The sequence below is a fragment of the Rosa rugosa genome, chromosome 3 (assembly GCF_958449725.1).
Source record: "Rosa rugosa chromosome 3, drRosRugo1.1, whole genome shotgun sequence".
NCBI classification, from domain to species: Eukaryota; Viridiplantae; Streptophyta; class Magnoliopsida; order Rosales; family Rosaceae; genus Rosa; species Rosa rugosa.
In genome coordinates this window covers 53,783,647-53,914,006 of record NC_084822.1, presented here as the reverse complement: position 1 = coordinate 53,914,006, position 130,360 = coordinate 53,783,647, and the positions used below count along the sequence as shown (strand labels likewise).

The 130,360-nt window shown below is 39.1% G+C and overlaps 19 protein-coding genes, 1 long non-coding RNA gene and 2 pseudogenes across 29 annotated transcripts in view; 9 read left to right on the top strand and 13 right to left on the bottom strand.

Moving 5' to 3' along the window:
- Positions 1-3,176, top strand: part of LOC133739008 (histidine kinase 5) — a 5,432-nt gene extending 2,256 nt beyond the window's left edge. The window contains exons 5-12 of the mRNA XM_062166717.1: positions 1-269; positions 383-513; positions 619-668; positions 896-1,245; positions 1,331-1,434; positions 1,527-2,339; positions 2,424-2,603; positions 2,706-3,176. The exon at positions 1-269 is cut by the window's left edge and continues 32 nt beyond it. Of these exons, the coding sequence (XP_062022701.1) occupies positions 1-269; positions 383-513; positions 619-668; positions 896-1,245; positions 1,331-1,434; positions 1,527-2,339; positions 2,424-2,603; positions 2,706-2,843 (2,035 nt within the window). The 3' untranslated portion in view covers positions 2,844-3,176. The remainder of the gene's footprint in view (positions 270-382; positions 514-618; positions 669-895; positions 1,246-1,330; positions 1,435-1,526; positions 2,340-2,423; positions 2,604-2,705) is intronic.
- Positions 3,177-8,689: 5,513 nt separating this feature from the next.
- LOC133738823 (uncharacterized) lies at positions 8,690-11,717 on the bottom strand. 5 transcript variants are annotated; one of them, XR_009860275.1, is made up of 10 exons: positions 11,573-11,717; positions 11,324-11,466; positions 10,942-11,208; positions 10,749-10,817; positions 10,442-10,500; positions 10,229-10,336; positions 9,795-10,067; positions 9,613-9,685; positions 9,377-9,497; positions 8,690-8,927 (listed from the first exon to the last, which is right to left on the bottom strand). It is a non-coding gene; the product is annotated as an uncharacterized LOC133738823 (long non-coding RNA). The 5 variants fall into 5 exon arrangements; XR_009860276.1 differs by having other exon boundaries at positions 11,577-11,677; XR_009860274.1 differs by lacking the exon at positions 11,573-11,717 and having other exon boundaries at positions 11,324-11,548.
- Positions 11,718-12,207: 490 nt separating this feature from the next.
- Positions 12,208-13,209, bottom strand: LOC133738820 (glutamate receptor 2.7-like). The gene is made up of 2 exons (XM_062166476.1): positions 13,075-13,209; positions 12,208-12,914 (listed from the first exon to the last, which is right to left on the bottom strand). Exons 1-2 carry the CDS (start codon positions 13,114-13,116, stop codon positions 12,342-12,344), a joined length of 615 nt encoding a protein of 204 aa, XP_062022460.1. The 5' UTR covers positions 13,117-13,209; the 3' UTR covers positions 12,208-12,341.
- A 224-nt stretch (positions 13,210-13,433) lies between these two features.
- Positions 13,434-16,394, bottom strand: LOC133738819 (glutamate receptor 2.2-like). The gene is made up of 4 exons (XM_062166475.1): positions 15,872-16,394; positions 14,408-15,735; positions 13,980-14,295; positions 13,434-13,850 (listed from the first exon to the last, which is right to left on the bottom strand). Exons 1-4 carry the CDS (start codon positions 16,158-16,160, stop codon positions 13,444-13,446), a joined length of 2,340 nt encoding a protein of 779 aa, XP_062022459.1. The 5' UTR covers positions 16,161-16,394; the 3' UTR covers positions 13,434-13,443.
- A 311-nt stretch (positions 16,395-16,705) lies between these two features.
- Positions 16,706-27,596, bottom strand: LOC133738822 (glutamate receptor 2.8-like; annotated as a pseudogene).
- Positions 27,597-36,462: 8,866 nt separating this feature from the next.
- LOC133741265 (glutamate receptor 2.8-like) lies at positions 36,463-41,115 on the bottom strand. Its single transcript, XM_062169197.1, has 5 exons — positions 40,676-41,115; positions 38,249-39,606; positions 37,846-38,158; positions 37,261-37,667; positions 36,463-37,150 (listed from the first exon to the last, which is right to left on the bottom strand). Exons 1-5 carry the CDS (start codon positions 40,950-40,952, stop codon positions 36,626-36,628), a joined length of 2,880 nt encoding a protein of 959 aa, XP_062025181.1. The 5' UTR covers positions 40,953-41,115; the 3' UTR covers positions 36,463-36,625.
- Positions 41,116-43,431: 2,316 nt separating this feature from the next.
- Positions 43,432-45,810, top strand: LOC133738805 (pheophytinase, chloroplastic). 2 transcript variants are annotated; one of them, XM_062166455.1, is made up of 6 exons: positions 43,432-43,970; positions 44,334-44,445; positions 44,597-44,690; positions 44,803-44,980; positions 45,061-45,130; positions 45,330-45,810. In XM_062166455.1, the coding sequence occupies exons 1-6, from the start codon at positions 43,486-43,488 to the stop codon at positions 45,651-45,653; spliced, it is 1,263 nt and encodes a 420-aa protein (XP_062022439.1). In that variant the 5' UTR covers positions 43,432-43,485; the 3' UTR covers positions 45,654-45,810. The 2 variants fall into 2 exon arrangements, with proteins under 2 accessions (XP_062022439.1, XP_062022441.1); XM_062166457.1 differs by having other exon boundaries at positions 43,830-43,970; positions 44,402-44,445.
- A 10,439-nt stretch (positions 45,811-56,249) lies between these two features.
- On the top strand, positions 56,250-57,831 carry LOC133741527 (fasciclin-like arabinogalactan protein 21; annotated as a pseudogene).
- Positions 57,832-63,075: 5,244 nt separating this feature from the next.
- LOC133741100 (uncharacterized) lies at positions 63,076-66,942 on the top strand. 3 transcript variants are annotated; one of them, XM_062169037.1, is made up of 10 exons: positions 63,076-63,253; positions 63,756-63,865; positions 64,044-64,185; positions 64,381-64,458; positions 64,709-65,078; positions 65,243-65,355; positions 65,565-65,729; positions 65,840-65,979; positions 66,453-66,545; positions 66,634-66,942. In XM_062169037.1, exons 2-10 carry the CDS (start codon positions 63,780-63,782, stop codon positions 66,791-66,793), a joined length of 1,347 nt encoding a protein of 448 aa, XP_062025021.1. In that variant the 5' UTR covers positions 63,076-63,253; positions 63,756-63,779; the 3' UTR covers positions 66,794-66,942. The 3 variants fall into 3 exon arrangements, with proteins under 3 accessions (XP_062025021.1, XP_062025023.1, XP_062025024.1); XM_062169039.1 differs by having other exon boundaries at positions 63,239-63,257; XM_062169040.1 differs by lacking the exons at positions 63,076-63,253; positions 64,044-64,185 and having other exon boundaries at positions 63,276-63,865.
- Positions 66,943-67,815: 873 nt separating this feature from the next.
- Positions 67,816-68,850, bottom strand: LOC133737946 (pentatricopeptide repeat-containing protein At1g31790). Its single transcript, XM_062165406.1, has one exon. It carries the CDS (start codon positions 68,848-68,850, stop codon positions 67,816-67,818), a length of 1,035 nt encoding a protein of 344 aa, XP_062021390.1.
- A 760-nt stretch (positions 68,851-69,610) lies between these two features.
- Positions 69,611-73,580, bottom strand: LOC133741102 (mitochondrial pyruvate carrier 4-like). The gene is made up of 7 exons (XM_062169042.1): positions 72,664-73,580; positions 72,417-72,570; positions 72,030-72,202; positions 71,179-71,277; positions 70,941-70,993; positions 70,085-70,158; positions 69,611-69,911 (listed from the first exon to the last, which is right to left on the bottom strand). Exons 3-7 carry the CDS (start codon positions 72,082-72,084, stop codon positions 69,866-69,868), a joined length of 327 nt encoding a protein of 108 aa, XP_062025026.1. The 5' UTR covers positions 72,085-72,202; positions 72,417-72,570; positions 72,664-73,580; the 3' UTR covers positions 69,611-69,865.
- A 143-nt stretch (positions 73,581-73,723) lies between these two features.
- LOC133741101 (mitochondrial pyruvate carrier 4) lies at positions 73,724-76,354 on the bottom strand. Its single transcript, XM_062169041.1, has 5 exons — positions 76,198-76,354; positions 75,341-75,439; positions 75,104-75,156; positions 74,232-74,305; positions 73,724-74,040 (listed from the first exon to the last, which is right to left on the bottom strand). The coding sequence occupies exons 1-5, from the start codon at positions 76,250-76,252 to the stop codon at positions 73,995-73,997; spliced, it is 327 nt and encodes a 108-aa protein (XP_062025025.1). The 5' UTR covers positions 76,253-76,354; the 3' UTR covers positions 73,724-73,994.
- A 190-nt stretch (positions 76,355-76,544) lies between these two features.
- Positions 76,545-80,655, bottom strand: LOC133741099 (protein root UVB sensitive 1, chloroplastic). The gene is made up of 7 exons (XM_062169036.1): positions 79,887-80,655; positions 79,514-79,789; positions 79,237-79,293; positions 78,957-79,155; positions 78,410-78,525; positions 77,699-77,875; positions 76,545-77,462 (listed from the first exon to the last, which is right to left on the bottom strand). The coding sequence occupies exons 1-7, from the start codon at positions 80,598-80,600 to the stop codon at positions 77,178-77,180; spliced, it is 1,824 nt and encodes a 607-aa protein (XP_062025020.1). The 5' UTR covers positions 80,601-80,655; the 3' UTR covers positions 76,545-77,177.
- A 997-nt stretch (positions 80,656-81,652) lies between these two features.
- Positions 81,653-86,059, bottom strand: LOC133741098 (probable apyrase 7). 2 transcript variants are annotated; one of them, XM_062169035.1, is made up of 3 exons: positions 83,543-86,059; positions 82,703-83,037; positions 81,653-82,075 (listed from the first exon to the last, which is right to left on the bottom strand). In XM_062169035.1, exons 1-2 carry the CDS (start codon positions 85,518-85,520, stop codon positions 82,727-82,729), a joined length of 2,289 nt encoding a protein of 762 aa, XP_062025019.1. In that variant the 5' UTR covers positions 85,521-86,059; the 3' UTR covers positions 81,653-82,075; positions 82,703-82,726. The 2 variants fall into 2 exon arrangements, with proteins under 2 accessions (XP_062025019.1, XP_062025018.1); XM_062169034.1 differs by having other exon boundaries at positions 81,653-82,087; positions 83,543-86,058.
- Positions 86,060-86,771: 712 nt separating this feature from the next.
- On the bottom strand, positions 86,772-87,177 carry LOC133741347 (protein DELETION OF SUV3 SUPPRESSOR 1(I)-like). Its single transcript, XM_062169271.1, has one exon. It carries the CDS (start codon positions 87,105-87,107, stop codon positions 86,880-86,882), a length of 228 nt encoding a protein of 75 aa, XP_062025255.1. The 5' UTR covers positions 87,108-87,177; the 3' UTR covers positions 86,772-86,879.
- A 625-nt stretch (positions 87,178-87,802) lies between these two features.
- Positions 87,803-89,584, top strand: LOC133737945 (uncharacterized). The gene is made up of 4 exons (XM_062165405.1): positions 87,803-87,871; positions 88,747-88,954; positions 89,096-89,210; positions 89,364-89,584. The coding sequence occupies exons 1-4, from the start codon at positions 87,803-87,805 to the stop codon at positions 89,401-89,403; spliced, it is 432 nt and encodes a 143-aa protein (XP_062021389.1). The 3' UTR covers positions 89,404-89,584.
- Positions 89,585-91,289: 1,705 nt separating this feature from the next.
- Positions 91,290-95,617, top strand: LOC133739404 (conserved oligomeric Golgi complex subunit 6). The gene is made up of 9 exons (XM_062167185.1): positions 91,290-91,809; positions 91,903-92,010; positions 92,113-92,180; positions 92,308-92,431; positions 92,504-92,650; positions 92,738-92,998; positions 93,102-93,377; positions 93,871-94,014; positions 94,610-95,617. Exons 1-9 carry the CDS (start codon positions 91,393-91,395, stop codon positions 95,117-95,119), a joined length of 2,055 nt encoding a protein of 684 aa, XP_062023169.1. The 5' UTR covers positions 91,290-91,392; the 3' UTR covers positions 95,120-95,617.
- A 325-nt stretch (positions 95,618-95,942) lies between these two features.
- On the top strand, positions 95,943-101,012 carry LOC133738317 (WAT1-related protein At4g19185). The gene is made up of 7 exons (XM_062165833.1): positions 95,943-96,320; positions 96,789-96,851; positions 96,972-97,088; positions 97,188-97,473; positions 99,274-99,429; positions 100,254-100,405; positions 100,653-101,012. The coding sequence occupies exons 1-7, from the start codon at positions 96,097-96,099 to the stop codon at positions 100,843-100,845; spliced, it is 1,191 nt and encodes a 396-aa protein (XP_062021817.1). The 5' UTR covers positions 95,943-96,096; the 3' UTR covers positions 100,846-101,012.
- Positions 101,013-105,679: 4,667 nt separating this feature from the next.
- On the top strand, positions 105,680-108,892 carry LOC133738867 (ABC transporter G family member 14). 2 transcript variants are annotated; one of them, XM_062166538.1, is made up of 4 exons: positions 105,680-106,142; positions 106,335-107,142; positions 107,448-107,666; positions 107,754-108,892. In XM_062166538.1, exons 1-4 carry the CDS (start codon positions 106,005-106,007, stop codon positions 108,590-108,592), a joined length of 2,004 nt encoding a protein of 667 aa, XP_062022522.1. In that variant the 5' UTR covers positions 105,680-106,004; the 3' UTR covers positions 108,593-108,892. The 2 variants fall into 2 exon arrangements, with proteins under 2 accessions (XP_062022522.1, XP_062022523.1); XM_062166539.1 differs by having other exon boundaries at positions 105,683-106,142; positions 107,469-107,666.
- Positions 108,893-113,302: 4,410 nt separating this feature from the next.
- On the top strand, positions 113,303-114,791 carry LOC133740967 (small nuclear ribonucleoprotein SmD3b). The gene is made up of 5 exons (XM_062168905.1): positions 113,303-113,525; positions 113,872-113,924; positions 114,037-114,103; positions 114,196-114,252; positions 114,498-114,791. Exons 1-5 carry the CDS (start codon positions 113,367-113,369, stop codon positions 114,555-114,557), a joined length of 396 nt encoding a protein of 131 aa, XP_062024889.1. The 5' UTR covers positions 113,303-113,366; the 3' UTR covers positions 114,558-114,791.
- A 451-nt stretch (positions 114,792-115,242) lies between these two features.
- On the bottom strand, positions 115,243-120,889 carry LOC133740966 (BTB/POZ domain-containing protein At2g30600). The gene is made up of 13 exons (XM_062168904.1): positions 120,752-120,889; positions 119,553-120,378; positions 118,984-119,313; positions 118,593-118,823; positions 118,072-118,233; positions 117,452-117,664; positions 117,287-117,334; positions 117,131-117,189; positions 116,399-116,531; positions 116,221-116,295; positions 116,066-116,146; positions 115,708-115,776; positions 115,243-115,585 (listed from the first exon to the last, which is right to left on the bottom strand). Exons 2-13 carry the CDS (start codon positions 120,321-120,323, stop codon positions 115,367-115,369), a joined length of 2,391 nt encoding a protein of 796 aa, XP_062024888.1. The 5' UTR covers positions 120,324-120,378; positions 120,752-120,889; the 3' UTR covers positions 115,243-115,366.
- A 4,569-nt stretch (positions 120,890-125,458) lies between these two features.
- On the bottom strand, positions 125,459-127,926 carry LOC133737944 (protein FAR1-RELATED SEQUENCE 5-like). The gene is made up of 2 exons (XM_062165403.1): positions 127,380-127,926; positions 125,459-125,805 (listed from the first exon to the last, which is right to left on the bottom strand). Exons 1-2 carry the CDS (start codon positions 127,924-127,926, stop codon positions 125,459-125,461), a joined length of 894 nt encoding a protein of 297 aa, XP_062021387.1.
- Between the last annotated feature and the right edge of the window lie 2,434 nt (positions 127,927-130,360).

The window sequence follows — 130,360 nt, the reverse complement described above, 5'->3', positions numbered from 1 at the left end:
TGAGGAAATAGCCGTCCAAAAGGCCAAGGAAACAGAGCTGAACAAGACAATTCACATAACGGAGGAGACAATGAGAGCAAAACAGATGCTGGCAACAATGTCTCATGAGATAAGGTCTCCTCTTTCTGGAGTTGTCAGCATGGCTGAGATTCTTACCACCACGAAACTTGACCGCGAGCAACGCCAGCTGTTGGAAGTCATGTTATCTTCAGGAGATTTGGTCCTCCAACTGATAAATGACATCCTTGACCTTTCCAAGGTTGAGTCAGGTATGAATTCTTTCTCTTCATACAGTACTTGTTGAAACTACTCTGTAGTCCATATGAGTGTGGTTTTATTGTGGTTGAGTATTTAGCTGATATTACTTCTTTTCTTGGTTTAGGAGTAATGAAGTTGGAGGCTACAAAGTTCCGGCCAAGACAGGTAGTTAGACATGTACTACAGACTGCGGCAGCATCATTGCAGAAAATTTTGACCTTGGAAGGACATGTTATGGAGAATGTTCCTGTGGAGGTGAGGATTTAGACAACATTTCTGCATATAGATGGCAACAATTAATAGTCTAGCATCTATACTACTTCTATATGAAATTTTATCATTACTATGTTCCAATTTCAGATCATTGGAGATGTTTTAAGGATTCGTCAAATTCTAACAAACTTGATCAGGTATACATTTCTTAGGATTCATTTTGTAGTGAAGGATTCCATAGATGATATAGCTTATTTTATGCATTGCATCAGGATTTCCATATGTACTGTAAATTTATAACCCCATAAGTCCATAACCCCTACTAATGAGAAAATTCAAGATACTGCACAAGTACGGGACATATGTAACATGTAAATCCAGAGAGAATTTGGCCAAAATTTCTAATAGATTGAACATTTTGCAGTAATGCAATCAAGTTTACTCATGAAGGGAAAGTCGGGATAAAACTTTACATGGTAGCGGATCCAACTTCTGGAGATGATGAAAGATGTCTGCAGATGTCGAATGCAGTTCAATCAACGGTTTCAGTGAATGGATTGAATGAAGAGAAATCAGCATCACAAAATTGCTGCAATGGAGAAGGTATTCGTCACAAAGAACCTTACCAAAATGGTTCTCTTCACGATGAACCTAGCACACCGGTTAAGAGTGAAGCCTCAATGAATGGAGATAAAGAGGAGGAACCCCATTCATCTGAAACAACAACAGTGTGGTTACGCTGCGATGTATATGACACAGGAATTGGAATACCAGGTAAACACTAAGTTTCACCAACTTTAGTTTGATGGTCCTATCTTTGAATGTTACTCATTATAATCTTTTGATTCTCATCTATCAGAAAATGCTTTACCGACCCTTTTTAAAAGATACATGCAAGTGAGTGCTGATCATGCTCGAAAATATGGCGGGACAGGATTAGGACTAGCAATATGCAAACAATTGGTAAACACTTATTTCAACAATTTACAACATTTTCACACACAATGCAACCAGTAATGTTATGGAAGTTAACAGTTTAAATGTGTTTGGTGTAGGTTGAACTAATGGGGGGCCAACTCACTGTGTCTAGCCGAGAACATTGTGGCTCCACATTCACATTTGTGTTACCTTACAAGGTTTCAACATCGTCGGAACATTCTGATGATCCTGATGAGCTCAGGGATATCGCTGAATATGACGATGCTGTAACTGATGATGAAGTAGCTGAAAGCTATTTCCAGTTCCAACCACGCACTTTAGGTTCTCTGTTCTCTTCTAATGGCACCGGCAGGACGCAAAAACTGTTACCACATAAACTCAATGGATTATCACAACATGCATACTCGTTTCCATATAATAACATCAGACCAGAGGAGATTACTTCAGTTGAAAATTGCTGTTCTGCAGTCGATGATGTTGCTGAGACATTATCTGAACCAGAGAGTTCAGTAAGTCACATGCCGAATTCCAATGGCGAAACTCCAAATTCCAATGGCGAAACTCCAGCATGTAGGGACAGAAAGGGTCAAGAGGACTCAAACAGTCAATCCCAAAATTCTTCAACAGATTCAAATCATCATGCAGAGGCAAGCAGAGAAAATGGTGTAGCAGCAAAGACAAGAGAACCCCAAGGAACGTGTAATAGACAGGAGAAATCAGATGCAGATTCAGAGTGTAGCTCTGGCAACAGTCCAAAAATACCAAAATCAACATCGAATCCTAAGATTCTTCTTGTTGAAGATAACAAGATCAATATTATGGTGGCACAGTCAATGATGAAGCAGTTAGGCCAAAGCTTAGAGGTTGTAAATGACGGAGCTGAAGCTGTGCGTGCGGTTCAACGCTGTAGTTACGATCTGATTCTGATGGTATACAATTTCTGCATAATTTGTAGGTTTCTTCAAACACAAGAATCCTAGTCTTGGTATTCATGGTTGTTCCGAATTTTGCAGGATGTTCATATGCCAGTTATGGATGGCCTACAAGCTACACGAATAATACGTTCTTTCGAAGAAACTGGCAACTGGGAAGCTGCTAAGAAAGCTGGAATTGAGCAATCTGCGCCTTCTTCAAATACACTACAAAACGGCCACGGACATACGCCTTGTAGAAAGCGAATCCCAATCATTGCGGTGAGTATTTACGATCTTAATTGTGACACTGTTAAACTATCAACCCGATTCTTGTTTTTAATGTGGTAGAATTTGCTAAAGAATTGTTCGGTTTGGTTGCAGATGACAGCAAATGCATTTGCAGAGAGCGCAGAAGAGTGTTTTGCCAATGGTATGGACTCGTTTGTGCCGAAACCTGTAACGCGCCAAAAATTGAAAGAGCGGCTTGAACAATATCTACCCGATTGCAACCTAGTGTAAATTTTCATGGTTTTCTGTACAAAAACGACAGCGTGCTAGGAAAGTTTTGTAATCCATGTATCATATTCTTCTCAAACATTAGCTTCTGCTTATAAATTGTACATACAGATGCAAATCTTTTTTGCCTATATAGTAGATTACATGAAGCTAAAACCCGTCCAGACTAACAAGAATTACTGAGTTCTACCGAATGATATTTACTCCAACATAAATCGTCAAAATTCAAAAGTAAATAGCGGATTAACAAACTCTTCCATATCAAATAGCCAAACGCAGTACAACAAGTCTAAACGGAGTCGTATTGATTGATTGGTTATGTTACGATCCCCGGGATCGTAGCCATGGTATGCCATAGTAGTGAAATGAAGCAAAGAGAAATTCTAGAGAAAACTAAGAAAATAGAAATGCAGATTTTCATTCATCCTTCTCACCAAGATTACAGATGGATATATAGCAGTAGCAAAACACGTGTTGCACTGCGAGATGACCTAACATATTCTTGAAACGGTGCGCAGCACCCTATCGACAAAACGAAATCACTTAACTAATTAAAACGGTGCGTATCCATTCTCCTACTGCCCGACTCCTATCTTAACCAAAAAAAAAAAAAAAAACGGTGCGTATCCATTCTAACAACTCAAACCTGGAAACTAATACTTGGATTCATAACAATCCATCCCCGTTAGCAAAACTTGACCTCAAGTTTCAAATATGGAGACATTACAAGCACAACCACAATAGTTCTATACCAAGCAGTAAGCACAAAGAGGAGATAAGTCTTCAACGCTGCATTACTGTATATGAGAAGTACCATTTTGGGAAATTGGAACTCAAAAAAACACTTGCAAGCTAGCTTATCCACAAAATTGATCATCAATACCTGTTCATTCAGAATAACAAGTTGGTCAATAGCAGCAGGTCTGCACACATCACCACCAGCAATGCAGAGAGAGTCATCCTTTAGCTTTGATGTCCAGATAACGTCAATGCACTTTGATTCACCATCAACAATAGTTAATAAGCAGACAACACAAATCAACCCAGCAACAATAATGTTCAACATGCCAACACTAGTTACTTCAATGCTACCAGGCGCAGCAAAACCAAAACCCCCAAGAACATCAATTGATAAGATGTGAGGTTTATCATCTGAACATGGATTAGAAGTGCACCAGCCAAAAGGCTGATGACCACTAGAATCATGAACACCAATAATCCTCAATGTTTTTCTACTGCCAACATGGTACACTCGTGGTTGTGGACGTTCAAATGAGATCTTGGGCTCTAGTAACTTGAATAACCACAGAAGAAAAGAACCATCAGACAATTTTTCCAAGTTAGACTTACAAACTTGCAGTTCTGCCAAAATGACTTTCTTCAGAATTATCCGCAGGTAACTGAATCGTTGGACCATTTTATTATTGCAGTGATGAAGGGTAAGCAATGCGAGCGACCTTCTACTGATTCTCTTTGTACCTTGGCAAATGGATCTTTCATCATGAGCAGGGAGCCAATGATCCCCAATTATATCATGGAAATTCACAAAGGATACAATATCAACGGATTGCTCATTTAAAACTTGTAGACCATTTGAGTAAAGATGGTCGACCAAATGATTAAGGACTATATATATCCCAAAAGCTCTAGCTAAGAAGATTGTCCATTCCCTTGTATAACTCAGTAGCTTCATTTAAATGCAATTGAATAATTGCACTTGAAATAATAGCCTTTGATATCTTCTGGATCAATATGATACTCATGTTGCAGACTTATAAATGCTTTTCCCACACAAACATAAGGCAAATACAACTGAAGAAAACTCTGATAATTTTGTGTCATACCCGACTTCTGCATTATATAAAGATCATCCAAGGTAGACTTAGTAACACTCAAACACTTCTCAAGCATCTGCTTATGATCAGTAATATGTAGACCACTTGAGATTAACCTAACAGAAATTGCAGCAGACCATTTGTGTTGCTCAGGTTGGAAATATGCCCATGTATAAGTGGTTTCCAGTAAAATCACCTTTGTCTGCAAACGTAACAGTGTTGTAGGAAGCCAAATCCAAAATTTGGCTATCTCTTGCTTTGTCAAGTAATGTCGAGGAAACTCCACTGTTTGAGGTGGCAAACACATCCCTACGAGTTGCATATGCAATAACAACACAAAAGCAACATATAAAATTGCCACATGGCAATTGGCATCCTGTGCATCTTTCTTGTATTTCAAAGTCATCAACTTAGTGGCAAGGATAACACTGTCAAAGACAGCCGAGGTAACTCCAAATATCATAGCTAGCAATAGATTAAAGATATACTTCAAAGGAAACCATCCTGTCACCCGTGTCAAGGATGGTGAGTTAACTTGGGAAGTACAGTACTCTTTGCAAAATCTCTCTCATGTTCATGAATCAACAACAACCGATCTTGAAAAATTATGTGCACAACTGAATGAATATCACTAGCAGACATTAAAATAATTGGAGCAGAAGAGTACCTCAAAGAATGTTTTCCCGCTGGAAGCAATAGATATTGCAATAGCCAATATAATTTGAACTTCTCCAAAATATATTCGTGCATAAGTTCATAAGAGTCCTTCACAAAAATGAACTCCATACCATACTCTTCTTCCCGTGATTTAAAGACATGAAGGAGGACGATCCATTCTTCATCGAATTGTATCCAGTACACGCTATTTCCAAGGAATAATCCTTTAGCCATATCAATGCCAACGTAGTACCCCATTTTGGCCTTGTCCCAGCGGGAAAACATTCTTTGAGGTACTCTTCTGCTCCAATTATTTTAATGTCTGCTAGTGATATTCATTCAGTTGTGCACATAATTTTTTTTTCTTTTCTTTTCATTTTTTTTTTTCAGTTCTCTTTTATGTACCAAATGTGAAGAGCATTTCAAATCCTTGCATTTTGTTTGGCCCAATTCATATTTTGACCAACAGGCAACATGACCATATCATATTTCAAATGTCCCAAACTGATGTGAAAGAACACCTTAAGATAAGCTCTTGGGGCACCCTTCCTTATCAGAGATTTTCACAGTAGTAATGTTTAACTCATGACATACTAACTTTACTTCAACTGGAGACAGAATGGACTTGTGTTATGTAATTGCATCTTCTATGAACGAGCAAAATGAGTGCATACTTTTCTTTTTCCCCTATCACCCACCAATCACAAACATTGCAGAAATGACACAGCTAGACCTGCGGGCATCCACTCCTAATCAAACCAACTGAGTTCCTAGGCATTTAACAGTAAAATTGAGCAACAAGCTTCAATCTTGTGCATATTGATAGGTTCCAATATCTGCAGAATCCAAATCCCAATCCACAACCACCATATACACTCATTTACTTCGCTAAAACGAGCATATTTCATCATTCCCAGATATTATCCAATGTTAAACATGGACAATTCAAAACACATTGCACAGTTTGGTATGGAAGAAGAATAAATCTATATAGAAAATTTTCTAGCTGAGCTAAATAGTGCCCAATATCATTCTAGTTAAAGTGTAGTTTGATTAAAAAGTCAAGTGCTTGATTAACAACACCAACTCTAGAACATCAAATTCAACTAGAAAGAAACCAAATATATAAATTGAAGAGGAAAGAAATTCTGAAGCTAAACACATTATTATTAACTATCATATGAACACGAAACCAAACAACAAAATAGAATGAAGGCTCACCAGATCAAAAACGAATAGAGAATTTGTAATTATACAAAGATAAGAAATTACCTTTAGTAGAGAATAGAGAAAGGTTGAGGTTAGTACGAGGTCAGTTCGTCGTTTGAAGTTTTTTCATCTTCACAATGAGAGAGAGAAAAAAAAACACCGTCAAAATCTCACCTTTGGAGAGTGGATTTCTGATAGGGTTTGGTATTTATACCTAGCATCCTAGAATCCTACAGAATCAAGCATCTAACAAAATCCTTGAAAATCATTGGACTTTTGAATACCACAAGATTTTAAAGGACTTTCAAAAATCTGGATTGAATACCATAGGATTTTAAAGGAGTTTTTAAAATCTTAATTGAATACCACAAGATTTTAAAAGACTTTTCAAATACATGCAAAACAATCCAATAGACTCCTAATTGAATACACCCCCCTTACTATATTTGAAGGCGTGACAGTTGGAGTCTTTTCCACTGAAAATTTTGAACAATGCCCGGATCTTTGTCCATGTAGAGGATCTTGAATCAGGTGGTTGCATGAAGACGTGCATGAATCAGTTTGGACATTTCGTCCAAATTGAGGGTCAAAATCTAAAAAATGGGTCCTCATGTCGATGCTAAGTCAGCATGTGACATTACAAATTGAGGTATTTTTGAGATTTGGACGAGAGTGATGTAATTTGAAAGAGCATGGATAATCATGATTAAAAAAAAATATCAAGGACCAAAATTGATGTTTGCCTCAAAGTTGAAGGGGGCAAGTTGAATTTAGTCCTTTAATAAAATTGTTTGATTGAAATTCAAATTGCCAAGAGCTAAAATAGAAGCCGGTAATTAGCATATAATCTAGTTAGTTGTATAATTTTCTTAAAAAAATGTTGGCATACGTCTCAAGTTTGACTTTATTGTCTTTCATTAATATGAAATGAAAAAAACAAAAAAAAATAGAGGAACACAAAAAAAATAAAAGCGAGATTAAGAGAACCTGCAGCAGCTGCACCAACAGCATTTTGTCTGCAGTCCTTGATATGCTCAAGACCAGCCTAGTTTTGTAGTGAGCATGAGAAGCATAAGGGTCTGAGAGGCCCATTTTTATGCAACTCAACCATACCTTCTCAGTAACTGATTGATTAAGGTTATCAAGAATAACTCCCACATTCACTGGACTGTGAAAATAAAAGAAGGAAGAAAAACAGAGAAAAAACAAGCTTGAGGTTGGAAAGGCTCATTTTGAACATATTTGCTAGTCTTTCGAAAGCCGCTGCTTATCTTATCATGTTTTCAGTTCACGTTCTCCAAATCCAAACTCTACCGCTGGCATGGAATATTTGGACACAGAGAGAACAAACACTAACTGTAAATAACAAACATTTATTTATTCTCAAATAGGTAACGAATTAACGATACTAGTTGCTCTGACTAGTTTCCATAAATTACTTAGAAGTATTACTACACTCTTACTTAGAGAAAGAGATAGATTTGGCGTAGATTGTTTGTCCCAAGTAACCTAATGTCCAATCTGGTCCGGACTTCCCTGGAAATTGAGTCCGCTCAAGAGTGTAATCATAAGTTACTCAATTCAACATTGAAATAACCCATGATTATTGGTTTCTTGTTGCCAAAAGCAGTACAACGTTGGAAGCATACTTATCTTAATTTGTTGTAGCAATTACTTCTCCTGAACCTTGGGGGTTACGTTGAGCAAGAACCTAACTAGGCCGCCCTTGTAATTAATTTGTATAATTAAGAACCCAAGAGGCTAATGATCAAGTTTATCTGCTAGTATTTTATTTTTCCCGGGTACTCTTCAGGGAACACTACTAGAAATCTGGCTATAGGACACCATCCAGTATTGGTGTGAGTTGGCTACAATTGACACCCTTCATCACATTAGCCACTATGCAGCCACCCTTATTGTGTCAGTCCCCTTTGCTCCAGTTTCTAATGTGACATAGAGCACCAATTGCCTAATGGTGCCATCATCACCTATAACTCTTGTCAGCTGTCAAATCAAATTTGGCACCCTTCTTACCGTGGCAAAACTAGATTTTTTATTTAATTAAAAAAATATTAATGCCAAATTTGGCACTATTCTTCATCCACCTACATGCCATGTGGCATTACAATTAATAGAAAGCAGCTGGAATAACCAATAGTAATATTATGAACAAACTAAATGATTTCAACATCCATACATTCATTGCAAAACTGGTTTACATAGTCAGAGTGCCAATTTCATTGTTACAGAATATAACTTGCAGTTGCAGACATCAATAGAGTTCTATAGGAAAGGGAAAAAGAGAGGGAAAAAAAAATTGATTTTATGTAGCAACCTTTGCACAATTGCTGCATAACACAACACATGCAGTTCTGATTTCCAATATCTGCCAAAAAAACAAAAGGTACAATTAATACATAGGCCATCTCCACCATGTGTACTCAGCAGTTTTAAATATGAAGTTACTAACAGTGTTGACATCACAACAATTTGCTAACAAACCAAAAATACAATATCCATTACTCCATCTAAACCCACAACTCATTCTACATAGAAGAAAAACTGCATCACCCAAACATAATGATTGATTATAATAGTTACGATACATACATATAGATCAATTCCAATCCCTTTCCAATACAAAAACTAGAAATATCAGAATCTCGATGCTTTTCATTTGGCAATGCAATCTGATATGATTAAATACAGTAAATCATAACATGATCTTTTTTAACTTCACATTCATATATATTGTGATTTCTAACCCATATGATAAAAGTGAAAAGCAAAAGAAAATATGTTACTTCAAAAATATAAGAGAATAAAGTTAACTACCTGCATTTACAGACATGGTGGCGACAACCCATATATCTACATATACATTAGTACGTTATCGCATCACCCCTGCACATGGCTTAACATAACACTGCTTCATGGTTGCTGCTGTGATTTCCACCTGACAAGTAAAAATATGTACACAATATAAGCATGATAAAAGTATACTGGTCAATTCTCCTAGTTTAGCTATCATTAACCAACCTACAAAATGAGTCTATGGTCAGTGAAGTTACCACACTGGTTTGCAGGCCTAAGGTAACTCATTACACCATCTAAGTCTGCAACTCACTCTACATGTAAGCAAACCTACAAAAGCAAAACTCAACAATAAGTAAAGTTCAATGCTCAGATAGTAGATCAAAAGTAGCACCCTAAAACTTTATTTCACTAAGTGAATTAACAAGTCAAAACCCACCATTTTTGGATGTGAATTTTCTGCGTTAAGTGTTGACATACTTCCTACCATCATCGTCCTTGGTGAGGTTAAATAACTTGTGGATCTTGGAAGCCCTCTTTGGACCTCTCACTGTTGGCTTTTCAACATCAGTCAGTCCAGGAAGGTCATTGTCACCTTTCTTAACAATGACGAAGTTCAACACAAAAAGGTCTGGACTAACAATTCATCCATGAACAGACTTCCTTCTTCGCTCACTATACCTCCTTCCATGTCCTTGGAAGCATGAGGCTCCTAAAATAATATGCACAAATCAGTGGCAAAATCAAACAATGTTCAAGAAAAATCAAAGCAGTTAGTACTAAAACAGAAAACCAACATCCTAAAATCAATTGCCTTTTTTTTTCTCTCTCTCTCCCTCCCTCCCCCACAAAAACTTTTGGATTGTAACATACCCCCGTGGAGCAAAAGGCGAACACACCCTGGGGTTAACACTCCTTGCTTCAAAGGAAACAATTTCTTGTCACAGCCTCCCATAATTTTGAACACATAACTCCTGAGTCCTGTTAAAAATTAACGAGAAAGACAAAAGAGTGCATTAATGTAAAGTGACTGCAACTAAAATTCTGGCAAACGTAAAGAACCTTAAGAATTGTCAGAAATCATACCTCGCAATCTGTGCATCACCATTGACTTCTTGACTGATCTCTTGTCCCAGAATGCTCGGCTGCAGGTTAAATTATTTATGAAGGGATTAGTTCCATTGATTTCATCAACGAACAGGAAGTAAAACAGTGTTAGTCTTTCTTAGAGGAGGAAAAGAAATGTTAAGCAAAAAATCTCCAATCAAATTGGCGATCAGTTCCAAACACAAATGTTCACCGTGGTAATAAAGAGGATAAATTACGAAGGAAGAATTAACATCAACCAATAGAAAACTTAACGAGAACTTGAGAAGCATTGCTAGAAAAATACCTTATCTACTATAAATAAATCTTGATCTAATTTCCCAACAATGAAGCCAACATTGAATTGTCCGATCACCTAAGAGTTAGGAAACAACTGGAGGTCAAGTACAATCTAACATAATCATAAAGCCAATTCATACACAGTAAGTTTAGGAGGCAATGGATAGAGTTTAGGATATTTTGGAAACAAAGAACATTACATAAATACTGTTATCAAGAAACTGAAGGTAGTGCACAAAAATCAGCTAATGCAAGCAACAATCTTCATTCTACCAAAATCTTCCTTTCTGAGAAGTCTTTCCAACTCCGTGGCAGCTGCAGCTAAGGCCCTTGCTTTCCGCTCCTCATGTTCTGCACCTCTAAAGGAATCCATTAAAGGTTAGGTTTGGAGTTTGAGGAGTATAATAGACCGTAGCCTCCGAAGCGTAATGGTTTGTAGGCATGGAAAGCAAATCATCCTAAACAGGCTATGGCAGATGCAGAGAGAAGAAAGATACATAAAAACCAATTAATGCTAGTTGAAAGCCCCTCAAAAAATTAAAGAAGAAAACTTGCAACAAATCTTATTAAGCACATATATACCTGATCGGAAAAGGGTGTGAAGAAAGCGGAGGGGAGATGGATTAGGGTTTGAAGATGAAACATGCCGCACAATGAGTGAAGAAATGGACCAAAACCGGAAGATCTACGAGCACCAAATTGGAAAAGAACCAATATCGAACCATCTACAAACCAATTAAGCACGGATCGTTGAAAACAATGGCAGATCTACACGAGAGAGAGAGAGAGAGAGAGAGAGAGATCTATATGAAAATGAAAACAAAAGCATACCTACTTTCCCTTTTGCTCGATATATTGAAAGTCTCCAATCACACCGTTATTTGGGTTGTGAACTACTCAACTAGTGACGAGGCCCAATTCTATATTAGTATAAATTTAGGGAGCACCGTTGTTCAGTGAATGCGTCGTGAAGACTCACCAATCCAAGGCAACGGTGCCACACTAACTGAGAATGGAGACCAAAGTTAAATAGTGGCCCAGATCGGTGCTCTATGGCCCAAATTCTAGTAGTGGAAGGTTCCTTGTCAGAATTAGGTGCGGTATAACACTTTCCAAATCGATTTGTTGAACTGGGCTCAAGCGTTTGTGCATGTGTTAATTAATTGACTCTAATTTTGCTCCCACACTAACTTTTCTTTTTTTGGCTTTAATTTGTTGTAATATTTAATAACTTACTATATATTAGATTACATATTCAAGAGTAGGTCTTAGTCAAGACATATATAGGTATATGACATTTGCTTAATTAATACAAGTGATCTAGCTAGAGAACTGCAATTTTTTTTTTTTCAATCAAAAGAGGAAGATTTGAAGTTGATACATCTATGAACATTTTGGTGAAGAGAAATGTTAAAAAAAAAAAAATCAAGAGAAATGCTTTTTCATTTTTGTGGTGTAGGAATCATCATCCCCTACTGATAATGTTATGCACTGAATTAAAGAAAAGTGAAATAAATGAAAGGTTCGTGCATGACAATAATTTAGAACTGTCTATTTAATTATTTGATGATATATAATATTATTGAGCTGAATTTGTATATTAATGAGCTGTTTCAGCTGGAGTAATTGAATGCATTTCTTGAACTGCAGCAGCAGACTCAGTAGATGTAGTAGCTATTTCTGGAGATGCTCGATCAGTTGAGGGTGCTCGTTGCTCTTCAGAATCAGAAGAAAACACAGAATTCGTATTTGTTTGGTTCCAATTCTGGCCGAGTTCTGGACTTTCTGTGCCATTGAGGTTTGTAGAGGCTGTAAGTACTACATCCGCTCTCTGGTTGCTTCTAGAAGGGTCTATTTCATAAAACTTTCCCAACATGGCCCCAATCCTTCTAAGCGTAGAGGTTTCAGAATTCCAAACGTCCCTATACTTGTAACTGAACCGAACTAAATATAGGATGAGAGCCACTCCTGAAGCCACCCAAGTAATGAAAAATAGGACCCGAAAGTTTTTAAAATCAAGTCTATTGCTAGAAAATTTTGGGTTACTAAAGTCTTGACAATTGCTGTCTTTCTTGAACCATTTGTTTTCGATATTCATTATCTTCTCTCCTCCGGTGACATTTAGGACTGCCTGGGAAACATCGGGTAGAAGAGGAGAGCGTTTTGGAAATACCTGCAAGGTCACCTAAAAAAATCAATATATTATTGTATTTAATGGACCATATATTACAACAGAAATCCATCACTCGTGCCCCTATATTGCACTAAGAAGACGACCATACACAAAACACACGCACACACATAACAAGGGAGATAGAGGTGAGAGATCTTACAAAGCCATGACCACCTAATTTAGTTCCTTGGATGCTTCGCATCGAATGGCGCAATTGCTTGTATCGTATTTCTCAAATGAACTTCCGCTCATCACACATTTTTCGAGAAGGTAATCAAGTTGCGGATGCATTAGCGAATTTTGGTACAGCTTCTACAAGCTTGTTTTGGTGGGACTCTGCTCCACCCTTTATACTTGCACATTGTAACAGAGACCAATTAGGTCTTCCGAACTTTCGTTTTCGTTAGTGTCATGTACGCTTTCCTTTTATCTGGGAGGTTTTGGCTTTGGTCCCCCTCCTTTGTATTTTGGTTTTCCTTCTCTTAATTTAAGTGGATAGGTAGGATCCTTCCTCACCTATCCAAGCCTTTTAAAAAAAAAAAAAAAAAAAAAATATGGGGCCAATCATACTATATTTGTTGCAGTATCTTGCAAGGAAAAGCTTCATGTAGGGAGTTTCATCAACAAAAGCAGCAATGCCACTGTTTGCACTCCCTTTCGAAAGAGCTTCATCAATTGCTTCCATAGTTCCCAAAGCCATAAGCTTGGAATCTTCAAAACCTACTTGCTTCAACATCTCGTAAGTATAAGCAGTTGGTATGTAGCCGATGTTTTCCCCCTTCCTCAATAGATCCTTGATATTGGTAACAGTTGGCTCGAGTATTTCGACCGTATATATAGAGGTTAGACTTGCTTGGTAATTAATTGTCAGTACTAGCACAACAAATACCCATATTATCATAACAAATCTAGCCAAGTTGGTATCCACTCTCTCTCCTGTATAGTTCACAAGAAAATTTGTTATTGATGAATTACTTATATATATTTATGATACTAAAAAAGTTAATATATATATATGGGAAAATCGTTTTAACTTGATTTTAGAGTGAGGTCATGAAAAATTACGTTGAGCAAAAACCATGGTTGAGAAGGAGAACCATATAACATTGCCAACTTCTTGTTGTGCGGTAGTGCCTTGAAAATCTTCATTAGTTCGATGCTGAACGACCCAAACCACAAAACCTACTAACAACAAGGAAATAAGAGTTGCAAGCCAAAGGTCCCATTGCCATGGCTTGAAGAAAGCCCATGCACTTCTTTTGTTTGTGTCTATGACGGGCACAACCATTACTACACCGGCTTCTGCATATGGCATCGTAAAGTCCACATACAGAGACCTGTTTGCTCGAATTGTTGTATCTCCGACTACAGCATCAAAATTCTGTTAAATCATAAAGTATGTAGTTGAGTGACGTTTTTATATATAGTTGTCAAGGAATAGGTAAGCAATATGACGATGAGTTATTGTATGCATCTAAAGATAGAAAATTTACCCCAAGATAGACTTGATAGCACAAGTCATTGTAAGTGCCAGCTTTGGTGCCATCAGGCTTTGCAAAGGGAATGAACTCATAAGGAAGAGCATATGGTAACATGTCAACTACGGCCTTAAATACATCGATACTGAATCCGGTAACATCCGTTGTGTTGGTGGTTGGATCTATTGTTACCTTAACAAGCTCAGTAAACCCATCCCTAACAGGAACTCCTATTCTCAACTTCTTCCCCTTTGTTGGGATCTCCCACCCTTTGGGAACAGAGAGAGACTCTCCTGGCCATATAACCGGTCCAAGATGGCATGTGGAATTTGTGGAACTCATTTTGCTTACAAGTCCATGCAGTGGTGTCCAAAATCCAATTGTTCTCGCTCCACGGCCGTTGACATTAATTATCCGAAAATTGGATGATTGAAGTTGCCCATCAATGAGCATGAAATCTCCAGCAATGCCTGGGAATCTAGTAGTCGATAGGGCTTGGCAAAGTTTTGGACCATATGGAGAGATGGGAAAACTTTCAAGAATATCTGTGGACTTGTTGGAGGCATTTGGCTTTTGGAAACCAAAACTACTTGTAGTCCCAATCACTTGTTCAATTGCCATTGCTATGGCAAAAGTAGCATCATAAGCCCAAAATCCGAAAACATCCAATTCAGCACCAACGATGTGTGGATAGTCTTTTTGGAACTGCCTTTTCCACCGGAGATTGAATTCTTCCAGCTCTCTTGTTTTCTGGACATAAGTTTGCAGACCTATAACTCCATTCATGGAATGGATGACTGAAGAATTCATTGAAGTTAAACGATTAGTAATCCCATTAGTGGTTAACCAAACATAGCCTTCAACCATCATTCCAATCTCTTCTGCCTTGGCAAATAGCTTAGAGCATAGATTGGTTGTCATATGGACAATGAAGACTCTAGTTTGCATGGTCATCAACTTGTAAAGCTCGTTTGCAATTTGATCATCGGCTGCAGAGGGGGAAATGACACTCCTGTAGGAGACACCAATACCCACTTCTTGTAAGGCATCGGTTAAAAATGGTATGATTGCCTCCCCATACGAAGTGTCTATGTATATGAGCACAACTAGTCTCCACCCAAAGTTTTTGATAACCGCACTTATAGCTTTCACTTGAGATGTGTCATTCTGTGCAAATTGGAAAAAGTAGGAGCTCCGGAGCGAAGTAAGAGAAGGACTTGTTGCAGAAAATGATATGATGGGCACATGAGTTTGGTCTCCGAGATTAATGACAAAGCTTGTCTCCATCGATGTCACTGGCCCGATGATGGCTGGTACTTCATGATTCTTTATCAGATCTAGTGCTGTTAGTGTGTCAATCAAAAACAAAAGATCATTACACTAAAAAAAACAGAGAGGCTATTTTACATATTCGGAAGTTAGAACATAAAGCAAAGTTTAGGAAATCAGCAATTAGTTATGGTAGGTGTTGGAAGAGACCTGAGGCAGCTGCAGCGACAACATTCTTCTTCGAGTCCCTAGTGTTCAAGACCAGCCAAGTTTTGTAGTGAGGATGATAAAAATAGAAGTCTGACAGGGCCATTTTGATGCAGCTCAACCAAATCTTGCCCCTCACTGAGTTAAGGTCATCAAGAACAACCCCCATGTCAACTGGGATCCTTGTTTCGTTTTGTGGAATGGCTAAGGAAATCCATGAAGAAAGAAACAAGACAAAGATAGAGGTAAGAGCAAGTTTATTAAGGTTGGAAGAGTACATTTTGTTTATCATGTTTGAATCTTCTGAATCTCTATGTTTGATCTGATCGTGTTCCTTTCAGGTATCCTAATAAACCTACTTATATGCTGCGTCAGAATATTTTGAATAGGGAAAGAACAAACACTAGCTACTTATTCTATATGTTGATGATTATTGAAAAAGCTATAAAGAAATTCTTCAAGGAAATTTCAATCCCAGTTCTATCAGTATTTTAGATGTTGCAAAAGAGAAACTTTGTCATGTTGTCTTAATTTTTTTACTTGGCCGGCAACTACGGAATGAAAGGAACAAAGATTGACACAAGCATTTCCAGGAATTTTACAGTTCATAAATACCAAAGTCTACATCCAAACCTAGGAATATTCTTCCTTCTAATGGAAGAAAAAGAGATTAATATTACGGAGACACTGTCAATGATCCAATTTGTGCCTAAACAAATAAATAACTAGGACTGTCATCATTTGTTTAGGATTACATTAACCTTTACCTAATACATCAATCACTCCATCTCCATCACACATCACAATCAATATGCTCTGTTGAAGGTGATTTCTGCTGACTGGGAGGGATGTTTGGAGGAATGAAAGCGGGTGAGAAAGTCTGGGAAATTTTGTCCATAAATTTTCAGGATACGGGTCAAAACATGAATATTCCTTCTCAGATGAATTATGGGGCTTCAATCAATTAGTTAAGAAATACTTACAGAACAAGGTGAAGCCAAACAAAAAATATGTGCCTGAAGGTCTTGTCAAAAACTACAAGAATTGCATATTAGTGGGTCTGATCTTGTTATGCGACCTTTCTTCTGTCTGCATACATAATTAATGACGTAATTTATGTATGTGACACTGATCAATTGTATTCTTGAGCTGTGTTAGAAGTAGTTCTCTGCATTTTTTGAACTGTGATCACAACCTCAGTAGGTGAAGGAAGTAGTTGATCACAACAATTGAGCTTGTTTGTTGCTCGATCTCCAATAAACAAAGAGTTTATTTGATCAGTGTGATCCGAATTGTGGTGGACTAAAGTTCCTGGGAAGTTGTTTGGCGAGTCCATAACTGCATCTCTTTGTCGATTACTCCTTTTGAAAGTGTGAGAGTCGAGGTCTTTTTCATTGAAAATTTTGAACAGAGCTCGGATCTTTCTCCATATTGAGGGTTCTGAATCAGCTGGTTGCACTAACACGAACCTATGCCTATAAATGAAGGAAGCTACAAATATAACCATAGTGTTGTAGGAGAATAGAATTGTTTATTGAAGGTGGCATTTTGCCTTGTGGGGTCCGATCCCACACTTCCGTTATCTCTTTTCTCTGTAGGGATAGAACAAGCCCATATCAATCGTACCTCTCAAATATCGAAAGATTGTCTTTATACCAATCTAAATGGTGTTGCGTTGGCACGGGGCTATATCTAGCCAACAAGTTCATAACAATTGAGGTGTCCGGTCTTGTATTGTGCTAAGCACAATAATGCGCCTATTGTACATAAGTAAGCACTTCTGTTATTAACACGTCTTCGTCATCATCCCTGGGACGAAACGGATCCCTTTTAGGGCCAAGACTACGGACGACCATGGGAGTGCATCTTTGACTTTATCAAAATACCTATTGACACGGTATACAAGTTCTGAATCTAGACAAAACCGTGTTCTCCCAAGGTCCTTCCTCTCAAACTTGGATTTCAGGTGTTCAGCGGTTTCCCTTAACTCTCAAGGGTTCCAATTATGTTTATCAACATAAACCGCGACAATTGCAAATCCGGAACTTGTCATGGAAACGCGTGGGCATAGTTCATCATATCCCTTCCCAATCAAGTAGTCACTTTAGTGAGCATTTCAACCTCGTTGCAAATGCGCTCCGTGGTCTAAAGCCACTTGACTTGGGTAAATGAAGTCCACAAGAACCTTCATTATATTCCGTATCTAGATCCTCATAAAGATACGTAGTGACCACATTTGTAAGCTGCATGTTCAGTTATTTGGAAGCTACCAAACTGACAAGGTAGTGGAGTGCAATGACATCCATTACGAGAGAATATGTCTTCTCGTAGTCGATTCCAGGGCGTTGTGAGAAACCTTGCGCCATAAGGTGAGATTGCCATCTCTTTTCCTCATCACGCTATCTAACGAAGACCTGTTAATGTCAATAGGTTTGATATTAGGAGGTGTTGGCATCTCAGGCCCGAAATCCTTCCTCTTCGTTAGTGAATCCAATTCAACCTGGATCGCATCTTTCCATTTAGGCCAAGTTTCTCTACGTTGGCATTCTTCAACGGAGTAAGGTTCAATGTCATTGGTCTCAATAATTCCACGTCCTCGATCATGTACACTAGTGTAGTTCGTAGAGATCTCTATATTATCAGGAATTGGTTCTAACATTGAGGCGTCCCCCAATGATGTCTCTTGGACATAACCACAATCCAAAATATTCTCATGAGACGGATTTTGAGTATCAATGATCAATGGATCAAGTTGTGCCAAACTCGCTCTCTTCTTAGGGCGAGAATCCATCGAACCTATGGGTCTCCTACGCTCTCTAGCGGAACCCATGGCCTATGACGCCATTATGCCACCTTGTGGCGTCACCATACCACCATCCATGGTGGTGGTGCCGTACCCATCTTCTCTGGGTGACACCATGTCCTCTTATGGGGACATCAATCCTTGCAGGCATGTTTGCAGCAGGTATATGTGATCTCGTCACTTTTAGGGGATCAAGATGAGACATAGTGGGGACAGACCACGACAATTCCTGTCTTTCCTGTTGAACATTGACGTTCTAATCTCCCCCTAACGACGGGAAGACTGTCTCATCAAAGTGACAATTCGCAAATCCAGCGAAATAGAGATCGCCTGTCAAGGGTTCTACGTAGCGGACTTATATATATATGCATTCGTTGCAATGACTCATGTTGATGCGCTGTGGCGGCGCAATTGGCACATGAACCGCACACTCAAATATGCATAAATACGAGATATTAGACTTGAACCCAGTCACTAGCTGTAACGCAAATAAAAGTTGAGTGGCTGCTATGAGTCGTAGACGAATTAGCATAGCTGCATGCGATATTGCATAACCCAAGCGGAAATATTGGTGCGCATTACCAATGTCCGGGCTACCATCGTAGTCGTTTAATGGTGGCTTTTCCGCGAGACCAATTGGGTGTGTACATGGGAATATGATACTTGATATCAATATCCAATGATATGCAATAGTCATCGAAAATTGTCGATGTAAACTCTCTAGCATTATCAAGTCAAATTGACTGAATGAGATGATCTGGGTAGTGAGCCCGTAGCCATATGTTATGTGCTAGGAGTGCAGTATAAGCAGCATTACGAGTGGATAATGGCACAACACGTGACCAGCGTGTTTGCGTATCAACCAACACCATAAAACATCTATATGGTCCGCAAGTTGGTTGATCAAATCCATAGAATTCCCTTAGATTCTTTGTGAGAATGGAATTATTTCCTCAATCTCCTTTGCATAGGATGGTCTCAATCCTAAATAACAGGCTTTACAGAACGAAACATGGGCTTTATAATCAACCAATAAAGGTTTTGGTGAAGCCATAGTGTCACAATAGACTTGAGAAGTAGATAGAGGAGTTTATGGCGTCAATGCCATGTATTTGCCGCAGGGGGTGGGCGGCACTGGCCATGTATGGCCTATCTTTGCACAATCATGGCGCTATGAGGCGCATGTGCAGCTCCTCGAACCAATTCTTGGTTCTTACTTTTCTTCGTTCTGAAAATGGATGTTCGTGTAAAGTCTTTAATACACGGATCATCATGTCAAAGCCTATATGTGTCAAAATCCCATAAGTCGTCTCTCATGACATAGATGGATTCAATAACTCAAATAGTGGTTGCATACAACCCACTAGAGCGACACATAAGTTTCTCTAATACTCGTTTATGTCCGTAGTCATTAGAGGTGATGCAAAGGAACTCTGTCCATTCTCATAATGTGTTTCCACATGAAAATCATTGGCTCTTATATAATAAAGTTCGAATTAAGGTATGTCCAAGACATTAAGTAAAAGAATTGACACTTTATTAATAGCCAATGATTACATCAAAGTTTCCAAAGTCTAATCCAAAATAAAATCAAAGTAAGACACATTGTAGTCACTCTATCCGTTTGGTAACTCCAATCAAATATGACCAGGAAAGTAGAGAGAGATGTTGGTGGAGCGAGGCTCTCTTAAGTACCAAGAATCTCAATGACTTTCCTAGACATCACATTTTATTGGGTCTGCCACATAAGAAAGAGTTAATACAATTGTCATTTATTGACTAAGGCAAATTGCCATTACAAAAGTTCTTGGAAAAATAAAAAGGACTAATCTAATCAAAGTCTGTTGCATCCATGTGCACTTCATCTTCAGCTTTGAAGTCCTCTATGGTGAGATTGACATCTCCACCATCTTCTTCTTCTTCTGCAAGGTACACTTCTTGCTCTCTCATGTCTCTATATGCCCTGTAGCTTACAGCTAGTTCCTCACTTGCCTTGCATTGCTTGAACCAATGCTCAATTGATCCACATCGATGACACTCATCATTGCGGTTGCCTCCCTTTAATTGAGGTGCACGTTGTGCACGTTGCGGGCGTTCCCTAGGAGGGTTGGTGCCACCACCACGACCCATTGAGCCATCATTACGACTAGGGATACCACGACCCCCTCTCCCACGTGTGGCATTACCACCACGTGTATCCGCACCAAACTTGCGGTTTCCTTCCTGGTTAGGGCGGTTATATGGGCCCATACGTCCCTCTTGTCCCCCATTCTTAGGGTACCGCTCCTTGCGCCCTCCTTTGGGTTCATTATAATTTGCCTCATGAACGCTCTTAGTTCAAATGGGCCTTGAATTATAATTCCTCACGAGTATGTTATCATGTTTCTCAGCTACAGATATAATATTGATAAGCTGATGAAACCTCGTGATCTGTCCAGCATTGACTTCAGTACGGTATTGCTTTGATACCATAATGGCTGAAACGGGGAAGGTGGAGAGAGTCTTCTCAATTAGCTCTTGCTCTGTGACAGGTTGCCCACAAAATCTCAACATGGATTGTAAGCGAAGAGCCTCTGAATTATATTCAGCAACAGACTTGAAGTCAGCAAAGCGCAGATTGTTCCATTGAACCTTCAAGTCAGGGAGGAGGGAATCTTGGACATTGCCAAAACGCTCTTCTAGCGCTACCCATAGCTCTCTTGCATCCTTGATCGACATATACTCCAATCTGAGTGCTTTGTCCATATGACGTCGCATCAAGATGACTGCTTGAGCATGTTTTGCAAGTGTTGGGATGAACACAAGATCCGGGTTAGGTGCCTGGATTATGGGCAATATTCCCTTTGAAGTGAGATGGTTCTCAACATCGGTTACCCAGCTATGGTACTCCGAGCTTGTTGAGTCAAGCATGGGAAAGTCGAGTCTAGGTTCATTCGACATCCTGAAAATAAGAAGAGAAGATATATTAGTTTCGGAGCTAAACTTCCACGAAAACTAAAATAATAAGATTTCCGAGCTATGCTACCAAGAAATCAATTTCCAAGAATCTCTTTTGGATTAGACCAAACCATGATGTTTTAATATGGTCACAATTTGATGCTTACGGACGCTCTTAGTCCAAGCATTGTGAACGCTCTTAGTTCACACGAACACTCTTAGTTCGTTTAATTATGAACACTCTTAGTTCATACGAACACTCTTAGTTCGTTAAGCGTGAATCCCCACAATTCCGCTTTGTTAAATACTCAAAACCATTTGGCAGCATATATTCTAATATTTGCAGAAAATAAAAGGAATTTAAATACAAGAAAGCAGCAACCTTAATTATAAAAACTTACGTGATTGTTCTTGGCTTAAGGACACGCGCGTGTTTTTTTTTTTTTTTTCTTGGGCTTTCCTCCCCTTTTTTTTTTCTTTCTGGCCGGCCGGGTCCCCTCCTTTCCTTTTCCCCTTTTTTTTCTTTTCGGGTCGGGTCCCTTCTTTTTCTGTTTTTTTTTTTCGGTCTTCCTCCCTCCCCCTTTTTTTTTTCGCGACTTTTCTTCCTCTGGTTCTTCTCCCTGCAGTTCGCCGGTGTGCAGATCGGAGGAGGGCTGGGCTGTTGCAGATCACGGCCTGGGCTGCTGGGCAGGGCAGAGGGCTGCTGGGCTATGCGGAGGAGGGCTGCTGCAGTGGGCTTGCTGCTGCAGTTTCGCCGGTGGTATGGGTGCAGGGAAGCAGGCGGTGTGCTGATCGGAGGAGGGCTGGGGCAGCAGTGGTGCGCGGGTTGCAGGATGCGCGGGTTGCAGAATTGTCGTGCTGATAACATGTTGTAGGATGCAGGGAGGCTGCGCAGGAGGCTGGGCTGCTGGTGTAGTTCGACGTGGGCACGGGGGCGCTGCTGTTAGTCTGCCTCTCCTCCTTTTTTTTTTTGCTTTTTTTTTTTTTTTTTTTTGGGTTGGCGGCAGTGAAGAAGTTCTAGGGTTTTTTCTTCTGAAGTTAGGGTTAGAACTCGTGCTGATAACGTGTTGTAGGAGAATAGAATTGTTTATTATTGATAATAGGAGCCCTTTATATAGGGAGTTTACAGAGTACACAAAAGGTAACAGAATCGAAATACAATTAGTATACCTAGGGTACTTTCCTATTACAACTCTAACCCTAGTTTGTAGAGGCACACATTATGTCGATATCCTTCAACACATAGCAAGTACTGAAGCCAAACCGGCAATGAGGAACAGGACCCAAAAGCTACCAAGCCCACGACGATTGCTAGAAACTGTTGCATCACTCGAGTCTTGACAACTGGATTCTTTCTCGAACCATTCCTTTTCAAGATTCAATATCTCCTGTCCTCCAGTCATGTTTAGGACTGCCTGTGAAACATCGGCTACAAGTGGGGAACGTTTCGGAAACACCTGTAATGTCATCCCAGCAAATTATGCAAACAGAATCATACACATACATTAATTATATAAAAAAAAATCTCATCTAGAGATAAGAATCAAATTTTCAGATACACTATGTAGTGTAGGCAAATAAGAGAGAGATCTTACAAAGGCAAATCCGTCAGTTTTAAAGATGGGTCCAATCATGGTATATTTAGAACAATATTTGGCAAGAAAAAGCTTCATCTTGGGGGTTCCATGAACAAAAGCAGCAATACCACCATTCACAGTCCCTTTTGAAAGAGCTTCATCAATTTCTTCTATTGTTTCAAAATCCTTCAGCTTAGAATCATCAAAACCTACTTGTTTCAGGAGATCGTAAACAAAAGAATTCTTTATGCAGCCTACATTATCCCGATGCCTTACTAGAACCTCTATGTCAGTAACTGTTGGCTGGAGTTGTTCAACTTTATACAATGATGATAAACTGGCTGTGTAATTTATGGTCAATATAAGCACAACAAACACCCAGATAATCATAACGAATCTAGCCAAGTTGCTAACAAGTCTCTCCCCTGTAAATCGCAGATGGAAGTAGTTAATTAAAAAGAAATATAGGACCTGAAAACTTATGAAACGAAGTTTAATAAATGCAGCTAGTACAACCTATTGAACTTTAGTAACTAGATTAGAGAGAGAGATTACTATGTGCAAACACCATTGTTGAGCATGAGAACCAGACACTGGTGCCAACTTGATGTAAGAGAGGGCCACGGAATTCTTTATTAATTCGATGTTCAAGAACCCAAACCACAAAACCAATATAGACAAAGAAAAAACAAATTGTTAGCCACAGGTCCCATGTCCAAGGCTTCAAGAAAGCCAATACATGTTTGCTCTTGACGTCGATGACTGGCACAGCCATTGCTACACCAGATTCTGAGTATGGCATTGTAAAGTCCACATATAATGACCTGTCTGCTCTAATAGTTGTATCTCCCACCACAGCATCAAAGTTCTGTCAAGCAATAAGGATATTTATCATCTCAGCAAAAGAAAAAATGAATGCTCATTTTTTTTTCCCTTTTTTTGATAATGAAGGAGGCCAAAGAGACAAAAGTTTAATCCAGTATCTGAAGGTCAGAACTAAACTTTACAAATGTATAATTTGAAAAACACAAAAAAAAAAAAAAAAAGAAGAAGAAGAAGAAGAAGACAAATGTATATGCACAATATTGTCATGACTTCGTTTATTCTAATAAAAGCATAGAATTTACCCCAAGATATACTTGCTAGCACAACTCATTGTAAGTGCCGGCACTGGTGCCATCAGCGTTTGCAAAGGGAATGAACTCATAAGAAAGAGCATATGGTAATAGTTTCACTGCAGCCTTAAATACATCAACACTGAAGCCTGTGACAACCGTTGTGTTAGTTTTGTCTTTTGCTACATTAACAAACTCAGTAAAATCAACCTTGACAGGAACTCCAATTCTCAATTTCTTTCCTTTTTTTGGGATTTCCCATCCTTTGGGAATAGAGAGAGAATTTGGAACTTGAAATTTTACTCGAGCCTGCTGATGAATTCAATGTTTTCACAAGGCCCTTTTTCAGTGTCCAAAATCCTATTGTTCTTGCTCCACCGCCATTCACACTGACTATCTGAAAATTTGATGAGTTGCGTTTCCCACCAACAACCGTGAAATGTCCAGCTATCCCTTCAAATCTAGCAGTTGACAGAGCTCTGAGAAGTTTTGGCCCATATTGAGAGACTGGAAAACCTTCAAGATCTGTCGAGTTGATGGAAGCAGCATTTGACTCTTGGAAGGGAAAGCTAGTTGGAGTTCCAATTACTTGTTCAATTGCCATGGCCACTGCAAAAACAGCATCATAAGCCCAAAGTCCAAAAACATCCAATTCAGCACTAATGGCTGGGTTGTGTGTATGGAATTGCTGTTTCAACCGTATCTTGAGTTCGTCAAGCTCTGGTGTTAGTGGAACAAAAGTTTGTACACCCAGTACACCTTGCATGGAATCAATGACAGCAGAATTTTGTGACTGTAATCTATTAAGTATCTCATTAGTAGTGAGCCATACATACCCTTTACTCATCATCCCAATCTCTTTTGCCTTGACAAATAATCTAGAGGATAGATCAGTTGTCATGTGGACAATGAAGACTCTGGTTTCCATTGTCATCAACTTGGAAAGTTCTTGAACTATTTGACCATCAGTGGCTGATGAGGGAATTACACTTCGGTATGGGACACGAGCATTTACATCATGCAAGGCGTCAGTTAAGTATGGTATGATTCCTTCCCCATACTCAGTTTCTATATAGATAGGCACGACTTGTCTCCATCCAAAGGCTTGAACAATTGCACTAATTGCTTCCACTTGGGATGAGTCAGTTTGTGCAAATTGAAAGAAATAGGGGATCCGGAGAGAAGTAAGAGAAGGGCTTGTAGCAGAAAATGATATAATAGGTACATGAGCCTGGTTTCCAAGATTAATGACAAAGCTCGTCTGCATGGATGTCACTGGCCCTATGATGGTTTTCACTCGTTCATTCTTTATCAGATCTAGAGCTGCATCTCGATGGAAAAGAAAGAATCATAATTTGAAAATGAACAAGCATGAATCTTACAGACGAAAATCAAAAGATATAGTATGATCATAATAACAATAGATAGAGAGAACCTGCAGCAGCTGCACTGACGACACTTTCTCTGCAGTGCCTAGCACTTTCTCTGTTGTAGTGAGCATGAGTAGCATAGAAGTCTGCGAGAGCCATTTTCATGCAACGCAACCAAATATCCTTGGTCAATGAATACTTAAGGTCATCGAGAACAACCCCCACATTCACTGGGATAAGGTTTCAGATTGTGCCAGGGCTAAGGAAACCCATGAACAGAAAGTAAAGAGGAAAAAGATAGAGATAAGAAGGTGAAGGTTGGTATGGTTCTTCTTCATCATATTTGGAATCTTTAGAATGCCTGCTGCTTAATCTGGTTTTGTACTAAGGTCACACCCAAATGATGGTAGAATAACAACAACAAACAACCCATTATATACGTAGGCATTGGAAAGCTTTAAATGCAGGAAGAACAAACACTACTTGTGTTTGGTCTGATGTAAACATAATTGAAAAATGAGTTCCATCAAGGACATCTGACAAAATTGGAAAAATTCTTAGAAAACAAGCATGCTATCTGCAGGAGGATGAGGAAAACTTCAAAACAGAGTAAAATAAACCAAAAGTAATTGACACTCTGACGAGATCATATACTTAAAATAGTGTATCATACAATATAACTTTGAGAGAAAGACAAAGAAAGGATCAATGCTACAAAAGAGGAAGTCATAGCAATTGACTAACGGTTTCGTTTGGCAATCATGGAATAAACAAAGGATAACAAGACTAGTGTAACATTACCAGGAAATTTCTCAAGGACTCGGAGTGCAGTATTGCTGAACTAGTTCAAAGTTCAAACATAACAAACTAAATCGACATCAAAACGTAAAATTCTTCTTGGTGAGCAGAACAGGACTAGTGTTAGTGAACATCACAATCTCAATTTCTTACGGTATATTTCTAGAAATTCCTTATGAAGAATTAGTCTTTGTTATTTCGGAAGATTAGCTTGTGAATAGTCTCCAAGATTTTATTTGGCAATGACGGAATAAGAAGGGTACAATTCGTAGAACCCGTTGGTCTAGTCTTCTAAACATTGTTTCAACTTTCAAGCATAATATCCAGAAAATTCCACAAACTCAGAGAATGGTACTAGTTGAAGATAAAATTTTATGATGTGACAATGATGAAGAAATTATGACAGAAAGAAAATAACGGAGTTGAAACTTGAAAACTGGAATCATGGTTCACCAGAGTAAGAGATTCAAAGAGTCAGATCAAAGCAGTACAGAATTAATCTAAACGACAACGACTTGGTTACTTATCTTAACGGAGACACCGTAGTGCTCCGGCTATCTTGGCGGGTGTTGACTTTTTGACGGTGGCAGCCGGCGTTGACCTATCGGAGACTGCAAGAAAATGAAAGTTTGTCGTGGGGTTTATGCAAACCTGGAGGAGAGTGAAGATGAAGATAAACCCCAATGTTGAAATGGGCTGACATTGAGATATGGGCTTGGTCTCTTTGTATCTCTGCATTTCATTTTCTCAATGTGACGACTGATCTATACAACCATATGGAACATTTCCTCTCTATTTACACATACAAAGTCACGGTCCTCATGGAGTGGTTCTGTGCATTACTTGGACTGTGACAACATCCTAGTAGCTGCAGCAGCTTCTTCCGAAGATTCATCGATCTTGCGGTTGCTCTATATTGGAAACAGAATCTGAATCTGTATGGTTTGAATTGTGGTGGAGTACTGGACTTTTTGGGCAGCTGCTGATCGATGAGGCCTTAAACGCAACTAGTGGTTGCTTGCTTTGAAAGGTATGACAGCTGATGTCTTTCTCATTGAAAATTTCAAACATGGCTCGGATCTTTGCTGATCTCGAGGGGTTTTGAATTGGCATCCGAGTGCCTCAACACGTGCCTGTGCCTGTAAATGTAAATGTACGAAGATACGAAATATGATGAAACAAACCCGACCAAGAGGAAGAGGACCCAAAAACTATATGTTAGTGCCAACACTATTAGAAACCTTGGTATTCAGATCTTGACAGTTGCTTTCCTTCCTAAACCATTTGTTTTGAATGTTCATTATCAACTCTTCTCCGGTCACGTTCAATATTGCCTGTGAAACATCAGCTAACAGAGGGGGATCGGATGTTTAGTAAACGTACACCTGCAAATTCACCTCGACCACAAAATTAATACACAATTACAGTCACTATGCTCTGTTAGTTGAAGGTGTTTTCTGCTAACTGGGAAGGATGTTTGGAGGGAGGAATGAAAGCTGGCAATAAAGTCTAGGGAATTTTGTATCGAATCAGGGCTTGAATCGATTAAATAAGAAATACCTAGATAACAAGGTGAAGCGAAATAGAAAATATGTGCTTGGTAGTATAAGAGTTAAAAATTAATGGTCTTATATACAAAACTACGAGAATAAATTGGATACAAGTCTGGTCTTGTCTGCATACACAATAATGTAATTGTTATAGTGTAATTGATTTTATACTATTAATGTCTATATATATCATGTATTAGGTACAATAGTAAAGAGATAAGTGTAATGGAATGTGGGGGTTATAATAGTGTATTTTTTATGCTTTTTATCTCTATATAAACCCTCCAATGTGAGAAGAATAAACTCACCAATTCACTCTTCAATCTCTCCATCTACACTCTCTCCTTCTCTCTGTTCAGTTTTCGATTGTTCTTCAACACGTTATCAGCACGACGCTCTAGAATTAGAATCGAAAAAACAAGAGTAGAGGAAGTTCATCATCCGATCGAAGTCATTTTCCTAAACCTACAAAAAAAAAAAAAACCTCCAAACCCTATCACATATCAAAGCTCTTGATCCAAGAAGCCCAGAACCGATTTCAGAACCTCCAGAACCGGCCGGAAACCCACTGAACCGGCCACCGGAAAAATTGAACCGTTGCCGGACCGCTGTCGAGTCCTTCCGACACCTGCCGAGCGGATCTGCCGAGACCTGTCGACAGCACCTACCGAGACCTGCCGAGACTTGTCGACAGCACCTGCCGACAGCTCCTGCCGACATCTGTCAGGGACCTGCCGAGCAGCTGCCGAGCAACCTGCCGAGCACCTGCCGACAGCTCCTGCCGGCACCTGCCGAGACCTGCCGAGCAACTTTCCGGACAACTTTCTGGCGACTTTTCCGGCGACTTTCCGACAACACTATTTCAAGGATGTCGAATGAACCTAGACTCGACTTTCCCATGCTCGACTCAACAGGCTCAGAATACCACAGTTGGGTCACCGATGTTGAGAACCACCTCACTTCACAAGGAATATTGCCTATAATCCAGGTACCTAACCCGGATCTTGTGTTCGCTCGAACACCGACAAAGCATGCTCATGCAGTTATATTGATGCGACGTCATATGGACAAAGCACTCAGGTTAGAGTATATGTCCATCAAGAATGCAAGAGAGCTCTGGGTAGCGCTAGAGGAGCGTTTTGGCAATATCCAAGATACCCTCCTCCCTGACTTGAAGGTTCAGTGGAACAATATACGCTTCTCCGACTTCAAGTCTGTTTCTGAATACAATTCAGAAGCTCTTCGCCTCAAAGCCATGTTGAGGTTCTGTAACAAACCTATCACAGAAGAAGAGCTAATTGAGAAGACTCTCTCCACCTTCCCTGTCGATGCAATTGTACTGTCAAAGCAATATCGCACTGACTTCAATGCTGGACGAATTACGAGGTTTAATGAGCTTATAAATATTTTGTCGGTATCTGAGAAGCACGACAACATCCTCATAAAGAATTATAATTCAAGGCCCTTCGGAACCAAGAGCGTTCGTGAGGCGAATTATAGCGCACCCAAAAGAGGACGCAAGGAACGATACCCTAATAACAGGGGATATGAAGGACAAATGGGTCCATATAACCGCCCCAATAAGGAAGGAAACCGCAACTTTAGAGCGGGCACACGTGATGGTAACTCCACACGTGGGAGAAGTGGATATGGCAACAACATGGGCCGTGGAAGTAGCACCATGAGCCGTGGTGGCAACATGGGCCGTGGAGGTCGCCGCATAAGACGTGGTAGTAGCAGCCGAAATCCTCCTAGGGAATATCCACAAAATGCACAACGTGCACCTCAATTAAAGGGAGGCAACCACAATGATTTGTGTTATCGATGTGGATCAACTAAGCATTGGTTCAAGCTATGCAAGGCAAGTGACCAACTAGTTGCAAAATACAGGGCATATAGGGACCTGAGAGAGCAAGAAGTTTACCTTGCAGAAGATGAAAATGGTGAAGATGTCAATCTCACCATTGAGGACTTCAAAGCTATAGATGAAGAGCACAAAGATGCTGCAGACTTTGATTAGAATAGTCCTTTCTATTTTCCAAGAACGGCAAATATGCCTTAGTCAATAAATGACAATTGTATTAACTCTTTCTCTACTGGCACACCCAATGAAATATGATGTCTAGGAAAGTGATTGAGATCGGGGTATTTAAGTGAGCCTCGCTCCACCAACATCTCTCTACTTCCCTGGTCATATTTTATTGGAGTTACCAAACGGATTGAGTGACTACAATTTGTCTAGGTTTGATTTTTGGAATGGACTTTGGAAAAACCATGATGTAATCATTGGAAATTTTCCTTACTAATAAAGTATCGCATTATGTCATAAGACATGTGTTAATATTCCGAACTTTATTTTTTTCAGTATGTTTTCCGGAGAATTGGAATGCCTTCTTGATAGTGGTGCCACACATACTATATTACGACATAGGCAATTATTTTTATGGATGACGCCTAGTCGATCCTCCGTAACAACGATGGCAGGACCATCACAATTGATTCATGGTCGAGGACCAGCTCAATTTCTGTTACCAAATGGCACAAATATTAATGTTGCCGAAGCTCTATATGCTCCAAGGGCCGGAAGAACCCTATTGAGTTTTAAAGATATAAGAGCCAATGATCTTCATGTGAAAACACATTGTGAGAATAGATAAGAGTTCCTTTGCATCACCTCTAATAACTACGGAAATACACGAGTATTAGAGAAACTAGTGTGTCGCTCTAGTGGATTGTATGCAACCACTATTAGAGTCATTGAATCCAACCATATCATGAATGAAAATTTATGGGATTCTGACACATACAGGCTTTGGCACGATCGTTTGGGACATCCAGGTCGTGATATGATGCTCCGTATATTAAAAACTTCACACGGACATCCATTCTTCAAAATGAAAAGAAGTACGAACCAAAGATTGGTCCAAAGAGTTACTTCTGAAACATATAATTCGTTTTGCAAAGCTTGCTCTTTAGCAAAGGTAGGATCGAGACCATCCTATGCAAAGGACACTAAAGACAATATACCATTCTTGCAAAGAATACAAGGTGATATTTGTGGACCTATCCAACCAACTTGCTGACCATTTAGATATTTTATGGTGTTGGTTGACGCATCGACACGTTGGTCACATGTCATGCTATTATCCACAAGAAATGCTGCATTTGCTAAACTCCTAGCACAAATCATTAAGTTAAGGGCTCACCACCCTGATCATCCTATTAAGTCAATTCGTCTTGACAATGCTGGAGAGTTTACATCAAAGAGTTTTGATGATTATTGCATGTCCATTGGGATCGAGGTTGAACACCATGTCCCTCATGTACACACCCAAAATGGTCTCGCAGAAGCTGCCATTAAAAGACTTCAAATGGTTGCTAGAGTATTGGTCATGCGCACCAATTTCCCTATCTCTACTTGGGGTTATGCAATATTGCACGCAGCTGTGCTTATTCGTCTGAGGCCCACTGCCACCCAACCCTTTTCTGCGTCTCAGATGGTGACTGGGTATGAGCCTGATGTCTCACACTTACGCATATTTGGGTATGCAGTCTATGTGCCAATTGCGCCGCCACAACGTACCAAAATGGGTCCTCAAAGACGATTAGGCCTTTATGTTGGATATGACTCTCCAACCATTATCCGCTACATAGAACCCTTGACAGGCGATCTATTTACCGCAAGATTTGCGGATTGTCACTTTGATGAGACGGTCTTCCAGTCGTTAGGGGGAGATATGAACACTAATGTTCAACAGAAACGACAGGATTTGTCGTGGTCTGTCCCCACTTTGTCTCATCTTGACCCCAAAACCGCACAGTCCGAAATTGAAGTGCGGAGAATTCTCGATCTTCAGAACGTGGCAGAATCAATGCCTGATGCGTTTTCTGATATCGCTAAAGTGACGAGATCACACATACCTGCTGCAAATGTGCCTGCAAGGATTGATGTCCCTAAAACTAGAGGACATGACGCCATCTCAAAAATACATTATGAGAATAGCGCAAACATCCCCTATATGGGTGACGCAGTGGCTAGGACCACGACTCCTGCCAGGAAGCGCGAGAGGCCCAAAGGTTCGATGGATTCTCGCCCAAGAAAGAAAGCGAGTTTGGCACAAAATAATCCATTAATCATCGATACAAATAATCCATCTCATGAGAATATTCCGGATTATGGTTATGTCCAAGAGACATCATTGGAGGACGCTCCAATAACAGAACCAATTCCAGAGAATAGAGAGATCTCCATGAATTACAACAGTATACATGTGATGATGGATAGAAATTCTATGACTATTGATGATGCATTTGCATATCATATTGCAAAATATTGCAAAAGGAATTATAGAAAACGATGATATCGAACCGCGCTCCGTTGAAGAATGTCAACGAAGAGCAGATTGGCCTAAATGGAAAGATGCGATCCAGACTGAATTGGATTCACTAACAAAGAGACAGGTATTTGGGCCTATAACGCTGACACCCCCAAATATAAAGCCTGTTGGCCATAAATGGGTCTTTGTTAGAAAGCGTAATGAGAAAGATGAGGTTGTTAGATACAAAGCCCGCCTTGTGGCGCAAGGTTTCTCACAGCGCCCTGGAATCGACTACGAGGAGACATATTCTCCCGTAATGGACATTATAACGTTCCGCTACCTTGTCAGTTTGGTAGTTTCCGAAAAACTAGACATGCAGCTTATGGATGTGGTTACAGCATATCTCTATGGGGATCTAGATTCAGAGATATATATGAAGGTTCCAGATGGACTTCAATTACCCAAATCAAGTGTCTCTAAACCACAGAGCGCGTTTTCAATAAAATTAAGACGCTCACTATACGAATTGAAACAATCCAGACGGATGTGGTATAACCGTCTAAGTGACTACTTGATTGGAAATGGATATGTTAACAATGAAATATGCCCATGCGTGTTCATTAAAAGAACAAGTTCCGGATTTGCAATTGTAGCAGTTTATGTCGATGACATGAACCTAATTGGAACTCTAGAAGAGTTAAAAGAAACTGCTAAATATTTGCAATCCGAATTTGAGATGAAAGATCTTGGGAAAACACGGTTTTGTCTCGGAATAGAACTCGAGCACCGTAGAGATGGGATTATGATCCATCAGTCAGCGTACACTCAAAAATTACTAAGGCGCTTTAATGAAGATAAAGCAAAGCCTGTGAGTACTCCCATGATCAGCCGAGTCTTGAGCCCAGAAAAGATCCATTTCGTCCAAAGGATGAGGATGAGGATTTATTAGAGGCTGAAATATCCTATCTAAGTGCAATAGGTGCATTATTGTATTTAGCTCAATGCACAAGACCGGATATCTCATTCGCAGTGAACTTGTTAGCTCGACATAGTTCTGCGCCAACACGCCGCCATTGGGTTGGTATAAAGACAATCTTTCGATACTTAAGAGGTACGATTGATATGAGCTTGTTTTATCCCTACAGAGAGAAAAGAAAAGACGGAAGCATGGGATCGAACCCCACAAGGCAAAAGGCCACCTTCCAAAATACAGGCGCTGGCGACACCGTCCATGGTAGCCAACGTTCTCCTCCTCCCCTCCATCAAAATAAAAATGATGTTTTGATGGGCTTTGCTGATGCAGGGTATCTCTCTGACCCTCACAAAGGTCGCTCCCAAACAGGTTATGTCTTTACCATGGGAAGCACAGCGATATCTTGGAGGTCTACAAAACAGACCCTTGTTGCTACTTCCTCAAATCATGCAGAGATTATCGCTCTACATGAAGCTGTGCGTGAATGCATATGGCTAAGGTCTATAATTAGACATATTCGAGGAAGTTGTGGTTTGAAGTCTGCCACGGATGAACCTACATGCATTTATGAGGATAATGCAGCTTGTATTGAACAAATGAAGTTAGGTTTCATTAAAGGCGACAACACCAAGCATATATCGCCTAAGTTCTTTTATAATCAACAACAACAATCACTTCTAAATATTGAAGTAAATCAAATCCGATCAGAGGATAATATAGCAGACTTATTTACTAAGTCGTTACCAAAATCCACCTTCGAGAAACATGTGAAGAGCATCGGATTGAGAAAGTTATCTGAACTCCCATAATTGTAATTATCAGGGGGAGTTGAAATTAGGAGGAATATCCAGACCATCGTGTACTCTTTTGTCCTTCGTCCAAGGTTATTTTTCCCACTGGGTTTTTACTTGGCAAGGTTTTAATGAGGCACATCTTTAGTATGGTCGCCCCACTTATACTGCATCCCTCTCGTAGACATACTACCTACTTATGATGCTGATAAGAAGACTCCACTTATCTCCGAAGATACGGTATTGCTACTCCACACTCATGCGCGTTGTGCTCTTTTTCTCCTTCGACCATGATTGTTTTTTCCCACAGGGTTTTATTACTTGGCAAGGTTTTTAACGAGGCAACTTAGAAGCGCATCACCAAGACAATACTATTAAACATGATATATCCAAGGGGGAGTGTTATAGTGTAATTGATTTTATACTATTAATGTCTATATCATGTATTAGGTACAATAGTAAAGAGATAAGTGTAATGGAATGTGGGGGTTATAATAGTGTATTTTCTATGCTTTTTATCCCTATATAAACCCTCCAATGTGAGAAGAATAAACTCACCAATTCACTCTTCAATCTCTCCATCTACACTCTCTCCTTCTCTCTGTTTAGTTTTCGATTGTTCTTCAACAGTAATGTATTTGACATTCAATTGTATTCTTGAGCAGTGTTAGAAGTAGTGGTATGCATTTCTTGAACTGTGATGTCAACCTCAGTAGTTGAAGGAAGTAGTACGACGTCTGAAGGTGCTTCGAAAATTGAGTTTGTTTGCTGCTCTCCAACAAATGAAGAGTTTGTTTGATCAGTGTGATCCGAATTGTGGTGAACTACAGTTCCTGGGAAGTTGTCTGGTGAGTTCATTACTGCATCCGAGCAGTTCATTGTGTCCGAGATGTTCATTGTTCATTGTGTTCGAGTGGCAAATCCATCAGTTTTAAATATGGGTTCATTCATGGTATATTTAGAACCATATTTGGCAAGAAAAAGCTTCATCTTGGGGGTTCCATGAACAACAGCAGCAATACCATCATTTGCAGTCCCTTTTGAAAGAGCTTCATCAATTTCTTCCATTGTTTCATATTCCTTCAGTTTCAAGAGATCGTAACATTAGAGTTCTTGATGTAGCCAACGTTATCATGATTCCTAAGTAGATCATCTATATCAACTGTTGGCTGGAGTTGTTCAAATGTATACAGTGATGATAAACTGGCTGCGTGAGCATGAGAACCAGCCTGCACCAACGATCTCCTTTTTGCATTCCCTGATGTTCAAAACCAGCCTAGTTCTGTAGTGAGCATGAGAAGCATAAAAGTCCTTTAGAGCCATTTTGATGCGGCACAACCAAATATTCTCAGTTTGAGAATGACTCCTACATTCACTGGGATGGTTTTGTTATGTGGCATGGCCAAGCAAATCCATGCATGAAGAAGAAAAACAAGACAAAGATACAAAGAGCAAGCTTACTAAGGTTAGAAGGGTGGTTTTTTGGACCATATTTCAATCTTTGAAGCTGTTTTGTCTGACCCTATATTCAATTCTACTTTCCATTTAAGAATTCAGAAGTCCTTATATGCTAAACGATCCTTATTCTTTTATATTCCATATTAGGTAAGAACAAACAAACCTGTGATTAGTTCGATGTTGTCTTAATCACTAAATCTGGTCAGAACCAAGTCATATTCACTAAAAAGCCAATTAAACACAACAATCCACAAAACTAGTTGACTTTGCTGACGAGAATTTAAGCAAAGAGTCTCAAAAAGTATATAAACATTATCAACAATATTCAGAACTCATGTAAACCCATATAACTTTGACTCAAATGCACTAAAATTTAACAGGTAGTCGACTAGATATCACTGAAAAGATAAACTTGGAGGAACCTTCTATCAAAAGTTCACACCATGTGTGGGATTGGATCGATGGAAGAGATAGAGACATAACTTGTTACTTGTCCTATGTTTTTTAAGTATTAAATGGTAATAATTGTAGAATAACATTTCTAGCCGATGTCTCAAGCATATTGGAAGAATACTTTACAGACTTAGAATATTCAAGTTCATACCAATCAGAGTGCACATCTGGCAACTGTTCAAGTTTACCAAATCGACATCAAATCCTAAGGTTAAATATTGTTCAAGAACAAGAACAAGATTAATGTTACAAGTGCACTCTTATTGGCCACCAGCACCCTAGGATTGTTCAATTCCAAAATCAAGTGTTGTTGAAGAGAACAAGATCAAGCTGTGGCTTAGTTGAGCCACACAACTTTCTAATAACCGAAGCAGAGTGTCACCAATTGTTTTTACTTACAGATATCACTCGTCATTCTATTCCTGAATCAATTTACAATTTGCGATCAAATATTACAATGATATAACTACATACATAATTAATTACATATATATACCATTAAGGAAGATTAATATACAGTGCTACTTCTATCAATTAATATACAATCATGTGTAACTAGCTGAGAAATCATATCAATTACTAAATTGGGGAACCTAGGAGTACCTCTTTGTCTCTAAGGATGCTCAATAGCTAATTCAATCTCTCTGGTTGATTGACTATTAGTGGGACTCAAATCACCATGCTCAGGAGAAGATGTTGACTTCTCCGAAAACACATTGTGCGCTTCAGTGTGGTTTGAATAGCTCGATGGACTCGAGGGATAGTTGGTGTGAAATTGCAGTCCACTCTTCTTAAAAGTATGGCTGTTGAGGTCTTTTTGGTCATAAATTCTTAACATGACAAGAACTTTTCTCCAAAATGAAGATTCTGAATCCAAGCGAATGTCCTTGTGTTCATACAAGAACATGGCAACAAATATGAGGAGAGCCAATGATGAAGCAACCCCGGCAATGAGGAAGAGGCCCCAAAAACTCTCGAGGCTAAGACTGTTGGACGAGACATTGTTGTTGCTTGTGTTTTGACAACTCTGTTGTTTTTTGAACCATCTATCCTCAATCTTGTCCATTTCACCTCCCTCATTCACATTTAAGATTGCCCTTGAAACATCGCGAGCAAGAGGTGAGTCTTTTGGGAAGACCTGTCAAGTTCAAAAATTAAAGAAAACAAAGTCAGAGAGAGATCACAAAGGAAAAAAAATGTATACTCGGACAGAGATCACATAGGCGAGAAAATAAGTAAATTACTTACAAAGGCAAAACCATCAGCTTTGAACGTTGGCTCAACCATGGTGTATTTCGAGCAATAAGTTGCAAGAAACAATTTCATATAGGGGGTCTCGTCGAATGCAGCCGCTATCCCATTATTTGCAGTCCCATTATGAAAAAGTTCGTTTAATTGTTCAACAGTATCATAGGTCCTGAGCTTATTATCCTGAAATCCTAGCTGTTTCAAAATCCCATAAACAAACGAACCTGATTGGTAGCCAACATTGTCCCCATTCTTCAGAAGCAAGTTTACGTCAGTAACAGTTGGTTGGAGCTGTTGAACTGTTAATAGTGATGTTAAACTGGCGGTGTAACTTTGAGTCAATATGAGGACGACGAAACACCATATGATCACTACAAACCTAGCCAAGTTGCTCACTACTCTTTCCCCTGTGACAAAAGATAAAAAAGAAACAATGGAATGAACAGTTAACAATGAGTCATAGAAAGTTGAATGACAAAAAGTAGTGTAATATTCAAGGGAAAGGAATGTAGCTTTGGTTAGTAGAGTGAATCAATGTTTTACAAAGCATTAACCATCACTACGGATTAAGATAAAGGAACTCACTGTGTGCGAAAACCATGGTTGAGAAGGAGAACCAAAAGCTTGTGCCAATCTGGTGAAGTGGAGGCCCTCGGAAGTCTTCGTTAATCCGATGTTCTAGAACCCATACCACAAAACCAATGAATATGAAAAAACAACCACTTGTTAACCAAAGATCCCAAGTCAAAGGCTTCAAGAACACCCATGCATTTTTATTTTTGTCATCTTTTATGGGCACAATCATGGATACCCCAGATTCTGTGAATGGTAATGTAAAATCAATATACAAAGACCGGTTTGCTCGAATGGTTAGATCTCCCACAGCAGCATCATATTTCTGTCAAGTAAAAAGTGCCATTGTTTCAGTGAATAAATTGCCTAATCTGCTAGGCATAAATTGAAATAAAGAAATATACAAGAGTCTTACCCCAAGAAACACTTCATTGACCAAATCATTGTAATTACCAGCAGGACTCTCACCATCAGGCTTTGCAAAAGGGATTAACTCATAATCTATATCATAAGGTAATGCATTTTTTACAGCTTCGAAGACATCTATGCAGTATCCACCCACCTTGTTTGTGTTACTGCTCGAATCATGTGTGACATTCACAAACTCCTTGAACCCACTCTTAATTGGAACTAAAATCTTCAACTTCTTCCCACTTGTAGGAATCTGCCAACCTTTTGGGGCAGAGATGGAGTCTCCAGGCCATATAATAGACCCAAGACTAGTATTCGAGGTAGAGTATGAGCTGTTCACAGTGGTTTTGGAATTCAAGCTTCTCACAAGTCCATTTTCAGGTGTCCAATACCCTATCACCTTCTCTCCTTTACCAATCACATTAACAATCTGAAGAGTTGATGATTGTAGCTGCCCATTTAGGAGGCTAAAACGCCCTGAAAGCCCAATGAAATTTGTCCTTGACAGTGCTTCCACTAGTCGAAGACCAATTTCCGACACTCCAATCCTCTCCAAATCATTAGAACTACCAGAAGAATTCACCTTCTGAAAGCCGAAGCTTTCATTACTACTCGTCACAACCTCCTCAACTGCCATGGCCAATGCCTTGGCAGCATCATGAGCCCAAAGTCCAAACACACCCAAATCCACATCATCAACCCCTGGATTGTCTTCCTGGAACTTCCTCTTCCACCTAACCCTAAAATCCTCGAGCTCATTTGTACTTGGCACATAAGGTTTCAAACCCAAAACCCCTTGCATATTTTCCACCACGGAAGCGGAACTAATATAGCTAAACATGTTGAACATTCCATCAGTCATTATCCAAACATAACCTTCATCCATCATCCCAATCTCCTTAGCCCTCTCGAAAACCCTAGTACCAAGTTCAGGCAACATGTGGACGATGAAGACCCTTGTCTGCATGGCCATCAATTTCAAAAGCTCCATTTCGATTTGGTCATCGTCGGCCCTTGACGAAAGTACGGCCCGGTAAGGGATTCGGACGTCGACTTGTTGTAGAGCATCGGAGAGGTAGGGGATGACCCCCTCGCCGAACTCGTTGTCTACGTAGATGGGGACGACTTGTCGCCAACCGAAAGCTTGGATTAGGGCACTTATGGCTTTGACCTGCGACGAGTCGTTTTGAGCGGCGCGGATGAAGTACGGGGAGCGGATTGAAGTGAGAGATGGGCTTGTGGCGGAAAATGAGATTATAGGGAGATGGGATTTGTTTCCGAGGCTTATAACGAAGTTGGCCTGCATTGAAGATTCTGGGCCTATGATGGCTTGCACTTCAACATTATTTATTAGGTCCAGAGCTGGTAACAAAATTGAAAAAGTTGTGTTAGATCTTTTGAAAATCTAGGTACACATATTCATCATTCATGCATCAAATATTTGTGTGTCTTACATATTATATTTTTATTTAAATTAATAAAATATTTTTTAATTTTTTATTAATATTATATACTAATAATTAGGTCAATTTCAAAAATATTTAAAAATATTAGGTCAAGTTATACTTTTAAAGATTTTATATTTACTTTTCAACTTGAGAAAGGATCATTTTTGTTATTATTAAGATTTACTAACTAGAGTCTAATTAATAGACTAAAAAATTAAAAATTTAGGATAAAATTAATGGCTAGAATAATGTTATGTAACTTAGAGAAGAATCATTTTTGAGATTTTAAGGCAAATTAATCTAATAAAAATTATACTTAATTATAAATAATTAATACAGATGAAACCTATTTGTATCAGAGGATATGTAGGGATGGTGTGTTTCTATTTTCTTACTTTTTGTTTCCCTATATAGCAACTCCACATTTTCAAAAGCATTAATTAACAAACAAAATTCATAAATAGTATGTCACAGATCCAAAAAAATTAACAAACTTAGCAACTAACTTTTTATCACATCTATGCGACATGATTACAATTAGTTATAATAGCTCTTCAGCTAAATGAAAATTTCTAATTCCAAAAAAGAGAAGAAAAAATCTAACATTTTTAATTTGTAAGTCAACTGTAGTACATATCGTTGTATATATATACGTAATATAGATGAAGAACCACAACCATGGAGTTCAAACTTTCTAGAACTTCTACAAAAATCCAGACGGATTCATTACTAAAGTCAAGATCGGTATAGTACTGGACAGCTGGTATGACTAATTATACCAATTTCATCCAATATTTGTGGTGCGTGTTGAATTCGATCCTGAAAACCCTAAAAAATCGATCAACGTCTTATACATTGAAGAACAAATTACGAAAATGATGGAAGAGTAATATGGCAGTGAAAGAATTAATGGAATAAGGAAGAACTCGATAAGAATTAATTCACAGATCGAAAAACACCAGAGAGAGAAAAATAGAACTAACCTGCAGCAGCTGTAAGAACAACGTCTGTGGGTGAGTTCCTCTGGTGCAGAAGCAGCCTGGTGGTGTAATTGGGATGAGAGGCATAGAAGTCAGAGAGAGACATGTTGATGCAGCTCAGCCCCATCTTCCCAAACGCCGTATCGAAATCAAGAACCACCCCGACTCCCACATTCACCGGATTATTCTGTGCCGCCACGGCCGCGAAAATACTAGAGAAGACTAAAAAGAGAGAATAAGAAAGAGAGATGATATGAATATTCTTGATCAGCTTCATCATGTCTGCATATTCTCTCCCTCGGAAAGTCTCAGCAGTTATATGTAGCACTTATAAAATACTTGTTGGAGGGTACGTAAGGTATCGATCGGTTAGTGTATTATTGAAAGCGCTTGTCTGGGTTTTATATATATAGACTTTTATATAGGAAGAAGTGCAGAACTAAACTAAGTGATAGAAGATATACAATTCATTACTGGCTGCTTGAGAGTATATATATGTAATTTTCACGCTGTTAAACTGTCAGCAATCAACGAGTCAATGGCAATATTAACTTTTTGGCTCATAATAGAATCGACCCTAGCTACGTGTATGGACTACCTGTCGGACAACTGTCTGTGCATCCTTTTCTTCCCGGTGAAGGAATATATGTTCGTATTAGTTTGCCACATCATTGGAATGGGATGTGTTTGGACTTTGGACTTTGAAGTCTGGTCGAATTGAAGAGAGAATCTTGCATGTCACGCGTGGTTGGAATGGGATGTGTTTAGACTTTGGATTCTGAAGTCTGGTCGAATTGAAGAGAGAATCTTACGTATGTCAGCCGCACCGCCATCTTACATACAACAGTCGCACCACGTGACGATGCGGCTGACCAATCAAGCATCAATACGGGGGTATTTTGGATATTGCACTTTTAAAAAACAGAGATAGTTTCGGAAAATAGAGAAAAATTTCTTTCTTCTGATTGGCTTGCTCTAAAGTCCCTACCACAGGGAAACCCCTACCAAATAATTTCTCCGAATTGAAACATTCAAAGTCACTGTTTGTGCCTTGCATATATAATATCTTCTAGCTACTAGGCTAGCTAGTCTAAATTAAAAGTCCACATATATATGAGTTATATATTTCGATATAACTCATAATAAAACCAACCCTAGCTAGGTGTATGGACTATCTGTGCATCCCTTCCTTCCTGGTAAAGAAAATATATTCGTATTAGTTTGCATATCATAGGTTCCTATGGGATGTGTCTGAACTCTGAAGTCTAGTTGAATTGAAACATTCAAAGTAACTGTTTGTCTCTTGCATATATAATATCTTCTAGCTACTAGTTTAGCTATTGTCCAAGTTCTAAGTCCATATATATACATACCCTCTGACCAATTCAAAGTATGCATATACATTGCTTCTAAATTGTACCAAATGCTAGCTAGATCAGTAGATTGCTCGCCTGTCTCTCTTCTTGGTCTTAGTCTTTGATTTACTATTTGGATCGAAGATCATATATATATGGTGTTCGTTATAACTAAACCCTAGAAATACCATTCAGTTTATCTATACAAGTATGCAGTGACGTAATTACTTAAGTTCCTGCATGCGCTCGCGAGTGAATTAAGGGAGTGGAGGAGAGTAAATAATGTTTGGAACACGGAGGGAGTTTTAACCATTAAGACAACAAGTTATTTTCGATGTTTTTCATGCGATTGGTCATTTTTTCACATTTCTGCCTTTTCACCTTATGTCTTCAACACGGCCATTCTTTTGGTTGACCACGACATTTAATATGGAACTCCATAGGTTTGGAGTAGTTAGTATAGCAAATGAAATCACACCTACATATATATTAGCCATACAGAGGATTCTGAACAGTGGTCTTGCTCTTGTCATGGTCACAAAATTTCGAGAATATGATTTGGTATCGGTATTTGAATTATTTAATTAATTAATTAGTAGAAGAAGAAAAAACCAAAACAAAAAGGTAAGCCGATCGAGACAATATATTTCTAAATTATGCCCATAATTAGTTGACTAATGTGAAAATTAGACAGTGATCTAGACATATATCAATGAGATATAGAGCAAAATTAAGAATGGATCTGAGAAAATCCAAGGACGTGAGCATATAGGAAGTGAGCATTTTCCACAATAATATACTAATAAATGATGACTTCAACTAAATAGAGTATTTTAGAAGATACGCTAAACAAAAGACTTGACTTCCGAACCACTGCAAGTGGCCTAGTGGTTCTTGCCTAGTTGGGTGTGCTCCCCAACCTAGGTTCGAACCCCGAAACTGTCAAAGTGGTCAGGCACTATGCTGCAATGCATAGTTGGAGCATTTCACATGCGCCGAAGGGGTTTATTTTGGGCCTAGGAAGCCTTTGGGTTCCCCTTGACAAAGTCCAAAAAAGACTTGACTTCCGGGTTAATAATAAATTAATCAACTACAAGCTAAGTTTGGAGCTCAAGGCAGCCTTAAGATTATTCCAAGAAGTTGGTGATCTAGATGCAGCTAGCCTTGTATAGATATACCTGAGCATATATACAATAAAGGAAAATTTCCAAAGTAATTTATCATGTTTCGAGTCATGTAATATTCTAGATGTTTCAATTGTGCGTTTTGTCAAGGCTCAAGAGAAAGGGACTGGCCAGTGGCCGGGATGACACCCCTATATCCTGACTGGGGTTGTTAATTCCAAAACCGGCCATTAGATTTGGTGAGTGGCTATGATCTCGTCAAATAGAATTGTATAGCTAGGCAAAGACACAGCTGGCCTGGGATTGGCCATATATAAAAGAAAGAAGTAAATACATGCCATCTAAGAGTGAGAATTCAGATAGAAACCATAGGATGGGGGTGACGGTAATATCTCCCCATTCATTGCCACAATATTTGCATTTACAGCAGTCGATACCAAACCAGAAAGCAGTAAAAACTAGTTGTTTGCTTAGCTATGGTGGACGAGGAGGAGTCTTGCTTGGTCAAAATAACCATCCAGACCCGAGTCACCCGACCACCGTTAATAGTATCACTACTCTTCCCGCCATGAAACTTAACTCATCATCATCTAGTATTGCAGCAGAGGCAACTAGTACTGGTGCCGCGGCCGCCGCCGACGATGTAGTGTTGGAATTGGAGCTGGGAGAGATTAAGGACAAGTACATGAAGTGGAAGTGGAAGGGTCAGTACGCCATCAACTACATCGTTTCACATCCAGAAGATGCAAATCCGAATCCAAATGCTCCTCCTATTCTTCTTGTTCACGGCTTCGGCGCCTCCGTTCCTCACTGGCGCAGGTTTGTCTTTGGTCCGATCCTATTCTGATGATTGATCTGCATCCACAACTACTGCATTGCATACTAGCCACTTATCTCCTTATCTACTTGTATTATTAATGTAATTTCCAACTCATATATTATTATTTGCTTTTAGAAAAATATTTCTTTTGCTTAATTTGTTCACCGGATTGCACTATGTTACGGTCAAGTAAATGAAATTCAAACCTTTTCAAAAAAAAAAAAAGTAAATGAAATTCAAAATCAACAGATAGAAACTTGAATAAATGAATCATTGCGTACACTTTGATTATGTTTTTATTTTGATGAATAAAATTAGTGAGTAAATTTGGTAATATATATACTTGCATGAAATTCTCACAGAAATATTAAGACATTGGCGAAGCATTATACAGTTTATGCAATTGACCTGATTGGCTTTGGTGCCTCAGATAAGCCGATAGGCTTTTCATATACCATGGAGAAATGGGCTGAGGTATGTAACATGTTTGTTTGCTTAGTTTTAAGTTTTAACAAAGTTTTTTGAAGTAGAAAATTAGAAATTTTTTACCAATGTTTTGAAGTATCACAGCTCCGAATTTTTAAGATTAATATTACACTAATAAAGTTGCATTGCATGTAAACAGTTAATCTTGGATTTTTTGGATGAAGTTGTTCAGAAGCCTACTGTTTTGATAGGCAACTCTGTGGGAAGCCTTGCATGTGTAATCTCTGCCTCAGGTGCAGCTTAATTCAAGCCTCAATTAGTTAACCTGATTAATATATTCTAAACATCTTAATTATCTGTGTATACTAATTAGTTAATTTTGCATGTTTTGGTCCAACGTATTAGAATCTAAAAAGGGACTGGTTCGAGGGCTAGTGCTTTTAAATTGCTCTGGTGGGATGAATAACAAGGCCATTGTTGATGATTGGAGGATCAAGCTGCTCTTCCCTTTGCTCTTGCTAATCGATTTCTTGTTGAAGCAACGACCTATTGCTTCCTTCATTTTTGAGCGTGTTAGACAGAGGTATATATGGTAAAACCTCTGAAGTGTGGTAAAAGTTATTTACATGGTTATGATCTAATGATTTTGAATGCTCGATGCAGGGAAAGTTTAAGAAATATCTTATCATCTGTTTACGCCAACAAAGAATCTGTGGATGACGAATTAGTAGAGGTAAAGTGATGTTGTGAATATCTTACTATATTTTCGTATATGACATGAATTGTATCATCGAATCATATGAGAAAACCATATCAGTGGACAAAAGAATGAAATAGAATTTCATTATTAGGAGTTTCATCTCATCCAATAAAATGTCACCAGCTGGTTGGATTAAGTTGTGATTGTCTGATTATTATGATTAATTTTGTAGATCATAATGGAACCAACAAGTGACCCAGGTGCACTGGACGCGTTTGTCTCAATCGTAACAGGGCCACCAGGACCAAACCCGGTCCAGTTAATGCCAGGCCTCTCCCTACCGATTCTAGTCCTATGGGGCGATGAAGACCCGTTCACTCCACTCGATGGGCCTGTTGGCAAATACTTCACTTCCTTACCTTCTCAGAAATCGAATGTGAGCCTCTCCATTTTACAAGGAGTTGGGCACTGCCCCCACGATGACAGGCCCAAGTTGGTCCACGACAAACTTCTTGCCTGGTTGGATAATCTTTCTATAGAAAATCCAGTTGTATGATTGAGACTTGCTCTTCACCAAACATATATAGAAAGTTAGAAACGTTTTGCTAATACGATTAATTGTATCATCGAGGTTAAAATAGGAAAAACAGATGGTACCAAACATAGTAATAACCTCACACAGTCTATTTAAGGATTAATTACATATAAGTGCATTTTTAAATGTATTTTTAACCATAAGGCCACCAACTATTTTTTTCCTTCATAAGGAAGGCCACTAGATTAAAAATAGTGTTAAATTTTGGATATAAAAACCAACATATTTACATACATGCCACTAGAGTAAAAAGTCAACAATCATTCTCTCTCTCCTCTCCTGCGAGGTCTCCGGCCAACTCCGACGGGTCTCCGGTCGACATTCGGCCGACCTCCGGCCAACTCCGGCAGGTCTCCGGCTAAATTCTGACGACCACAAAAGCTACTGTCACCAACAACAAAAGCTACTCTGGTGAGATTTCCGGCAACCTCCGGCGATGTTACAAAATGTACTATCACCAGCAACAAAAGCTACTATTACCAACAAAACCTATGCTCCCCAAAACCAAAAGCTATTATCTTCACCAACAAAAACTACTGTCACCAACATCAAAAGCTACTGTCACCAGCAACAAACGCTACTGTCACTAACACTAAAAGCTACTGTCACCAGCAACAAACACTACTGTCACTAACACTAGAAAGCTACTCTCACCAGTAACAAAAACAATAACCAAACAGAACAAAAATTATTACCAAGCAGAACAAAAGCTACTCCTAGAGACTGAAAAAGTTATTCTAAAAAACTACAAAGCTATGGAAATTTAAAGGATACAACCAAAATAAAAATGCTACTGTAATAGAGAACAGAAAACATATTCAATGATACACAAAATATGTAGGATTCAACAATGATATAACTATGTAAAAAGCTACTTCCATAGTTGTAAAAAGCAACTACCATAGCTGTGAAAATCTATTACAATAGTTACATAAAGCTACTGTCAATGTTGTAATGCTACTGTCATTTTTCAATGGTGACGCTCTAAACTCATAGACATAATTTTGCCACCTTCAGCAGGAGACTTCATTTCAACACTTCTTCATGGGAATATCGACCTCAATGAATAAGGGATTATGGTATATGGCTTGAAGCTCCACATCCTCCTCAATGAACAAGGGATTATGGTGTATGACTTCAAACTCCGCATCCTCCTCACTAGACAAGACATCCTCTTCTTCGGAATCATCTTCAAATATCTCTCCTTCAGTAGGAAGCTTAGATTTCCAATATTGCACCAATTCCTCCGAAGTGTAGTCTCTCACCTCACTTGCATTGGAACTTTCATAACCAAGCTCACTTTCTTGTACATCAACATCACTATCATCATCTTCAACTTGAGTAAAGGACTCTTGCTCAAGATGCTTAATATGAACTTCTTCTCTTGAAATAGGCTCCACTTGGTCAAAGAAAGATTCATGCTCATAAATGGTGAAGGGTGGCTCTTGTGCGAGACTAGCCTCAAGTTGCTCATTGGTATGTATAAGTATTTCTTGAGAAGCTTGCAATCAAGCTTGGGACGCTTGCAATTGAGCTAGTAATTCTTCAAGAGAAGGCTTCCTAGACTCAAACGCTTGCTCATGAGGATATGCTTCCGGCACTATGGTCTCTTGTGAAATCCTAACTTGAGAGGCTTGTAAAAGATCTCGGGAGGCTTGCAATTGAGCTAGTAGTCCTTCAACGAATTCCTTTCTAGGCTCATAAGCTTCATCTTGTGGATATGCATCGGGTACAAATGTCTCTTGATACATGTACTCACACTCTTGCATAAAATTTGGGCATTCAAATCTCAAAGAGCACTCAAAACGTGAATGCCATGGAGAATTACACAAAGCACAAGTTTCATTGCAAGAGGACATAGAACCGACCGCATGAGAATTCCACACTTGATGACCTCCACCATAGAAACTTTCTTGCTCATATCCCCTCGGATCATCCCATCCATAGTTCCATCGATCCATAGCTCAATATGATAAGAAAATAAGCACCTATGAGTTCCCAAAAATAAAATTAGTAACCAAAATTTAAAAAGAAAATAGAAAAATGAGCACACAAAACATAAATAACTAAATTAAAATAACAACAATTTTTTTTTTTTAATAACAAATAAACAAAAATATGCCAAAGTGACCTAGAACCGATTTACCAAGGGATTAAGACTATTAAACCATAATCCCCGGCAACGGCGCCATTGCGTGTAATCATCTAGTTATCATCAAGTCAGAATCAAAGAAGAAGATACATGGAAAACCGCATTCAAAACCAAACAGGGCCTCTTTGAGTGGCTCGTAATGCCGTTTGGTTTATGCAATGCTCCAGCGACATTTATGCGTCTAGGCCTCATCATATGGCCCTTGGGCCCTAAGCCCGCCCGGCCCGGCCCTTCCATTAGGGCGGGCCGGCCCGACCCTTTTTTATTTAGGGTAGGGTATGGGTCACACAAATAAAGCCCGGCCCTACCCTACGGCCCGGCCCGGCCCTAAAATTTATATTTTATTTTTGTTATTTTCTATTACTTGTGTTATATGTATAAAACTATGGAAGTGTAGAAAATTATTTCAATCTGCCATATTAGGAAATGAGTTTTTTAAATTGAGCCATATTTTGAGAAGAATAAAATAATTTTTTTTAAAGAATTAACCGTTAATTCGGCAAAAACGCCGCCGTTTTAATATAATCTTATGGGTATTTTAATATTTACCAATAATTACTGTTAACTAATTAACTGTAATAATTACAAAGCTATTATTTCAAATTGGACAATATATTCATGTAATACCAATTTTGAAATAAATCAAGTAATCAACATAACTAAAAATAATCAATTGGTCGAGTTGAAACCATTTTACCAATGTAATGTTAACTTCTTAATGAGCAAAATGGGGGACGAAATGGAATTTTTTAAAATACACCGCTGGATGTTATTTTCATATGAATATATGTTAGTGGTAGAAATTTCAGCAATTTCCGCCTTCGTTTGGACCTCGATCTACCTTGTCAACTCAATACCCTAAATAGAACATAAAACAAATATGCTCTTAACCGGTCCTTGGAAATTCACTTTTTTCGATCTTTCAGCTCCCACACTCTCATGGGTAGGGGGTATACTTATGGATGTCAAAATTCCGCAACGTTTGTCCGCGCATGGTGCCGCTCCCCTTAGGGCAGTTTGCTTGTGCAAAGCGTTGACCGCTCCGTTAGGTGCCTTATTCACGGCGGATCAGCCTAATTTCTTTACACAATACCTATCACTATTGTATAAACATATAAGAATTTTCCGATTGATCGATTTTCATTTCAAAATTTTTGGATCGCACATAATCCTTATAGGCTATTAATGTAGTATAACTAGTTTATTAGGCTTGTTACCCTCCATGAGCAAAATGGGGGACGAAATGGAATTTTTTAAAATGAATCGCTGGATGTTGTTTTCATATGAATATATGTTAGTGGTAGAAATTTCAACAATTTCCACATTCGGTTGGACCTCGATCTACCCGGTCAACTCAATACCCTAAATAGAACATAAAACAAATATGCTCTTAACCGGTCCTTGGCAATTCACTTTTTTCGATCTTTCAGATCCCACACTCTCATGGGTAGGGGGTCTACTTATGGATGTCAAAATTCCGCAACGTTTGTCCGCGCATGGTACCGCTCCCCTTAGGGAAGTTTGCTTGTGCAAAGCGTTGACCGCTCCGTTAGGTGCCTTATTCACGGCGGATCGGCCTAATTTCTTTACACAATACCTATCACTATTGTATAAACATATAAGAATTTTACGATTGATCGATTTTCATTTCAAAAATTTTGGATCGCACATAATCCTTATATGTCTTGTAATGTAGTATAACTAGTTTATTAGGCTTGTTACCCTCCATGAGCAAAATGGGGGACGAAATTGAATTTTTTAAAATGAACCGCTGGATGTTGTTTTCATATGAATATATGTTAGTGGTAGAAATTTCAACAATTTCCGCATTCGGTTGGACCTCGATCTACCCAGTCAACTCAATACCCTAAATAGAACATAAAACAAATATGCTCTTAACCGGTCATTGGCAATTCACTTTTTTCGATCTTTCAGCTCCCACACTCTCATGAGTAGGGGGTCTACTTACGGATGTCAAAATTCCGCAACGTTTGTCCGCGCATGGTGTCGCTCCCCTTAGGGAAGTTTGCTTGTGCAAAGCGTTGACCGCTACGTTGGGCGCCTTATTCATGGCAGATCGGCCTAATTTTTTTACACAATACCTATCAATGTTGTATAAACATATGAGAATTTTCAGATTGGTCGATTTCCATTTCAAAATTTTTGGATCGCACATAATCTTTATATGCCTATTAATGTAGTATAACTCGTTTATTAGACTTGTTATCCTCCATGAGCAAAATGGGGGACGAAATGGAATTTTTTAAAATGCACCGTTGGATGTCGTCCATATATGAATATATGGTAGTGGTAAAAATTTCAGTGACTTCCACCTTCGGTGTGTGTATTAAATATGTTCAATAAAAAACAATGAGTCTTTTATTACCAATATATACCATTAAGCCATATTTTGAGAAGAAAAAATTAATGTTTTTTTTTTGTTAAACAAAATAAGGCCCTTTTTTGGCCCATTTCGGCCCTATTTGGCCCTATTTGAGGGCCGGCCCGACCCGGCCCTAACGGATCGGGCTTTTCGGACGGGTAAGGGTTAGCATATTTAAGCCCTGGCCTGACCCTACCCGGCCTTAAATTTTGTTGACTTTGACTAGGCCCGGCCCGGCCCGACCCTAAGCCCTAAAATTTAGGGTAGGGCCGGCCCTAGCCCGGCCCATGATGACCCCTATATGCGTCTTATGAATGAGGTACTTCGTTCATACATTGATGATTTTGTCATTGTTTACTTGGACGATATCTTGGTGTTCAGTCCTACTTGGGAAGAATATATGATTCAAGTTGAAAAAGTGTTGGAGACATTGAGGCAATCTCAGTTGCGATTGAATTTGAAGAAATGCGAGTTTGGGAAGAGTTCTTTAGTGTATCTTGGTTTTATAGTAGGTGAAGGAGAGTTGAAAGTTGATCCGTCCATGGTGCAGGCTATCACAAATTGGCCTAGGCCTCGTACAGTAACTGAGGTGCGTAGCTTTATGGGAGCTTGCCAGTATCTACGTAAGTTTATCCGCCACTTTTCTCAAATTTCAGGGCCATTATTTGAATTGACTAAGGCAGGGAGAAAATTTGAGTGGTTAGACAAACATGAGGATACTGTAATACCCCGGAAAATCCAAATTAAATTCCGTGGATTTTTAGAAATGATTTCGCGGTCGTAGGAGCGAGTACGAAGCTTGGAAAAGTTGTGGAATTAGTTCGAACGATTTTATTTTCGAAAACGAACGTTATTTAGGGGCTCGTGGAAATTGACTTTTTATACGTACGGAATTTGGGAAAAACTTCCTTCATGAAAGTTGTAGAGCTCGTCGATACGATCTCGTACATATGTGGAACGCAATATTCGGAGTTCGTATGAATAAGTTATGAATATTTGAAAATTGAGATTTTTCTATAAATAGCAGAAAAATCAGAATTTTTCATTAAGGACGAAAAAATCTCATTTTTTGCTGAACAGTCCCCCAGCTCTCTCCGTTCTCTCTCTTCCTTCGACCCTCAGACCCGACGGGTCTTAGTCGACCCGACCCGGCCGAAAACGGCGCCTCCCGCCTCCTCCGGCCCCGGACCCGGGCTCCCCCGTGTTCGTCTCTTCACGCCCAGCCGCCCTGTGCTGCTCCCTCGCCCAGCCGCTGCCCCCAGACGGAGATCGGAGCACCCCAGCCACCGATCGGTGACCCGGCCGGAAAACCTATTTTCCGGCATCACCTCAACCGATCCTCTCGGTTTTGGGTTGTCCTTCTCCCCCTGATCATACCCATATGAGCCTTGCACGACGATTTTGAGTGTGGAGTGAAAGATCACGAGTTGAAGATTTCGACGTCTCTGATTCAATCTGGAATCTGATCAGACGCACGAGATTAATCCAACTTCCAAGCTTGATCTAGGACGATCTAGGCCAAACCAGACTTAGCTCCAGGTATGGTAGTCGATCACCCTTTCATTTTGAACAAGTTTGTAGTTGGTCGCTTTGCCATCGGAGGTGGTTGACCCGGAGTTGACCGCCCACTGACCACCGCTTGTGGCGGCGCGTCAGACCATATTTCGAGTTTTCATTATCTAGGCGATGATCTATGCATCCATACGAGCGTTTTGATATATAACATGGTCATGTTAGAAAAAGTTGATAAATAGTGGATTTACGTTTTTACGTTACTATTTACGGTTTTTACGTTTTATCTTCGGTTCACGATCTGCGGAGATCAGACCATCGGTTTTGCTTCAAATTTTATTTTGTTGATCGTATGACTGTCCCGATGACTTTGTGAGGTCACGGGCGAAGATCCGACCGTTGGATCTTCGTATAATTGTAAAACAGTAATTCGGAAGGCGATTCGTGAGAATCTGATCGTCGGATTTTCATATAAAATTATGGAGATATTAGTAAGGGCGATTCAGGAAGATCAGACTGTTGGATCTTCATGATAATTTAGGAGGATGATCCTAAAGGCGATCTGTGAGGATCTGACCGTTGGATCATCATTTAATTTGAATCCGACCGTTGGATCGTCGTTTACGTACGTTTATGAGTTGTTGGCTAAGTTAAGATCATTATTGGATTAGGTGATCGATGGATTGATTTGGCGGACTATTCGTGGAATTGTAGTTTGAGCTGTTAAGAAGACGCAGCTGGATTAGAGGTGAGTAAACCTCACGTGGTTCATATTATGAACCGAATAAATTTAATTACTTTATTTTTATCGCAATTGTGTGAAAATATTTGTGGAATAAATATTTGTTTTAAATCATATGGACTTGATCAACTACGGTCCATAGGTAAGTAAAATGATTTTATTGTACAAATGAATTTCACGGTTTTTATGCTTGAACTATAGTTGGTATTAGTGGTCATCCCTGAGCGGATGATTACGTATATATATATTTACGTGGAATATATATATTGGTTGATGTGTGATTGGTGTGATGAAATGATTGAGAATGGATTGGATATTATTCAAGCTATTAATCTCGCATTTTAATTGTTGAATAATGAAATGTTGATCATGTGGTGTGAAAGCTATTTTATATGCCCACTTGTGATTATGTGGAAATTATTTTAAGAAATAAAGATTTATCTTGAAATAATATGTCTCTTTATGTGGGTGTACATATACATATATACGATCTATAAATCATAAAGATTGTATTTTGTGAATTTGATTATGTCTGAGAAGTACAATTGTGAAGCCGAGTGATTTCTACAACCCCGTGCTTAAATGAATTACTGGTAAATGTGTTTTGGTGTTATGAGACGTTAAGCCTGGGCCCTAGTCCCTATAGATAGTGCACTATTATACTCTTAGGAAAGAGGTGTTCTCCTTGAGTATACATACTTTGGATTTGTCCTCTGTATGCTACGGCTTACCCGTGCTTTGGGCATAGTAGACATACCCTAGTACGTGGATTTGTGATTTGTTACCAGTCAACCTGGCTTACCCGTATTTTGGGTATAGTAGACATACCCTAGTACGTGGATTTGTGATTTGTTACCAGTTAATCCGAAAATTCACTAAAAAGAGAAGTGTGCTTATATTATCCTGATCAAATATCTATCTGTGATATATTGCTAATATGTGAAGGTGTTAGTGAAAAGAGAATCAAGCATGCTTTGCTTTAATGTTATTTCACATATTAATGTTGCAATATTTGTTGGTTGTGATCAGTCAAATGTGGAGTTTTAAAAGAAAGCATCGAGAATATACTTATATGTTTCTGTGATTTTTGGAGTTACATTGTGAGTGTGTTGATTGTTTACTTGAGTTATAGTAAATATAATTGAATAAATCAACAGTTCTTTCTTGTTTACTCATACGGGCTGTCAAAAGCTTACCGGGTTTTGTGTTGTTGCAACTCCCGGTACACTATTCAAAATGTGTAGCGGGTAATCCTACAGGTCAGGAGAATCAGGGCAGTGATCGTGCGGTTTAGAGTATTAGTATTAGATTTATAGCATTTGTTTTGTGAGGAGAATTGTGCTCTCTTGAGCTTTATAATTTGTTTTGGTGAGAGTGTACTGTAATAAGTAGCTTGAGGATTTGGTTTATGTAATTATTGAGAGGTGTAATGTGCAGTTGATTTTGAGAAAAAAATTCTGAGATTATAAACAGGGTATTTGAGGTTCATGCTTCGAATATGAATTACTTAAATTCAGAATTCGGGGTGTGACAGATACATTTCGGTTGCTTAAAAAGAAGATCTCAGAAGCTCCAGTATTAGCTTTGCCAAATTTGCAAAGACCATTTGAGGTAGAAACATATGCGAGTAATTACGCCTTAGGTGGAATTTTGAAGCAAGATGGGAAGCCAGTTGAGTATTATTCTGAGATGTTCAATGCTGCAGTGCAGAATTACCCTACCTACGATAAGGAGTTGTTTGTTTTACATCAGTGTGTGAAACATTGGAGATGTTACTTATTAGGTAAGGAAGTTATAGTGCACTCAGACCATAAGCCTTTGCAGTACTTGCAGACACAGTCCAAGTTGCAACAAGCTCGACAAATGAAGTGGATGTCTTATTTGCAACAATTCAACATCATCATCAAGTACAAGAAAGGTGTTACAAACAAGTTAGCAGATATGTTGTCTAGACCTCCAGGACATTCCACTTTATTGGTGGCTATGCAACTCCAACCTGTGGTACTTTCTGAGTATGTAAAAAGTTATGACAATGATCCAGAATTCAAAGTGTTCTTTGATAAGCTAAAATATGGGAAGCCATGCCAATTTGAGATGAAGGATGGCTTAATGTTCAAGGGAAAACAACTATGTATCCCCAGCAATGGAGACCGATTGCAGTGGATTAGGGAGGCTCATACTTCTAGATGTGCAGGACACTTCGGAGTTGACAAAACCTTACTTAATCTACAACGTTATGTTTATTGGCCTCGGATGCATGTGGATGTTTCTCGCTTTATTCGAGGTTGTGTGTTGTGCAACACATCAAAATCTTCGAGGAAGTTGGGGTTGTATACACCACTTCCTGTACCAAATAGACCTTGGGAAAGTATCTCAATGGACTTCTTAGGTGGTTTGCCTACGACCACCACTGGGTTTGATTACTTGTTTGTTGTAGTAGACAGATTCAGCAAAATGGTGATCGTAATTCCTTGTAAGAAGACAATCTCACGAGAAGGTGCAACGAAGTTGTTTTTCCACCAAATCTGGAAACATTTCGGGTTACCTACTTCTATCATTTCGGATCGAGATAGCAGATTTCTTGGTCACTTTTGGAAGTCTTTATGAGGATTGATGGACACAAAGCTGAAACATACTACTGCTTTTCATCCTCAAACAGATGGACAAACAGAAATGGTAAATCGGACCATGGTACATCTGTTGAGAGGATATAACTCTAAAGATCCTCGTACTTGGGATGCGAGCTTACCATATTTACAATTTTCCTTCAATAGGGCAATCAATAGTTCTACTTTGAAGTCACCTTTCGAAGTTTGTTTGGGCTACCTACCTTCAAGTCCATTTGATATGGCCTTCTCATTTGGTGACAAGCAAAATGGAGAAGAAGAGGAAGATAGGTTAAAGGCACAGCGACTCTTGGAGCGCATTTCGAAGATTCATAAAGAAGTTGAGGAGCAATTACAGAAGTCACAACAATGATACAAAGCGCGACATGACAAACGTAGGCTCCAACATAACTTCAAGGCAGGTGATATGGTTTGGTTAAAGCTCAACAAGGAAAGATTACATGGTGTAGGAAAGAAATTAAAGCCAATTCGATATGGGCCATTCAAGATCTTGGAAAAGATTGGAGAGAATGCATTTTGACTTGACCTGCCACCTTACATGCAGCTGTATTCAGTAATAAATGCTGAGTATTTGAAACCCTTCGAACCATCATTATTGGATGATGACGAAGATGTTAAGGATTCTCGACTTCCTCCGCTAGACGATTTGTGGTTTGAGAGGGAAGACCCATTGGCGGCAGACTACATTCTCGAGAAGAAAGTCACTAGGACTCGCCGTGGTCAGATAGAATCCTACCGCATTGGAAGGAAATGTCAATTGCCAAGCAAGTCAAAGTGGTTTCGCAAGGAAAAAGGAATTCAAAAATTCCCTCATCTGCAGTTTTAGCTTTCGCAGGAGCTTCACCTTCTTCAAAATGGGGAGCCATGATCCAGGAGTATCAACATAATAATATATTGAAATTAGTCAATATATTATACTATATTCTATTATTAAATTATTATAAACCATTAGAACTTTGCGTTTTACAATTAACAGTTTGAAACCGTTTAAAGTTAAAGGTTTATATTGATTAAGAGATTTAAACCATTTATAATTTATGGTTTAAATTCAATTATTATATTTAGTTTTCTATTTTAGGAAACCATTAATTGTATATAAACAGTAATCATTGTATGAATTAGGCAGGCAGTTGAATACGATTCCAATTCTTTCCTCCATAATTCATTGTGTTCTTTTATATTTCTTGATTAAGAGTTCCACAAGAAACCTTTGATCACATACCCCAATTTACATTCTGCACACCCTTTCTAATTTTTTAATAGGGCAAATTATTGGTCACACCCTCATCTTTTTGGGATTCGACAGTTCAGTCCCTCGTATCGTAATTTTAACAAGTAACTCCTCAGACATTCAAATTTCACACAATTTGATCCAAAATGACCATTTTACCCCTCACTCTTTTTTTTTAATTAATTCTTTTTCTTTTTTTTTGTTATTTTTTTTGCTTCCCTCTCACACTCTCTCTCTCTCGGCTCAGAAAGACGTCTTCTTCTTCTTCTTCCTCCTGCACCCGCTGACACCTCATACTCTACTCCACCATGGCCGTCATCCTCACCGCCATCGCAATCTCTATGACCCTCCGCTCCGACCCCACTGCCCAAACCCCCAAATCTGCCACACCCATCAGCCACGTCATCTCTCTCAGCGCCTCAAGAACTCTCCGGGCCTCTGGCTTCACCGTCACGGCGGCACTCCTCCAAATCTCGTCGGAGCTCTTCCTCTCCTCGCCGAACTCCACCATCTTCGCAATCGCCAACTCCCACATCTCCAACGCCTCTCTCCCTCCTCAGAGACCTCCTCAAATACCACACCTCTCCAGTTAGGGTTTCTATCGAGGACCTAATGGAGAAGCCTCAAGGTTCTTGCTTGCCGACTCTGTACCGGAAAAAGAGCCTCGCGATCACGAGAATTGATCGGAAGAATCGGATGGTCCAGATCAACTGGGTTTGGGTCTCGCACCCGAATCTGTTTGTGGAAGGATCCGTTTCGATTCACGGCGTTCTTGGCCCCTTCGCGGTTGTGGATCCCGATTATGACGTCATTCACGCGCCTGTGTGCGACTCCAATTTGAGTGTTGTTTCTGGTTCTGGTGGATTGAAGAAGAAGAAGAGCAATGTGGAATGTGGTCGAATTGTTCGGTTGCTAAGCTCAAAGGGGTTTGTGCCGTTTGCAATTGGGTTGCATTCTGTTCTTGATGGGATTCTTGAAGATGAGAGAAATGTGAGCTCTGTGACGATTTTTGTGCCACCAAGATTGGAGCTTGGAGCTCATCATCATCCTCGGGCTTTGCTTGAGAAGATTGTGAGGTTTCACATTGTGCCTCAGAGGCTTACACACAGGGAGCTTTCGGCCTTGCCTGCGAGGACTCTGCTCAGGACTATGGTTCATGGTGATCAGCCTCTTTCTGACCTGAGAGAGAGTGAGAGGGGAGCAGAAAAAATAACAAAAAAAAAGAGAGAGAAGAATTTTTTTTTTAAAAAAAAAAAAAAAAGAAAGAAAGAAAGAAAAGGAAGTGAGGGTTAAAATGGTCATTTTGGACCAAATTGTGTGAAATTTGAATATCTGAGGAGTTACTTGTTAAAATTAAGATACGAGGGACTGAACTGTCGAATCCCAAAAACATGAGGTGTGACCAGTAATTTGCCCTCTTTAATATTTTCTGATGTCCTATCATATTTGTTTCCCATATTACCCTTCTTCTCCAACCAACTTCAAAAACCTGCATCTCATCCTCTCAAAACCCGTTTCTCCTCTCTCTCTCTCTGTGATGACCTGGATTTTCGTTATTTAATTTTGGTAATTAATAATGGACCGGTTGTACGAATAATTGTTATTGTGCTTTATTCGTAAGTTGTATGTGAAGTGGAATGGTTTTCGTACGTATAATTATTCGAATTTCAAGGTTTGGGGGTCGTGTGAAGTTTGACTTTTTATACGTTGGAATTCTCAGAAAGCTTCTTTCACGAAAGTTGTAGAGCGCGTCGATACGAGTTCGTAGACATGCGGAACGCGAAAATCGGAGTTCGTTTGTGAAAGTTATGGTCTACAGAAGTTTTGGGAAAGTTCTATAAATAGGAGTTTCCATTTTCGGAAACTTACTATTTTCATTTTCACATTTCCATTTCCGGAAATCAGAAAACTCTCCGTTCTCTCTCCTCACCTGCGACTGACCCGACCCGGACCCGGTGTTCCGACCCGACTTTTCCGGCGAGCTCCGGCGGTGAAACTTTCCAGATCAGCTCGTCTCCACCTTGCGCTCCCCTCCCTGTGGCATCCTTTAGCCTCGATTCTTAGTGGTGACGGTGCAGCAAGGTGGCAAAATTTGGTGTATTCGGACCCGGTCAAAAAACGCAGTTCCGACGACGTCGTGGTTTCATGCTTCCTGTTGTGAGTTCGTAGAAGCCTCCCTGATCGATCTGTGGTGGTTGTTTGGATCGATTTACGTGGAAATTGGTTCAACTCGAATTGAACAGTGATTCACGGTTTGTGAGGTAGTTTTCGACCCTTTTTGCTTAGATTTTGACTTGAGGCTAGTTATGAAAGTTGATAAGCATTCTGAGATGAAGATCTTTGATGTTGGGAGTTTTGGCCAGCGGCGGTGTGCCACCGCCTGTGGTGGCGTTCTGGTGGCTATCCGGCCGTTTAAATGACTGTTTCTGGTATTATATATCTTTTACTCGTCGATACGAGCGTTTCGATATATAATACGCAATTTTTGAAGTTCGTATGAATTTGTTATGATTTTTACGGTTTCGGACCGTTTGATTTATGCGATCCGTGAGGATCCGAGCGTCCGATCGACATGTGGTTTGGACATATCGATTGTGGAAGTATTCCGGAGACTTTGGGAGGTCTTGGAAGTGGTTTCGCCTCAATTGGCGTTACTTTGGGATTTTAGTTCGATTTGGGGATTCGAACTTTATTTAATTGTGATTCGTTGACTGAATCAAGGCTGTACTTCCTTAGGTGCTTAACAGAGAGCGTTCTGTAAGCAGTCTAGTGGTGTGAAGACGCATCGGGAATTTCAAGGCGAGTAATCTCACAAGGTTCATTTACGAACGGAATTACCTTTATCGTTTCGAGAGTTATTTATTTAACTGCAAACTATAGTTGGTATTAGTAGGCATTTCTGAGCGGATAACTACGTATATATATATTTACGTGAAATATATATGTGTTGTTGGATTTTGTTGATTTATGAAAACAATATGCATGAATGATGCTTTTTATTGTGTTTTGTTGTGGCTTTTCGGAAAACAAATGATTGTGGAATTGTTGATTTGATTTGTTTTGAAAAGCGTTAAGATTTGTGTAACATTTTGAGTCATGTGCGACTTTTTTAATGTTTTATTCCGAGGCACTGAGAAGTCCGAGGAACAAAGGTCTATGAGCGACCTTGGGCAGCATATCAGATAATCACGTCTTTGGCCGGACGAGTGGTTACGAATTCAGTTAGGACTCTAGTATGTCTGCCAATTGTGATTCATGGGGCAACGGGGCAATGTTATATCTAACTCATGAGATTACGTGTTTTTAGGGAACAAGGTGTGAGTTGCTTCCTTATTAACCGTTTTTAAGGGAACAAGATGCAAGTTGTTTTCCTTATTAACGATCTGATAGAAATCAAGGAGTGAGTTGCTTTCTATGTTACGTGCTTTTAAGGAATCAAAGTGTGAGTTGTTTTCCTTATTTCTAGTGTGAGTTGTGTTGATTGTTTTGGGTTACTCATACGAGCTTTCACAATCTTACCTAGTTTGTTGTGTGAAAACCCGGTGCACTATTCAATGGTGTAGGGGTTAATCCTGCAGGTTAGGATAATCGTGGCTGAAGTTGGGGTAGCGTACCTGCAGCTTAACGGTAGGAAGCCAATTTTGTGACTTTACCGTTATTTGGACTTCCGTTGTAGTAAGATCTGAGAAGCATTTACGTTTTATTTTGTTGTTGACAATTTAATTCGTAAGCTCTGTAATATATAACTCTGTGGAGCGAGTGCATATTGACATAGTGGGTTCAGGGCATCAGTATATACTTGGTTTAAAGGGAAAAAAATTTCCAGGTATTTTGTATTGATGGCTGAACGATCACGCATGTATAATTATGGGATTGTATGTCGATTTTTATTTATGGTAAAAAAATCAGGGGCGTGACACACACACACACACACTCTCTCTCTCTCTCTTAGTTCCCTCTCCTCTCCCCCTAACTAAGAGTTTCTTTCTAAGTAGCTGAACTTTAGAATTTCTCAAGGAAAGTTATGGCAAAACATATAAGAAAATTTCATAGAAGATTTTGATTGTTGAACTGAGGTACTGAGCTGTGAATACCAATAATCACCAACCTATTCTCCAAAATCATATCAACCAATCAAAAGAATACCCAGATTCATTGCCCATAGATACAATGAAGAACGATTTGAGATACCCAAAATCTTGCTTAGATTGTATGTGTTGGAGACATGAAGCTTCAAAAAAATTTATAGAATCTGCCAAGTCACAATTCTGTACCTTCCCCCTGCTCCTCATAAATCAGATTTCAGAATTCGGGCGAAGATTTGAGTTGGGGTTTCGAAATTGCAGGTCTGGAATGCGAAACATGTCTTCACAATTCAGAAAAGGGAAAATTTCGCAAACAGTACACCAAGTAAAGGCCACTAATAATTCTTATACATAAAGTTCCAAACCAAACATTTCGGTACACGAAATCTGAAACTCGACCCACTATCAGTACACGACGTCAATTTTTGACATCAAAATGTCCATTATGCCCTCAGTTCTTTTTTTTTTAATAATTTTTTTTTCTGTTATTTTTTTTTCCTTCGTTTTTTCTGTTATTTTTTTTCCTTCATTTTTTCTATTATTTTTTTTCCTTCTTTTTTTCTATTATTTTTTTTTCTGTTATTTTTTTTTCCTTCGTTTTATCTGTTCTTTTTTTTCTATTATTTTTTTTCCTTCATTTTTTCTGTTATTTTTTTCTATTATTTTTTTTCCTTCATTTTTTCTGTTATTTTTTTTTCTTCCTTTGTTTTTTTTTCCTTCGTTTTTATCTCTTTCTTTCTTTTCACATGACTAAATATTTGCTGAGTTACAAATATAAGCTGTAGGACCATAAATCTCACCAATTGGAGGGCAAGGGCGGCATTGGAAGCGAGGGAGTGAGCGTGGAGGTGAGGAAGGCGGCGTTGGAAGTGAGGGAGTGAGCCCGGAAGAAGGAAGAAGAAAGTAATAAAAACGAAGGAAAAAAAAAATAACAGAAAAAAAGAAGGAAAAAAAAAGATAATAGAAAAAAATAGCAGAAAAAACGAAGGAAAAAAAAAACAGAAAAAAAGAAGGAAAAAAAATAATAGAAAAAAAAAACAGAAAAAAAAAATTAATAAAAAAAAAAACTGAGGGCATAATGGACATTTTGGTGTCAAAAATTGACGTCGTGTAATGATAGTGGCTCGAGTTTCAGATTTCGTATACCGAAATGTTTGGTTTGGAACTTTATGTATATGAATTATTAGTGGCCTTTACTTGGTGTACTGTTTGCGAAATTTTCCCTTCAGAAAATCAAATGGGTATTAGCAATTCTAGGAGTGTATAGTATTCGACGATTATAGCATGTAAATTCAGCTCAGAATTCACTGCTTTGTAGTTTACCCAATTAAAATTTCAGAGAAACTCTGTTAAAGCTCACTGTTTTGTTGATTTTTTGGTATGCAATTGAATTCTTTTAAAGAACCCAGATTTTTCCTCTCGCTCCTTCACGCTCATTTCAATCCTCAGGAGCTCATTCGTCATCAATTCTTCTCTAGTTTCTGATCTCTAACCTGGTATTGTGGGGGTTGGTGGTGGTTATGAACTTATGATGGCGCCGAGGGACATTACGGCCAGGCAGACGACGGTGAAGAAGATTGAGTTGGGAAGAAGAGGATGATGATGTTTCCTTTCAGATGCCCATGTCGGAGAGAGACAAGGAGATAGAATTGACGACGCGCCAAAGTTGGGCAGCGGTGAGGTGACGGCCGATGGCGGCGTCGATGAAGACGATGTGGTCGCGGTGGGCTTAAGAGGAGTGTTTCTGTGGTTGCATCTCACCGATGAATCTTGACGTAGAAGAGTGTTTGATTCTTTCTTCTTCTTCTTTTTTCTGGGTTGACAGTACTTTGGTACTGATCTCCTAGAATCTTCTCCTATTCTCTATTTCTGAAAATTCATGTTTTCATTTACAGAATTGATTTCTAGGTTTCTTTTGTTCTTTTTTTGTCTTTGAGATTTTTGGGTCTGCTTGATTGTGGTTCAATCCAAAAGGAAAAAGAAATCTTGATAAAAGCCTTACATCAATATACACAACTGTTCAATTTCTGTAAATGTGAGAAGTCAGTGGTGTTCTATGGTTTGTGAGATCGTTCCAGGTGATAGAGAAGAGGATTAACTTGTGGGAGAAGAAGGGTAATATGGAAAACAAATATGAGAGGACATCAGAAAATATTAAAATTTTTGAAAGGGTGTGCAGGATGTAAATTGAGGTGTGGAAATTTCACTCCAGAACTTTCAAGTTCAACCGTTGCATAAGTATGTTGATCATTTAAATATAAATATCTAACCCATTTTAACGGTTAAACTTGAAAGTCTTCAATGAATCCTTATCGTAAGATATTAAGTAGAGATTCGTCCAAGTGAGACCTAAAGAAAACGGAAGTCTATCTTTTTGAGTTTTGACCAGATGATCACCATGTTAAATGATAACCGAGGATATTTGTAAAGAAAGAAGAATCTGTTTATACTTTATAGAAAGGTTGAATCCATTGAACATGAACATTTAGCTAGTGACTTTTGTGGTAACTTTGCTATTTTTCTATGATTAACTCAAAAATATCTACATGCAATTCTGCATCTATGGAGCATATACTCCATCATAATATTAAACAGTTTTTTTTTTTTTTTTTTTTTGAGAAGATAATATTAAACAGCTAAAAAAACACAATTGGCTGGAATCATTTTCTTTATTACTGACAGGACCCCCCCGCCCCATTAAAATAGGTGTGAAGAGAAGAATTGACCCGCCCACGTCAATTATAACGGCTGGGCTGGGCTTGGGCTTGGGCTCTGGCTCTTTCAGGACAGCTCCGCCACCTCCAGCTTCGGCAGTAACAGTCACAGTAGGTAGGTAAGGTAGCTGGTCCAACCTCCTCCGGCGTAGCCAGCTCTCTCTCTCTCTCTCTCTCTCTATATCCAAAATCTGTGATCGGTGAATAAAGTAGTAGTATATAAAAACAAGATAAGCTGTTTGTCTGGTGCTGACATAAATTAATGCCGTGGTGGAATCCCATCATCATCATACCCATCGTCATCACCATCATCCATCCATCCATCTCCGATTTGTTTTTTTAAAGTTATATAAGCTACATGTGTACGGACGTCTTACATACCAGTGGCGTCCTCATAGTTATGGAAATTTCACCGTGCAAAATTTGCTTCAATTGTTTGTTTTCTTGTTACTATTTTTGTGATCACTATTCTAATACTGGGGTTTTTGACTGTCATCATCATCATCCTGAGCTCAATTCCATGGAGTCTTCTTCTTCAAGTTCTGATCTTTGCTTCTCTGCGGTGTTTGATTTGTAGAAAGTTCGTTTCTTTTTGACTGTTTTTGACACTGTTTTAGTCTCAATTGGAAGAGCTAATTTCAATGGCGTGTCTGCCGCCACTGATGACTAGTTCAACTGCCATCTGCTCCCCTGACTGTGACGATCGGCGGCCGTACCGGTCCCTGAGGTAAAACCTATTCATTAATCTTGCTTAACACTACTAATTTTTGTTGCTCTGTGAGTTCTTGATTGGAATTGGAATTAGATGTGTGTTGTGGTTAGAGGATTGGAAGATGGATTTGTGTGATGTGTGTGTTAGGAAAACTCGCAATACCCTTTGTTCTTGACCAATGACCGTCATATAGGTATGATCGTTGGAATGGTTGTGGTGAGAAGAACACGAAATCGACACGAAGCAAGTACCAGAGGAGGAGGAGGAGCCTTGTTCTTGGCTCTGCTTCTTCTGCTTCTGCTTCTGCTTCCCCTCGTTCCCATATTTATCAGCAGGTTCCTAATTTGCTCATCACCTGTCATAACTAGGCCGTCGTTTCGTATATTTACCAGACCTATCATCACCTCCCCTATGATGTCTTCACTTGTCCAGTTCCTAGATTTGTACTTGCCATTTGTTTATTTTCAGTTGATTATTTCATCATTAATCCCCAATTTCAAAGTTGAAAGTACTGTTTTGAACAATGCTAGGTTCTTAAGGCTGCCAGACAAAAGTTTACTCAGGAGATCTCCTTCCAGTCTAAAGCCAAGGACGTCTCTCTTGCAAAGGTATGATATGTCTTTCCTACTGAAATTGTACTGATAGCTGGTAAAGAATGGCTTTCTTTTATAGGTTAACACACTTGGCACCGTTTCAGATGATCTCATAACTTGTTCATGTATTCTGCTTAAGATGTAAATCGACCTTGTTGGAAGGACCTTTATGCCATTTCATCTTGCATACTAGAAACCAAAGTGCTTTTAGTCTCAGTTAAATGCTTGGAGATTCTATGTTGTTCAGTACTACTTGATGCTGCAGGCTTTGCTCTACATAGCAGCTGAAGATGAGGCATTTATGGCTTTTAATCGAGAGATGGATGCTTTCTCAATTCATAATGAAAGAAAAGGTGTTTCTGGCTCATCTACTCCCCAAGACCTAGCGTGGAATACTGTGGAGGGAATGCCATTGGCCGGAAAAAATATACATGAGTGGCAAGTTGAACTGGATGCTATTGCCAAAGAAGTTGAAGCAGAGCTAATTTCAAAAGACATAGGTTGTCATTTGGCTCAAGTTTTGGAGGCAGTGAATGTGGTTCTTTTTGAGTCAAGAGGCTTCAGAAGGTCACCCGTTCTTGGAGATGCAAAGAATTCATACTTGCACTTAGTTCTAAGCTCTGGAAGTGGAATTGGTGAAGTTTGACCCTTGCTTCCTTTATACATATTTAGTCACTGATTAAAGGCATATTTCTTGCTGATCTTCGTTTTTAAGGCTTTTGGAAAATTCTTCTGTGATATGATTATTTGGATATATTGACGTAGCATGATGGCTGAATATGTGTTTCCTTGTTGACAGCAATTATGCTTAGCATTATATACATTGAGGTTTGCCGAAGACTTAGTCTGACCATAGTGGGATCTCGAGTTGGGGAAGAATTTTTGATCTGGCCGCAAACAGGATATCCAGAGGTTTGTTATTATCGTCACTTTCTACTTTCTCATGGGTTCTTTCGAATGATTTAGCAAGAGCTTATGATGCATAGTTTTTATTTGCTGATGCATCAAAAATTCATAATATCTACTTTCTGGAATCATTATCATGTATCCTTACGTGAAGTCATGTACGTTTGGTCGAACTTAGAAACTGATAGCCTATCATTGTTCTTGTTTTTGTCTAGGAGCTGTTCAAGGTAACTTCAGGACACAGTCTGTTTGCAATTGTCAATGGAAGGTGTGTCGAAGACCCTAGATCAAGGGCATCGGATTTAACAAGCAATTCACTGTCAGGGCTTGAGATAGCTACAAACCGAGACATTATTGGGATTGCTTTGGCCAATCTTGTTGTAAGTTCTAAAATCACATCGTGACAAAGCATTTTATGTATTTTCATGAGCTATAATTGTCTTCACTTGCCATTAACTTTTAATTAACAAATAAATATCAAATATTGCAGAGGCTTCACTGGAAACATGCTTCAAGATCAACTCATGGACTGATGCTGACTTCTCCACTCAGGCACGTTTACAATGCTCATGATAAACTTTACAAAATCACTGATTCAAAGGCTCCTCTGTTACGACCCCGAGAACTCAGGTAATGTTTCTTTTGCCTCCTATGGAAACTATATATTTTTTTAATGTCACAAGTGTAAAGGCACCCTAATTAGTTTGAGGAATGAATATTCTTGTATTATGGTTTGGCAGCTTGACATACATGACTAACAAGTTCCTGTCGGTTTCTATATTAGAAATGCCATAATGTGATTTTACTTTGCAACAAAATAAAAGTTAGTTTCTTTGTGAAATATAACAATGCAAGTGAAGGGATGATAATCTCTGATCATTGTCAATGATAGGGTTTATGGTTCAATGATAGAAATGTAGCTCCTCAGAGTTTGCTTATTGAATTTATTCTGAGGCTCCACTTTCTTTTTTACATTGTTTGTTCCATTACCATTGTTCGTTAATGGAAATGTAATTACACAGTGGTCAATTTCTTCTGTATGTTCGTTGGCCACTTATTGGTTTCTCCCATTTAATACGTATTAAAGCAAGACTCCTTTACAGGTTGGCCATCATGGCTTCAGAAAGATTGTTGATTCTGCAACCACATAATTGGGCTTCGAGGAGAGACCATGGCATGATGTTATACTACAATAGGTATGTCTATTATAGATTTTCCCAAATTGATTTCAAAATTTGTAAATTCAATTGACTGGTCCGAAGTTAACATAATGGTGAATGCCAGGGAGTACGGGAAGGCTGTCCAAGAGCTTAGCATATGCATGGCTTTTGCCCCAGAAGAAGAGGCAGAAGTTCTTGAACCATTTGTTGAAAAATTACATCTGCTGCGGCTTGAATCATCATGGAAATCTTTAGAGCACTCAAGTCAACTGAAAGTCTCTTAACATTTGTGTACATAACCAGCGATCTCTCGGTTTTCTTGAACTGCATCTGCTACTGTTAATCTGTCCCAGAATTCTTGCCCTCAAATATGTATAATAGCATGAATTGGTCACTAGGGTTGATCATAAGATCTCAGGGAAACATTACTTCACCAACCAAGCATTACTTTGAGATTTTTCCTTATGGAAAGGAAGTATCAAAAGGAAAGAAACTTGGTGATGGAGGAGTGTAAGGCGTGGTTTTTCATCGGCAAAGCAAAACTAGTCCCATACTTGATCAAAAACTAACATAAAACATGATCTAGTATAGCGACAAATTTCGTCCATAAAAGTATGCCGAGAAAAGTTTGTCGGTAGACCTGTAGAAGTGGCAACAATAAAAAGGGACAACGAAATTTCATTGGCAACATGCAAATTTCGTCAGCCAGCAAAAGTACTCCTATGGTTAAATTTAGGAACTAAATTAAACATAACCTTTGCCGGTGAAAATTTCGTCTACAGAAGTGTCGGCAACAGTAACTGGAAGTGGATGAAGATGGTGCCTTTTTGTTATGAACATGCAACTGGAAGTTGGTGCGGTTATTTGTTTTTTTTTTTTTTTTTTGGTTAACGCTTCTTGGTGCGGTTATTTGTTACCCTCAAATTTCGAAGTTATCTTCCTCAATTTACAAATTCTTCATTATGAAACCAGATAAGAACCTGTATATGATGTAGCCGAGTTTCTCTACATCCACATGCAAAGTACGTATGCTGTACAAAATTACAAACTATATATGACATACAAAGCGTTGCAAGTTGAGTGCAACCCAATCTGCTAAACCAAGGTTTAGGCATAACAGCCTTTGAGCTTTAGTATAGTGCTGTCACTCGCCTCCATCAATCTTTCTAAACCTGGATCAGGATCAAGCAAAACTGGCAGTCTCTAGATCACTGGTTTAATGTCTGCTGATTCGATTAGCATATCCCTTCACGATTAAATATCTTGTATAATTCATTGTTGCTGTTGCACTCTGCATATTCATGCTTTATGGACCATTACTAGCGCAAGCAACCCTCACTTGATCCAGCAGATATTCTTGAGGCTGCAACCCATCTGCCTTCATCTGATAGAGAAACTTAAGGGCTTCGATGTGTAACCCATTCCGCAAGTAACTTGTAAGCATGGCATTCCAACACGCAGTAGATGTTGTATCGTTGACCGTCTGAAACACCAGTTTCGCATCTCTAAGTAGCCCGTTTCTTCCATACATATCCACCAACCCACAGTGCACGAAAGAATGGGATTCCACTCCAAGTTTGATGGCATTGGCATGAACTTGTCTGCCGCTGAAGCCATCATCATGCATCCTAGCACACGCCCTGAGGACACAAGAGATGATGCAAGTGTTCTTCTTTATCCCAGCCCTCCCTATTTCCTTAAAGTCACTGATCACGTCGAAAAACCTCTCTCCTCTAGAGTTATTGACCATTAAGGCCGTCCATGTGAGGGCATTAGGCTGCGAGAGTCCAATAGAAGCGCGGTGTGCAGCTTCGTGGCACCTCAATCTGCCGTAAAAGTTGATCAAGGAGGTGGCAACAAACATATCATGATTACCATGACCCAACTTTAGGCAGCAGCCGTGGAGTTGCTCCCCTAATCTCATATCCATCGTGCAGGCACAAGCGTCGACAACGCAAGCCATGATCCATGGAGGAAACTCAAACATATCGACATGATATTCCTGCTGGTGCAGCATGGTCAGAAACAATCTCAAGGCCTCCGGGTAGTCGGCATTGTGAGCATAAGCAACTATCAAGGTGGCCCAGGAGTTGAAGTCCTTGAGCGGCATTTCATCGAACAGGTGGTGAGCATTGTCTAAACCACCGTTAGTGACGTGGCGGAGAAGCAGGCGGTTGAGCAAGTGTAGAGGCGGTGGTGGGTTACGGCGGCCCTTCCTTTTCCTAGTAAGGTGGGACTGTAAGTCGAGAGCTGCGCCGGAGTCCGAGCAATCGTTGATGAGAGAAGCATACATGCCATTGTCAGCTGGGGCTGCTGCTACGGGGACTCGGAGCCCATCCATCAGCCGCAGAATATCGGAGGTGCTGCACCTGGACCCACATCCATTCTTCTTCTTCTTCTTCTTCCCCTTCCTAATGTTATCATTATTATTATTCCTATTCCGGTGGGGTTTAACCAGCGGTGTTGGAATTGGAGGAGTTGTAGTATTGTTGGAGGCAAGAGTGTTTGATTTTGATTTTGATTTTGAGCTGCGCGGGAGGGGTAACCTGACTTTGGATATGGACGGGTTGTTGTGGTTGGAAGCTGAGAATCTAGAGCACTGGTATGTGTATTGTTGAGGTGCTGCAGTTCCCATGTTCTAATTTGTTTCGGGTCTGAAAATAGACTGTTCTGGTTAGAAGGAGAAATAGGATGCCATGAAACAAGTCTACTCTTTTTGTGTACCCGGATCTTTTGGTGGACATATAACTCAGAAAAACAATAGACGCCTTTAGTTCAGGTAAAACATTTGTCGTAAAAGGCTAAAAGCTGTCTTTCCTCACCGATTGGAATTGGAGTCATAAGTCTGTAACCCAATTGTTTCAACAGTAACGAGCCCCTGGTGAAGAACTGGGGAGTTCGGGTTATGCTGCCTAGTTCAGTAAGTTTAAGATAAACCCACCCCTTAATTTATTTACTTCACCATAATCAACGTAATGAACAACAATGTATTAGTAAACATCAAGCAAGCAAATTTCAACAACAATCTTCCCATGGATTCAAATTATGGTGATATGGGGAGCAGGTATTATGAACCCTGCAATGAGAGCTTTAATATGTACTTTGGATGAGAAGGAAACTGATAATTAAGAAATTTAGAGGAACAGATTATTTGTCAATCATGAACTTTTGGCTCTTCAACTGTTCCCTATCAGTTAATTAACGAGCATGCATGATCATAATCAGAAGTACAAAATCCCACACTACATCATAATTTCCTATCAAGACCCTCCAAAGAAAGGAATCGCATGTACAACGGAAAGAGGCAACATAATCCTTGCACCCATGACGAGATGTGGTTCAAACAATTTTCGTCATCATTGTTCTGCAACAGCTGGTTCTGCCTCACAGAAATAGTCCTGCCTGTAATTGAAAAGATCGTCATGGAGGTGACACATTCAAGGAGAATTTAGATTTATGTGAAACATTATGAAAGAGTGACGATATCGTTCTGTTTACTGAATTATTTAGTTTTAGTACGAGCCATGCCTTTCTTCATCACATTTACAAATCAAAACGACATGAAATTCACTTACCGTATTTTCCGTGAGAGTTGGTAGAGGCCTGTCCCGGCCATTGCTACGTTGACACTAAGAAGATTCCAGTTCTTCTGCAATTACGAATTACAGAGACCAATAATCAAAATCAAGCGAAAAATCCATCCAGAAAAGCCGCAAAAAATAAAAACAGAATCAGTAAAGAAAACAAAAGACTATCTGTAATGTCTACATACTACTAAGAAGGAGATAATGGGGGATGAAGGCAAGCACTTTTTCCTCTTCTTCAACATGTGACAAGTACCCTTTCATTGCCCAAAGAAACAGGAAGGAAAGTTTCTTCTGTGACATTGTTCCACCTAAGTCTATGAATGTTTGTTGTTATGGTATGATTAGAATTCAAATGCATGCCATTAGTATATTAAGGAGTTCACTGTGAACAGGTTATTAAGAGACCTCCCATGTTGTTGAAAACATCCTCTCTTTTTTGTTTTCATAAGTGACAAACATAAAGCCGAATTCTCAAAAAGTAAAGGACCATTCTTTTTAATTTTGAGAAGAAAATAATTAAGTAAATCTTATCAGCTGTGTTTACTACTTGGCTTTTTGTTCAGCAAGTAGAGATTAAAAATATAAACCAATCAACTCCCTTCGAAGGAAAAAGGATATGTAGGGTCCCAATTGACACAACAAATTTCATAATAACGAACATGAGAACAATAGAAAGTAGAAACGTGAGTTGTAGATGCATGCATCACCAAAGTATGAAACACTAGTCAGTGTTAAGTAACTTAAAAAAGAAAAGTAGCCATGTGACACTATCAGAGTCGGAGCAGTTATAAGCAATCTCGGATCTTCTAGAGGGCAGGACCATTATACTCATGGTGATACTTACAGGAGTGATAACAGTACAATAGCGTGACCAGACAATTCCAGTGCATGCAACGGCTGGGTAATATCAAACAAAAAAGAGTGAGAAAGAAATAACTCAAGGTGACTAAATAATATGAAAAATGACTGTGTTTCTTTACAGCAACACTAGTTTACAATTAAAAATCAATGTGTATATGGTGTGTGTGCTCAGACACATGTTTGTAACTTTGATAAACATAAAACAGCATCATTGAACAAACCTATTTGCTGAGGATATGGAAGATTTTCAGGTGGTTTAGAGAAGTCAGCAATATTAGCCATGCTGATGCCCCATTTAAAAGTCGGTGCCCAAAAATGAACTGCAACAACAGAGTGGTGTAAGGTTCTCCGACAGTACAATAACAGACAATAAACAACAAATGGAATTAGATTGAATAATCTGTATGCCAATAAATCACAATGCAGCAAGAAAAATCATGGGGTGCTCTTAACTCACTGAACTGATTAAAGAGTGGTTTCAGGCGGCCTAAAGGGTAACAAAAATTTTGCAATTTATTAATTAATAAATTAGCCCAACTTATTTCCAAGTTTCAACCAATGCTTTGTCGTAACCACAAATTTAAATACAAACAGAACAAGTGGTAAACTACAGGCTCTGAAAGCAACATTCTTTCTCATTTGAGGTCATTTCCATTCATATTTTATGCTCTGCAACTTTATTAACCACTAATTTACTTTCACATTTGGCAACCCTAGTTTCTAAATTTGCAGTGAACTTGATCAAAATTAAACTGCAAAAAACTAATCTTGATCAAAAAAATTTGTAGTTTAACTAATTGGGTATGTTGTAGTGCAAAAAGATGATTCATTTTGGGTTTTCGAACAATCCCAATTCCTAGAAACAAAGTTTGAGTCTTTGATCAATCTTTTTTCTACGAAAATGATCCATCAAAGAAACGAAACGAAACGAGACAAGCAATTCAATTCAATCCAAAATGAAAGACCTAATTCGCCAAAAGGGCAAACAGAATCAAAGATAGAAACTTTGATAATTTTGATGAAATTAAATCGAATAATCGGAGAATTGGGATAGTTAGAGAGTGAGACTCACTGGTTTTAGGGCCGACCGGGTGGTTCCACAGCGCTTGGAGCTTTGAAGACGCCATGAATCTTCTCTCTGTAACTATCTCTAGCTCCTCCCTCAAAAGCTCAATATCTGCTCGACTTTGTTCTCTAAGCCAATTATATGGTGCCAAAAAATAGCAATGTCCAACTTTTTGGGCCCTGTACAGCTCTACTAAGACATTTATGAGTCTTTATAAATACTGCCAAGAACTTGAAATTCCATTCACAAAGTTCCATAGTCATTCTCTATTTAATTACAGATTTAAAGACTACAAAGACTTTTCGGATCCTATTTAATAACTAATCAAATTAAACTACAATTTTCTACCATACAACTCTGACTAAAAGGATGTCTTAAACCAAATAGAAGAACCTGATTAACTTCGCCCTTTCGGATTGACATCAAAATGCCTCCCATATTTCGAGAGCATAATCTTGCTCAGGTATCCAATCCCATCCTTAAGCACCCAATTCACCGCCGCAGCTGTAGGAATTGGGGAAAGCAATCCAACAGCATAAAGCAAAGCCTTTCAAAAAAACCAAAGCACAAACTCATCATCAATTCAACACTACAAAATACACGAATGCGTGCTGCCGAAAGAGACTGCAAAACTAGCTACCTGTGTGGCAAGCACACCACTGACATGGCTAGCGACGCCCTGAACTGCTCTCCAGTCTCCAGAGAGGGTAGTCCAGATAATCACTAGCAACACTATGAGGAAAGCCTTCTGGAAGCATCAATTGCACAAATAGATTCTTGCATTGCAGCCAAAGACTCCCAAAGCTTACTGAAGCCAAGCCACCGCCATTAGCAGCAACAAAGCCGTCCCTCACAAAATCAGGAACGAGCTTTGTCCACTTGCCTCCCCTCACTTCCCACACAGACTCAACATCCTCCTCCTCCGACGCTAGGGCATACGCCAGCCTGAGCTGGCACAAGCAACACGCCACGGAGGCCAACAATATAGACGAGAACAAAATGAGGTTATGAGATCATGCACCACCGTTGTCGCTGTCGTCATGCCACCACCACGAGGATGAGTCGAATGGATTATTCCAGCCGCCGCCGATGGCCGGCAGGAGAGCGGGTGCGGTGAGTAAGTGTTTTAAAGGCGGCAGGACGTGAGAGCGCAACCCATCTCTCTCCCTCCTCTCTCACTTTATGTTGCTGCTTCCGTACTAAACCCTTTCACAGGGTACGTATGAGGTAACGTTTTGCTCCTCATAAATTTCGGTACCTCACGTTTTGACCCAAAAGTTGGCCATTTTCAATTAATTCAGGTAACATTTGTCTTAAAAACTGAGAGATGACAAGGTAAGATGACAGGGTATTTCCTCCCCGATTGGTATTGGATCAGGAATGGATTCCTGCTCCAGTTTCACGCAGTGTTAAGTCTGCAAGCCAATTGTTTCGACAGTAACCCAGTAACAAGCCCCTGGTGAAGAACTGGGGACTGGGGAGTTTGGGTTATGCTGGCTGTTCAATAAGTTCAAGATAAACCCACCCCTTAGTTTTATTTACTTTCCCATAATCAATGTAATTAACAACAATGTATTAGTAAAAATCTAGAGCATCAAGCAAGCAAATTTCAACATCTAAGTGGCTAAACACAGAATCTCCCCATGGATTCAAATTATGGTGATATGGGGAGCTGGTAATATAAACCATGCAATGAGAGCTTTAATATGTACTTTGGATGAGGAGGAAACTGATAATTAAGAAATTTAGAGGGGCAGATTATTTGTCAATCATGAACTTTTGGCTCTTCAACTGTTCCCTATCAGTTAATTAACGAGCATGCATGATGATAATCAGAAGTACAAAAACCCACACTACATCAAACTTTCCTATCAAGACCCTCCAAAGAAAGGAATCGCATGTAAGAAATCAAATCCAATACAACGGAAAGAGGCAACATAATCCTTGCACGCATACAAACAATTTTCGTCATCATTGTTCTGCAACAGCTGGTTCTGCCTCAGAGAAATAGTCATGCCTGTAATTGAAAAGATTGTCATGGAGGTGACACATTCAAGGTGAATTTAGATTTATGTGAAACATTATGAAAGAGTGGCGAAAGAAAAATTATGAAAATATCATTCTGTTTACTGAATTATTTAGTTTTAGTACGAGCTATGCCTTTTCTTCATCACATTTACAAATCAAAATGACATGAAATCCACTCACCGTATTTTCCGTGAGAGTTGGTAAAGGCCTGTCCCGGCCATTGCTACGTTGACACTAAAAAGATTCCAGTTCTTCTGCAATTACGAATTACAGAGACCAATAATCAAAATCAAGCGAAAAATCCATCCGGAAAAGCCGTAAAATAAACAGAATCAGAAAGGAAAACAAAAGACAATCCGTAATGTCTAACATAATACTAAGAAGGAGATAATGGGGGATGAAGGCAAGCACTTTTTCCTCTTCTTCAACATGTGACAAGTACCCTTTCATTGGCCAAAGAAACAGGAAGGAAAGTTTCTTCTGTGACATTGTTCCACCTAAGTACATGTACATCTATGAATGTTTGTTGTTATGGTATGACTAGAATTCAAATGCATGCCATTAGTATATTAAGGAGTTCAACAGTTCACTGTGAACAGGTTATTAAGAGACCTCCCATGTTGTTGAAAACATCCTCTCTTTTTTGTTTTCGTAAGTGACAAACATAAAGCCGAATTCTCAAAAAGTAAAGGACCATTCTTTTTAATTTTGAGAAGAAAATAATTAAGTAAAGCTTATCAACTATGTTTACTACTTGGCTTTTTGTTCAGTGAGTAGAGATTAAAAATATAAACCAATCAACTCCCTTCGAAGGAAAAAGGATATGTAGGGTCCCAATTGACACCACAAATTTCATAATAATGAACAAGAGAACAATAGAAAGTAGAAACGTGAGTTGTAGATGCATGCATCACCAAAGTATGAAACACTAATCAGTGTTAAGTAACTTAAAAAAGAAAAGTAGCCATGTGACACTATCAGAGTCGCAGCAGTTATAAGCAATCTCGGGATCTTCTAGAGGGCAGGACCATTATACTCATGGTGATACTTACAGGAGTGATAACAGTACTATAGCGTGACCAGACAATTCCAGTGCATGCAACGGCTGGGTAATATCAAACAAAAAAGAGTGAGAAAGAAATAACTCAAGGTGACTAAATAATATGAAAAATGACTGTGATTCTTTACAGCAACACTAGTTTACAATTAAAATCAAAGTGTATATGGTGTGTGTGCTCAGACACATGTTTGTAACTTTGATAAACATAAAACAGCGTCATTGAACAAACCTATTTGCTGAGGATATGAAAGATTTTCAGGTGGTTTAGAGAAGTCAGCAATATTAGCTATGCTGATGCCCCATTTAAAAGTCGGTGCCCAAAAATGAACTGCAACAACAGAGTGGTGTAAGGTTATCAGACAGTACAATAACAGACAATAAACAACAAATGGAATTAGATTGAATAATCTGTTTGCCAAACTACAAATCACAATGCAGCAAGAAAAATCATGGGGTGCTTTCAACTCAGCGAACTGATTAAAGAGTGGTTTTAGGCGGCCTTAAGGGTAACAAAATTTTTGCAATTGATTAATTAATAAATTAGCCCAATGCTTTGTCGTAACAACAAATTTAAATACAAACAGTACAAGTACAAATTTAAATAGAAACAGAACAAGTGGTAAAATTATAAGCTTTGAAAGCCACTTTCTCATTTGATCATTTCCATTCATTTTTTTATGCTCTACAACTTTAATAACCCCTAATTTACTCTCACATTTGTCAAACCCTAGTTTCTAAACTTGCAGTGAACTTGATCAAAATTAAACTGCAAAAATCTAATTTTGATCAAAATTAAACTACAAAAAACTAATTGGGTATGTTGTAGTGCAAAAAGATGATTCATTTTGGGTTTTCGAACAAATCCCAATTCCTAGAAAAAAAAAAAGTTTGAGTCTTTGATCAATCTTTTTTCTACGAAAATGATCCATCAAAGAAACGAAACGAGACAAGCAATTCAATTCAATCCAAAATATAAGACCTAATTCGCCCAAAAGGGCAAACAGAACTAAAGCTAGAAACTTTGATAATTTTGATGAAATTAGATCGAATAATCGGAAAATTGGGATAGTGAGGACGGAGACTCACTGGTTTTAGGGCCCGCCGGGTGGTTCCACAGCGCTTGGATCTTTGAAGACGCCATGAATCTTCTCTCTGTAACTCTCTCTAGCTCCTCTCTCAAAAGCTCAACATCTGCTCGACTTTATTCTCTAAGCCAATTATATGGTGCCACGTGTACGGTTAGAGTTGTATTTCCATATGTTGTTTTGCTGAAACGGTGGCGTTTTGGTCAACTCCTCCAGTTCTTTTCAACAACGGTGTACCAGGTCACTAATAATACTCCCAAATAAATAAATAATTTAGAAAAATAAATAGCAACGCCAAACTTTTGGCCCTCTTTCAAGACATTTTATGAGTTTTCATTTCAGTCTAAATATGCTGCCTAAACCCTAAAATCCATTCACAAAGTTCCTTTGTCAATCTCTGTTTAATTACAGATTTAAAGACTACAAAGACTTGGGATCCTATATCATCACTAATCAAATTAAACTACAATTTTCTACCATACAACTCTGACTAAAAGGATGTCCTAAACCAAATAGAAGAACCTGATTAACTTCGCTACAATAATGAAACTACCGAGTACAATTCCGATTAAAGGGATGTCGTAATTTGCGACATCTGCCCTGCCAGTAAAATTACCAGCACAATGACCTGTGTCAAGTATTTCAAGAACCCTCTTCTATGCAGTAAATCAGCATCCTGATAACCAAGGCCGACCAACCCATTTATATGAATCCAGGGTTTCAGACCACAACTTGGACGAAAGAAGGAGCTCATCTGCAGCAAGTGCCACACCCCAAAAAGACTAGTCATCGCTTCACATAAGTGATAACTTGCGACCGTCCCTTCTCTTGTCACATCTTGTTGTCCTGTTAGTTAGTCTTTCCATTTGCAGCAACTAATGAATCAAGGGCAAAAGCATGAGATCCAATGATAATCCCAATGACGGTTTCTTTTCTCATTTCCTATGAGATGCCATCATGGAACACCATCTGTAGGTCATATCAGCAAGCAACTGATGAGGCCTCATAACCCGGACGAATTCTATTAGGTGCAGGTCTTGCAATAAGACCATCTGTAACCCAACCCGCTGATTCCCCATCAGTTTTGACGTGGTCGAACTCCCTCCGCACATAATCTAGAGACATTTCCAGTCTTCCACCTGGTCTGCAGTCAATGGAAGTTCCTTTTGCTTCATATCCGGCATTCTTCTCCAACCAATACAGATAATTGACATGGAACAGTGCTTTGAGCATGTCTTGTAGTGAAGATGTTTCTTTAAGAACCACCTGATTCACACCAATATTTAAGTCACAACCAAAAAGTATGAATGTACATGTGTATATGCAAACATGGTATAGAAAATGAAATTGCACTAGGGTTTTCACTTTTAACAAAAGATACGAAGACATAATCTTGATTTTATATTTCTTATAGATCCCCTTTGTTTGGCTGTTTTCCCATCCCAAAAGACTGGTGAAATAAACAGGAGAACGAGGGATTAGAGAAAAAGATAATTACTCACACAGTATCTTCCCCTGTGTTCAGTCAAAATATAGCCTTCTTCTTTAAATAAACTGAACAGTGCAAGCACATCCTCCTTGTTGTTGATTAGATCACTGAGCTTGGATCCCAACTGCAGCCTTTGCTCAATTTCAGCAGCTGCATCCTTCGCTTCTGAAGATAATACTGTTGGCGGTGCCTAAAGATTCAAAGGAAACAATGCATGCAAATGAGACTACACAACCTTCAACATAAGCATTTATGAATAATTATCTGATTCAATCTAGTCTAGTATCATGAGTAACTACTAATTGTACAAATATTTCAAAACCTCCAAATCAAGTTAAAAAGGCGACACCATAAAATATTTTAAGTCCGTTTCAAAAAATATTTTAAGTCACACTCAGTAGTGTTGTGCTAGAAGCATCATGGCTTCGCAAGTTGAATAATTTCCTCAAGGAATGATTAATCAAAATTATATCTACTAGGCTTTGTTATCTCTCTCTATCCCTTTCTCAGCAGTGTGCTGCAATAACATTAACCTCTGTTGCGTGGGGTTAGACTTTAAATCCTATGATGCCATTTATCAGATCTCCATTTCCTCAACAGTGATCTATGACTCTTCTACCATCTTGCTCCCACAAGACACCACACAGCCTTCAGATTGAAATCTCAAGGCTGTCTCACATCACTCAAGTTAATAAGTCACATGAGGAGAACACGAATAACTCACTCTGTTTGCTGGCTTCCAGTTAAGAAACGGTACAGCTGGAAAAAGCGGTTCCTCCTCGTTCACCTCTTTGACAGGAGGTGCTTGGCCACTAAGCAGATATTCGCTGAAAACCAAACCTTTGAAGCAACCAGGAACATATGTTTATTAAGTTTGTAAGTCAGATCACCACGAACTAGTTATTATTTGATTTTCATATGAAGATAGGTATAAATAGTGATGCCGCAGGTGATACAGATAGGTCTGGTCATCAAGGAAAAGTAATTATAGTATCACGACATAACCCATTTGAATGCTGATGTACAACTTCATATTCCACATGCTACGATTCCAATTTAAATACATAGGCCTATCAGTGTGCTGAAACTGAATCATCATGAATCCTTATTTTCACATTTTGGGAAGGCAGTCATGCAACAGAACATTTGGAGTTCTTATTCAGTGAAAAGCATGTTTGGTAATTTTTTTCAGTGAGAAGAATATTTGGTATTTCATGCACAACAAGACTTATGATGAATGAAACGTGGATAAAAAGAGAAAGAGGAATTACTTGCACGATAAGGATTTAAAGTCCTTATTTGAATGGCTTGATACGATTTCAGATTGCAGAACATGTGGATGCAAGTGACCACACTAAAAGAAGCTAGGCCAAGAGACGTAGAAGATCCTATCTGGTTAGCCAATGCTATACCAAGCATGATACCGATAAACTTGCTCACCATTCCCTGAGCTTCACCCTTAGCAATAACCTACATTTTATTAAGCATCCTTTCAGATTAGTACAACTAGGTAAAATAATAGACCAATCAAATTCTAGCGCCATTTGATACCTCAGCAAAGTTCCTCTGAGCAGCAAAACCAGCATAGAAACAGCTCCTGGTAGCAGCCTGTCAAATGATAGTGGTACATCATTACATTGGTTCAAAGTGAGGAGGATGAAACTGTGGGTTCAGCATCCTAACATGATTATCTACTGAAATACCATAAAGGTTCGTATGCAATTAAACATAAAAGCATAAGAGTATGTACTGAAATGATACACAGTTAATATCAAAAAGAAAAAACCACATGTCATTTCAAAGTTGGAAACTTGACATCGGAAATAACCTGGATAAGTGCAGCAGCTGAGCGCCCTGCGCCGGCAGCAGCACCAATCAAGAGAAAATAATTGGGAAATGCAGGAGTGAGCATTTCCATTCCAAAAGCAGCATTTTCCATAAGATCAGCAAACAGCCTCCACCCTTTCGGATTGACATCAAAATGCCTCCCATATTTCGAGAGCATAATCTTGCTCAGGTATCCAATCCCATCCTTAAGCACCCAATTCACCGCCGCGGCAGTAGGAATAGCTCCTTTCCCCAATCCAACAGCATAAAGCAAAGCCTTTCAAAAAAACCAAAACACAAACTCATCATCAATTCAACACTATAAAATACACGAATGCGTGCCGCCGAAAGAGACTACAAAACTAGCTAGCTACCTGTGTGGCAAGCACACCACTGACTTGGCTAGCGACGCCCTGAACTGCTCTCCAGAGAGAGTAGTCCAGATAATCACTAGTAACACTATGAGGAAAGCCTTCTGGAAGCATCAATTGCACAAACAGATTCTTGCATTGCAGCCAAAGACTCCCAAAGCTTACTGAAGCCAAGCCACCGCCATTAGCAGCAACAAAGCCGTCCCTCACAAAATCAGGAACGAGCTTTGTCCACTTGCCTCCCTTCACCTCCCACACAGACTCAACATCCTCCTCCTCCTCCGACGCTAGGGCATACGCCAGCCTGAGCTGGCACAAGCAACACGTCACGGAGGCCAACAATATAGACGAGAACAAAATGAGGTTATGAGATCCACCACCGTTGTCGTTGTCGTCGTCGTCATGCCACCACCATGAGGATGATGAGTCGAATGGATTATTCCAACCACCGCCGCCGCCGCCGGCATTGTTGTTGTCTCCGGCGTCGGAGCCGCCGCTAACCGGCAGGAGAGCGGGTGCGGTGAGTAAATGTGTTAAAGGCGGCAGGACGTGAGAGCGAAACTGTGGCGGTGAAGTGATACGGAGGGAAGAGAAGAGTGGAGTTGATTTTAGAGGAGAGGAGCATGGCGCCGCGGCGGCGGCGGCGTAGGGACGCGGTGGAGGTGGGAAATGGATAGTGCTTCCTTGGGTGAACAAGGACTTGGAAGCGCAACCCATCTCTCTCCCTCCTTTTTCTCACTTATGTTGCTCCTTCCTTATTTGACCAAATAAACCTTTTCCCTTTCACAAGGGTATGTATGAGAGACTATGAGGTAACGTTTTGCGAAATAATTTTTCGTTATTTAGACTGTAAAAATTAATTTTTTTTTTAATAGTGGACGACCTAAATCAATCCAAGATGAATACATATTCAAAAAATTACGATTATGGAAGCATTAATAATTTTCAATTTAACTGAAAATTTACACAAATAATCTTCTGTGGTGGGGTTGCGCCAGGCTTGGCTAGCTTCCCGTGGTCGTCCTCTCTCCTGAGTCAAGGCTCGGGCTTGGGACAGGCCTAGGCTATTTGGTTATTTTATGTTTTCAGTTTTATTTTTACTAGTTACTTAGATTTGTCTCGCTGTTGGCAGGTAATAAATCCCTGCAAGTACTTATAGGGCTAGTTGGGCTACATGCCTGTGTATGCACTTTAAGTGCCTTGTTTGGCCTAGTGAGGCGACGATCATTGGTTAAATGGTCGCAACCTCCTAGCGGCAGGGTGAAACTAAGTGTCGTCGGATTTATTTTCCGACAACAACATAATAGGAAAGCTGTGAAATTGATAATTATGCTACATTGTAATCGAGTTATCTTTCCGTTATGTCACCGCTTTGTCAAAGCAAATAGAGTATCCAATATAGCACTCTTTGCTAGTTAGTGCGTGTTCGAATACAGTTATTTTGTACAAAGTCCTGATATCAATATGCTTATTGTAATCAGGGATTTAGGCTCAACGTCCCCCCCCCAAGTATTCGATAGTTTCATTAATCAAGTTTTGAGGGCAGCCGCACCAACACTTTATTAAAAAAAGAAAAAAAAAAAACTCATAAGCAAATAAAGACTTAACAATTAAAGTGCCGAACTGCCGATATTTAAAAAAAAAAAAAAATTGTCACATAAACTAAAGTTTATAATTTTTTTACATTAACGATCCTTTAAAATGACATTTTGAAAGTGCCTTATATAATGTTTGTGTACGTGTGTTTTGAAAGTGTGAATGGTTCCTCCTGAAACCTGAAATGAATAGTATTATTTAAACACCGTCTGAATGTATAAGAGGCTGTTTGTACACCTTGCTATAATCGCTGCCTATAAATCATCTTTCATCATTTCTCATGTCAACATTTGCTAAAACTGCTAATGTGAATCAAAGACTCCGAAACATATGTGCAGTGTTGAAAAGTTAAGATTGTTGGATTTCTGATCAGATCAGGCAGATTCATATCAAAAAGATAAGATCACGCGGACGCCTCATGTGTAGTGCTCAGCAGATCCGCAGCCCTGATTGAAAGTAAGCTTTGGAGATATAGGGAGGGGTTGGGGGGGTCGAAATGATTTTGGCACCAGATTAATTTTACAATCAGTGAAGCCTGTTGTGCACATGACCCCAAATCCCATGGACATGCAGCCTTGTTAACAAGGTCAATTCCCCTGCAAAACAATCTGTTGAAATTGATCAATTCGACCAGCTTGACCCAAAACCACAATAATCCCACCCAAAAGGAGAAAAATCTGAAATGATTCAATATCTATGAACAAGAGGGAAGAAAATTTGAAATTCAACAGAACACAATCAACTTGATGCAAAATTAGCATAGGTACAGGAGAGAAACCAGTTTAAATTGACAATAGGTATGTACTGGCTTTTTAAATAAATGATGAATACGCACTGGTAAGAATAGGTTTACGATTCCAATAAAAACTAGATGCACCATTAGGACAGACGCTCATGATAAGTTGAAATAGGATTCTTGGCCTTCCTGGCAAGTGTATTTCAGCTGGAAGATCGCTTTGATTGCAATCCCTTTTATCTTAAATATAGCCTTTGTAATGGGAGAAATATATGTGCAGTTATCACTTTCTTCATAAATGTTCAGCAGGTATACCATATTTGGTAAACTATTGTTTTGGGTAAGCAACAACATACGTCTTAGCTGAACTGGAATACATGTTTGTAAATTGTAGGACAATATCAGTACCCTAAGCTTGAATGGAGATTCTACTTTCTTCTTTCTCAATAAATATAACAAATAGTTAAAAAGAAAGAAATGAACGTACCAAAAATTTGCAGACGAACACATCTTATACTTTTGTCATGTGTGCCTCAGTCAGAGAAGAATTGAGGTCTTCTCGAGATTGTGATCGCCTGCTTTGAAGACGCATCTGAGATCTGTGAGGAGACCAGAAGGGGCCCATGCTACTACTGTCGAATTGCATCTGGCCCAGGCTATTTGACGAATAACTATGGGAGATGCTGCTACTTGATGGGCACAAGGAAGACTCCATTAGTTGGATTCCACCACCGTTGTTGAGACCATGTCCCAATCCGAATGGTCTTTGTTGGACACCACCTGCAATTGTTGGACTAAGAGGCGTCTTTACTCTTCCATCCCCTGAAATACAAAGTTGACATTGGATCCTAAGGATTTAGAAATTCGTAATACCATCCTAAAAAGGCTGTACACTATCGTCCCTCATATTGGGATCAAATCTTGGTTCTTTTTCTCAACTTTCTCAATATTCCCTAATAATTTCATAAGTCACATGTTCTAAAATATCCAAATCACCCCTTTTAGACTCTAGGCTCATAGCCTTTCACATAAACCTTCGCATGACTTTGCACTAGATTGGTTAAACTATAAATGTACAAGGATAATTCACTAAAATAATCTGTACTCTCTTTTATTCTTGTACATTTATAGTTTAACCAATCAATAGGCATTGACTTCAGAACCATCAACAGAGGATATGATGAACAAATGAGTGACAAGAAGATCCAGAGGAAACATCTTGGAAGGACGAGTGAAACACAGTGAAGTTTAAATGTAAGAAACATTACAGTTGCTTATGCAAATCATTTCAGAACTAGCAAATCAAGAGTCTTGAAGAAGAGCTCACCGGGAATAATAGGACTCCAGCGCTGGAACCGGAAAGGAGATGGAATACCAGATGCAGAAGACGCATTATTGGTCCAAAACAGCGGGAGATATGGCCTCCAGAAAATTTTTGGCATCCAATTGCCAATACATGATAATGCACAAAGGAGTAAAATCAATGATATAAACAAAACTGAAAGAAGAAATAATGGGTTTATTTTCATCCGGAGTACTTCGTAACTGCGAAACCCCAGTCCGGTTGAAAGTGTCTTTCCAGCTTCCAGCAGAGCAACCCCCTGTGTCCACGTGATACTTCCAGAACCAATGGTGATTTGATTGTCTATAATGTGCAAGCCCTCCCTCAACAAGAATGCAATATATGGTGCCCTAAAACAGTACTGTTCAATGAAAGGCTGAGGAGCAACACTCTTCTTTGCAGCTTCCCAAGTTCTTTCACAAAACTGCCGACCCTTTTCCAAAACATCATCAAGTGACGACTCAGAAGTCAAATTGAAAAACCGATAAACCACAAAAAATCCTGAAATTGCATAAAAATTTCCATAAGGTCGGGGTAAACCATCTGGAAGAGCACAAGGTTGCACGTCACAATCGAGTGCAGGCGTTATATTGGACCATTCCGATAAATTAACAGCAACTCTTGCTAGTTTACCACACTCCTCCCAATTTGGAGCACCGATGAGCTTCAGAGAAACCCCTGATCTTCCTCCTTTGCCCAAACTCTTTTTTGCAATCACAGGGCTTCCGCCTTCTTGGAATTTCGAAACACATTGAGAGCAAATGTATTGCTCCTTATACCCAGACTGCAGGCACGGATGCTTAAGTTCTCCCTTCCCATTCACTAGTTCTGTCTTATTGACTTCTGGAAGCCTCTCGAAGAGACGACCCACAGACTTGTCAAACGCATCATTTAAACCATAACCAGGGAGAGAATATGCAGTGAGATGATGGCTCACAGCCCCAATTCTAATGTTTAAACTGGTGTCTTTTTGCACATGTTCATTACTCTCAAATGTAACCTGCAGTGATGAACCACCCAAGTCAAGCGAACCAAATGTTGGCTTTCTAGGTCCAGCCCCAAACATAGCCCTATGATGGTTAAGGGCTATCCAGCCAAAGTAAGCTTCTTCCAGGCCACTGATAGTCCTAACCCAGTCTCTTTGGCACAAGAAAGGTGAAGTCTTGAGTATAGACCATGCATTATCTAGAAGCCATTTTGAATCATTACTCGGCAGCCTACGAACCCCTGCAGTTGCATAGAGGAAGAGTGAGGTTGTCTTGTGTGCATTCTTTGGGATTTGCTTCTCTGCCCATTGAACAAGTGGTTTTATTGCAACCTTCAATCCTGAGACATTGTGCACCAACTTGTCGAGCCCAGGCTCAGTTTCCATCCGATCATAAGCTCGCCCTGTGTGAGCCTTAGGTTTTATTTGAAGACCTTCTGTTAATGACTTCAAGACAATCGGAAAACTGTTATCTTTCTCGTTGTCCAAGGTTGCCTGATATACATAAACTCTAGTCCCAGTACTTCCACAATCCAGCACAATATAGAATTTGGGCTCTCCTTTAAACCAGTAGGAATAAACCAACATGGAAAGCAAATAAACTAGAAAACCAACCAACAAAACACAGCAAAGAAACATGAAGGCTCGTACCCACTTGTTGCGCGAAAATGGGGCTCCTCCTCCTCCTCCTCCTGGCAGTGATTTCTCCTTGGAAAAGCTGGAGGCAGCAGCAGTCTCTCTCTGCAATGAATGAGGAGGGGGTTTCGAATGTGTCACAGTTGCGATATTGGGATCTTCGATATCAAGCTGGCTATAAGATGAGAAATCCTGGAGAGACGACGAGAGTCTGAGAAGGTTCTTGTTGCGTGCGGTGTTTGCAAAGGCAAAAGCAGCAGATTTGGGAGGCGATACAGCCTGAGGGCTAGACCAACGACTCGATAGAGAAGCAAAGAAATTGGCAATTCGATTAAACACCATGGTTGGTTGGTGTTTGGTTCTACTGGGTGGTGTTTCTGATTCGAAAAGTACACCCAACAATATGAATCGAGCAATCACATGATGGAATTAAGTTAAGGTGAGTCTAGATCCGGAGTGACACTATAGTCGGGGAGTAAGAGCACAGAAAATTGACAAAAATTTGAAGGAATCGGACACAAATCCAAATGCCCATATTGGGGGGGGAAAGAGCGGGAGCAAGCTGTGGAGGATTTACCTAGAGTTGACGAAGAAGAAGAGGATCACAAGAGGAGGAGGAAGACGACGACCATAACCATAGCCATGAAACTGAGTCATGGTTTGTAGCGAAATGTTGAGAGGGGCAATCAAAATCAGTGAGTACAATAGACGTCGATTTCTCCTTGTTTCGTCTCTGTGGGTAGTTTCCGGGTTGTTCAGATCCAACCACAACCAGGACGCCTCTCTCTCTAATTTTCTTGACGTAATTTCGTCTCCTTCCCTTTCCGTAAACTTCAGTATTGATGCCAGGTGGCGGAGAAGGGAGCTATCAGGCTTGGGTTTTTGGGCCGTATACTCTTTATTGTCTTTCCTTCTTTGTGGCTGGGTTTGGACCGGGTCTTAGGTGAGAGGGAGGCTAAAATGTTGGTTTATTAAAGAGAAAAATTCAGCTACCCTCCCCATACTATGCTGCCAAGGCCAATTTGATACCCGAACTCTCAAAAGTATCAATGTGATACCCAAACACATATTTTGACACCAACGTGATACTTCCGTCCAAATATTCTGACGGCGCCGTTTCTTTGCTGACGTGGCAAGCACCTGAAGACCAAAAATAAAGAAAAAGACCAATTTGCCCTTTTCTTTTGTTAATTGTTTTTTTTTTCCTTCTTCTTTTTCTTTTTCCTTCTTCTTCATCTTCTTATTCCTTCTTCTCAGATGATCTGGGGACTTTCCCAGAAAACTTGGAATCATCATCATCAGGAGAGTCGATGATGCTTAAGCCTACTTTACTACTACCCCAGCTGGTTTTTTTTTTTTTTTTTTTTCATATTCATGATAATATTATTATAGAAAGGAATTATCTCACTTCCTCCCTATTAAGACCAAGCCATAGAATGCAAGCACTTGCAAACTGCTCTATACGAAATTAACCAAACGATCAACTGCTAGTTAACAACGTTTAGGGGAAGTCAAAAAGACTTAAGAACTCAAACTACAGCATCTTTAATACAGAACTTCATTAGATATGTCAACAACATCGTATGTCTCTAACAGGCATCTGATGGTTTGAAAAGAAAATCAAGCAAACCCATCTCAACTTCAACCAACTCATATGGTGCAGAGAACAGAAAGGGATGAGCAAATGACTGAGCCTGCAGACTAATCTTTCTTCTCAATGTTGTTTTCCAGTTCCCTCCTCAGCTGCAGAGAGAAGTCATCATTAACGTCATCATCATCCCAGTCATCCTCCCACTGTTGTGTCACTTCCTTGCCTTCCTCTTTGTCCTCCCATTCTTCATTGATTTCAAACTCTTCGAACTCGTCATCGTCTTCGAACAGGTCCATCTTGGCGACCTCAGTCACTGCCTTGGGCTCCGTCGCCGCCATCTCAAACGGATTTCAGGGGGCGATGGGGATCCTCTAGCCTTGTGGTTCAGACGGAAAGACGCTCCACGAGTTCAAACTACCCCAGCTCCTCTTATGCCCATGAACAGAGCTCTCTCTCCCAACTGAAGAAGAGCTCTCTCTCCCAATTATCAGCCTAAACTCTACTTCTCAAAACCCAGAATCAAAATCACCACACAATAAACTACAAACCAAAAAAAAAACAAAGCTTTTGCATTGCACAGAAACAAAAAAACGATCATCAAACATGTCAAAGTCTCGTTCTTTGTCAATAAAAACTATTCAAGCAAAAGAATCAAACTTTGGGGGCCTATTCCAGAATCACCAAAATTCCTCAGAAACCCAAAAAAGCAGAACAGAAAGGCAACACGGACACAAAATATGCAGAGCAAAAAAAAAAAAAAAAAGAAGAGGGATTGATGAATCCAGTGAATTGGAAATTATGGGTTGGTTAAGAATTTTTTTATTTGTTTGGCCAAATTCTGTGGCCATAAGCTTTTGGATGTTCTTGTTTTTTCTTGGTTCATGCTTGGGGGCAACAGAGCTGACGAGGTCCAGAGTATGATGAAGAGGATGGGTTGGGTTGGCGGCGGCAGCGGCGGCGGTGGAGGGTGATAGGAGAAGCGGAGTTCGGCAGGGATCGGGAGTTGGGGTTGGCGGCGAGGTCGAGGCAGGAGATGAGGGACTTGAGGGAGGGGTCGCGGTCGATGAAGGCGGGGAGAAGGAGAGGAGAGGATATCGGTGGGGTTAGTGATGGTTTGGGTGGTGGAGAAGGAGAGGAGAGAGAGGAGGTGGAGAGAGAAGAAGAAGAGTCAGGTTGAAGAAGAAGAAGAAGAAGAAGAAAAAGAAGAAAAAAAAATGAATTAAAAAAAAAAAGAGGGTAAAAAGTCTATTTTGTCCTTTTTTTTTGCCCACGTGCTTGCCACGTCAGCAAACAAACGGAGTCGTTGGATTTTTTTGACGGAAGTATCACCTTGATGCCAATATAGGTCTTTGGGTATCACATTGATACTTTTGAGAGTTCGGGTATCAAATTGGCCTTGGCAGCATAGTTTGGGGACGGTACCTGAATTTTTCTCTTTATTAAAAGTCGGTTATCAAATCTAAAACATTCGGTACTTGGTTTTGGCTAGGTCTTAGGTGAAATGCCACACAAATTGAAGCTATAAAGGTCCAATTTTTCAAAAGTCAATTTATTAAACCTAAAAATATTCAGTTGGTATTTAGTAGATTTTGACTACGTACTAGGTCAAATGTGAGACTAGAGGGAAGATATCATGCTCGGTTTATAGAAAGTTAATTTACCAAACTTAAAATGTTTGGTTAGTTAGGCCTGGGCATTTCTGACCGGAAATCCGGTTACCGAACCGTCCGAACCGAAAAATCCGGGTCGGGAACCGAACCGGTTGAAAACAGAGCAGAAAATGAGGCTTGGCCCACCGAACCGTATGTATCCGGGTCGGAACCGGTCCTCACCCTTAAACCGCCCGAATACAACCGAACCGGACCGCTTTAATATTTAAATTTTTTTAATTAGTAAATACCTGTCAAACTCTCATTGGTTGAAATCCGAGCCTATGTGAACTCGACTGCACCAAGTCCTAACATCTAACTCTAAAAGCCTAACCCTCGCGACCTCACCTCATTGTCTCATTTCGACACTTCCTGCTCCTCTTTCACGCCGCTTTCACTCCTCTCCCTCAACCAGTCAACCCAGAAGAAGCGACCTCGACGGCTCAAAGCCTCAAACCCAGCTATCTCTTCTCTTCTCGAGAGAAGAGTCAATTCACTCTCTCAGTCTCTCGTTTCTGACCAGATCGGCCAATCGGGTATGCCTTCAGGCTTCAGCCTTCTCTTTTCTTTTCGTCTCTTATTTTCTAAACGTTGTTCTCTCACTTCTCTGTATCACTGACTCATCAATTCATTTCCTCACCTCTCTGTACGCACTGCTGTGGGATTAATACAAACAGGGGAATATTTTTATGGGCTTGGGCGGACTCTTCAAGACAACATGATGGAGTATTGTATTGGAATTATTGAATTGAATTTGATGATGATGGTGGGTGAGAAACAGAGAAAGTATGGGTATGGGGTTTGTCTGTGTTTTGTTTCAATTGGAGTACTATATTGGAATTATTGAATTGAATATGATGATGATGGTGGGTGACAGTGTGGTATGGGGGTTTGTCTGTGTTTTGTTTCAATCAAAAAAATTTGTGATTCTGTTTGCACTTGCAGGTTGTGGAAGGGAGCTATGGAAGGGACATCTGACTTTTAAGGCCAAATAGTGAAACCGGCCCACACCGAAACCTAAACCGCACCGAACTGGATTTCGGTGTAACCGAAGAATTCGGCCTATGATAAAAAAAAGCGGTTGCGGTGTGGGAAACAAGCAAACCGTTTAATGCGGTTCGGATGCGGGTTGGGCTTCAAACCGATCCGCACCGAACCGTGCCCAGGCCTATGGTTAGTATTCATTCAGTTTAGTATTAATACTTTATTGGCATGAATAGTATTGGCCTTGATGTACATAATATTTTAGTATTGAGTTGATGAGTTCGTATTTATTTTCATGATATAACAATGATGGAGATATCAACCTACAAAGTTAATTTGATATGAAGGCAAATTAGTGCGGGTACATAAATAGGATAGTCTAAAATAATTTTCGATCTAAAACCACTCTCGAATCTATACTTTTTCTATACAATTTTTTCTTCAATCTGGTTTACAACTTCACGTGCTGGGACTTGAACAAATGGTGAACCAAACCAAATCAAAATCAATTTGATTTGATATTTTACCCTGAATAGCTAAACCAAGCATCAGATATTGACCATTCACAAGACATGTCTATACAAAAACTAAAAAAGTTGATCCAAAGTTTAGAAGAATAGTCGAAAATGGTTTCTCTTTGCAAACCCTAGAATTTATTGGTAAGAGGTAGAGTGACGTGTTTCGGTGATAGCCCGGTGCATAGGCAAGTCAATAACCTTAATGCATGGGTCGCAAGTGTGTTTAGAGGGCCGAACTTTTAACATGGTGTGTTCCTGGTGTATGGGGTGGACTTCACTTGGTGGACCTTCTAATTTGGGAGTTGTGAAGACCAATGCCTATGGTGAGAGTGTCGGTGTTAAGGAATCGCCGCCTAAGTTCTAGGCGGGTAGGTATCCATGTCGGGTTTGGGTCGCATCGGAGAGGTTGTGGTGGGCGATGTCATTGCTTCTATTCTTACTCAGGTGGCGACAACTTGTGTTGAGGAAAAAATTTTGGTGACAGCAGCGAATTCTACGGATGGTTTGGTGGTGAATCCGGCCTCCAGAGACCGGATGATGGTGGTGATCTAGTATAGGCCGCTTTGGACTTGGTCCTTGGGTATGACTCTGAGTGGTTATGTTTTCTCTTGTTTGATCCAAAATGGGTTTGGGTTTTAGGCTGTAGGCCTATTGCCTTAATTTCTTTTTCTTGTTTTTTTATTTATTTTCGGGCATCCCTTAAACTTGTTGATAATATGTGTCAGGTTAAGTTCAGTGAGCAGTATTGGTGGATGTTTTGTAATGTAGTTATGTAATGGATGTTACCATAAACTTAGTGAAGCTGTATGAATATAAAAATATTAATTAATCATGGAGAATGAAATTCACACTGCTTAATTTGAAATTCACATTATTTTTTTTTATCAAATAAGAACTTCATTAATAATGAACTGCTTATAACGAGTTTTAGGCGACATCTCTTACTCAGAAATGGCCACTAGACTTCACACTGGAACTCTATAATGACTGACTCTAAACTTGCACTACAACTGAATGGCAAAGACAATAAGCGCAGGAGCAGTGAATCCTTGACATTTCATCTCTCATCTAGCCAGTAAGAACTCTAAGACTAGACAACTCACTTGTGTCGACACTAACTCACCAACTAGAGTCCGCCTGACCAGTTTTTTTCTCTTTTGGTTGAATTTTTTTTGTTTAAATAACAAAATTTAAGATAAAATTTAAATTACTAAAAGAAGAAATATGAAATGTGAATTGTAAAATATGGAGTGCGAATTTCACTTCCCTTAATCGTATCTTGAAAAAACAATCGGATATGGGTTCGGTCAGTAAAGTCGGATGTGCTCCACCTCTCTCGTTTTAGCCCAGGTTAAACAACCGTCACCCGACCCGATACCCATCTCAGGCTCCGCTTGTAAATGCAGATTTAGAGCAAGCTTTCTCTCTCACTGCCAACACAACGAACAAGACTAGAGGCCGACGACGACGACATGGACACGAAGCTGGCGCCGGGGCTCTCCCGGAAGTTGAAGAAGGTTCTGGACTGCCGCACCGACTCTCCCGACGTGCTCTCCTCCCTCAACACTCTCTCATCCTTCTATGTCGAAAATACCCCTCAGTCGCGGCGCAATCTCAGATCGAGCATCGAGAAGCGAGGCCTCTCCATCAACGTCGACTTCCTCGAGGCGTCGCGTGCGGCGCAGCAGGCCCTGGATCGCGTGGAGGACGAGGTCAATGCCTTGGCCAATTGCTGCGACAAGATCGCCAAGGCTCTCAACAGCTGCAGTGCCACCACCGGTGACATTATCACCACCACCGAGCGGCTCAAGCAGGAGCTTAACGTCACCACTCAACGGCAGCAGATCGTCTCCTGCTTCCTCCGCGATTACCAGCTCTCCAACCAAGAGGTAAACGGAATATTTCTCCATTACAGTGTAACGGAATATTCTTCTTCCGATGGTTGAATCTGAGATCGGATTAGTTTGTTCTGTGTTTGGTAGATCAATGCTTTGAGGGAGGAAGAACTGAACGAGGACTTCTTCAAGGCGCTCTCTCACGTTCAGGAAATTCATGCTAATTGTAAACTGCTACTGAGGACTCATCACCAGGTACATTATCTTTGTTTTCCTGTGTGTCATTTATTCGAAAATCGAAAAGCGGAAATGTGATGCTTGTGGATATAATGCTGATTTGAAGTCGATCATTTACAGCGTGCTGGTCTGGAGCTCATGGATATGATGGCCGTGTACCAAGAGGGAGCTTATGAACGCCTCTGCAGGTTTTTCTTCTCTTATGATCTTCCTTGTTGTGAATAATCTTTGTTTATAGAATGACTGTTTCGATTCGGTGAACACTAGTATGCTAGTGGTAACTTGGTGACTCTTTAATTACTCCTCCAATTTTAGGTGGGTTCAGGCGGAATGTAGGCAGCTTGGTGACTCTGATAATCCTCAAGTTAGTGATCTTTTGAGAACCGCTGTTCGTTGCCTCAAGGAAAGGCCTGTGCTTTTTAAGTACTGTGCAGAAGAGGTGATTGTCTGGGCTAAACTGTTCCCCATGAATTATCTACTTGGTTTATTTGCTAATGGACTGACCTTTCAGGTAGCGAATATGAGGCACAATGCATTGTTCAGACGGTTTATCAGTGCTCTTACACGTGGAGGACCTGGAGGAGTGCCGCGACCTATTGAAGTTCATGCTCATGATCCATTACGATATGTTGGGGATATGCTCGGGTGGTTACATCAGGTGTGGAAACAAAGGCCTTTTGGTTGTCTTATATCTGTGCATCTTAATTCATCATGTCTTAATTGTAGTTTCTTGCTCTCTTTGCAGGCCCTGGCATCTGAACGTGAACTTGTACTTGCGCTACTTGATCCAGATTCTATTGCTGATAGTCCAACCACAAACCAAATGTCCAAGAGCCAAGAAAGTGATTCTCAGAAGACAGAGTCTGATATTACATTTGTTCTGGATAGAATATTTGAAGGAGTTTGCCGTCCATTTAAATTGAGAGTTGAACAAGTTTTGCAGTCTCAATCCAGTCTCATAATTTCATATAAACTAAGTAACACCCTGGAGTTTTACAGTTACACTGTAAGTGGTCTTTCTTGTAGTTCATCAATGGAACAAACTGTCCCATATGTCTATATTTTTTGTCGTTTTCCCACCCGATTTATCGCTGTCTGTTTACTTGCAGATATCAGATTTGCTTGGGAGAGATACAGCTTTATCTAATACCCTGTGGACACTGAAAGATGCTGCTCAGAAAACTTTTTTTGATATTTTGAAAACCCGGGGGGAAAAGCTTTTGAGGTATCCTCCCCTAGTTGCTGTTGACCTTTCTCCACCCCCAGCAGTAAGAGAAGGAGTCTCTGTGCTGCTTGAATTAGTTGAGACCCATTACAGCATGATGCTTCAGAAAAAGCCTCCTTTCGATCCAGTCATATCTGCTTTACTCGATCCAATTATTCAGGTGTGTTTATGTGGACATTTGATCTATAAATGGCATAATATTAAAGTTGCTGCGGTATCACAATACTTAAAACAATATTGAGATGTTTACACATGTCATGTTTGCAATAATTAAATGAACTTCACCTAGAGTGTGATTGATTGTTGTGTGTTGTATAATCGCACAAACTGGCTCTCTATTAGCTGGACCAGTCCATAAAGCAAATAAAGTTAGATGACCTGGCCTTGTGAGCCAAACTTGTTGCAGGGTCAGACACTGACACGATCTTATGGAACATTTAACTAACATATCTTTTTATTGTAGCTGTTCCAGATCCACTCATGTTATAGGCTTAATAAGTAGAAGTTAGAAGTATCCAACCCAAAATCCATCTCCAATGGGTGGAGAGGCTCAAGATATTATACATTGCTATGCAAAGGCTTCACATGCACAATGTGATAGCGTCCAATCAATTTAATATGTTGAATAAACTCCGTTAGTTCCATCATTGCAGATATGTGAACAAGCAGCAGAGGCACACAAGTCCAAGGGAGTTGGCCATTCTTCAAGAAGAAGTAGAATGGGTTCTGATTCGGGTCAATTCAGTAAGTCCTCAGTTGATGCACTGCTGTCCAGCAGTTCTGCCCCATCACCTCAGGTTTCTACTTGCCCTTTTCTCAGAACTTTCGCTGCTGTCTGATTGCAAATTTATCTTCATATGCGTAGTGCTAGGTTTTGTTGTTCTTATCAACTCTACTGTATTGAATTTTTCCTGGTGCTGAGTCATGTCAAACTAGAATCCCATCATCTCACCCCCACCACCAATCCTATATCAATCTTTGCAGACTACAATGACATCCCTCCTACTTTTAGAAATTTTAACAACTTCCCCTGTGACAAGTGAGTTCAAAGATTTCTGTCACTCCCATTCTGTCCAGTTGCATTATTCACTATATGGGGAACAGAGTTTTTAAGACTTATTAAAACTAATATTTCTGAGCTTTTCAAGCTGCAATCACTTTCCAAAAAAAAATAATAATAATAATAACACAACTTGACAAAATGTTAAAGGGAGATTGGTAGAATCATAAAAGGGCCTTGTATTGTTAATGATTTCCAGCTTTGTTCTTGTGGTTGTAATATTTCATTCTAAGAGTCTTGAATCCCAAGTTTGGAATTCTGTTCCTTTTGTGATAATATCTAAGGTCTTCAAATTGGTTCTGACTATATGCATACTCCATGGATTGATGCAGTCTAGTGAAACATCCTCCAAAATTTTCCTCATCAACTGCTTGTGTGCCATCCAACAACCATTGTTGGGACATGAGGTTGCAGCAGAGTATGTGAAGAGTCTTGGGGCAATGATAGACAGACACATACACGGTCTCGTAGAAAATGAAGTCGATGCGATCCTTAAAAGATGTGGCTTGTCAACCAAAATGTCTCACTTCCGAGACTCAGTCAACAAAGAGTCTGGCAATACTCCATTGGTAGAGATTGAGGACACTTCTCCAGCTGCTCTTTCTGAGAGTTTGAAGGCTTTCTTTGGGCTTGTTTTGGGAAGTGACAGCTCCCTGCCCGAATTTGAGCAGATGCAGGTTCCAAAGTTGCGTGCTGAAGCTTGCATCCAAGTGGCCAAAGCATTGGCAGAAACATATGACCTTACATACGAGGCAATTATGGATCCGAAGAATGGCTACTCAGATCCCAAGTCACTTGCAAGGCATCCTCCGGACCAGATAAGGACCATTTTAGGAATATGAAGAAGCACTATTTTCTTCTCTTCACTTCCTCTTGCCTCCCATTTGCCTTTTCTTTATTCAACGGCTTATCAAACACTTGATTCCAAGTATTCTTTAGCCAAAAAAAAATGTAGGTAAATACTTTAGGATGGATATTCTGGTGGGTATAAGACATTAGTACGAGGGAGATACTGGTGGGATATGTTGTATTTTTGTGGATAAGATTACTTTTCGATAGCTTGTTTCATGAGTTTAGTCCAAACATATTTAGCGGGAAGCTAATTGACTATATATTTCAATCAATTCGTGATTCAAATATCCCAGAATCAGCATCGGCTTTTGGTATTGCAATTGCTTGGCATTGTATCATCAACTCATTATACAGATTCCTCTTTTATTTGTAATGTTATTGTGGGACATGCCATTGTCATTCCTAAAATGCTTGAAAAGTTGTGTGTAATTCTCTCGAAAGGATACACGATTCATTTCAATAAATTATATATTAAAATTTAATTTATACACTGTAAAATATTCTTTATTTTTGTTTTTTTTTGATATACTCAACACCTATATTCGAATACTTGATATACAAATTTTTTTGTGAAATTTCATTAAACTTCAAGGCTTATCAGTTAGGGAGAAGAAAAGTCAACTGAAGAAAAATAAACAGAAAGAACAAAGCACTTGGAATTCTGGGTGGCCGAGGTTGTTCTTAACTTCGTCTCGACGTGAGGTTTTTTAATTTTAATTTTTTTATTTTCTCAAACTGAAAATGACACACCAACGCAAATAAACATCGCGACAAAAGAAAAAGAAATACAAATATTATTTTCTGGTGATTGGTCTCCAAATCTCCAAAGCTAGCCAAGTCTTGAAGACACGATAGAGTCTGATTCACACAAGCAACAAGTCTCAACCCACTAACAATTTCTTCCTTAAGATCCCCTGCCCCTCTCTCACTCTCTCAGACCCAGAAAGCAAGAGAGAGAGAGAGAGAGATGTCAGCAGTAGTGGCTTCTGCGTCAGCAGCAGGTGTTGCAGTTGGAGGAGGAGATGTATGGAAGGCACATGCGGCCATGGCTCTGGTTCAGCTCATCAACGGAGGCTATCATGTAATTACCAAAGTAGCCCTCAATGTGGGCATCAACCAGCTTGTCTTTTGTGTCTACAGAGACCTTCTTGCTCTGGTCATTCTTGCTCCAATCGCCTATGTCCGTGAAAAGTATGTTCCTTCTTCTTTTTGTTGATTTGATTGGATCGGATCTTGTGGGCGGCACCCATTAGTTTCTGTTCTATTGGTACTTTGTGTAATCTGTGCAAAGACATGAACTGAACTTGGGTTTGATTAGACAGAAAGTTTGTACCTTTGATGCTCAGTAAGTAAAATAAAAGCTGTGATTTTTAAGTAATCTGGATACTTATATATATCTTGGTATTGAGTCGAAAATGGTCGGAGAATGGGCACGAGCAAGAACTATGGAAGTTAAGAATCATTAGTAAGTCCACATATATGATGCATTTTGTATTTGAAGTCATCATTGAGCAAGCAGCTGTTTTAGGCGTATATCCAAATGGCCCTGAGGAGCAAAGCAGCTTCATCCGGTGCATGTAATTCTGTAGGTTATGATAATGGTATGATCATGAACGAAAAACCACTGCATTCTGAATTTTTCTTATTTACTGTGTGTAGACGGATTCGACAACCAATGAATAGGCGCCTCTTCATGACCTTCTTCTTCCTTGGGCTAACTGGGTAAGACGAGATTTATCTCAATGGCATTCTTATACCCTATCATGATTACTCTTATTACGCATGACCACCCACCGATCTAATGATGGAACTCGGCTTTTGTTGGTTCTTTGTATTAAACAGAATTTTTGGCAACCAGCTTTTGTTTCTTCTTGGTCTTGGCTACACAAATCCAACTTACGCTGCGGCCATACAACCTGCTATCCCTGTTTTTACTTTTATCCTGGCAGTACTCATGGGGTCAGTTTGACAAAGTTTATCTTGAGCTCTTCATTTGTATGTTTCTCTAGAATATGTACACTCATAATGGAGGTTAATATGTGAACGTTTTTCATGCAGCACAGAAAGAGTGAATTTGCTCAGAGCTGAAGGGCAGGCCAAAGTTTCTGGTACACTTGTATGTGTTTCTGGTGCCATATTAATGGTCTTATTCCGAGGGCCTGCTTTGATTGGAAGTACAGAACCAGACTTCACATCACAAAGTGAGATAAGTGCCAGAGGTCAACCAGAGCCTGTTGGGTGGTTGATGTCCTCTTTCCTGGAATTTGGACTAGATCATTTCCATATCGGAGTTTTATGCTTAATAGGGAACTGCATGTGCATGGCGGCTTTCCTAGCCATTCAGGTGCATGACTATATACTCTACCTTTATCTGTTGAATCTATAATCATCTCATTTACTTTCAAAGTTTGCAACTTTTTCTTTTCAAGAACAAAAAATTCACCTGACAAATCAATAAGTTGAATGATCAACTGTTCTAGATGGTAGGTGTGCATCTTTATGCCATTCTTGACAGACACCTGTCCAGAATTACAAATTTTCTATAGGGAAGTTGATATTGTTCAATGCAAGATTGTTGATTTCTGGTTGAGTAATCATGTTTAACCTTTCCTATCAATGCTGGCATCCTGGCTACTCTTGAGCCAAGAATTTGGAGGAGCTGAGGTCAAGCGATCATATTTTCAGCTTGTTTGGATAGTGTATGAGTGTAGAGTCATATATATATATGGATGATGACATCCAATGGATCTTTCAAGGTTAAATCTGCTTCTGATCTCATTCTGAAACTGATAACCTCCTGCATTTTGGGCTCTTTTGTGGAAGCTGCTAGTTCCTCCAAAATGGAAAACTTCATGTCAACCTTGGTTCAAGATAATACAAAAAGTGGAACTTGACACATGACTCTACCGCAATTTGTGTAATGGGATTCTTGAGTCTTCAAACCATTTGCTGTGAGAGTGTTCTAGAGCTCCAGCTCAGCTGTTCTAACTGAATTGTTGATAATCCGAGATGTAGATCCCTAGGCAGAAATGCTAATTTTTTATGGAGATATAAATTTATATTTTTATCATGAGATTGGCCTTGGTCGCATATTTGAGTTATCACTTCAGCACATGAGTACTGATTAGCCAATATGGTAACAAACCCCCAAGACAAGAGACGTTTCTATCTTTGCCTGTCCCTCCTAGTGTGTCTTGGTAAATGGTAAATTTGCCGGTGTTGAATTAATTAGAGGTGAGGGACTGCTTGGGTGATGTGTTTTTCAGAACATCTTAGAGGTGGTGGCATCCTTATTGCTGAGTTATGCGGCTCTGGTTTGGTTTGAAGCTAGCTTGGGAAAGGGGATTCCCCACCCCACAAAATTATTGCTGAATCTGACTCGAAGTGCAGTGGATTTGTTCCTTGGGTCAGTTACTTCCGACAATGTTTATTGTAAATTATTGGCTGCAAGATCTGATTAATAAAAATAGGGATTGCACTCAACCATATTCAAGGGGGAGGAAATGTGGCAGCAGATTGGTTGAATTCTTTTTAGCCTGACTTCCAGAGTTCCTGTTAGCTATCAGTGTTATCAACAACTGCCTGGGTGTATTGACAGGTTCTGCAAGAGGACTTCATGGTGTAGCCAGACCTAAGAATCTAGTTGTTGTTGGTGTGTGTTTTTTTTTTTTTGGGCCCCCATTTACACCAAAAATAAAGAAATTTCCTTCTTCATTGATATGACTGCTTAATTGCATTTGTTGTTGATATTTCATAATTCCATCATGTTCTGAATGAGCTTACAGGCCACAGACTCCTGGCGTCATGGAAATTATCCATTCTCCAAAGTAGGTGCAAACTATTGACCAAAAAAAAAAAACCAAAAAGTAGGTGCAAACTATGAGACTGGGGGAGCTTTTGTCTTCTAGTTACTGCTGTACAGATTTGTCAAAATGAATGAACTTGAATTGACCTTTTTTTTTTTTTTTCATTAAAAGTTAAAATTTGATTTACCATGCCCATGAGTGAACCTTGACCTTTTTTAGTAATTAATTTTATTGTGTTTTTCTACTTGTTCAAGTGATAGGTAATATACAATTTAATGTGCTTTCTGTTTCTAACAGTTGGTACCTTGATGTTCTGATATTAATATTGAAACTTTCAGGCTCCACTTTTGAAAAGATATCCTTCCAATCTGTCAGTCACAGCATATTCATACTTATTTGGTGCTTTATTCATGGTGGTGACTGCATTATTTATGACCAATGAATCAACAGACTGGACGTTGACACAGTCCGAGCTTTTTGCAGTTATTTACGCTGTAAGTTTCCATCTGGCTGGGTATATGTGATTCTCTGGTAATAGATTACTATTCTCCAGGTGATAAACAAAATGTAATATCAAGTAAAAGTTCTGAGCTAATGTGAGCAGAAGCCTAACCTTTTTAGGTCAAGAAATCTGTCCAGGATTCTGATGGCCGATGTACTAAATATTATATCAAGCAAAAAGCAAACTCTATGTGAAGAAAAACCACCCCAAATTTATATCTAATCAGATGGGAAAAAATTTAGCAATGCAATCTGAACTTTGCCTGTTTCTGTTTGACCTTGAGCTCTTTTTGTGCCAAGTTGCCTCCTAAACTTTAATTTCATTTTTTAAAGTCCCTACTGTTGATTAAGATGAACTTTCTGTTAAAAATGGCATGATTAAGGATATACTAGTCCTTTTACTTGTTTTACAAAAAAAAAAAAAAAAGCTCTTGTGCTTTTCCTCCACTTCACTTCCTTTCTTTCACCAGATTGACCTCTATACCCATCTCCATCGTATCTGTGTTAGGAGAGAGAAGGTTGGTTAGCAATGGTAGACTTTATAATTTTCAAGGATTTTTGACCCAGGCAGTTTCACAATAGATTACAAACATCTTATACAATGACGACTCTTTGGCATGTCTACTGGCTGTGTATCCTTGTGTATTATCTGTAATGTAGTCTGTAACTATATTACAAATAGTGAATCATACGGGTTATAATCTGTTGTATAGACATTTCTTTGAATTCTTTATGTATATAGTTTTTTCACCAAAACCTATTGCCAGTTCAGGCTGGCTTAATTCTTAAAGTTGTGAACATACTCCTTTATTTTCAGGGAATTGTTGCATCGGCCCTTAATTATGGACTCCTGACATGGTGCAATAAGATCTTGGGGCCTGCTTTGGTTGCTCTTTACAATCCACTTCAACCTGCAGCTTCAGCCTTTTTGTCAAGAGTTTTCCTAGGGAGCCCTATCTATTTGGGAAGGTTTGCTCCGGTCACACCCTCAATTTCTGTGATTAAATCCTTCTGTTGGTTGGCCATAGATGTTAAGTTACATAGATTTACAAGTGCCTTGTTTTGGTTAATAAAATTGAGTTCTGCATCAACTTTATTTAAACTACTTTTAGAAGTCCCATGTGTTTACTTCTTTTGTACTCTGCTATTTTGTACCGGAGCACTTTTTTTCTGGAATGATGCTAATTGGTCCTTTTTCTTTTTCATGTGAAAACAGTGTTGCAGGGGGTTTACTAATTATTGCTGGTCTTTATGTGGTCACTTGGGCCTCCTTTAGAGAAAGACAAGCAGCTTTGGGTGTTATACCGCCGATTGCTCGGGTCTCCGAACCTCTCATCCACAAAGATGCAACAATTAACAAGACACCATTCCACAGAGTACACGTTTTACCAAAATCATCGTCAGATTAAGAACATTATATTGTTTGTGATATAAAGATTTACAAATTCTTGAAATCGACATAAACCCAGTTGAGATGTGACAGTGTCTTTTCCATTGATGTGTTTTCTTAATGAAAAGTCAGTTGAGAAGATGCAGTAGGTATGAACTGTCTTTTCCCCTGATCCGTTCATCTTCACGATTTCACTGTGCACGAGTCATTCACCTTGGTTATGATTATCCCAGTTTGGCTACCCAGGAAAAGTGAAGAATGCTTCAAAGATTTCGGTCTTCTCTATTTGAACCAGGAACATGGTGTATTACGGAACCAGCAGCAGTAGTGTTCTCCTAGTCTTAAGTCTCATAAGGATAGACAAAAACCATAAAGCAATAATAACCTGATAACATCCTTATATCAAAGTATATTCTACACTATTAGATTAAATCAGACCGTGAGAGATCAAAATTTCTTGATCGCCAAGACTTATGTTGAACTATCAGAACGTAGTGTTTAATGGTTGTTCGTTCTTGGTGGTGCTCATGCTTACGTGAGAATGATCAAGAGAGTAAACAGGTACAATGCGCGTGCTCTATGCTTAGGTAATACGAAGATACTTGGATTAGACTAGTTTGATTTTCAATTCGCACAATGATTCCAATTATATCAGATAGAATCCCACTTACAGCAACAGCATCAACAACAACAACAACCTAAGATCTGCACTACTATTGCCTTTTGATCAATAATATACTGGCTTTAAAAGAACACCATCAACTTGTATACTATTAGCTACTTTTTTTTTTTTTTGGATAATTTATTAGCTACTTAAGCAGGATATATTCATATCATTCTAGCAATCATAACGACCATTATCGACCTCCTCCATCTAGATTGATAGGTATGTGTGTCTAGTTTAAGAATTAAACAAAGACATAATCGAGTTTGAAGTGGGTGGGAGTACAACGAAAGCCAAAGAAAACAAGAGACGCACACACGCGTGGTTTGAGGGCTTCTGTTTGTCTGCAAAGTCTTAATAAACAAAACATAATGGAAATCTCCAAGCCTTACGCCCTTACCCTCGCAATCTCGCGTTGCTTACCCTCTCTCTCTCTCTCTCTCTCTCTCTGTGAGTACATCATTGGTGAGAGTGGCATGCTTTGGAATCGATCGGTCACATGGGGCTGTGCCAAATGCATGATTATCACACGTCTAAAGGAGCTCATATATTTTCTCCAAAAAAAAAAAAAAGGAGCTCATATATAGTTGTAGTATATCAATAAATCTTACCAACTTAGTGTTTGTTGATTTATCATGCTTCTGAGTTCTTCGAGTTTGAGACGTTTCGATAAATTTTTTTTTTAAAACAAAGTAGAGTATCCTTTATTGGCAATGCTCATTAATGTTCAAAATTTGATTCACATGAGATGAAGGGTGTAACCAAATAACGGACGACCTAAAAATGATACCTTAGTCATTTACTGATTAAGTGAACACCATTATACCTAATAAAATGATAAATGACTACACACAAGTCAGACTGCCATCAATAATAAGTTTGATTTCCTTCTCCACATAAATCAAGAGAAAGAGAGGGCGATCCAGGAGAAGGATGGATGGTTGTGTGCGTGTATACTATGAGCAGCCATATAGGACCAACATAATTTCTGCCAAATCGAGATGGCATGCATTATAAGAAACATGATCGATCGGATTTACCAATTCACTTTTTAGCAGATCTCTTCCCTTACTTTCACCCAGTCCTGTCGTCCTGATCATCATCATGTACTCATTAAAACAACCTCTTGTGCTTTCAATTATATGACATCCGAATCATACATCTTTAGCAATAATGATCATAATCAACCGTCAATACTAACAAACTCAATAATCATATCTATTTGACTAGTCTTGCAGTAATACCGCAGTACTACAACAGAAAAATATATAGATTGATATAGTAATTAAATTAGTAATCAACTCCCACTTTCTACTCATGATCTTCTCTCTTCAAGATATTATATATAGTGCTCTCTCTCTCTCTCTCTCTGTTTTCTGTTCATGACAGTAACTTTCATTTGTAATGCAAAAACTTCAATCACAATTCACAATACATATAACTGATCAGCATGTGTTGTTTGATAATGCTAGTTTAAATGAGGATAATCTAAAATATTTTAATCACCGAGTCTTCAATCAATTGGTCAGTTATCACCATCCATCAAAGTAAAGACTAAAGAAAGGTGGTCTACCACCACACAGTTGAGCATTCTCCTGAGACGTAAACATCATAGGAAATCAGAGAAAAGCAATTTGAGCTAGAGTCAAGAATTGAAATGAAAACGAATTATTTGTCGACAGATAGAAAAATAACTCAAATTGAACTCCACTTCTTCTCTACAGATCGACTTACAAATTTGATAGTTTCTCGAGATTTTCTCCTGCAAGGAATTACGGAGAGAAGTGATTGAGTTTTGTTTTAGAGAAAATATAGAACAAAAATCACATGAAAGAAAATAGGAGAAAAAGAAGTGCGGAAACAAAAAATTTTGGGTTTTGGAAGGAAATGAGTTGGCGGGACCAGCAAGGACCCTCCCACCAAATGATTTGAATATGACGCTCGAAAATCGATCTCACCCCACTAGAAAGTGGGATTGTGTGCCACGTGTCGATCTACCAACTACCCTTATTTGGCCAACAAACAAACTAGACGACGACAATTTACCGGAAAACGCCGTCCCTCCAATGATTTTGTTACAAGCAAAGTAACACAAGCTTCGTACGTGTGTATTCAAACCCTAACTGGAACTACACTTCACTGTCTCACTATTTCTCATATCTTTAATTGGGTATCAAAGTATTACGTACTATGAAACATGATAGAAGTTTTCAAAAACAGTATAGAACGCGGGGGGCCGGGGGTGGTGGGGATGGTCGGCGCTGAGAATCATTCTAAACTTCTATCTAGATAGCTAGCTATTTAGGGTCAATTTTCTAAAGATAATTAAAGTCCAGATAGAGAGAATCGATCCATTGATGCATATGAAGCTTTAGATATAGAACACAGAAATGGTGAAATACCAATTAAGGATGAAATTAATAATGAAATAGAGACTACATGTGTGTGTGTGTGTGTGTGTGTGATATTAAAAAGCAAATGCAAGTTGGGATAGTAAAGAGAAAGCACTAGAAATATGATATGCGCCACCAAGCAAAGCTAAGCTAGCGTCAAGTAGCCAAGACCAGTCTTTTTTTTTTTCTCTTTGCGCAAGTCTTTGAAACCAGAAAAGGGCAGGCTCCACCATATATTCAGACCAGGACCCATTAATATATTTCCTCTTATCTTTCTCAGTTCGATCAGAGACGTCTCAGAGTACACAAACACTCTCAGTGCTCTCTGCCAAAAAAATATTAATTCATATTTTTAAGTTTTATGGACAGAAATCGGAATCCCATTGATGGGTGTGCTTCCTAGCTTTAATCATTCTGCTCTCTAGCTTATGCAGCTTTGAGTTTTAAAATAGATTAGCAAACAAAACAAAAGTGAAAGAGAATTAAGGCAAATGGGCAAATTGGGGAAGCAGACAATAGGAGGATACATATATAAAAGATTAGAAGACTTTGTTTAATTAGCATCTTACTTGGGAACTTTTCCCCAGAATCTTTTGCAGATGATGAATATTATTAGTGATATATAAACATTATGCAATCATAAAAATACAGCAGTCATATCGAATTTCTATGATACGAATGTTGAAAACTACAGTCCGAATCAAAATTAACTGTATTTTTAAAGGACAAAGGAATATAGGAATCAATCAGTTGGCTGCTTTAGAAAGAAAAGCACCATTAGTACGACTTTTAATTTACTCAGAAATTCTTTAGACAATTCAATTCACCATAACTGGCTAGCTTTTCCTTTTGAACTTATTCTTTTGCTGTTAAGAGAAAAAGTAAATTCTACAAAGAGAAGCGCGCACATGAATATGCTTTATAAATAAGTTTGTGACAGCTGCATGATCACCAAGTTAATTCCGATGGCATTTCTTTAATTTATTGTACTTTTGAATCTAATATTTGACTAGTTACGATCATATCTACAGAAGATAATAAAAGGAAAAAGACCTTTTCCTGACTTAATAATGATGTTGAGTCCCCTGAAATTTCTTTAAAGGCATTATGTGAAAAACAAAACAAAAAATTGATTTTTTAATCTTTTTTTTCTAGTATCATAAGTAACGGATTAAAAATCGCTAGGAATTAAGCGGTGGTGGGGAGGGGATTAGCACTTTGGAGCTTAGGCGAGACGTGACTTAGGTGGATTCTTATTTTAATTTAATTTTATTATACAACATATAAATATGTGCAATTAAAAAAATTAATAATATATTGATTCAAAACATAATAAAAAAATTAAGCATATAATAGGTATTTACAAATAAAGTGTTTAAATCCGACCCAACTAGACACCGTCCGCACTAATTGAAGGCGGTTCTAAGCGGCCGCCCGTAGAAATTTTTAGAACACTAATCATAAACCTTCAAAATTAAATGATTGTTATATCTTATCATTTCGCAATATTAATGGTAATCTAGCATTAATATTATCATCAACTTTTTGTAGAATCTGCATTTTTGTATCGATTGTAAAAAAAAATCTGTACCCACGACGGATGAGTACTAATCAAAAGTATACAAGACATAAAATATACTAATGAACTATAGCCAGTGACCAGCTAGCTAGCTTGGTAGACTAGCATAAAAACTAATGGTTAACAGTTAGTGCATGTTGGAATAAACTAAGATAAGAAAAAAATTAAAGGTGGGTTCCCATCCACCGTCACCATGGAGGCTTAGCTAGCTTAGGCCTACATCACTCACACTGAGACCGCACACACAAACAGAGAAACCTGATCGAGGAAGAGGACATATATCCTCCATCCATCCCTAACCTGTATATATCTCGGTATCGACCATCTATATATATATACCCACATGCTCCATCTCTCCTCTCCACTAGCTATAAGCAACTCAGAAAGTAGTGTACGTGTGCCTCTCATCTGTTACTGATCGATCAAACAAGAAATAGAGTAATTTCTTTAGAGAAAGTAGTACTTAGTGGTTCCTTCTTCTTCCGATCAGTCCCTGCAATCAGCATCATCGTGGAATCCAGCTAGCTAACTGTGACGTCATTATGGAAGGTCTGCCGCAGGTGGAGGTGTCTGAAATCCACAACAACAACAAGGCGGCCGTCCTTGCCTACCCCGCCGGGGCTGCACAAGTTAATGCACAGTCTTTCCTACAACTCGCCATGTACCCTATTACGCTAAAGGTCGATCTTTACTCTCTCTATCAACTACTATTAGCTAGCATCATCTTGACTTTGATTCTTTCCAGTTTCATATCATCTTTCTTAGCCCAATGAGGAAACATTTGTCTAATTTCACAAAGGCTATGGTTTTTTTTATATTAGTAGAATAATTCGCATGATCTTATGATGGATCGTTCATATACGTACTTGCAGTTTGAGGAGGTGTTTTACAAAGTGAAAATGGAGCACAACGCTGGATTAGTACCGTGGCCGAGTAGTAGTAACAGGTCATCGTCTGAGAAAAGCATACTGAACGGAATATCAGGTGTGGTTTGCCCCGGAGAGATACTAGCCATGCTAGGTCCCTCCGGTAGTGGCAAAACAACTCTTCTCACAGCTCTCGGCGGCCGCCTCCACGGCAAGCTCTCCGGCAAAATCACCTACAACTCCCAGCCATTCTGCGGCTCCATCAAACGGAGAACCGGATTCGTCGCACAGGAGGACGTACTGTACCCTCACCTCACCGTAACCGAGACTCTCGTCTTCACCGCCCTGCTGCGGCTGCCCAACACCCTGACACGCGACGAGAAAGTGCAGCACGTAGAGCAAGTGATCAGCGAGCTCGGGCTGACCCGGTGCCGGAGCAGCATGATCGGGGGCCCCCTGTTTAGGGGAATATCTGGTGGAGAGAAGAAGAGGGTTAGTATTGGACAAGAGATGCTGATTAATCCAAGCTTGCTTTTGCTGGACGAGCCCACCTCGGGTTTGGACTCCACTACGGCTCAAAGAATTTTGACCACAGTGAAGAGGCTTGCAGGTGGGGGTCGGACCGTCGTCACCACAATCCATCAGCCCTCGAGCCGCCTCTACCACATGTTTGATAAACTGGTCTTGCTTTCCGAGGGCTACCCCATTTACTATGGCCCTGCTTCTGCTGCCCTCGAGTATTTTTCCTCTATTGGTTTCTCCACGTCCTTGCCTTATGTCAATCCAGCTGATCTCTTGCTCGATCTTGCTAACGGTACGTACCTAATTAAGAAAGTTTATTATGGATGTGAAATTAATGGCGAAAGAATCTAGGTTGCGTAAAATATGTGTAATATGCATTTTAGGTTTGGCTCTTGACTTTTGTGATTAAAATTTAAATACTAAATGATGAGATAAAATTAAGAAATTAAAATAAATCACTTAAGCACGTGTTAAACACGACTTCACTAAATACATTATTAGACATGATTATGTTATATATTCTAGCTCAATAATTCGTCGATAATTATTAGGCTTATACCTGATTAATTAGAGCATTGAACTATTTGATTATCTAAGATTATGTACGTACGTATAAAGGAATCGCCCCTGATTCGAAACCTGCCTCCGATCATCAACAACGTGAGAACATGGAACAGGATCAAAAGATGGTGAGAAAAGATCTCGTTTCGGCCTACGACAAAAACATTTACACAAGATTGAAAGCTGAGCTCTGTGGTGGTGGTTTGGAGGTCAACAATGTCTTCAATAATTACATCAAAGAAGCTGCTTCTTCAAGTAAATTAATATTTAAGCACATCCTCTCAACAATGCATCAATTTGTTCTAATTTTCGCTAAGTAGTTAGCTTGACAATCATGTGCAGGACACGATCAACATCATGAAAATTTTTGGTGTACAAGCTGGTGGCACCAGTTCAAGGTACTACTCCAGAGGGGACTAAGGGAACGAAGGTACGAAGCATTCAACAGGCTAAGAATTTTCCAAGTCCTAAGCGTCGCCACGCTCGGTGGACTCCTCTGGTGGCACACCCCTTCTTCCCATATCGAAGATCGAATTGCCTTGCTCTTCTTCTTCTCCGTCTTCTGGGGATTCTACCCCCTCTACAATGCAGTCTTTACATTCCCCCAAGAAAGAAGAATGCTAATAAAAGAAAGATCTTCCGGAATGTACCGCCTCTCGTCATATTTTCTGGCCAGAACAGTGGGTGATCTACCACTCGAGCTTGCACTCCCCACCGCATTTGTGCTGATAATCTACTGGATGGGTGGACTCAAACCCGACCCGTTCACCTTCATCCTTTCTCTTCTCGTTGTTCTCTACAACGTCCTCGTCTCCCAGAGCCTCGGGTTGGCTATCGGCGCCATTCTCATGGACATAAAGCAAGCCACCACTTTGGCTTCGGTTACAACACTTGTTTTCCTCATCGCCGGAGGCTACTACATTCAACAGATTCCTCCGTTCATAGTGTGGCTAAAGTACTTGAGCTATAGCTTCTACTGCTACAAGCTTCTTCTCGGGGTTCAATACCGGGAAGACGATTACTACGAGTGCTCGAAAGGTGTCTTGTGCCGAGTTGGAGACTTGCCTGCCGTCAAGTCAATGGGAGATCTTAACAACTTGTGGATAGAGGTCTCCATTCTCGCCCTGATGTTACTAGGTTACCGACTTATTGCTTATCTCGCTTTGCATCGAGTTCGCTAGCTACCTAGTTAAAAGATTTTGCACTTCAAATCATCTCTGGAGATCGCGACAGTCTGAAGAGTTTTATCCTACCTTCTTAAACTGATCATCGTCTCTACATTGGCGGCTCAATGACTAATAATTCATTAATAAGATCTAGTTGATTAATTAGCTAGTTAGCAGAAAATAATGTACGTGGTGTAATGGTAATCAAATTTTTGAGCCATTATATATATATATATATATATATATATTCCTTGTGACCTATTATCAGAGCTGGATATATGATTGTGGCTTTATATAGATTAGGTACTACTGAATTGAAGGTTCCAATCTTAAACCTATTTACTATAAGAGGAAAGAACATATGCTCTTCTTAATATCTGCATCATATATGAAGAAAAAATATATATTAATGACCGCACCCTTTTGTTCTTTGGCGATGAACAATGACAGCAAGTTTTTCTTTGAATTAATGCTGAAAAGATTTATGAAACAAAGAGGGAAAAAGGAGGGTTGGTAAGATTGACAAGGCCAAGTTCAAGCCCCAATAATCTTAAAAGTTCTTATTGGTAAGTAATCGAGTTAACTCTTGTGTGGCCACCATCAAGAAACACAGTAGGGCTCATGGGTCCATCAGTACGCTGACGAGTAAAAGAGAGCAATAGAACCATCAGTGGATGCCTGTAGGTTCTTCAAGGTGGAAAACCTTGGGACTAACGAAGTCTGTCCACTCTCGTTAATCTTGATGCGGGAAGTGTGAACACGATAGCAAGAGGCTTCGTCAAGCGTTGAAAACCATATGAGATGAACTAGAATCCACTAGTAATTACGGACACATCCGTACGAAACATAGAGAAACTTCTCTAATATTTGGGTTTTTTTATATTTTTTTATTATTGATAATTTCCATGAAAATTACAATCTAATAAGTGCCTTATATAGGGCACATAGCATAAACCTAATACAACTAAAAACCAGAAAGAACAATTTATTATAGACTAAAACTAGGAAACCTAATTAAACCTCATTAAAGAAAAATCAGAAATAAAATCCTACATACTAAAGAATATTACGCAAATATGTATTTGGAATCCCAACCAAGATTTTGCTCGAGAATCCCGATATATCCAAAAGAGTAATTTATGATTAATTTCATCATTAAGAAGCTATTTGAATACTAATTTCCAACATTCAAATCATTCTTCTTAATGTGAATACGTTTCTTTCTTTTCGAGATTCTTTGTTGAAATTGGCTAATATCTCGTCCTACATCAATCTCCTCCACTTGAAAAGAACTCGACCTCGAGTTCCTCTTGAATAAAGCTCGATCATTAGTAGGAATAAAACATGATAAGCCATCAACTTCAATATTCTCGAATTTAAAGGTATCACCATGAATCAAATACCATAGACAAGTTTAGAATAAGCATCTTGAAACTTGAATTCCTCCACTTGAAAAGGAATGGGCATTGACTTCTCCTTGGGTTGAACTTGAACACAATTAGGCATGCATGATGAATGAATCAGCTTCCTTGTCTTTAATGAGTTTCTCTTCAATCTTCAAAGTGGCTTCTTCATGTTTCTTTTCATATACCTCAAGATGGTCATTCTTGATGTTCTTCCTTCCAGGCTTGATTTTAATTTTGTGCAACTCCCACATAAATAAATATGTGTTGTCTTTGCAATAACCACCATTGACGCTTTCATGCCATGGTCTTCCAAAAAGCACATAAGTGTCGTCCATGTCAATCACATGACAAGTAATCTCTTTATAAAATTTTCCCGTAGAGATAGAAACTTTACAAACTTCTGTTACTTGTGCATATTCATCCTTCCCAAATGAGATCCAGTATGGATCACCCAGCTTCACTGTCGGTAATTGAAAATAATCCACAACTTTGTTTGCTACAAAGTTCTCTCGTAGACTACTGTCAATTATTACCGAGCATACCTTGTCTTTGATGATACATGTTGTTCGGAAGTCGTTGTAATCCGGCGTTGTGAATATCCAAAGAGCTCTGATACCAAATGATGCGGGAAGTGTGAACACGATAGCAAGAGGCTCCGTCAAGCATCGAAAGGCAAATGAGATGAACTAAAATCCACTAGCAATTACGGACACAACCATAAGAAACACAGAGAAACTTCTCTAATATTTGGTTTTGTTTTTTATTGATAATTTCCATGAAAATTACAATCTAATATAAGCACACAACATAAACCTAATACAACTAGAAAACAAAAAGAACAATTTATTATAGACTAAAACTAGGAAACCTAATTAAACCTCATTAAATAAAAATCAGAAATAGAATCTTAGATACTAAAGAATTTTACGCAAATACAACTACGATTTTGCTCGAGAATCCCGATATATCCAAAAGAGTAATTTATGATTAATTTCATCATTAAAAAACCTATTTGAATACCAATTTCCAATATTCAAATCATTCTTCTTAATGTGTAGACGTTTCTTTCTTTTCGATATTCTTTGTTGAAATTGGCTAATATCTCGTCCTACATCAGTCTCCTCCACTTGAAAAGAACTCACCTCGAGTTCCTCTTGAATAAAGCTCGATCATTAGTCGGAATAAAACATGATAAGCCATCAATTTCAATATTCTCGAATTTAAAAGGTATCATCATGAATCTAATACCGTAGACAAGTTTAGAATAAGCATCTTGAAACTTGAACTCCTCGACTTGAAAAGGAATGGGCATTGACTTCTCCTTGGGTTGATCATGAACACAATTAGGCATGCATGACATGGATATTGATGTGATAAATGAATCAGCTTCCTTGTCTTTAATGAGTTTCTCTTCAATGTTCAAAGTGGCTTCTTCAAAGTGGAACTCTTTCGTCCGACCACTTATCGGTCGCGCACCATTCACATTCGACTCCTGTTCTCATCGCGGACCTTTCCTTGGGGTCAATTCATCCAAAATCCAAACAAGGAATGAGAATCGAAGCCAAGAGACTCTCGGTACTTCCGTTAGTGTTTTTGTATTTTCTGGCGACTTCGATCACCATTGGAGATGCGTGAGGTATGGAAAATGATCGTCTCGTCTCGTCGAGCTCTAAACTAGATGTAATTAGTTTTTTTATTTTGATTGAGTTTTGATCAATTGGTGTTTTGGGGTGTTGGCGGATTTTGTCTAAGTCACTATTCATCACACACTGCTCTTCTCTGTACTAAACAACAAGCGAAGCACGCACTACCTCCTCCACGCTGGAGATCGGTTGCTTTGGGTCACGAAGTCGCTGGTCTCATTTTTGCCCGTAGAAGCAAGATTTTGCAGAATTAGGCTGAAGTGGTGACCTAGCCTAGATGGAGATTGGACTCTTTTTTTCGATATTAATGAAGCTTCATTAATAATTACCAATGGGAGTAAACCCAATGGAAGGTGCCCAAAACAAGGCTCAAGTACAAATAAACCCAATAAGGAAAATTACAACTCAACCATAATCCACATGGATAGGGCAAAAGAGTGTAACCCTAAAAATTAAATAAAACATCAACTCCTACAATACTAACACAGCCGCCGCCCCAAACTCTTCCGAACAGCTGCCGCTAGAAGCCAAGAGGATGTGAGAAGTGCTAAATCGACGTGATGAGTACCGAATAACCGTTGCCAGAACAATCCTAAAAAGCAGATCCAGTCAAAATCAAAGTTAAAGGGGATGAGAGAAATGAACCAATACCACACATTGACTCTCTCTTCTCCACCAGAGAGACTCAAACCGGGAAGGGAACAAAGCCACTGAAATGAGACAGAAGCCAATAGCAAAGAAAAAATCCGGACTCTTCTTCACTGCTAAACTTGCTCTTACATCCGGACGTTTAGTTAAAAAAACAAATAGGGAAAGCAAAAAAATATATATAGAAAAAAACTTAGGCATGGCAACAAAAAAGACAAAGACTCAGATTCGTCATTAAGGTGGTTCAAACTTAAAGTAGGGCTTGAAACAACACATGGGAGAAGGAGGAGGAGGAGGGGGAGGAGGGCCACATGGTGTGTGGATCCATGGAAGTTCATTGAGGTTGGGTGGGGGCCCATGCAAAAGAGAAAGGACATGTCACTTCCTACTTTTGCATAGTGGAAAACCCACTCCATAATATGTTATCTTAGCAAATACATTGAGAGAGAGAGAGAGACAAGAAATCTATGCACTTTCTTCTCTCCTCCTTTGTATATTTAAAAATAAATAACCTATAACTTCGAAGGATGATGATATAAAAGGATAAGAATAGCATGATCAAGTCAAAACAACTAAGGACTAATTTAAAGAGTGAAATAATCGTGGAAGCAAAATTGATTAAGGAGTGAAATAATACATCAAACGAATTGAAGAGTGAAGACAATCGCATACGCATTCAACTTCTCTTAAGCAGTCTAATTCTAATGTTACGATCACAATGCTTAAAAGAGGAACTGCCAACTAGACAAAAAGCTTTCACCACCCCAATGGCAGAAGCAAAATAAGTAAATACATAAACTTAATTTCTTTTTGGTTGACAAGATTTATATAAGAAAACAGCATTTTTTTTTTTTTTTTTGAAGAGTAAGAAAACAGCATATTAGACCAACAGAAAACAAAGAGAAAAAAATTTGGTGATGGATAATGAAAACCCAAATCCAAAGCCCAATCTGCCTGCCGATTAGAGAGAACGACAAGTCGTATCTGCTTGTTTCTTCAGGACTATAAATAAGAGGGAAAGGGGAGGGGAGCACGGTCGTTTGCGTCTTCCTTTAGGGTTTTGCAGAGCGAGAGAAAGAGAAGAGAAGAGTCATGAGCAGAAGCTTGGGAATTCCGGTGAAGCTTCTTCACGAGGCGTCAGGGCACATCGTGACGGTGGAGCTCAAAAGTGGCGAGCTTTACAGAGGAAGCATGGTCGAGTGTGAGGACAACTGGAACTGTCAGCTTGAGAGCATCACCTACACCGCCAAGGTACCACCGCTTTTCATCTTTCTTTTCTCTTTACTTCGATTCTTGTTAGGGTTAGGTTTTCTTAGAACTGCGTTCTCCGCTGTCTGTCTAAAACCCCTAAATCTGAATCTGAAACCCAAATCAAATGTATGCTAGTACCCTTTTAGTGGAAGATTTGTAATTGCCCTATTGTGAATTGAGGAAATCCAACGACTTTTAAGGTTGAAATTGGCTTAATGATGGGGTTTCGGGTCTAGTATTGTTACTGTATGGACTGCATTAAGTGACGAGGGAGGGGTTCTGTTTTTGAAGCTTGAGTTCTTCACTTAGAGAGACTAGTTGCTAATATAAGTATGCTTGTCTGCAGGATGGGAAAGTTTCACAACTTGAGCATGTCTTCATTCGAGGGAGCAAAGTGAGGTATATATACATCCTACATTTTTTTTTTTTTCGACAGATTCAATATGGTTTAAGTATTGTGTTGCTACTCCGAATTGACTGTTACTCTGACACTGATGTGAATTTTTGATAGGTTTATGGTCATTCCAGACATGCTGAAGAATGCTCCAATGTTTAAACGTCTAGATGCTAGAATCAAGGTGTCTTTCCATTTCGAATGATGATAGAAATCTCCTTGATATGAATGTGTTAAAAGTTTTTTATGTCTGACATTTTGTTTTTAATCTTGAAGGGTAAGGGTGCTTCACTTGGAGTTGGCCGAGGTAGAGCTGTTGCAATGCGGGCCAAAGTAAGTGTTCTTATCTCTACTAAATCTTCCTTTTTTAAGAGGTTACATTGAAAGCATAAGGATCTTGGATCTGTCATTCTCTAGTATTGTAGTTTTAACTTTATTATTGCTGTTGCCCATGTGGACTTTTCTATGTGAAGCATGGAGACAATATTTGCATCGTTTGAAATACCAGAGTTTCATAGTTTTGTTTGCTTGACACAATAGTACGGGACTTGGCTTGACTAAAGATACTTGTTTTGCAGGCTCAAGCTGCTGGTCGTGGAACAGCTGGTAGAGGAGTTGTGCCACCGGTACGGAGGTAATCAACCCTCTCTGCAACTCCTTTGCAGAGTCACTTCAATATGCCTATAATTGGTGTAAAAGAATAGGCTTCTTTGTTTGGAGAGTGAGAAGAAATCTGAGAACAAATTGTATGGTCCACAGGCTGGTCTCTTTCTGTATGCATGTTTTGGATGCCAAATCTTCTTTCGACTCTTACTGTACTATGTAGTTTCTATTGTTAATGTTAAAGTAATAGCGGATGTTTTATTGGTGTCTATAGTTCTTGATCTTGCTTTTTATGGTTGTTTATTTTGCTGTGTCCTATACGAGCTTTCTTTGTTCATCATTATTGGGCTCTAAAGTCTTTCGGCTCTCAACCTTATATATGAAACAACTTGATCTTCAGGAGGGTGTCCAGAGATTAGTAGTAAACCATATCCATTTTCTTTCAGAAGAATTCACCCTATTGTTCATGGGTATGTATAGGATATGTATTTTCTGTTGCCAAAATTTCATTTTTGAATTCAAAATTGATATCAAAGGTGCATTAGCAAGTAGCAACATTTCTGTTATCAGCCTTGGAACATGTTGTTTGGTGGCCTGCTGTTGGGACACCCATAGGACTATGCGAGTTGTCAATAGTCATCAGTGTTCTGATCATCAAATTATGGCAATGCTAAACTTATGTTTTGGATATAATGGGAATCAAAAGAAAATCTCATGGTATGGTGAACAACTGAAGTTCCATTGATTTATTGGAACAGTTTTAACTATTACACGTATACATGTACAGATATTATTTGGACAAATGGGAATGAAGGTTCCCATCAGATTCGTAAGATGTTATAGATTAGTGGAAGTAGCCATAGAGTTCTAAAAAGCAAATGCAGAAATTCCAAGGGTTTGAAGCATCCATTGTAGGTCCAGTCAGAACAACCCTAAAGAATCTGAACGGAAGTAGAGCATTTGGTCCTGTAACTGGCCATGATGCGAACTGCCCCGGCTTGCATATAGTTTGGTCATTCTCGTGTACTCTCAGATTTGTCCACGTCTTCCCATCCAGAGATCCCTGGAATACATGGAAGTTCACTTGTTACTCTATCCTCCATAAGAACCGCCAAAAGCAACAGATGACAACAAAGTAAAATAAAAAATATGGCTTTATAAGGAGCACATTAAGGTGAGCTTTACCTGGAAATTCCAATATCTCATGTGTGCTCTGGAGCCATCATGTCTCAAGGTGTAGTAGTTGCAAATCAGCTGTATAAACCAACATTCATGCATCAGAATTTTGATTGAAACATGATTAACCTCCAACAAGAAACAATTACATCAGACAGGAAGGTAATCCTAATGATACTATGTTAAGCAGATTAATTTCACTGTCAACTCTTCGGAGTGACTCCACAGGAGTGGAACACTGTCATTTATCATATAATTTGATAATGCTTCTCTGATCGACAATAGCTTCTCTCTTTTTTCTTTTGTTATAACTTATATCTAATGTGGATGAATATGATGCAGATTAAAGAACTAAAGACAGAAATACCTGATGATCTGCACCAATGTCGACCATCCACCAGGTGTTATTCCGCCCATCTTCAATCTGTGGCCCAGCGAAGGATGTTCCCTGATGTGGCCAATGTTAAGTTACTAGTAGAGAAGCTCACAGCTATACCTTATATAACATTTCAATTGCCATACCTGGTAAGATCTTGAGACCAAAACCTTGGGATCAGTGAACCTAGAAGGGGGACTGCTAGCTGTAATTGTAATTCTCTGAAACATGCAAATTTATAAAGGATGAGCAGCATTAAAAGTCATTAATACTATGGAGAGCTATGCAAAGAAACAAGAAGCTGAAGAGAATTTAGAAATTTACCTTCGCCAGAACAGGATTAACCCACTGATGTTTTCCATATGATGTACCTGCAAAGTACAGGACTCCATTGCTGTCCCCATCACATATGTACTGGAGCTCCTTATAACTAGATCGCCTATGTTGGATTCTCAGGCTACAAAATATAATTTTGTTAATCAACTATATAAACAAGTGCTCAAAATTCACATTAACCAAGAATTCCTTTCAAATACATCAGGAATGGGAGTAAAGGGTTTGCAAAGATTAAACCATGCCAGAGTGCAATAAGCTATTCCAATAAATCCATTTGAGGATGTACCTAAAGAACATGAAAAATTTCTAATCATAATGATTAGGACTTGGGTCAGCTTAAGCATTAGCGGTGGCTATACCTATTGATTCCACCTGAGTCTTCTACCTCTACCTTCACTAGAATATAAAATATACAGAAATTGAGTAAAAAGCAGATTTCTATATCAGTTGCACGGTTCCACCTTCAAAAGTTCAAATCTTTGATTATTAAAATATAGGAAGAAGGAAAATATATAAATAGGAATAACACTTCAATTGTTGACTGCCTTATGTGCAAAGTTTTATATGTCCAAACTTTTGATTAAAAATCCTTACTCAATTAGGTAGAAGATTGGTTTTTCTGTATCCTCTCCTTTTCTCAGCAACCGAATAATCAATCTAGTTTGCGGGAATCCACTTATAGCAAACATCAGAAACTTGAACATGAAAAACAATGCTCACTTGTGCTCGTTTTCCGGTCTTGTCAATCCATGCTCGATATAATTGATGGCCTCCTTGACCTGTGATAGCAGGACGAGAAGATAATTATTAGAAAAACAAGTGAGAGTTGAGCTTCATTTATGCCGAAAAATTGTGTGAAATTAATGATCAACTCACAAGGTTATTAAACATAGACATATGCCTGCTAATGTTGTTCTTCTGTAACTGCAAGATCATTATGAAAAATGTTTGTTAGACACAAAATTTCATTTCTTAAGTAGATGTATTCGCACATTAATTAAGAGTTTCTGATGCATCTCTATATCCAAAGTCTACGTATACCTTCTCAAGCAAGGACAAAGGCAGCAGCACAAATCGAACAAGTGGTAGAAGGTCATTTACTGTCTGCAGCCTATCCCCAAAAAGAGCTTCTGCGGTTGAATATGTCATCATCTCATCCACCACCTCCCAACCACACACTTCCTTTGCTTTCGCACCCCACATTAAGATTGCATTGAGAACCTTCTCTTCAGATGTTACAGTCAAATCTGGATGCTGCAATAGCATACCTACTTTAAGAGAATACTTAATTTGAAAATGCAGAAGTACCAACTTCTAAATTTTCCCTCCAACTCCATCATAGGATCTTTTAAGCAGTTGAAGTGACAACTAGTTTTCGTCAATTATACAAAGGTATCAAACCAACCCTCATTTAGTTAAAGCTCAGTACATAGTAAAATAATAGTAGTTAAATAGCCAACAAGCACAACGTGAACCTCATTTTCCTCTCACAAAGCTGGCTAAACATACGACTTCCATAGGGCATTATATTATTATGGCGGTTGTAAGATATGTGACCTCTCATATACTGACCCTTTTGTATACATGATGTGATACAGTTATCTTGACTTTTAAGATGTCCCTCAGTGTTAAAACAGGTGACTTGAATGGTGAGAGCTTACCTGAATGATATTTCTAAAGGTTGCATCATCTAACAAAACGAAGTCAATGCTTGCAGTTGTGCAATAGTCAAAGTGCATAGAAAAGTTCGTCTCACAAGTTTCTTCAATAAGTTGACATGAGGGAATTGATGAAATCACTTGAAGCATCAGACAGACCGAGTCCTGCAACAGAAGTCAACAGTCAGCTTCAAATGAAATCGTCCAATTACTTGCCAAAAAGTCTGCTTCCTCGTCCATTAAACTTGTGGTTAATAGAAAAACTCTTGTTGAATGAACTTCTTCGACTAGAACTCCATCCCTGCATATAATGTGCACATGGAGAATATCAATATCTCTATAATTCATTATCATTAAAGGGATCTCTTCTTTTGTTTTCAGAAGTCCGAAACCGCAAGTCACTTCTCCGTTCTTTTATTCTAATCATGCAAGTTGCATACTGTAAAAAATGACAAAACACAGGCATCGTTTGAAATAATATACATGGATTAAACTTTGCTGCAAGATAAGGGATACCAAACTACCTCTGATAGGCATTCTAAAAGCATTTTGCAGCATTCCTGATGAAGAAGAGTGACTCCAAATTGATCAGCCAACAGAAAAAGTTGGAGTAACAAGGCACCAGAATCCATGGTAGCTTCTAAATTGAGTTCCCCACTATACATGAACTCAAGCAAAGCTTGAAACGCTTCTGGTGATATGTCTCTCAAAAGAACCTCTGAGGAAATTGTTTCACACATTCCATTTGTGAACATCTGCACAATGCAACATCTTTCTCTTATTTTCATTCTAATGGGAGTTGAGAAAACAAAAAAGCAGGAACAGAAATAAACCCCAAGTGCCTTTGTGACAGACATAAGGGCACATAGGACAGGAGGATATTTATGAAACAAACAAAAAAGTGCATATGCTAACCTTTGCAAATGGGAGACTCCATAAACTGAGAATAATTTTATGCGACTGGGCAATAAGGCCATGACCTTCAATATAGATGTTAACATCACTGTACTTGTTAGTTGAATGCAATTGCCTAAGCCTCAGGACATTGATGGGAACTCCAAACGGGAAGGCTGTCCAACACTGTGGCCTACTGCATGGGTATGATAATTCTACACATTTGCCCGAGTCAAACAGCTTTTTATTTAGCTTGAATCTTTCCATGGACTCCTCGCATTGCTTCACTAATGAAATCACTTCGAATTGTAAACCTAGAGCTCTCAAGGAACTAAGCTGCGATTCTGAAATCTATATCAGACAGCACGAAGAATAACATATTTAGCATTACTAGTCTGTCGTCAAATAGTAAAAGTGATGATTTTGGCATACAAACAAACCCATATGATGAGCATTTATAGCAAGAATTACACATATTTTTACTGTATTGATATGTTCATGCAAATTGCTCTATACTTTTGAGATCTCAATGGTATTTCTTTCCCTATAAGAGCATACACAAGTATCTGAGATAAGAAGATGGTATATACCTGGGTTCGACCTGTGTAAATATATTCAAGTAGAGCATGGAGAACGGGGTAAGTTATCCCCTTTAGGTGGAGAACGTCTTCTGATGATATAGGGAAATTCCCAGATGCTGCCAAAATAGGCTTGTGAGCTGGTACATGCCTTTCTTCTGGACCAACAACGAAAAGAACATCAGATAGTTCCCAGCTCTCAAGAAAATTTTCAAGCCCCCCGGTTCGTTCATCCTCCAACTCCTCTTCGCCAGCTTCCTCATGCATGTACTCCTTGCAATCCAAATTCTTCCACAAGGATATATGGTTGTGAGTTAAAGGTAATACACTGACATTCCTATACCCAACATGTTTATCCCAACTACTAAGGCCAACATAACGAACACTACAATTCGGATTCGAATCTAGCCACTGAAAGACAAGATTCTGAAAAGGGTACCTTCCCTTGCCAATACTGATCAAACCATCACAGATACTGATCCAATAGCTCTGAAATGCAGAGGAAGAACAGAGACCAACACCCTCCACATCCACCACAGTTTTCCCATCCACCTCAATTTTCAACCGCCTATTCCTATGACTACCCAAAATGACAGTGTAGTGAGGACAATTATCTTTCTTGTAATGATAGTGCTGACTTCCCACGTTCTCCCGGAACACCAGCGTGACATCATTGTGAGCAAACGCTTCAAAAGCCACGCAGCCCCTCCCAGCTTCCCGGAACTTCAAATCATTTCGCCAAGCGCACTCGAAAGGCGCCACCGTAAGGAACTTCTTCTCCATCGTCTCTCCTTAATAATTGAACACCTTGCCCTTGCCGCCCGCCTATATCTACAAACTAGAAACTAGAAACGACAAAACTCATCAAACGACAAAACACAGGCTACTCAAACTCTTATCGAAATCAGTGAAACCAAAGATGCAAACTTTTGAATGCAATCAATGACAGACAGACAGTAGTTCAAAAAAGTAGCCAGAAATTGCTACAAGACGACGACGACGACCCTCAACTTGGAAACAAATATCTGAAGCCACTAATCACAGGTCGCTGTCCACATTCTTATCCAACTTCACCATCAATACAACAAAATATCTATAATCTAGAAAAGCAACAAACAAAAAATCCCAAAAAACGCCATGGCGGATAACAACAAACAAATCAATATCGTCGGATAAGCTGCAAATCAAATTCCGGATAATACCGCACTCACCGATAATGGAAAGTTTTCGACTTTCGTGCCACCTGTTTCATGGGTCCATATCGGTTGGGGAATTGAGCCTGACCACAAGAACACAGATATTTAAACAAGTGGGAAGGCAAAGACATTTGATCGGTGAACTGAGCCTTCAAGAACTTTGATGCCCATTAAAAAATGGGTTGTAAATTGTGGTATATATCCACAAGTACATATATTACTACTTTGGGCCTTTGGGGACTGGGGTTAATGAAATTTACTAAAATTATAACAAAAATAAAATTGACAGAAGATCAATTTTAGTGGGAAGGGGTCCACGCTCATCAGTAGAGGAATATTATAGTGGAAAAAGAAATTGTACTAATTTTTCTTTTAATGATGGAATGTAATTCATTTAAGGCTAGTTTGAGATTGCTGTGACTTTAAAAAAAAAACGTCTTATGCTGTGTTGTGAGAGTAATCAGCTGTGAATTAAAACAGTTTCGTGTTTTGTAAATAATATTTTTAAAAGTGTCGTCAGTACATAAAACAACTGCAGAGCGTGTTTTGATCTACATCAGCTTCTAAAAGCAACCTCTGGGCTGCTTCTAAAATCTGTTGCCAGTGACCTATAACTTTCAATTAAAGCTGCTTTTTATTTATTTACCAAACACAATAAAATCTAAAATTTTGAACAAAAGCTGATTTTTTTAAAAGCGAAACAATTCCATACCTTAGCATTTTCATTTGTGGTGTTTTGAAGGATTCAAGACTTGAGATTAGAAAATGGTTTGAGAGAATTAATTGTTAACGATTTTCCAATAATGCCAAATCGAATTAAATATGGAAGATTAAAATTGAATGAGTGGAGACCAGATTTTATGAGGGGCTAAACAAGTAAATTTTCAATTCCATTGAATGAAGGAATTGAAATACTATACCCTAGATAGTATTTCTATTCCGCCTCTTTTATGGAATTGAACTCTGGTCAACTCATTTATTTTACTTTCCTTTCCAGACTTATGACTTAACCAAACACGACAATTTAATGGAATGGGAAACTATTTCACATTCCAGATTTGATTTCCTGGCTAACAAACGGGACCCTAGTGTTTTGCATGTAAAAATTTGGAAATTACACTTCTTTTTAAGTTTTACTTATTAAGTTAGACAAATTTAGTGATTCGACTGTTCTACTAAAGACTCGATATTATCTCATTTGAAATTCATTTATAAACTCAATATCTGAATTATAAACAACTATGCTAAAGTGGTAAACAATGTACATAGAGATTCCAGACAACGAGCTATGTAATTTTGTGAAATTGGCTTAGATGCACTAATTCGTATATAACGAAAAAATGTACTTGTATATTAATATATCAAAATATGTAAGTATTTATATATATATATATATATATATATACACAGCAAGGTTCCAAAGAGGACGTCATTGCTATACATAATGTGCGGATGGGTCAATCACAGCCGTCCGTTGCTTTAAATGAAAACCAACGGCTCAAATCAATCTCCTTGAAAACCAAAACGTGGGTCGAACTATAAGCTCCACAACGATCAACTGTAGACTCTCCACTTTGGTTTCATCGAAGACCAGAACCAGATCGATCAGTTCTCCACAATCTCTTCTCATCTCTTCAGTTCTCCACAACGGCTCAGATCGATCTCTTCCCAAAAACCAACGCGGGTCGAAGTAGAAAACTCAGACGAACTGTACACTCTCCACTTCGATGCAACCAAAGGCTCTGGTTCTCCCTCTTGTCTCCACGACAAAACACTGTGATGGTCTCTTCTCACCCAAAACCATTAGCAGCGCCGGAGTGAATCCACCGGCGACGCCCGATATCAGTCCCCGCCGAACCTCGTCATCTCCTTAGTCCTCATAACTGCTGCCGCCTGGGTTTGACGATGACGCGGTCAACGGAGCTCATCACCGGTGAAGACCCCGATGAAGGTCCCCAAGTCACCGTATAAGGTAAAGCCTTGAGTTTTCTAAGTTTGAAGATTTGGGATTACTGATTTAGGATTACTGATTTTGTTTTTGGGATTACTGATTTGGGTTTTGGGATTACTGATTTTTATGCAATTATCTACAGGTGACTCCTGATTTGGGATTATTGATTTTGGGATTACTGATTTGGGATTACTGATTTTGTTTTTGGGATTACTCAAGCTTGTTTAAACATCTTTGCAATGTTTTGATTGTAAACAGTGACATGTTCTATCCAATCAGTTTTGAGGATTGGTTTTGTTCCTGCTCATGTTTTAAGTGTTATTTTTCATTATATGGTTGTACCTGCTAGCTTGTGCTAGATGGACCACTTGTTTTGAGTTTTCTAGTGATCCATTGAAGTGTTATTAGAACAGGTGCCAAAACCGTGCATTAAGCTCCAGTTTTGAGAGAGCTTATAGTTATGTAAAAGTCATTTATTTGTTAGAAGCACATGAAATTTCAATAGAGCTTTTAGCATACTGATCTAGTGTGTGTGATTTTTCAGGTTTTGGATTTGCAAGATGATTTCAGGTTGGCTATTGGCTTGATTGATTAGCTTCTGTGCTGGTTTCGATATTGTTGCTGTTATTGGTGAATATTGTTATGAATTTTGTGATGTGTTTGATTCTTCAAGCTTGGGATGCACCGGCAATGACGATTTCTATTTGAGGCAGGTGGATTGGTTGCTGCATAATGTATTGGCTGTGGGATAGGAAAACTGTGGTTATTGGTGGAATGTTTGTAGTAGTAAACACTAAATGTAATGTGAATGTAATGTGCATTTTTTGGGATCACAGTGTATAGAACATGTGAATGTAATGTGCATTTTCTGGAATCACAGAGCTTTGCTCTTGCTAAGCTATTTCTCATTTGTTGTACTCTACAGAATTATAGAAGGAATGAAATGGCTCCAGATTGGAACATTTTGAGTCTAACATTGCATCATTCCACACCTCATTTTCTGGAATCATTACAAATCATCTAGAATCATTACAAGTCATCTGGAATCATTACAAATCAGCAACAATTGAGTATCCACAATTGAAACCATTACATAATTTCTTCACTATGATCCTCACTCTACCATATAATCTTGAAATGATCCAAAATGTCTTCCAAAACCTGCAGAATCAAAGAGACCACCAAAACCTGCATAATCAAATCTGCAGAATCAAACCTGCACAATAGCTTATAAATGCATCCAAAACCTGCAGAATCAAACAGACTCAATAAACTCAAAACCAAACTTGTAAATGAAGATCACAATAGCTGTTTCTCAACAAACTGAAAACCAATCACAATAGGTATTTCTCAACAAATCAAACACAAGCATAGATTTCTATTTCTCAACAAACTCAAAACCAATCAACAAATGCTATTTCTGAACAAATCAAAAACAAGCACAGTAGCAATATCCCTAGAAACTGAAAACCAATCACAATACCTATTTCTCAACAAATCAAACACAAGCACAGTAGCTATTTCTCAACAATCATGTATCTGGGAGCTGCTCTTCTATAAGATACTTGATTTAATGTTTCAATTTTCAACTTCTTCTATAGAGTTAATGTTTCAATTTAATCACTCGTTTCTTTACAATAAGACACTTGATTTCGACTTTGCAAAATCAGATGCCAATGAAATGCACTCAGGAGCATTGGGAAACACTCTTGCCCCTATTCAAAACCAATCTACTACAGCTATTTCTGAACAAATCAAACGCAAGCAAAACCAAAACCAGTAGCACTGTAGCTATTTCTCAAGAAACTCAAAACCAGAACCAATAGCTATTTCTGAACAAATCAAACACAAGCACAGTAGCAACATCCCTTAAACTAACCAAATCAGATGCAAAATCTAAAAAATACCAAATACAGAAAACTCGAAGCTTACCTTAAAGAGCATGTTTTCTGGTAGTGAACTTATCTGTTTGAGACATTATTCTGCCAAATGAGATGATGAACAACTATCCTCATCCATACTAGTGGAACTTGAATCTCCATTTTCATCAATAGTAGGTCTACATAAATAAGCAAAAATAAAGTCATCAATATCAATCGATAAAAATGTTGCCATGAACAATAATATCAAACACAAGTATCTTACCTTCCATGAAGTGTTGGACAATTTCTTTTGTCATGTGACTGACCAAATAGTCCACATCCATGGCATTGCCTACCTTGACTGGCATTTACCTTAACTTTCCTTTTCTCTTTTCCTTTCTTCAACCTTGTCCCACACCCTTTTGCTCTCACTTGATGTGGTTCATTAAAAACATGCCGAATAGTAGCATTGTTGGTCTCGGTCTCCAAATCTACTGCAGTTTGTCCACCTTCATTACTAATTAATAGTTTAATATTCTCCAAAAAAGCATCCAATGCTTCCATAAACAGCTTGGTAGCCTCATCACTCACCATAACCTTATCAATTGCATATGTAGCATGCTGGAATAGTTTAGTCCTCCTTGCAAGTAAAGCTTTGTTATCTTTTATCTCCATTCCATTACAATCTAACACAACTCTATGTCTTGCAGCCTAAGTCCATCTCTTCAAGATGTACTGAATAGGCAATTTATCAACATCTTGGATCTTAATCAAATATGCCAAAACATGCCGACATGGGAAACCTTGACTGTCAAACATTCTACAGCTGCATGATGCAAAATCAAATTTCTTTTCATAAGTAAGTTCACGAGACTTACAAGTATCAATGTTCTTTCGTATAACCTTAAACTATTCTTGAGTGACATTTTCAAACACAAGTTCAAGTTTATATTTAAAGCTCTCTCTCAACTGTTCTTGAACTTCATAAAATAGTTTACGTGTATAAACCTTGGCCATATGATCTTCTATGTCAAGGGACATGACAGTTTTTGCCTTCTCATCAATATTAATATGATCCTCCTCTAACTCATAATGTCGTTGGTGAAGAAGCCCCCTCTTAAATTGAACCATAAATTCCACCAATGAATTCCACTTAGAAACATAATTCTTGAAGAAAGAATGTTGACTCTCTGCTCTTTGACTACTTGACATTCCAGCTGAGAAAACATGATTGACATATGCTGGTGATGGAATTCCTGCAAGTATACAGGGTGGATGTAGTATAGTAATGGAAGAAAAGGGGTTGTCGTTCCCACGAGGATATTAAGTCAATTCACAATATGAAAACCTACGTTAATTAAACGAAAAACACACAAAACAATAAGCACAAATCGACTAAGACACACAATGACTCAAACTAAGACTTATGATTTTCACGGTTTTGAAAGAGTTTATGATAATGGGAAAATAACTTGAAAATAAAAACTTAAAAAGTGAATCTAAAGAAATTGAAAAGAGTTTATAATGATTAAAAGTAAGAATATGATGATGATGAGCCTAGGGTGTCGGAATCAACCACAAGCAATCTTATCTACGTTTTGAACCAACCAATGGATTCTTTCGTTTCTCCAGATGATAATTCCCGTATCTAAGTCCTTCTCAGGTACTCTAGACCATAGTTTTCCTTAAGTGCATGATTCTCTCCCTCTCGGGTAAAGGTCGTATATCCTAACTATGCAGTTTATCCTTCTCAGGTATAAATTTAACATGCAGGACTCATTACGTTTTAGAAAACAAGGAAATCAAGCAAATCATTATTCTTTCTCAAGTAATAATGTAATTTACAATTCTTAATCACATGAAGCTAATATGAATTATATTGCAGCTATGCCTCAAATTCATCTTCTGATAACTAGATGCAAAGCCCTAAAGGTCGCGAATCAATGGAACTTTAACATAAGCAACAATTCAAGCAGAGATTAAGAATTCATCTGAAAAGAAACTAATAATCCATCAATTGAATATCAAAACATGTAAACAATCATGCTAGGGCCTCATCCTAGCCCTAGGAAAGAGGTTTAGCTACTCATGTTCAAAGAAAACATAATAGAAAATCTTAAAAACATAAAAGAACTTGTTGAATGGAGATGGAAGGTGAACACGTGATGGCAGCAGCTTTCTTTGATGAAAATCTGATATTGAATGGTACTTCTCCATCTTGACACATTCTCCTTTTATAAGATGCAACTTTTCCTTCTTGCTTTAGGCCTCTGGAACTCCTTAATAACTTAGCACAAAAGAAAGGTGATGTGGCACCCTAAAATTCCAAGGAAACATATGTTTGGGCTCTCAAACGGTCCATAATGCTATGTCAATTTTTCCAGAATTTTGCTAAGTCATTCAGGCTTTGAAAACTCGAGCCCTTGGAAACACATCACAGATTCGCGTATTCACTGAACTGCCTGTACTTAAACGACCATATCTCTCTCTAGGAATATCGAAATCATGAACCGTAAAATTCTCCAGAAACTAGACATTCAGGGCTTTCCGTGCATATAAGGCTTGTCTTCTGGTTGTCTCTGGATCAGTACATTTTAATCCTCAAAGTTAGCCATTCTGCAGAAGCTGCTTCAGTTTTTAGGATTGCAAAGCACCTTCTATCCTTTTCCTCTCGTTTTCCTTCTTTTTCTCATCCTTGCTCTTCATACCTATAAACACACTAAACTAAGTAAATGAACCATAAACAAGGAGAACTAAACATAAATATCAAGATTAAGAGGCATAACAAAATAGGAAAATATGAGCACATCAGCTGGTATCCATGATGAACGAATTTCGTATATCAACTCCAGCCACTTGTTATCACTCAACCCACTCTTCTCAATAATTTCAATCCATCTTGAGTCAAACTCCTCTCTACTACTTGAATTCCATATGCAGCTATGAAAGTCTTGGTAGGAATCCCGATATTTAATCGCATCTAGCTTCTCAGAAAATTTATTAAGAATGTGCCAACTGCAATATCTATGAAATGTTTGTGGGAGTGCTTCTGAAATGGCTTTAGTCATAGCAGGATCTTGGTCAGTAATGATCATCTTGGGGGCATTTTCTGGTGCATCTCCTGGCATAGCATTTAGAAATTCCTTGAATAACAAAACAAAAGTATCGGCTGTCTCATCATTCAAGAATGCACAAGCAAAGATGATTGTCTGCCCATGATTGTTAACACCAGTGAATGGTGCAAAAATCATTCCATACCGATTTGTGTTGTATGTAGTATCAAAGATAACTACATCTCCATAAAAGCTATAAGCTCGTCTTGATATTGAGTCAGCCCAAAAGCACCGTGTTACTCTGTTTTCCTCATCTCCATCCATTGTATAGACAAAAGAAGAATCTTTTTCTTTCTCATTCTCAAAATGCATGTACAGTAGATCTCCATTACGCCTCTTCTTCTCTTCACGACAAGTTCTTCCATAATTATATAGATCACGCTGTATAAAACCAATATTTTGAATGTCGCCTGCCTAAACACCAAATAATTCAAACTGTTTATGTTTCTCCACATTCACCAAGCTTAGTTGCTGTGATAGAACTGTGTTAACTTCTAAAACATGACGGTGAGATCTCAACAAATGTACTCTAGGCGGGCTTGTTAATGGATGGTTGTGAGCCTCAACAAATACAGAGATTGCATTAGGCCTGGGCACGGGTCGGGTCGGGCCCGAATTTTGCCAGAACCGAGACCGAGTCCGAAGTAATCGGTCCGGGCCGGTTCGGTCTATTTAGGATGTGAGAACCGACAGGAGCCCGACCCGTTATGTTTAGTGTCGGGTTTTCGGGTTTTTCGGTCTGAAACCATAATGGGTGAGGTTGAAGACGACAGCAGTCCCAACAGCCAAGCCACTGCTTCAGCTTCTTCGTTCGAGCGGATGGTCTCCAGATCCAGATTTGTCTGCTGCGGCAGCTGGAGCTTCTCCTGCAAATTTCGACTGGTTTCCGCGATTACATCTAAGAAGAGTCGAGTCTCAAAGAGAAAGCCATGGAATCGGAATCGGATTCAGAACTTATACTTTGGGAAGAGATTTGTGTTGATGCCATTAAATTTGGGATGAAATGAACTGGGTTTTAGGTTTTCAAATTGAATAATCGGGGATTTGGGAAGAACTAGGGCCTGTGATGGTTTTTCGAGAGAGAGAGAGAGAGAGAGAGAGAGGAGAGAGAGAGAGAGACAGAGGCTGAGAGCCTGAGAATGAGATGGTTCGATCATGTGGCATAAGAGAGAGAGAGAGAGCGCGCGAGAGAGAGAGAGGGGCTGAGAGCCTGAGCATGAGATGGTTCGATCATGTGGATACTGACATGATATTGATGATAAGCTCATTCTTTAATATATTATATAATAAACCCATTCTTTAATAATTAGTGCAGGAGACAAACTGATAAAGTGGAGACAAAGTGTGGGGTTGACAGTTTCACTGCTTTAGGGTTTTTTATATTTAATATATTATAACATCACCTAATAATAGAGGGAAACGTGGCACTGGAAAATGAGGGAAAATGGGCTAGTTCGGGCTTATTCGGGCTTTTGGTCTCATAATATGTGAAGCCCGAGACCGAACCGATATAAGTACATTCGGGTCGGGCTTTACACCAAACCGAGAATTTTCATATTAAAACCGAACCGAATCGGGCTTTTTTGCTCGGTTCGGATCGGGTTTTCGGTCTTTCGGGTCCAAACGCCCAGGCCTAGATTGCATATCTTCCAGACTCCTTTCTCACAACTGCAATTCTCGCTTTACAACCCACTTTTGGTAATCCTCTCTTACGCTTTTCTCCTTCAACTTTGGAATCTCCTTGCTTATAACAGACATACTCCTTCCTCATAAGTTGTTTCTTATCTTTGCTGGTCGCACTAGAATGACTTCTAATACTAAACCCTGCTTCTTTTGCATATCTATTGTAGAAAGCAGCAACATCATCTATTGTTTCAAACTCTTGGTATAATTTAGGCATCAACTCTGCCTTTACATGAGGAATATAAACTTGATCATCCTCTGACTCCATTTATTTGAAACTGAAAAGCACACATAAGATCAACAATCGAAACAAAAACCAAACTCAGAAACAGAAAGAAGAAAAGTCCCAAAATATGGAAAAAAAACCCTAGATTTTGTAATTGGAAATCAAACAAATCAGAAAAGAGACAGAATCCATACTGTAGATCGAAGTCTCTGCTTCCAAGTCTGCAACTTTTGGCGCGAAAACTCCAAGGGATGTCTGGACCATAAGAGAGATGCAATTTTCATGAGAGAAAGAAAAAAGAAAGCTTCGGTTGCAACAATGGTGCAACCTGAGTTCTCTTTCTAGTATTTGGAGAGGAGATGAGAAGAGATTGTGGAGAACTGATCGATCTGGTTCTGGTCTTCGATGAAACCAAAGTGGAGAGTCTACAGTTGATCGTTGTGGAGCTTATAGTTCGACCCGCGTTTTGGTTTTCAAGGAGATTGATCTGAGCCGTTGGGTTTCATTTAAAGCAACGGACGGCTGTGATTGACCTATCCGCACATTATGTATAGCAAGGACGTCCTCTTTGGAACCTTGCTGTATATATATATATATATATATATATATATATATATATATATATATATATATATATATTGCGAAGTTGGAGTTTAGGGTCACTTTTCGGTCGCGTATCCACATCTTGACCGTTCAGTTTTTAGGTACTAATGTATAGATCATCTCTGCCAAAATTTTAGCTAAATTGATAGTCGTTAAGGCATTGATAACTGCCTTAAAACTAGTACG

What these genes read in the sequence shown, in the direction of transcription:
- LOC133740966 (XM_062168904.1), bottom strand. Translation starts at nt 120,323, where the DNA reads ATGGAGAAGAAGTTCCTTACGGTGGCGCCTTTCGAGTGCGCTTGGCGA. An exon ending in TTTACACAGGTCGAACCCAG is followed by an intron (nt 119,314 to 119,552) that starts GTATATACCATC and finishes TGTCTGATATAG; the next exon opens with ATTTCAGAATCGCAGCTTAG. An exon ending in ACATTGGTGCAGATCATCAG is followed by an intron (nt 115,777 to 116,065) that starts GTATTTCTGTCT and finishes TGGTTTATACAG; the next exon opens with CTGATTTGCAACTACTACAC.
- LOC133737944 (XM_062165403.1), bottom strand. Translation starts at nt 127,926, where the DNA reads ATGGATGGAGATGAGGAAAACAGAGTAACACGGTGCTTTTGGGCTGAC. An exon ending in GGAGTTGATATACGAAATTC is followed by an intron (nt 125,806 to 127,379) that starts GTTCATCATGGA and finishes GTATACTTGCAG; the next exon opens with GAATTCCATCACCAGCATAT.
- LOC133739404 (XM_062167185.1), top strand. Translation starts at nt 91,393, where the DNA reads ATGGACACGAAGCTGGCGCCGGGGCTCTCCCGGAAGTTGAAGAAGGTT. An exon ending in TGCTCGGGTGGTTACATCAG is followed by an intron (nt 92,651 to 92,737) that starts GTGTGGAAACAA and finishes CTCTCTTTGCAG; the next exon opens with GCCCTGGCATCTGAACGTGA. An exon ending in TGGAGTTTTACAGTTACACT is followed by an intron (nt 92,999 to 93,101) that starts GTAAGTGGTCTT and finishes GTTTACTTGCAG; the next exon opens with ATATCAGATTTGCTTGGGAG.
- LOC133741347 (XM_062169271.1), bottom strand. Translation starts at nt 87,107, where the DNA reads ATGGCGGCGACGGAGCCCAAGGCAGTGACTGAGGTCGCCAAGATGGAC.
- LOC133741102 (XM_062169042.1), bottom strand. Translation starts at nt 72,084, where the DNA reads ATGGCGTCTTCAAAGCTCCAAGCGCTGTGGAACCACCCGGTCGGCCCT. An exon ending in CCCGGTCGGCCCTAAAACCA is followed by an intron (nt 71,278 to 72,029) that starts GTGAGTCTCACT and finishes CTGTTGTTGCAG; the next exon opens with TTCATTTTTGGGCACCGACT. An exon ending in CAACTCTCACGGAAAATACG is followed by an intron (nt 69,912 to 70,084) that starts GTAAGTGAATTT and finishes TTTCAATTACAG; the next exon opens with GCAGGACTATTTCTGTGAGG.
- LOC133740967 (XM_062168905.1), top strand. Translation starts at nt 113,367, where the DNA reads ATGAGCAGAAGCTTGGGAATTCCGGTGAAGCTTCTTCACGAGGCGTCA. An exon ending in ATTCGAGGGAGCAAAGTGAG is followed by an intron (nt 113,925 to 114,036) that starts GTATATATACAT and finishes AATTTTTGATAG; the next exon opens with GTTTATGGTCATTCCAGACA. An exon ending in GTCTAGATGCTAGAATCAAG is followed by an intron (nt 114,104 to 114,195) that starts GTGTCTTTCCAT and finishes TTAATCTTGAAG; the next exon opens with GGTAAGGGTGCTTCACTTGG.
- LOC133738317 (XM_062165833.1), top strand. Translation starts at nt 96,097, where the DNA reads ATGTCAGCAGTAGTGGCTTCTGCGTCAGCAGCAGGTGTTGCAGTTGGA. An exon ending in ATCCTGGCAGTACTCATGGG is followed by an intron (nt 97,089 to 97,187) that starts GTCAGTTTGACA and finishes TTTTTCATGCAG; the next exon opens with CACAGAAAGAGTGAATTTGC. An exon ending in CGGCTTTCCTAGCCATTCAG is followed by an intron (nt 97,474 to 99,273) that starts GTGCATGACTAT and finishes TGAAACTTTCAG; the next exon opens with GCTCCACTTTTGAAAAGATA.
- LOC133738820 (XM_062166476.1), bottom strand. Translation starts at nt 13,116, where the DNA reads ATGCGAAGCATCCAAGGAACTAAATTAGGTGGTCATGGCTTT. An exon ending in AATTAGGTGGTCATGGCTTT is followed by an intron (nt 12,915 to 13,074) that starts GTAAGATCTCTC and finishes GTGACCTTGCAG; the next exon opens with GTATTTCCAAAACGCTCTCC.
- LOC133738819 (XM_062166475.1), bottom strand. Translation starts at nt 16,160, where the DNA reads ATGATAAACAAAATGTACTCTTCCAACCTTAATAAACTTGCTCTTACC. An exon ending in GCTATCAAGTCTATCTTGGG is followed by an intron (nt 14,296 to 14,407) that starts GTAAATTTTCTA and finishes ATGATTTAACAG; the next exon opens with AATTTTGATGCTGTAGTCGG. An exon ending in AACCATGGTTTTTGCTCAAC is followed by an intron (nt 13,851 to 13,979) that starts GTAATTTTTCAT and finishes TGAACTATACAG; the next exon opens with GAGAGAGAGTGGATACCAAC.
- LOC133741100 (XM_062169037.1), top strand. Translation starts at nt 63,780, where the DNA reads ATGGCGTGTCTGCCGCCACTGATGACTAGTTCAACTGCCATCTGCTCC. An exon ending in GTTCCCATATTTATCAGCAG is followed by an intron (nt 64,186 to 64,380) that starts GTTCCTAATTTG and finishes GAACAATGCTAG; the next exon opens with GTTCTTAAGGCTGCCAGACA. An exon ending in TTACGACCCCGAGAACTCAG is followed by an intron (nt 65,980 to 66,452) that starts GTAATGTTTCTT and finishes ACTCCTTTACAG; the next exon opens with GTTGGCCATCATGGCTTCAG.
- LOC133738805 (XM_062166455.1), top strand. Translation starts at nt 43,486, where the DNA reads ATGCCATCTAAGAGTGAGAATTCAGATAGAAACCATAGGATGGGGGTG. An exon ending in TTTGAGCGTGTTAGACAGAG is followed by an intron (nt 44,981 to 45,060) that starts GTATATATGGTA and finishes TGCTCGATGCAG; the next exon opens with GGAAAGTTTAAGAAATATCT. An exon ending in TGGATGACGAATTAGTAGAG is followed by an intron (nt 45,131 to 45,329) that starts GTAAAGTGATGT and finishes TTAATTTTGTAG; the next exon opens with ATCATAATGGAACCAACAAG.
- LOC133741265 (XM_062169197.1), bottom strand. Translation starts at nt 40,952, where the DNA reads ATGATGAAGCTGATCAAGAATATTCATATCATCTCTCTTTCTTATTCT. An exon ending in TCAATGAAGTGTTTCTTGGG is followed by an intron (nt 38,159 to 38,248) that starts GTAAGACTCTTG and finishes TTTACTTGACAG; the next exon opens with AAATATGATGCTGCTGTGGG. An exon ending in AACCATGGTTTTCGCACACA is followed by an intron (nt 37,668 to 37,845) that starts GTGAGTTCCTTT and finishes CTTTTGTCACAG; the next exon opens with GGGAAAGAGTAGTGAGCAAC.
- LOC133741098 (XM_062169035.1), bottom strand. Translation starts at nt 85,520, where the DNA reads ATGGTGTTTAATCGAATTGCCAATTTCTTTGCTTCTCTATCGAGTCGT. An exon ending in CTGGAGTCCTATTATTCCCG is followed by an intron (nt 83,038 to 83,542) that starts GTGAGCTCTTCT and finishes TTTGTATTTCAG; the next exon opens with GGGATGGAAGAGTAAAGACG.
- LOC133741099 (XM_062169036.1), bottom strand. Translation starts at nt 80,600, where the DNA reads ATGGGTTGCGCTTCCAAGTCCTTGTTCACCCAAGGAAGCACTATCCAT. An exon ending in CAGCTGCTGCACTTATCCAG is followed by an intron (nt 79,294 to 79,513) that starts GTTATTTCCGAT and finishes ATCATTTGACAG; the next exon opens with GCTGCTACCAGGAGCTGTTT. An exon ending in AACACAGGGGAAGATACTGT is followed by an intron (nt 77,463 to 77,698) that starts GTGAGTAATTAT and finishes GGTGTGAATCAG; the next exon opens with GTGGTTCTTAAAGAAACATC.
- LOC133737945 (XM_062165405.1), top strand. Translation starts at nt 87,803, where the DNA reads ATGAGGGACTTGAGGGAGGGGTCGCGGTCGATGAAGGCGGGGAGAAGG. An exon ending in TGACCAGATCGGCCAATCGG is followed by an intron (nt 88,955 to 89,095) that starts GTATGCCTTCAG and finishes TAATACAAACAG; the next exon opens with GGGAATATTTTTATGGGCTT. An exon ending in GAGAAACAGAGAAAGTATGG is followed by an intron (nt 89,211 to 89,363) that starts GTATGGGGTTTG and finishes TTGCACTTGCAG; the next exon opens with GTTGTGGAAGGGAGCTATGG.
- LOC133738867 (XM_062166538.1), top strand. Translation starts at nt 106,005, where the DNA reads ATGGAAGGTCTGCCGCAGGTGGAGGTGTCTGAAATCCACAACAACAAC. An exon ending in CTTGCTCGATCTTGCTAACG is followed by an intron (nt 107,143 to 107,447) that starts GTACGTACCTAA and finishes TGATTATCTAAG; the next exon opens with ATTATGTACGTACGTATAAA. An exon ending in CAAAGAAGCTGCTTCTTCAA is followed by an intron (nt 107,667 to 107,753) that starts GTAAATTAATAT and finishes AATCATGTGCAG; the next exon opens with GACACGATCAACATCATGAA.
- LOC133737946 (XM_062165406.1), bottom strand. Translation starts at nt 68,850, where the DNA reads ATGGATGGGCTCCGAGTCCCCGTAGCAGCAGCCCCAGCTGACAATGGC.
- LOC133741101 (XM_062169041.1), bottom strand. Translation starts at nt 76,252, where the DNA reads ATGGCGTCTTCAAAGATCCAAGCGCTGTGGAACCACCCGGCGGGCCCT. An exon ending in CCCGGCGGGCCCTAAAACCA is followed by an intron (nt 75,440 to 76,197) that starts GTGAGTCTCCGT and finishes CTGTTGTTGCAG; the next exon opens with TTCATTTTTGGGCACCGACT. An exon ending in TTCATATCCTCAGCAAATAG is followed by an intron (nt 75,157 to 75,340) that starts GTTTGTTCAATG and finishes GATATTACCCAG; the next exon opens with CCGTTGCATGCACTGGAATT.